This window comes from Lithobates pipiens, unplaced genomic scaffold (genome assembly GCF_037356315.1).
Source record: "Lithobates pipiens isolate NorthernLeopardFrog02 unplaced genomic scaffold, aLitPip1_a1.2 Scaffold_19, whole genome shotgun sequence".
NCBI classification, from domain to species: domain Eukaryota; kingdom Metazoa; phylum Chordata; class Amphibia; order Anura; family Ranidae; genus Lithobates; species Lithobates pipiens.
The window spans coordinates 394,254,166-394,398,344 of NW_027507764.1; the positions used below are offsets into that span (position 1 = coordinate 394,254,166).

The 144,179-nt window shown below is 42.2% G+C and overlaps 1 protein-coding gene and 1 long non-coding RNA gene across 2 annotated transcripts; one reads left to right on the forward strand and one right to left on the reverse strand.

Moving 5' to 3' along the window:
- Nucleotides 1–2,509: 2,509 nt before the first annotated feature.
- TMX3 (thioredoxin related transmembrane protein 3) lies at nt 2,510–120,879 on the forward strand. Its single transcript, XM_077492382.1, has 16 exons — nt 2,510–2,599; nt 2,755–2,809; nt 18,005–18,044; nt 26,168–26,291; nt 46,863–46,908; nt 50,355–50,435; nt 60,127–60,226; nt 62,292–62,369; nt 71,931–71,997; nt 95,362–95,460; nt 100,871–100,928; nt 103,286–103,339; nt 106,762–106,818; nt 109,410–109,539; nt 110,379–110,447; nt 118,716–120,879. The coding sequence occupies exons 1-16, from the start codon at nt 2,566–2,568 to the stop codon at nt 118,977–118,979; spliced, it is 1,356 nt and encodes a 451-aa protein (XP_077348508.1). The 5' UTR covers nt 2,510–2,565; the 3' UTR covers nt 118,980–120,879.
- On the reverse strand, nt 78,108–85,032 carry LOC143997024 (uncharacterized). The gene is made up of 2 exons (XR_013277641.1): nt 84,861–85,032; nt 78,108–80,798 (listed from the first exon to the last, which is right to left on the reverse strand). It is a non-coding gene; the product is annotated as an uncharacterized LOC143997024 (long non-coding RNA).
- Nucleotides 120,880–144,179: the final 23,300 nt, after the last annotated feature.

Sequence of the window (144,179 nt, forward strand, 5' to 3'; positions counted from 1 at the left end):
AGAATATGTGTGAGTTGGGGACCTGGGATGGATGTCAGGGACAGTATATGTGAGTTGGGGACCTGGGATGGATATCAGGGACAGTATCTGTGTGAGTTGGGGACCTGGGATGGATGTCAGGGACAGTATCTGTGTGAGTTGGGGACCTGGAATGGATATCAGGGACAGTATCTGTGTGAGTTGGGGACCTGGGATGGATGTCAGGGACAGTATCTGTGTGAGTTGGGGACCTGAGATGGATGTCGGGGACAGTATCTGTGTGAGTTCGGGACCTGGGATGGATGTCGGGGACAGTATCTGTGTGAGTTGGGGACCTGGGATGGATGTCGGGGACAGTATCTGTGTGAGTTTGGGACCTGGGATGGATGTCGGGGACAGTATCTGTGTGAGTTCGGGACCTGGAATGGATGTCAGGAACAGTATATGTGAGTTGGGGAACTGGGATGGATGTCAGGGACAGTATCTGTGTGAGTTGGGGACCTGGGATGGATGTCAGGGACAGTATATGTGTGAGTTGGGGACCTGGGATGGATATCAGGGACAGTATCTGTGTGAGTTGGGGACCTGGGATGGATGTCAGGGACAGTATCTGTGTGAGTTGGGGACCTGGAATGAATATCAGGGACAGTATCTGTGTGAGTTGGGGACCTGGGATGGATGTCAGGGACAGTATCTGTGTGAGTTGGGGACCTGGGATGGATGTCAGGGACAGTATCTGTGTGAGTTGGGGACCTGGAATGGATATCAGGGACAGTATCTGTGTGAGTTGGGGACCTGGGATGGATGTCAGGGACAGTATCTGTGTGAGTTGGGGACCTGGGATGGATGTCAGGGACAGTATATGTGAGTTGGGGACCTGGAATGGATATCAGGGACAGTATCTGTGTGAGTTGGGGACCTGGGATGGATGTCAGGGACAGTATATGTGAGTTGGGGAACTGGGATGGATGTCAGAGACAGTATCTGTGTGAGTTGGGGACCTGGGATGGATGTCAGGAACAGTATATGTGAGTTGCAGAACTGGGATGGATGTCAGGGACAGCATCTGTGTGAGTTGGGGACCTGGGATGGATATCAGGGACAGTATCTGTGTGAGTTGGGGACCTGGGATGGATGTCAGGGACAGTATATGTGAGTTGGGGACCTGGGATGGATATCAGGGACAGTATCTGTGTGAGTTGGGGACCTGGGATGGATGTCAGGGACCGTATCTGTGTGAGTTGGGGACCTGGAATGGATATCAGGGACAGTATCTGTGTGAGTTGGGGACCTGGGATGGATGTCAGGGACAGTATCTGTGTGAGTTGGGGAACTGGGATGGATGTCAGGGACAGTATCTGTGTGAGTTGGGGAACTGGGATGGATGTCAGGGACAGTATCTGTGTGAGTTGGGGAACTGGGATGGATGTCAGGGACAGTATCTGTGTGAGTTGGGGAACTGGGATGGATGTCAGGGACAGTATCTGTGTGAGTTGGGGAACTGGGATGGATGTCAGGGACAGTATCTGTGTGAGTTGGGGACCTGGGATGGATGTCAGGGACAGTATATGTGAGTTGGGGAACTGGGATGGATGTCAGGGACAGTATCTGTGTGAGTTGGGGAACTGGGATGGATGTCAGGGACAGTATCTGTGTGAGTTGGGGAACTGGGATGGATGTCAGGGACAGTATCTGTGTGAGTTGGGGACCTGGGATGGATGTCAGGGACAGTATCTGTGTGAGTTGGGGAACTGGGATGGATGTCAGGGACAGTATCTGTGTGAGTTGGGGACCTGGGATGGATGTCAGGGACAGTATCTGTGTGAGTTAGGGACCTGGGATGGATGTCAGGGACAGTATCTGTGTGAGTTGGGGACCTGGGATGGATGTCAGGGACAGTATCTGTGTGAGTTAGGGACCTGGGATGGATGTCAGGGACAGTATCTGTGTGAGTTGGGGAACTGGGATGGATGTCAGGGACAGTATCTGTGTGAGTTGGGGACCTAGGATGGATGTCAGGGACAGTATCTGTGTGAGTTAGGGACCTGGGATGGATGTCAGGGACAGTATCTGTGTGAGTTAGGGACCAGGGATGGATGTCAGGGACAGTATCTGTGTTGTTGTGGACCTGGTATGGATATCAGGGACAGTATATGTGTGAGTTGGGGACATGGAATGGATATCATAGACAGTATAGATGAGGTAGGGACCTGGTATGGATATTCGGGACAGTATATGTGAGTTAGGGACCTGAAATGGATCTCAGGGACAGTATTTGTGAATTGGGGACCTGGGATGGATGTCAGGGACAGTATTTGTAAATAGGGGACCTGGGATGGATATCAGGGACAGTGTGTGAGTTGGGGACCTGGGATGAATATCGGACAGTATCTGTGTGAGTTGGGGACCTGCAATGGATATCAGGGACAGTATCTGTATGTGTTGGGTGTACTGTGTACAATATTCGAATCTCCTACTCATAGTCAGGACTGTAGCATACAATGAGAGGAGGCGCCCGCCCCTCCCCCCCCCATACAGGGAGTGTTCTCCCCTCTGTGTTTCCTTCCGGTATCACATCCTCTGAACATGGCAGCTGCCGGCCTCTGCTTCTTAGCAACAGGTAAGGATGACAGCCCCCGGTCCATCGGGCGATCGGCGATCTGCAGGGGTGATCGGTGCTGGTCAGGGGTATGTGTGTCCATGGCAGTGCTGATCGTGCTGTGTGTACCTCCATCAGACCTGGACTGTCACTTACCGCCTTGTCTTCTATTGCAGTCTCCTTGTCCCTGCTGGCCCCCACTTCTGCTTTTGTAGAGGACCTGGATGAGACGTAAGATTTCATTTCTATATCTGTCTTATTGATGTCATTGTGTGTGATGGCTGTTCTCCTGCAGATGATCCCAATAATCAAGTGATCAGAGGATGCACACACTGGATCTGCTCCTCCATTCATAAACAATAGCAGGCTTGTGGGGCTCATTCACACCATCTACATGTGTGTCAGTGTACATTGTGAGCTTTATTATTACACAGGATGTATATAGTGCCAACAGTTTGCACAGCGCTTTACGATGATGCACGGTTACAATGGTGAAGGGGCGGTGACATGATGTGAGATGAGTTGAGCTGTGCAAAAAATGCAGACATACAACGCTACACAATGCAGCAAACATTGCTATACAACACGCCAGAGTGTAGCGTTCACTCTGGTGGTGCATAACGGCGCATGGGCGTTACCCCCTCTCTCCTGCCACCCCCCCTCTAGCACCAATAGATAGATAGATTCATGCATTGCATGAATCTATCTATGGCTGCGGCTGCCACCCCCTATTCAGGCGCCCGAATTACAGCGTCGGAGGGCGTATTTGAAACGTCTGAGCCATAGGCTCTAATAGGCAAAAAAGGTGACCTGGGAGCGCCATGCTGGGTGCTCGCAGGTCACTCAGTTGTGATAGGAAAGTGAATATTCATTTGCTTTTCTAACACTAAACCGCTTCTCCGCCAATCAGGTGCTCAGTGTCTGTTACTCATCACCTGATAGGCATCCATTCACAGCGCCTGTCATTTCAGCCAATCAGGCGTCCAATCATAGCAGCAGACAGGAGGATAGGACGGGAGAAGACATCGAGGAGCTGTCCCACCACCACCGAGACAAGGTAAGATGGTGGGCAAGGGGCACACTGGCAGCATTTGATGGGGCACAGTGGCTGCATAAGATGGGCACAGTAACTGTATTTGATGGGGCACAGTGGCTGCGTATGGGCACATTGGTGGCAATTGATGGGCACAGTGGCAGCATTTGATGAGCACAGTGGCTGTGTTTGATGGTACAGTGGCGGCAATTGATATGCACTGGTGTTCAGTCATGTTGGAACAGGAAGGGGCCATCTCCAAACTGTTCCCACAAAGTTTGGAGCATGATATTGTCCAAAATGTCTTGGTATGCCGATGCTTTAAAAGTTCCCTTCACGGGAACTAAGGGACCAAGCCCAATCCCTGAATAACAACCCCACACCATAATCCCCCCCCCCCCTTCACCAAATGATTTGGACCAGTGCACAAAGCAAGGTCCATAAATACATGGATGAGCGAGTTTGGGGTGGAGAAACTTGAATGGCCTGCACAGAGTCCTGACCTCAACCCTATAGAGCATCTTTGGGGTGAATTCGAGTGGAGCCTACAAGCCAGGCCTTCTCATCCACATCAGTGCCTGACCTCACAAATGCTCTTCTGGACGAATGCTCAGACATTCCCATAGACATTCTTAGGCCCCTTTCACACTGGGGCAGGAGCGGCGTCGGCGGGAAAGCGGTGCTATTTTTAGCGCCGCTTTACCATCGCTTTAGCAGCGGTATTTGCCCGCAGCAGCACTTTGCCGGCGGTATAGCTGCCTTGCCCCATTAATTTCAATGGGCAGGAGAGGTGTATACACTGCTCCAAAGATGCTGCTAGCAGGACTTTTTTTTTTAGCGTCTTGCCAGCACACCGCTCCAGTGTGAAAGCCCTCGGGGCTTTCACATTGGGGAGACAGCACAGCAGCGGCTGTTTCAGGGCACTTTGCAGGCACCATTTTTAGTGCTGTAGCGCCTGCAAAGCGCCCCAGTGTGAAAGGGGTCTTTAAACCTTGTGGGCATCCTTCCCAGAAGAGTTGAAGCTGTTATAGCTGCAAAGTGTAGGCCAACCCAATATTGATCCCTACGGACAAAAGCCTGGTACACACGATCATATTTTCGGCAGACAAAGCATCATAATTTTGTCCGATGGACGTGTGTCTGGATTTTGGCTTGCATACTAAAGGTGCACAATTGTCGGCCAACAAAAAAGGATGTAGTGACGTATTATGTGCAATTTCAGCTCTCGAGCGCCACCCTTTGGGCACCTTCTGCTAACGTTGTGTTTGGTGAGCATTGATTCCGAGCATGTGTTTGTGCTTTGGACTTTTGTGTGACGGACTTGTGTACAGACGATAGGAAAATCTGACAACAGACCATTGTCCACCGAAAATTTACTAACCTGCCATCCAACATTTGTTGGCCCAAAGTTGGCCAACAATTGTCTGCTGGAGCGTACAAATGGTCAGATTTTAGGCAAACAATCTGTCATCACACAATTCCCTGCCGAAAATCCGATCATGTGTACGAGGCTTTAAGACCGGGATGCCATTAAAGATAATGTGCGTGTAAAGGCAGGTGTTCCAAAACTTTTGGTAATATAGTGTATGTACTATATTGCAGCTCCCCAACAATTAGATGTGGCTGCATTCGTTTTTTTTTTTTTTTTTTCGTGGCTTTTTTCCCCTCTGATGTCACCTGGTGATTTGGCCATACAGAGCGCTTTCGATGAGTTTGATCGTTCAATTATAGAACTGCAAAGTTTTATACCAAAAAACGAGCGGTCACATCGGTTTTTGTTTAGTCTAAATGATCGTTTTTTGAAAAATCGCCAGCGCATGTGTGTGTTAAAATTTAACCCCGGATCGAGTAATCGATCAACGAAAAATGTACTGTTTATGTTATTGATCGATAATATGTCAATAATTAGGTGACATATATCAATACAACAATGGCGTTATCGCATGCATGGTCATCTGGTCTTTAGAAATCTGACCATTTTTCCCCAACAATTTTCAAATCGTGTATGGCCAGCATAACACACCTCCAGTGTTAGTGAGAGGCAACTCTGGATGAAGGAGAACAGGAAGCACCTTTGGACAGCAGCATAGGTAATCTGTGGGGAGGGGAGTGTTGTAGATGTACTAGCTAATTTAGCTACACTAACAACTCAAATTTGAACTCCAGCTAATACTTTGGGATTTTTTCAATATAAACAAAAAAAGACTAAAAATTTAGAACAAAATAAACGTCATAAATTTAGGCCAACATGTGTTCTGCTACATGTCTTTGGTAAAAAGAAAAAAAAATCCCAATAGCTGTATATTTATTGGTTTGAATGAGTTTTATAGTGTCTACAAACTATCGTGTGTGTATATATACTAAAAATTTATATTTTTTTTAAACTAGTAATGACAGTGATCAGCGACTTATAGTGGAACTGTGATAGTCCTGCATGCAATCTGACATTAAGGGCAGTTTTACACTGGGGCGGTAAAGCACAGCTAGTTTTAGCAGCGCTTTACTGTCGTTTTAGCGGCTTTTTTTCAGCCGCTAGTGGGGTGCTTTTAACCCCCGATAGTAGCCGAAGAAGGAGTTAATATCGCCCATGTAGCGCCGCTGCCGAATTGTTTTGCGGGCGCTTCGGCAGTGGTGCCCATTTGTTTCAATGGGCAGGGGCGTTTTTGCAGTATGCACCACTCCTAAACAGCCTTCAATATGCTGCTTGCAGGACTTTTTTTTTTATGTCCCCACAAGTGCACAGCCCCAGTGTGAAAGCACTGGCTTTCACACTGGAGTGACAGGAGAGGCGCTTTACAGCCGATTTTGCAGGCACTTTTTTTTTTTTTTTTTTTAAACAGCAGGGGCTATTTTTAGAGCTAAATGCCTGTAAAGCGCCTCAGTGTAAAAATAGCCTAACTGACACTTTGTGGGAACTGAGTGTCATAACAATGAGATCTTCAATGGCACTAATACAGTGATCACTGCTAATAATATGCACTGTCACTGTACTAATGACACTGGCTGGGAAGGGGTTAACATCTAGGGCAATCAAAGCGAAGGGGTTAAACCTCTGAATTGTGTATAAAGGCTGTTTGATCCTGTCTTCTCTGATCCTCCTCTTCTTCCACAGTCTCCAAAAATCTGCCTGATATTTACTGAGCCAGGGGACGGGCTGCACATGCTCAGTTTGTGTGTATTGCTAGAGAGTTTTTTTTTTTTTTTTTCTGGGAGGGTGCATATGGTCAGCACAGGGCCAATCAGCACTGTCCAGACAGGGGATGAGGGGAAAATAAAAACTCCTATAAGGTTTACTAGGAACTGATAGAAGTCACAAGACTGCTTTATATACTGCTGATGAGAAAAGGTATTTATCAGTTTATATTTACTAAAATGATTGCATTTCTATGTACTGTGGGCTACCAAATATAGTGAATGTGGATTTTGGGTTTAGTAACACTTTAAGTCTCTGATACGTTGGTAAGCAGGCGCAGAGAACATGGGAGGCCACCGCTACTTCACCCAAAATCCAGAATGTGCTGTATAAAAATGTTAGACATGCTGTATTTGAATGCAGGGCACCACAACGTACCTGTATGGTATGAAATGGGCACTTAGAAAACCATTGATGTAACTTGAATTGAGCCTGGATTGATCTATGCAGGTCAGCACCGCTAAGGGGACAATGTGTGAATAAGGGGAGGGGAGAGAGGCGCCAGGAGCCCAAATGGTGTAGTATGCCAATTAAATATGCATGGCATAAAAACATATGTGAATGCACTCACATGCTGCAGGCATACACAGGCATGGCAATCGGACACCATTTGGACATGCCTGTGTATCCCCGCAGCATGTGAGTGCATTCACATATATTTTATTAAATTGACATACTACACTAATTTGGCTCCTGGCGCCTCTCTCCCCCTCCCCTCTTTCGATTGCAGATATCGGCTCTCCCACATCAGTACAGAATAGGCAGCCTGACACACCATGGTATTTGTGTATGGACACATTTTAGACATTGTGGGGGTGATTTACGAAAGCTGTGTGCTATCAGTAGAGGCGCACGGCAAGGCGCAAGACACATTTCCATATTTATAAAATGGTGCGCTGGTAACAGAGCGCAAAGCCCCCCATTTACTATAGCGATCTCGGTGCACGGAAGAATGCAATCTGTGCTCCCCTATGGACATAGCACAGGCATCTCCAATTCAATATTGGCAGAAGATGGAGGTGCCAATATTATGTGGTGATGTGAGGAAGTTTAGTAACAACTGCCCAAGTAACAAATATGCCCAATATAGAATGAAAAAGTAACTTTTTTAGGGAAAGCCTGCTGTACGTGCAAGTACGTTTAGAACTGCGTGAGATCAATGTAAGCAGTGCGCATGCAGCTCTTGCACTCATGCACATGTGTTGGTTCACTGCTTTCCAAAATCTTAGTAAATGTTAAGCAATGTACATGCATTTGAACGGGCCTACCAGTACACCACTCCTTCACCGCTCCAAAGATGCGGTTAGCAGGACTTTTATTCACCATCTTGCTAGCACACCACTCCAGTGTGAAAGCCCTCCGTTTTTTTTCAGGCACTACACAGGTGCTATTTTTAGCACTGTAGCGCCTGAAAACCACCCCAGTGTGAAAGGAGCCTTCTCCTCCTTTCCTCACCCCTCTCTGCACCTGTGCAAGAGGAAGGAAAACCTGCCTACTTGGGGTACTTGAGGACTTGAGGGTTGAGAAGCACTGATTTAGAGCACCGACTTGAAATCTAGCTCAAGACAATCATGTTCTAATTGTGGGCATTTGAGAGAAACTAAGTGAGTGTTAGAACCCCTGCTTGTCTTTTTTTTTTTTTTTTTTTTTAGGTTGGGCTTTGTGTCCCTTTTCTGAAAATTGGCTTCATTTCCTGTCACGTAGCCAAACAGGAAGTGAAGGTAAAACCCTACAAATGCCTTTCCTTGGGGACACACAGGTCAATCTAACTAGTGTCCTCATTAGGCAAATTGCACTGCACTCTAGCACTTTGTTGTGTACACCCCAAATTATTAGGTATTTTTGGGGTTATTAAAGGCAAATCCACTCTGCAATACAAGTGCACTCGCTGTAAATCTGAGGGGGAGCACTGGTCGTTTATCATCCAATCGTGTAGAAGCAAAGGTGCTGTTTTCTTATTTTCTTTGCATGTCTCCCTTGGATCTCCAGCAGCTGCACTTCCAAGTGCACTTGTAGTGCAAAGTGGATTTTCCTTTAGTAAATAAACCCCAAAGTCCAAGATACCTAAGCGTTACTTGGGAGCTGATGTTCATGCTTGGCAGCCGCAATGTCCGCCAGGCACCTGTGATTGCCTGGTAACAGCCGGGACCCACGTCCTGTCAGGTGAGAGGAAACAGATCGTGTGTTCCGTGTACAGAGGAACACTGATCGGTCCCCTCCCCCTACTGTTAGAATCACTCCCTAGATAACACCCCCCTTCCCTGCCAGTGACATTTATGCAGTAATCTATGCATTTTTATAGCACTGATCACTGTATAGTTGTGGTCCCAAAATGGTGTCAAGTGTCCGATATGTCTGCCACAATGTCGCAGTCTCGATATAAATCGCAGTTCGCCGCCATTACTAGTAAAACAAAATAAAAAAAAACAATTATAAACTATCCCCAATATTGTACACACTATAACTTTTGCGCAAACCAATCAAGATACGCTTATTGCGATTTTTATTTATTTTTACCAAAATCCTTGGTTTTTAGCTTGTATTATTAGCCCGGGTCAGTTTGGTTGTTTTGCAGGCTGACTGGTAAGTGTGCTTGGAAATCTTTGTCAGTGATGTGCGTTTCCCTTCCATTTGCACCTTAATGCAAAGGCTAGTTATAGGTTGGGGTGTTTGCCACTCTTTTGTTAAATGTATTTTCCCCCTTTGTTTAGACATAATTTACTCACATATAAATGCATATACATGCATTTATACACGTAAGCACTTAAATGTTTTTGGATGAAGATTTTTGGATTCTGTGTTATGGATCTGAGTGCAGCTGCATATTTTTCAATGGAGCCTTTCACATACATAAACATGAGCTGCTTTCAGATCCATAATGAAAAAACACTTGTATATGCCTATTTGCACTCCTTTTTAGAGCTCATATTTTCACTTTTGTGGAAACACTGTATGCCATAAATTTTTAATAAAGAGCGTATTTTTCCAATTACATCTACTATTTATTCACTTCGCTGCTAAAAAAAAAAGAACCCCCTCTAGGGGAACTTTCCCATAACACTTGTATATGCCTTTTCTCCTAGAAAACGCGCATAGTAACATCGATAATATTTTTACGCCCATGTATTTGAGGCCTTAGCGTTTCCTAGATGGTACTAGCAGTTACCTGATTGGTATATATCTTACACGTTCAAGTGTCAGCACAGGGTCCCTATGTATATAAAAACATACCTGTAATAAAGGAGGCGGTATACTTTACCGCTTGCTCACTTACCCTGTAGTAATGTGAAATAAATAGTGGTAACTCTAGTCCCCAACCACAGAGGTACCAAAACAGGGAGAGCAAGCGGACTATAGTGTAGTAACGTATCGGGAGAAACCACTGTAGGTGCCGGTGTTCTGCCAAAAACTCCCCCCCCCCCCCCCCCCATCGGGTAGTGTCTGCCCCGTTCTGCGCAGCGCTTGCGCAGTACGGAGGAGAAAGAGACTCCGAAAGTCTCTGAAGATGAAGGGCGCCTGCGCACTGAGTCCAGGTTCAGGCCCCAACATCCAAGTGGATATACGGTAGCACATAGTAACAGGGCCCCTCGCGGGCTCGCTTCGCTTGCCGCGCTTTGGGCACGGCCTCTCTTCGTTCGGCTATTTTTTATTCTAACTCTACGTCCACTTGGATGGTGGGGCTTGAACCTGGAATCTCCTTGTCCTCCGTACTGTGCAAGCGCAGTACATGGTGGACACTATGCGACGAGGGACAGTATTCAACACAACACGGGCGGCTTCTGTCATCACCTGCAGTGGTTCCTCCTGCCAGCTTGTGCTTCCTGTAGTGACACATGAGGTGGGAGGAGCCTCAGGGGTGTCGGGGAAGCAGGTTGTCCACACGTCTGGACGTGTTGATTCCTTGTAGCATTTTAAACCTGCTTGGGACAAACAGGTTTATATTCAGGCAAAAAGGCTCTTTCCTGCAGGGAGGTGGAAGCATGAAAGCGGCATCCTGATCATGTGATTGGCAGTCATATGATCGGGAGCCCACCCTGCTGGATCACAAGAAGAGATCAAGAACTGATGGTGACAGTGCGGTCAGCAGCTCTCAGCACAGAACTTTGGACCCACATAGATACATATGTGCAGAGACCTGTTGCATGTATTGTCATTATGGCAGAGTGGAAAGTTGAGCATATTGTCTCTTCTGTTCCAGGAATGCTTCTGCATACAAAGGCACCCTGTGCTCACAAAGTCAGAGTGGTTGTAAACCCTTACATACAGGATATCCAGCGACGTGACTGGCCTCAGGTTACATAGTCGTGAGGTTGAAAAAAAGACACAAGTCCATCCAGTCCGACCTATGTGTGTGATTATATGTCAGTATTACATTGTATATCTCTGTATGTTGTGGTCGTTTAGGTGTTTATGTAATCGTTTTTCTTAATTATCGATTTCTCCCCGCTGAAACCACCGCTTGTGGAAGAGAATTCCACATCCTCACCGCTTTTACAGTAAAGAACCCTCTACGCAGTTTAAGGTTAAAATGCTTCTCTTCTAATTTTAGTGAATGGTCGCGTGTCTTTTTAAATTCCCTTTCACTGAAAGTTTTATCCCTATTGTGGGGTCACCAGTACAGTATTTGTACATTGAAATCCTATCTCCTCTCAAGCGTGTCTTTTCCAGAGAGAATACGTTCAGTGCTCACAACCTTTCCTCATAACTAATATCCTCCAGGCCCTTTATTAGTTTTGTTGTCCTTCTTTGTACTCACTCCATTTCCAGCACATCTTTCCTGAGGACTGGTGCACAGAACTGGACAGCATACTTCAGGTGCGGCCGGACCAGAGTCTTGTAGAGCGGGAGAATTATCATTTTATCTCTGGAGTTGAATTTATGCCAATATTCTGTTTGCTTTGTTAGCAGCGGCTTGGCATTGCATGCCATTGCTGAGCTTATCATCTACTAGGACCCCCAGGTCCTTTTTCCATCTTAGATTCCCTTGTGGTTCTCTCCCTAGTTAGTAGATTGTATTCATATTTTTGGCACCCAAATGCGTTATTTTACATTGAACTTGATTTGCCATCTAGTTGCCCACCTCGTAAATTTAATCAGATCGTCTTGCAAGGTTTCCACATCCTGCGGAGAAGTTATTGCCCTGTTTAGCTTAGTATCGTCCGCAAATACAGAGATTGAGCTGTTTACCCCATCCTTCAGGTCGTTTATGAACAAATTAAATTGAATTAGTCCCAGGACAGAACGGTGGGGGACCCCACTACCCACCCCTGACCATTCCGAGTACTCCCCATTTATCACCACCTTTTGGACTGACCCCTGTAGCCAGTTTTCAGTCCATGTACTCCCCCTATAGTCCATGCTGACAGATCTTAGTTTGTACAGTAAACGTTTATGGGGAACTGGGTCAAATGCCTTTGCACAATACAAATACACTACGTCTACAGCCCTTCCTTTTATCTAAATAGCAGCTCACTTCTTCATAAAAGGCGATACACAGAGCTGACACCAATCCTCCTGCATAAGTTGTACCTGTTTAACTGCAGCCCTCTCGTCTCTACCACCATTCATAGTGCAGAATTTATACAGCTCGTCTAAGCTTTCAGAAAGCAGGGGACAGGTAGCTGAAGTTGCACTCTGCAGATCTCGATGAAAGCTGATTGGAGGGAAGGGACACGCCACCCTTCACACAGCACACAGAAAGAGCTGAGGCTGTCAATCACAGGCTGTGTGTAGGAATGTCCCTCCCTTGCCACTTTTTTTTCCCTTGTCAGGGAAAACTCGTCAGAAGTGCAAGTAGTAGAGGAATGGCAACAGAGAAAAATTACACTTGCTCTGGATTGAGACAAGTACACGCTATAGAGGGATACACGGTTTCATATTTCAAGGATATGTAAAAGTTTGTGGCTTTAAAAACAAAAAAACAAACATGTCATGCAGTTGGTTTTGCACAGAGTCCCCGATCCTCCTCTTCTGGGTTCCCACAGCGGCACTCCTGGCTCCTCTTCTCGAGTGCCACCTTGGAGAGCCGCTCTCCCTCGGGTCACTCGTGTGGGCACCCTCCCGTGCCCTGCTGCTCTGTCTGTAGACACAGACAGAAGGACTTGGCCACACCCTTCGGCTCCCACATCATTGGATTTGATTGACAGCAGCGTGAGCCAATGGCTGCGCTGCGGTCAATCTATCCAATCAGGGCCCGAGACACTGGCTAGAGCTGGTGTGCTAATCCCCATCATGGGTTTAGGTAAGTAAAAGGGGGGGCTCCGGGGGGCTGCTGCATCATAGGATGTTTTAGAACCCCTTTTCGTGTCTGAGGTTTACAACCATTTTAACTGCTTCCTCTCTGCCATGCTTGCATATACAGGACGTCCCCGAACATGATGGATGATATCTCAGTTTGATCAGATGCTTTGGAGGCTGGAGAAGAGATCTGGGGCCTTTTAGAGGACCTGTCACGGCGTTTGCTATCACAAGGCATTTTGTGCAACAAAGTTCAATCCTGCATAAATGCACATGCATATGTAAATGGTGATGGCACCACACATGGGAGGTATCACTATGAATGTCAGAGAGAGAGAGCACAACAATTCTAGTGCCAGCCCTCCTGCGTAGCTCAAAACTGGTAACATGTAAAGGCTTTAAAGTATCGCCTATGGAGATTTTCAGGTGCCGTCGGTTGCCACTGTTCCATGGGTGTATGCAATTTTAAAGTATGACATGTTGGGTATCTATTTACTCGGTGTACTATCATCTTTAATATTTTACCAAAAATGGGGTATTCTATTGTGTTTGGGTTCACTAAAACAAATTCAATTGTATTTGTTCCTGAAATTGTGCGTCTGATAAATTGCTGCACAAATATCATGAGACATAAAAAATTGCAACACCCAACATTTTGTTCTCCAGGTTCTCGGCTTAAAAAAAGTGTGTGTGTGTGTGTGTGTGTGTGTGTATATATGTATATATATATATATATATATATATATATATATATATATATATATATATATATGTGTATGTGTGTGTATATATATATATATATATATATATATATATATATATATATACATACACACACACACACACACACACACACACACACACACACATATATATATATATATATATATGTGTATGTGTGTGTATATATATATATATATATATATATATATATATATATATATATATATATATATATATATATATATATATATACATACACACACACACACACACACACATATATATATATATATATATATATATATATATATATAATATATATATATAATATATTGTGTGTGTGTGTGTGTGTGTGTTTGGGGATTGTAAGTAATTCTCTACCAAAAAAATGCAGTGATTTTTACATGTAGAGAGAAATGTCAGAATAGACCCGAACCGGAAGTGGTTAAATAAAAAATAAAATTGAATGCTTTTTTATTTTTTGGGTTGCAGCATCTGTATATGTTATTGTATGTTGCTAAACCATGACTGACATTTCTGATGAGCTGAGCATGCTGAATAGCCCAGTGTGATCTCCTGGTATCGGGAAAATCTTTCTCTGGGAGATTTATAATGTGTGGTTCATTGAGTAGCCATCGGATAATTGGCTCAGTGTAACGCAGACTAAGCTATGACAGTATACTGTAAAGTCATGAGTCCGAACAAAACGTGGTGGAGGAAAAGACATGCTCTGTTTATGTAGGATTTCCATTGACATTGTTGCAGTGATGGCAGCTATCCTTGGAAAGTGACGAAACTGGGTGACATAATGAAAACAATGATGATTTGTTATGTCAGGGCCAGGTACGGAAAGGCTCTGGTCTGAGAGCATTTCTCCGGGGAGTTTGTGTTGCAATAATGGCATAGAGTTTCAAAGCAGTGGGAGTTGACTGTAGTCATATTAGTGCACTAAGAATCCTGGCTTCTATTCCTGTCATTAGCTATCCGTTCTTTTGTATATTAAAGAAAAAAAAAATTGGGGTTGTCTTTTTATATGACATGGTGTATTAAAATATGCGTTCTAAAAAAACAACGTATTTCTAATGTGAAAAAAACACTTTAATGCCCTGTACACACGGTCGGATTTTTCAACGGAAAATGTTCGACGAGAGCTTGTTGTCTGAAATTCCGACCATGTGTAGGCTCCATCGGACATTTTCCATTGCAATTTCTGTCACACAGAATTTGAGATCTGGATCTCAAATTTTCAGACAACAAAATCTGTTCTCGTAAATTCCGATCGTGTGTACACAGTTCCGACGCACAAAGTTCCACGCATGCTCAGAATCAAGCAGAAGAGCCGCATTGGCTATTGAACTTCATTTTTCTCGGCTCATCGTACGTATGTCACCGCATTCTTGATGTTCCGTATTTCTGACAAGATTTGTGTTGCTGTGTGTATGCAAGACAAGTTTGAGCCAACATGTCGTAAAAAATCCAAGGATTTTGTTGTCGGACTATCCGCTCAATGTCTGATCGTGTGTACGGGGCATAACATTGCTAGGACTCCATGGATCCCCCAGTGATGGGACACAGGTGGCATTTCAAGTCCTCCTTTACTAGTACACCAAGCATCCTCCACTGATAGGATTCAGGTAGCTCTCTTGGAAAGCCACCTTGTATCCTCCTTTGCTTGAACACCAAGCATTCTTCACTGATAGGACACAGGTGGCTTCCTTGGGAAGCCACGTTGTGTCCTCATTTGCTAGGACACCATAGACCCCCCCCACTGATAGGATGCAGATGGCTTCCTTGGGAAGCCACCTTGGATACCCCTTTGCCAGGACATCAAGTATCCGCCACTGATAGGACACAGGTGGCTTCCCAAGAAAGCCACCTTGCATCCCCCTTTGCTAGGACATCAAGCATCCATCACTGATAGGACACAGGTGGCTTCCCAAGGAAGCCATTCTGCATCCCCTTTGCTAGGATTCCATGCATCCTCCACTGATAGGATGCAGTTGACTTCCCAAGGAAGCCACCTAGTGTCCTCCATTGCTAGGACACAGACAGCTTGTGCCGCCTAGAGTCCTACAAATTCTAGGGTTCAGGCGGCTCTTGTACTCCACTAGAGTGTATTTGTGCAAGCACAAACATTTATATGTATACATTGTGAAATACGGTACATACACAGGACTTTTTTTTTTTTTTTTCAGTAAATGTGAATCTGAATGCAGTGCACATTTACTGATCTTTACGAATATGTGTGCAAAAGCCCTTAGACGCCTTTCAGATTTTTAATCTGGGGAATACACATCACTTATTCTGGTGACACCTTCTGTCAAAGGACAGGAAGATAAATCCCCCCAATGGGTACCTGAACATCCCGCCATATGCAAAATGAGAGCGCCAAGCTTTAAATGATAACAGTGCATTAAAAGTACTATTTTAATATACTGATGGTTACCAGGCAACTTTACAGATATAATCTCATACCTCTTGCCTTCATGGCGCCTGTGATTTGATAGACGGGTCCATTGTAAACCTCCCTTTGTTTATATTCAGCTTGCTTGCAGCACAGTAACAGCATAGGGGTGAAAACAGGGAGACTCCTCTAGTTCATATTTATATAGCATGTTTGATGATTTTCATTTGATGTCCTCTATGATAGTGGGTTGTTTGCAGGTCAAAAACTAGGGTTGCACCAATACCACTTTTTAAAGAACGAATACAAGTACTCGCTGATACCGATTTTTGCTTTTTTTTTATTTTTTATTTTTTTAAATGTCGTGACAGTTTTCAAAGCACAATACAGACTAATGATATCTTCTTTATAATTATGAAGAACTGTAACTGAAGACATTATAAAAGAATAAAATGATTTTATATGCTTGAGAAATAGGAAGGAGGGAGCATCCACAATGCCACATCCGTAATATATCAAGGGAAAACAAAGATACCAAATAGATATCAACAGGTCAGACTTTTAAGGCATGGAAGCAAATAAGAAAGTAGAAAAAAAATATTTATTTTATTGAAAAATACAATATCATAAGTGTTCAAAACAATATAAAAATCATATGATATGATTTGTACATTGAGCCCTTTGTGTTGCGTCTACGCGTTTAGCCGTAAAGGCTTCCTCAGGACACGGAAAAAGGTTCAAAGACATAGCAAGAGAGAGCAACAATAAATCTCACTATCTGAAATGAGATATAATGTTAATAAATAAAGTTAAAATTGATATGCTTGTCACAAAGTTGTAAAAACAACAAAAAAAGAAATTTCACAGAACATGTTTATAAGTAATAAAAAAAAAATACAAATAGAATATTTACAAATGTAAAACCACAATAAACCAAAAGTGCAAAACAGTAAAAAAATATAACAGTGTACTGTTTAATCACGGAGAACAAAACTTTTGGGCTAGATGGCGGTGGCCATCTTGGTACACCCCACACTCGGTACACCCCACACTCGCCTGCAGTAAGCCTTCAGTCAGGAGGCGGCAGCAGACATCTTGTTACACCCAGCCAAGTCTTGAATTTAAGACTTATTTTAGCAGTAAACTGAGCTTATATAGTGAAATACAGTATTTTAAAATCTGTGAGACTGTTTTGATGTTGAACTTTAAAAGCTTGCCGTTGCTTTTCAAATTCACAATCAAAACATCACGGATTTTAAAATAGTATTTCACTATATGGGCTGTAGGCTTACCGCGGCCGAGTGCGGGGTGTACCAAGATGGGCATTGCGGTGTTTTGATGGAATGTCACTTCCGTTGCCGAATCTGACGGAACACCGGCATATTTGTCTTGGGAAAGCATAGTGGCTGTGCCCCTGCCCCAGCCAGCTTACCTTCCAGATGCCAGTGTTTTGTTGCATGTTGATGCTGACTCCTGTCTTTCCTCTGCCCACTGACATCCGGGAATGAGCATGTGAAGCCTCCGACTTCCTTGTATGACGTCTCTTCATTCCTGAAGGAGAGCTGAAGAGCTGGAGGTTTCGGATTAAGCATCGGAGCATTTGCACGAGTATAAGTACTCATGCAAATGCTCGGTATCAGCACTGATACTAGTATTGGTATCGATGATACCCTATCAAAAACCCTTTGAAGCACTATAAGACTGGCCATTTCATATCCATTCTAGCTACTTGTACAAGCTGTCTATCTCAAGCTCTGCTTGGGAGTTTCATATTTATGAATTTTAGTATTCAAATATTAATAATATCTTGCATTTTTCTGTATTTTGTTTACCTAGTTTCAAAGAAACCCGACAAGATGACATCTGGCTTGTTGATGTAAGTATTTTCCTCTACCGATTGGTGTTTGTGTGTACCGCCATAACAACCTTGAAGTCCTAAAAACTGCACCATTATACAGTGGTATGCATGTCTGTTCAGCGTTAGACAATGAAAAGTTGAATGAATAAAAATCTAAAGAGTAATGTTTATAAATCAGTTTTCTGTTGCTTGCTGAGCAGAATTTAGAACAGCTTGAAAAAGTATTCCCAGACACAATCAGTTCGTATATCTGAATCCTAAAACAAGTGACTTTACCTTAACCCTAAGCCTTATGTGTATATCTTCTTCTCTCCCTCTCTTTAAATTGCATATTTTTTTTAATTAAAACATCTGTTCTGCAAACCAGCATGTCTGCATTTTGTGCCTAGACGAGATTGAGGGGCTGCCCCTCCCAACTTCTGCGCATTCACAGATGTATTGCAGGGCTTTAGCTCCTGTTAGCCCCGCAGCATTTATGCACTTGCGGGATTCTGCATGCATGTGCAAAGTTGGGTCCAAAGTCCAAAAACTTCCCCCAGGAACATATCCTGTACGTGCACGGTTGTGCCGAAGGGCTCTGCCATGACCCAACATTCGGGTAGAGACTTTAGGCACATCTGCACAGGTGCAATAATAGTAGAGCTGGAAGGAAGGGGTGAGGGGGAGCACACAGACAGGGGACTAAATGTTCCTCTTTAAAATAAATGTGTGTGTTCTTCAACTTTCTGGTGAAGTTATTTTATCCACAGTGTTAGAGCTGCACGATTCTGGCTAAAATGAGAATCACGATTTTTTTGCTTAGAAGATAGATCACGATTCTCGCGGCATATCATCTTTCACATTAAAACTAAGAAAATAAAATTGTGCTAACTTTACTGTTTCGTTTTTATTTTATTTATTGAAGTGTATTTTTTCCCCAAAAAATTGCATTTGAAAGACTGCTGGGCAAATACAGTGTGACATATAATAGTGCAGCAATTGCCATTTTATTCCCTAGGGTCTCTGATATTATATATTAGTGTGTGTGTGTGTGTATATATGTGTGTATATATATATATATATATATATATATATATATATATATGTATGTATATGTATATGTGTGTGTGTGTGGGGGTAATTTTCTAGCAAAAAATATTGATTTTAACTTAAAGCGGGGTTCCACCCTAAAGTGGAACTTCCGCTCATCGGAACCCCCCCCCCCCTGGTTTCACAGTTAGCACCTTTCAGGGGGGAGGGGGTGCAGATACCTGTCTAAGACAGGTATTTGCACCCACTTCTGGGCATAGACTCCCACGGGAGTCTATGCCTCTTCCTGTCCCGTTGCACTGTCTGCTGGGACACACACGGGTCCCAGAGACAGCGCGGACCTTTCCTGTTGTGCTGTGCGACTCGCGCATGTGCAGTAGGGAACCGCAATGCTTCACTTCCCAATTCCCTCACCCAGAATTGAGGCGGCAGCAGCTGAGAGCCGATCGATCGGCCTCGGCTGTCTACATCGCTGGATACTGGGACAGGTCAGTGTCCATTTATTAAAAGTCAGCAGCTGCAGTATTTGTAGCTGCTGGCTTTTAATATTTTTTTTTACAGTGAAATCCCTCTTTAAGAAAGAAGTGTCAGAAAAAGATTTAGACTTTAAGTGGTTAAACTTCCTGCATTTACACATGGTTGAAAGCTTGTCAGACTGCCCAGATTATTTGTTTACACAAGAAGTTCTTTCCCTTTGATCTAAGAAGTTAGTTACAATGTTTCAAGTTCTACACTTGGCAGATTGCCTTAGGCTCGGTTCACACAGTGTGCGGCACGACTTGCAGCGCCGCGACCTGCACACGATCAGCGGCGACTTGCAAAACGACTTCTGTATAGAAGTCAATGCAAGTCGCCCGAAGTCGCCGCAAAAGTAGTACAGGAACCTTTTTTCTAAGTCGGAGCGACTTGAGTCGCTCCTATTAGAACGGTTCCATAGTACAGAACGGAGCGCGACTTGTCAGGCAGCGAAGTCGCCTGGACAAGTCGCCCCTGTGTGAACCGAGCCTAAGGCCGCGTACACACGCGCGGACTGTTCGCCCAACCTTGTCCGCTGAACAGTGTTTGGGCGGACAGTCCGCTCGTGTGTGGGGCTTCAGCGGACAGTTTCAGCGGACAGTTGGCCGAACAAGGTCTTACGGAAATTCCGAAAAACTGTCCGCTGAAACAAGGTTTCAGCGGACTGTTCGCTCGTGTGTAGGCTTGTTCGGCCAACTAAGTCTCGCGCATGCTCAGAAAGGATTTCCACGTCGGAAGGTTGCATTGCAGTGTATAGGACGTCGTATTTTTCGTCCCGTCGTACGTGCCGTTCACGTCATCGCGCACGGTTTCAGCAAACTGTTCGTCCGTCGTGTGTGGCCATGTCCGTCCATGCTAAGTTTGAGCGGACTGTTCGCTCAAACTGTTGGACGGACAAAGTTGGGCCAACAGTCCGCGCGTGTGTACGCGGCCTAATACTTTCTTTTGACATGAGCAGATAATCTCTCCACTTGTTTATATGAAAGAATCGCCTACTCTCAATGGAAGAAATCGCAGAGGGGGGTGAATTGAGATCTCGGTTTTTTAACGATTAATCGTGCAGCTCTACACAGTGTGACAGTGGAGTTCTTGCGTCATGTCTCAGAATCGGCACTTGAATTACATGGATTGAACATGTATGTGCACACGACCGCAGTAGAGCCATACAGAGTATATTCAGACTTAAAAGAGAAGTATGGGTTTGTTTGTTCCCCCCATCATACTTACCTAGGTGGATGCTGCATCTGTCCCCCAGCACCTCTACACTGAGAACTGAGTGATAAAACATTGATGGCTTGGTTCTCGCAGCTCCCTGAGCAGAGAACTGCTGCCTGTCATTCAGCATCTCTCCACTCTGCTCCACCACGCTCATTGGAGCGCTGAGCTGTGGAGGGGCAGGAAGCGTCCGTCTCAGCCACACAGCGGCTCGCTGAGAGGCTGAGCCAGGTGTCCGTCCAGGCCCCTGGCAAATCCAGACTTCCATTGTCGGGATGATGCGGTGCCTGGACTGAGATTGGTGACATCAGCAGAGAGCAGACTTCTGCAGAAAATGGGTCACAGGATTGCAAAGCGAATTGAACTCCTGTGATTCACAGGAGAAGTACAACCAAAACGAGCTTAGGTTGGACTTCTCCTTTAATTCCGACAGTCTTTGACAGCTCAGTCTCTGTGCTGGGAGCACACAATGAGTGCACAGAAACATTGGCCGCCCAGTGATGCATATATGCAGCATGTGGGCATTAAAGCTCTTTCGTTTTGTTGCCGCACATATGTGACACGGGGTGCCACCGATTTAATATCATGTTATTTTTGATATTGGGTTTAGTGAAACAATCCTCTAAAATGCTCCTAAAAAGTAGAAAAATCTTACTCTGCAGCAATAAAAAGGTGAAGAGGACTCTCAACTATCCAAACATATCTTCCATCAGCACAACACATTTATTTATTTTTTTTACCAGTTGGTTATAGTATCTTTCTCTGTGCGTCTCTTCTCCGTGTTCTGAAAGGCAAATGGAATAGAGCCGAGTAAATTAGAAGTGATTGCGTACATGTAAAATATAGCTAAATTGTGCTGTGACATTAAAAAGGAACTCTTGCCGGGGACATTACTGTTTTTATTGATTTCTGTAGATTTCATTCCCCGAGTTCTACACAAACAACTTGCAACGATTGCCAATATGCCTTAAATCCCGTAATGGGTATAAACCGAAGGGATTGAGAAGAATGGAGTTTGTTCAGCTGCAGATTTCTTTACAATTTTGTTGTTAAAACATTTATCTGGAATTTAAAACTAAGATTGATTAAACAGTTTTTTGGAGAATTCCAGCTGTTGTTGGCACTTATCTCATATAGATCTGCTTTGATTACTGCTATGATACAGCAAAAAAAAGTGCATGTGTTAGCAGTAATGTAGGCTCAGGGAAATGAAACCCAGTGGGATACTGATGGCATTTTTCTTACAAGAAAGGCTCATGTTATTATTTTCTAACAAATATAAGTAATGCATTTTAATAAAAAAATCTTTTTTTTTTTTTTTGGGGGGGGGGGGGGTTCTTTTTTAGTATTTTGATGCAGCTTTACCACCTGCAGACCAGATTTGCCCCTTTAACGACCAGGCCATTTTTTGCGATACGGCACTGCGTCGCTTTAACTGACAATTGTGAGGTCGTGTAACGTTGGATCCAAACAAAATTGATGTCCTTTTTTCCATACAAATAGAGCTTTCTTTTAGTGGTATTTGATCACCTCTGAGTTTTTTTTATTATTTGCGCTATAAACAAAAACTATATTTTTTTTACATTTTGCTATAATAAATATCCCCAAAAATGTTTTTAACCAACGCATTTCTTTCTATCTGTATGGTATGTAGGTATGTATTCTTCTACATATTTTTGGTAAAAAAATAAATAAATAAATCGCAATAAGCATATATTGATTGGTTTGCGCAAAAGTTATAGCGTCTGAAAACTATGGGAAAGATTTATTTTTATTATTATTATTATTATTATAATTGTTTTTTTTTTAATTACTAATGGTGTTGATCTGTGATTTTTAAGGGGGTGGCGACATTGCGGTGGAAAGATTGGACACCTTTGACACATTTTTGGTACCATTGACACTTATACAGCGATCCGAGTTATAAAAAATGCACTGATTACTGTGTAAATGTCACTGGCAGGGAAGTGGTTAACACTCGGGGGCGATCAAGGGGTTAAATGTGTGTTCCCTCAGCGTGTTCTAACTGTATGGGGAGAGGAGACATATCGCTGTTCATAATTACTGCACACAGCAGATGTGTCTCTTCTCCCCTGTCAGAACTACGGGAGGCTGGCGGGGATCGCGCTCGTGTATCGGGTCCCCCGCCGTGCAGCGGGCACCTGCTATGGCTCTTAAAGGGGTAGACGTCGTTTTGTGGTAACGAACCACTTTGCCAATGTAAATGTGCGTGAGCCCGTCAGCAAGTGGTAAAGTGGTTGTAAACCACAGACATGAAATATGAACAAAGCATATCCCTCTATAGTGTGTACTTGTCTCAATTAAGAGCACTGTCATCTCTGCTATCAGCACAAGACGTCTGACAAGTTTTCCTGACATCAAGAGAAAAATGGTGACGGGGGAGGGACTTCTAGCCAATTGACAACCTCAGCTCTGTTCCTGTGCACTGTGTGAAGGGGGGGGGGGCTGTCTCTTTCCTCCTATCAGCTCTCAGAGATCTCACTGAGCTCTGCAGAGTGTAATTTCTGCTCCCCCATCCCCTTTTTTCTGAACACTCAGATAAGCTTTATAAATTCAGCCATTTGAACAGATGTGGAGGAGAGAGGGCTATAGAGAAACACGTGCAACTTCTGTAGGAGGATTTGTTTCAGGTGTGTATCGCCTGAGGCCAGTCACATCACTGGGTATATGTAATAGTTTACAATCACTTTAATTCCAAGCATACATTTGATGGAAATAGATTACAAGACTTAATTGGACATAATGCTAAGCTGTCTTTTATCTTGGTCATTTCTGTTTATGTGCATGTCATTAACACAATGATCCAGTATTGTATCTTGTTAAAGGAGAAGTACAGCCAAAGCTTGTTTAGCTGTACTTCTTCTATGGATCACAGTTCGTTTTGCACTCCTATGACCTGTTTTCAGCAGACAGCGGGCTGAAGCCTGCTGTTGGCTGATGTCACAGAGCTGGGCCAGGATCGGGCAAGTTTGCGACCATATGGTCAGAATCCGCCCACATGCCTGGACCCGCTCCCGGTTCAGCCTCTTAGCGAGCCGCTGAGAGCCTGAACCAGCTGCTTCCATCCCCTCAACAGCCCAGTGCTCCAGTGAGTGCGGGGGGGGGGGCAAAGAAGAGACTGGTTCTCCTGGAGCTGTGAGAACTGAGCGATCAGAGGTGTTTGATCGCTCGGTTCTCCACAATGAATCCAGCAGGGGACCGATGCTACATCCAGCTAATTATGATTAATTTAAAAAAAGCCATTCCCATACTTCTCTTTTAAAGGGGTGATCGGGGTATTGCTACTGCGTAAAGCTGGCCATAGATGGGTAGAATTTTGCACAAAAATTCTTAGGAAAAAATAGTTCGAGGAAAGTTTGTTTATCTAATCAGTTGGATCAATTCAATATTAATTTTTTAACCGCAGTGATGAGAAAATTTGAAGAAACAGGATGGAATTTTTTTCTCAAACAAATTTCTAACAGTGTACGTAATTTTCAATTAGTAATGTCCATTCATTCCAAAATCTAATTTTAAAAGCAAAGTCTTTCAAACGACATTCCTATGTCTTGAGAATTTTTGTACAAATTTTTCGACAAACTATTCCTAAGAATTTTAAATAGAATTTCTGGCCATCGATGGATCTTTTTTTTTTTTTTTTTTTTTTTTTTTTTTTTTTTTGTTTAACCACTTGCTGACAACAATACATATATATGTGTGTGTGGCAGCTTGCAAGTGGTTTACTAGGGTTATGGCTAAAGCTGTCGGCCATAATCGAGGTAATTTTTTTTTTCTTCAGCCAGTGGCTTGCTTTCTGATGAGAGCAATCCAAGCAGCTCATTGGACACTGGATCGCTTTCAGAAGCAATGGGAGGGCAGTCCCACTCCTTTCACGGCTCGCCAGTGTGAAAAGATCTGACGGTGTGGCCAGCTAGTGACAGAGGCGAACAGAGACCTGATCGCTTCTATGGCCTTGGAGGATGTAAGCGACGTTGTGACCAGGGGTGGACTGACCATTGGGTCACTCGGGCACAGCCCGAGGGCCCCATGCCACTAGGGGCCCCCGTCAAGGTTGCCAGCCTCAGTAAAACCAGGGACAGTATGTAAAAATGTGTGTTTTGTAAAAAAAAAAAAATCCTGAGATTATAGCTGCCCCACCTCTCCAGTACCTTCTCAGCCAATAGAAACATGTCTGTGTATACTGTGTGATTGTATACTGTGTGTGTTTGTGTATATTGTGTGGCCCCATAATCTCCTATTGCCCAGGGGCCCCATGAGTTGTCAGTCCACCCCTGGTTGTGACATCACTTCTGGTCTAGGGCGGAAGTAAGCAAGTCACGCCCACATATGTAAACTGTGTTCGCACCACACGTGAGGTATCACCGCGAACGTTGGAGTGAGAACAATAATTCTAGGGCTAGAAGTTACTCTAAACAGGTAACCTGTAAAAAATGTGAAAGCTTTTTTTAAGTACCGTGACATGTTGGGTATGTTTTTACCCGACGCAACATCATCTTTCATATTTTACAAAAAAAAATTGGGTATTTATTGTGTGTGATTTTTAAAAAAAATTTTTTTCCATTAAACTGTATTTTTTCCCCCCCCAATAAATTGCGTTTGAAAAAAATGCTGCGCAAATACTGTGTCATATCAAATTGCAGCAATCTGCTCTTTATTCCCTAGGGTCTCTGATAAAAAAAAATATATATATATATATATATATATATATATATATATATATATATATATATATATATATATATATATATATATAAAAATTACATAAAATGTTTGGGGGTTATAAGTGATTTCAAGCGAAAAAATACTGATTTAAACTTACAAAAATGTAACCTATTCCCCCACCCACACATTTGAGGTTGATAAAGAAATCCCCCAGTTGTCCTATTGTATTCTGACAGTTGGACTCCTTCGTTTTTAGAATACGTTGATTAGCGCTACATCGAAAATATCAAGACAATCCTGTCAAAACTCCTGAATGGGAACGGCCATATATGGATCAAAATTTGGCCAGTTCTTGCTGAACCAGCTACATTTCAATCCATGTATCCTCTAACACCCTAAAGCTGGTTACTCCATAACATCCATTACAAGAATCCTTTATTGGCTACATGGCAGTAACACACGTTTCGGCATGAAAGTATAAGGAGGGCCCTGCTTGTGAGAGCTTACAATCTAAAATGGAGAGGTAAAAGGTCTGGGGGAAGATTTAATGGAGACAGTAAAAGCACAGTTTTTAGGTGGAGGTTGGAGCAACTTCTCCTACAGGTGGACAGATTAGGAGTAAGCTGAACAGATGTGCAGAGTTGTTGTCTATACTATGGCATGTTTGTGATGTATTCCTTTTTTTTTTTTTTTTTAAGTTTTATGCTCCCTGGTGTGGTCACTGCAAGAAGCTTGAACCTGTCTGGAACGAAGTTGGCGTTGAGATGAGGTCTAGCGGTTCCCCAGTCAGAGTCGGAAAGATGGATGCAACAGTTCATTCAAGTAGGTGCATTGTATATGAACCGGTTTAGGAACACACAGGTCACAGATGGTATTGTGGTCTCATTCAAGACCAGAAATGAAACCGACACAGCATCAGAAGTTCTTTTATTGAACCCAGTGATGTGACATGCCTCAGAGATGGCACGTAGGAGATGGTGGGGAGCTGCAGTTAGAGCTCTTGTACAGTGTGTGATAGCTGATTGGAGAGAAGGGACACCCCCCCCCTTCAAACACCACACAGAAATGAAGGAAATGCAGAGCTGTGTTGTGAATAGACAAGGCTGTGTGCTGAGCTTTCCTCCCCATCACCATTTTATCTCTGTTTTGTTCAGATTTCATGACTGAGGTTTACAAACAATTTTATTTGTCTTTTTGGCTAGTTGAAAAGGCAAACGTGTGCCCCCTCCCCACACTTTCTGTCTTGGTGCCAATGGTCACTGGGACCAAAAGAGAGTGTTTCTTCCCAGAGCGGACACAGACAGCAATAGAAATTGACCCTTCAAGTAAAATGGAGGAGAAGAAAAAGCCACAACTTTTGGAATTTTTGTACATAAAACCATTTAAGTATTTGTATTAACTAAACAAATATTATTATACTGTTACATACAAAGTAGCATTTTTGTCCCAGACGGCCTCAGAACATGTGGTAGAAATTTCTAAGATATATTACTAATCAGTTTTTACCATATGCACATATACTGCATTTAAGGCCCAACTGCAGAAAAATATAACGCTATACCTTGCAGTGGAGCTGCATCTGCACTTTAAGGGTTAATTGCTTGTTTTGCCTCAGGTAGAGGAGAAACATTTTCTTACCTGACGTGCTCCCCATGCTCTTGTGAACTGTCCCTCGGCATCAACGCGTCCAAGTTGTGGACCCTGAATTGGTCTTGATGTCAGAGCCCTAGAGAACTGGAGCATGGGGAGAAAATGTGGACCTGTCTCGCAGTGGAGAGGAGCAGAGTATTGGGTAGGTAAATCTTTGTACACTGCTCAAAAAAAATTAAAGGAACACTTTTTGAAAACACATCAGATCTCAATGGGGAAAAAATATCATGCTGAATATCTATACTGATATGGACTGGGTAATGTGTTAGGAATGAAAGGATGCCACATCCTTTGATGGAAGTAGAAAATGATCAACCTACAGAGGGCTAAATTCAAAGACACCCCAAAAATCTAAGTAAAAAAATTATGCAGCAGGCTAGTCCATTTTGCTGAAATTTCATTGCAGCAACTCAACATGGTACTCAGTAGTTTGTATGGCCCCCACGTGTATGCATGCCTGACGTCACTGGGGCATGCTCCTAATGAGACGACGGATGGTGTCCTTGGGTATTTCCTCCCAGATCTGGACCAGGGCATCACTGAGCTCCTGGATATACTGAGGGGCAACCTGGCGGTGTCGGATGGACCGAAACATAATTTCCCAGAGGTGTTCTATTTGATTTAGGTCAGACGAGCATTGGTATCAATTCCTTCATCCTCCAGGAACTAGCTGCATACTCGCCAGGCATTGTCATGCACCAGGACCCACTGCACCAGCATAGGGTCTGACAGTGGGTCCAAGGATTTAATCCCGATACCTAATGGCAGTCAGGGTGTCATTGTCTAGCCTTTAGAGGTCTGTGCATCCCTCCATGGATATGCCTCCCCAGATCATCACTGACCCACCACCAAACTGGTCATGCTGAATGATGTCACAGGCAGCAGAATGTTCTCCACAACTTCTCCAGACCCTTTTCACATCTGTCACGTGCTCAGGGTAAACCTGCTCTCATCTGCGAAAAACACAGGGCACCAGTGGCGGACCTGCCATTTCTGGTGTTCAGTGGCAAATGGTAATCAAGCTCCACGGTGGCGGGCAGTGAGCAGAGCGTTCACTAGAGGACATCGGGCCCTCAGGCCACCCTCATGAAGTCTGTTTCTGATTGTTTGGTCAGAGACATTCACACCAGTGGCCTGCTGGAGGTCATTTTGTAGGGCTCTGGCAGTGCTCATCTTGTTCCCCCTTTCACAAAGGAGCAAATACCGGTCCAGCTGATGGATTAAGAACCTTCTACGGCCATGTCCAGCTCTCCTAGAATCTCCTCCATGCTCTTGCTGGGAGACTCGGCAAACCTTCTGCCACTGGCACGTATTGATGTGCCATTCTGGAGGAGTTGGACTACTTGTGCAACCTCTATAGGGTAAAAAGTATCTCCTCATGCTACCAGTAGTGATGCTGACCCTAGCCAAATGCAAAACTAGTGAAAAATAATCAGAAGTGATGAGTATTTTTGGGGTGTCTTTTCAATTGTAGGTTGATCACTTTTATTTCCATCAAACGATGTGGCATCCGTTCGTTCCTAACACATTACCCAGTCCATATTGATATAGACATCCAGCATGAGATTTTTCACCATTGAGATCTGATGTATTTTCAAAGTGTTCCTTTAATTTCTTTTGAGCAGTGTATATTGTTCATCTAGACCTAAACAAGCAAATAACCCTTGCCGTGTATTCACTCACCTTGACAGTGACGGTGCCTTTGTAAATGCCCCCGCCATCACCACCTTACATGTACTCTTGCTTCTGTTGACTCCAGCAGTGAAATCCAATGTGTCAACTGGTGATGGATGCTAATAAGAACAGAACAGTAACAGTACTCTCCTGGTCAGGTGACAGTGCTCAAGTGTAGTGATTGGATGCTGGACCCATGTGCTGTCACTTGGGAGGAGATCAAATTCTCTCTTACCTGGAAGCACTGGGTAGTATTGTCAGCTGATGGAGGTAGGAGTGGTGAGAGAGCATTGGTAAAATGAGTATTATTGATGTGTGGGTCTATTTGTGCTGAATGGCCTAGGTCAGGGATCTCCAAACTACGACCCTCCTAGCTGTTGTGGAATTAAACATCCCATGAGGCATTGTAAAACTCTGACATTCACAGACATGACGAGGCATGATGGGATTTGTAGTTCCTGAGCAACTGGAAGGCCTTAGTTTGGAGACCCCTGGCCTAGGTGAGAGTTTCTCTGTAAAGGCAAGCTGTATTGAGGAATTGCGGAGGTTACCAATTGTTTATCCTTTTCTCTGAAAATGCCATGAATCCAATGGCTTCAGTCCTGTTTCATTTCCTGCCCTGAAGCAAGTAGGAAGATTAGAGATTCTTATCTTCCATATGTGCATTATTGTTTACTTGATGGTGGGAACAACTTGGACTTTAACATTTTCAGATGGCAGTCGTCAAAGCTGTTTCTGTATTTCTCTTGGTATAAGTTGCCCGTGATAAGAACTTGCAGTGGTCTACCAAGTAATCTGTCGATTTTATGTAATCTCTCTGCGTTTGTCCCTATAGAAAACTGCCATTCATTGTAAAGCTATAAGCTTGTTGCAAATGCCACCATCTGCTTTTGTTTTTCTGCACATATTGTACATGTTAAACGGAGAAAGGTGGTAAAGGCAAACCCTTAAAATGTAAACCAGTCTGCCAGAACATATCACCATGTTTTACTGTAGACTGCAATTAGCACACCCTGCATTTACATATATTATTAGTTTGTTAAGTAAGAGCGGGTTAACCCTATAGGATAGATATTTACCAGAGATGAGTCTTTACTACAAATACAAGAATTTGTGTGGTCTCTATAGTTCGATTCCTAAAAGTAAAACTAAATAGACTTGTACCATCATCCAGGATTTATTGAGATAGAGGAATGGGAACCTGGTCCCCAGCCAGGTAACCACAAAGGACATGTGGGCAATTTGGACTATCACGGTGCAGTAAGACAATAAAATATAAAGTATACAATTATGAGATTAAAAAATAAATGTTATTAATACAGAAATAATGGTCAATTATAAATAAAAACATGACAATAATTCATATATTTCACCAAAACAGTCAACCCCGGATTGGGGGGGATCACAGTGGGACAATTCATCACAGAAAACAACTCGGCTAGTTTCGCAGACCCTAGCCGCTTCACCAGGAGAGTATCTGTGGATTAATTAACAGATAATCAAGGAACAGTATAAAGGCCCTGAGGCATGGGCGTCCGCAGCAGGGGGCAAGGGGGGTCAAGTGCCCCCCCCTGGAATCCCCAAGGTGTTGCCACTGCCGCCGCCATGCTGCATTATTTTTTTTCTGAGTCCGCTCTCTCCTGTGTATCACAGCGCTGGATGGCTGTGTTCGGCGGCCGCTCTGTAACACAGTCCCGCCCCCCCCCAGACCATCTCGTATGATAGTAGAGAGAATCAACGCTCTGCCTATCACATGAGCCGGTCTGGGGGGGCGGAACTGTGTTACAGAGCGGCCGCCGAACACAGCCATCCAGCGCTGTGATCCAGAGGAGTAGATGCCCATCCGTGCTACAGTGCCTGGATAGGAGGATCGAGGGGGGGGGGGGGGGCTGCAGTGCTCTCCTCCACCACCGCACTCTCCTGCCCCCCCCCTCTCTTCTCTTCCACCACCGCACTCTCCTGACCCCCGTGCTCTCCTCCACCACCACACTCTCCTGACCCCCCCCCCCCCCAAGTGCTCTCTTCCACCACTGCACTCTCCTGCCCCCCCCAGTGCTCTCCTCCACCACCGCACTCTCCTGCCCCCCCCCTGCTCTTCTCTTCCACCACCGCACTCTCCTGACCCCCGTGCTCACCTCCACCACCACACTCTCCTGACCCCCCCCAGTCCTCTCTTCCACCACTGCACTCTCCTGCCCCCCCCCCCCCCAGTGCTCTCCTCCACCACCACACTCTCCTGCCCCCCCCAGTGCTCTTCTCCTCCACCACCGCACTCTCCTGCCCCCCGTGCTCTCCTCCACCACCACACTCTCCTGCCCCCCCCGTGCTCTCTTCCACCACCGCACTCTCATGCCCCCCCCCCACTGCTCTTCTCTTCCACCACCGCACTCTCCTGCCCCCCCAGTCCTCTCCTCCACCACCGCACACTCCTGCCCCCCCAGTGCTCTTCTCCTCCTCCACCACCACACTCTCCTGCCCCAGTTTTCTCCTCCCCTGTTCTTGCTGCTCTCCAGCTCTCCCCATCCTTCTCTAGCCACCATCCCAGTGCTTTCCCCCCCCAGTGCTCTCCGCCCCTGTTCCCCCCAGTGCTCCCCCCCGTGCCCTCCACTCCCCCCAGTTCTCTGCCCCAGTGCTCTCCTCTCTCCCCCTGTTCTTTTCCCTCAGTGCTCTCCCCTCCCCCCAATGCTCCCCCCCTGTTCTTTCCCCCCCCAGTGCTCTTCAGCTCTCCCCATCACTCTCTAGCCCCCACCTCAGTGCTCTCCAGCCCTCCTTACTCCCCACCCCTGTTCTATCTGCCCCCCTGGTGCTCCCCAGCCCCCCCCCCCAGTGCTCTCTACTCTCCATGCTCTCCACCCCTGTTCTTTTTGGCTCCCCCTTAGCACCCTCCACTCCCCACCCCTGTACTCTCCTCTGCCCCTGCATTTTGCGCCCACCCATGTGCTCTCCACCCCCCATAGTGCTCTCCAGTCCCCCGTGCTTTCCACCCCTGTTCTTTCTGGCCCCCACTGGTGCTCTCAAGCTCCCCCCATTGCTCTCCACTCACCCCTGCTCTTTGTGCCCCCCCCCCCCCCCAGTGCTCTTCACCACCCCACACTCTTAGTCCCCCAGTGCTCTCAGCCTACCGTGCTCTCTACCCCTGTTCTTGTTGGCCCCCCCAGTGCTCTCAAGTTCCCCCCAAGCGCTCTCCGCTCCCCACCCCTGTGATCTCCACTCCCCCTCACTCTTTGCCCCCACCCATGTGTTCTCCAACCCCGCCAGTACTCTTTGCTCCCCCTTCTCTCCAACTCCCACTCAGTGCTCTCCACTTCCCCAGGACCAGAGGGCAGGCTGACTGGGGCCAGAAAATGAGGACGGCTGAAGGTGCAGGTGGCCAGGGACCACTCCATCTCACAGCAGACAGATCCTCTGGAAGGAGCACCGTCCCCATCCAAAACGAGAACAGACCCTGCCTGCTGCTGGCCATCATGGATATCCTGCTGGCATGCAAGGTACTGTACCGAGCATAAACAACACACCTTCCCACAGACAGGGACTGCAGACTGGGACACGGGGCACAGGAGGGGCTGCAATGATGTGTACAGTGAGACTGCATTCACGACACAGTAAAGCTGCATTTGAAGGGCACGGTGAGGCTGCATTTGAAGGGCACGGTGAGGCTGCATTTGGTGGGCACAGTGAGGCTGCATTTGGTGGGCACAGTGAGGCTGCATTTGGTGGGCACAGTGAGGCTGCATTTGGTGGGCACTGGTGAGGCTGCATTGAGCTCTTGCATCAAGTCTGCAGTCTCTGTCCATCTCCTGTAGCATGTCTGAAGTCTCTGAGGGAGTCTGGAGAGGAGTCAAAAGTGGGAGCACCGCCGGGATGGGGGTCATGGGAGAAGTCAGACTTGTGTGGACTGTGGATAGGAGACTATAGGATAAAACCTCCAAGCTGGAGCCGACTGACTGAGCCCTGCACAGTGCACCTGAGAGGAGGTCAGTGAAAGCACCGCCAGGCCAGTCGAGGGTCACTGATGTAAGGGGGCAGTGAATATGATAATGTAAGGGGCACTGATATAAAGGGTTTCCTCCTTATATTAGTAACCCACCCCCCTTACCTTAGAGTATTCTTTCTGCAGAAGGTGGTCCCCCCCCCCCCCCCCCACGTTCTGAGTTTCTGGGGTCCCCCTTGATGATTGATCACTTACCACTATTAACTGGAATTTGAATATATATATATATATATATATATATATATATATATATATATATATATATATATATATATATATATATATATATATATATATATATATATATATATATAGCCCTATGTGATTTCATATCTATATCTAATACTCTCTTCATCAAATGTGCTTTAAAATGTATGGTTTTTCCCTTTCATGAACAAGAAAATAATGATGTTATGCTGTTGGGCTGGTATAATAATGCTGTGAGGCTGGTATGAAATTTTTTCCAGGGCTGGTTTTTGAAAGCATGGGCGTCCGCAAGGTTACTCAGGTGGCTGCGTACCATGCATATATAGCCTAGAGAACGTACATCTTTTTACATTGCAATACATCTGTCGTTGCCATATTTTTATCTTGATGAAAACAGCCTATACAGTGACAGTATGAGATCAAAATATGGCCATAACAGATGTATTGCAATGTAAAAAGATGTACATTCTCTAGGCTATATGGGCATGGAACACAGCCGCCAGAGTAACTTCCAATACAAAGTGAAGATGAAATATCTGTTATATAACACATATTTATTACCAGTGGAAAGATTTTCATGAGATTGTCGAAAAGGGGCGGAGCATGAGTGGCCTTGAAATGATGCCCCCCCTTGGAAAAAGTTCTGCGGACGCCCATGCCCTGAGGCAGAAACAATAAGAAGAAATATAACCTAACATTTAAACACATAATTGATGCATAGGGGGGGAGGACTGCTTACCCTTGTCCCGACAGTACCCGATCGCAGGGCATGACCATTAAGAGGGGGTCTCCCACGGCGAATCGAGGGAGCTATAAAACATGGTGATAGTCCAAATTGCCCACGTGTCCTTTTGTCGTTACCTGGCTGGGGACCAGGTTCCCATTCCTCTATCTCTTTACTACAAATGTTTTAACTCTTGGTTCATAAGGCCTTTTTTATAAATAATATATTTAACACTATGTTTAAAGGATGCGTTTTCATTTATTAAAACAGACGTTTTTTTTTTTTTTTATACATTTTCACTTCCGTCATAATCCCAAAAAGCAAGTATATTTTTCATCTGTTACAGTTGCACAGATTTTTTTAAATCGCCAAGTGTAAGAGGTGTTATCACCATAAAAAAGGGCAATAATCATGTGGGCTCTGAGCATGCTATTAACCACTTGACCTCCAGAAGATTTACCCCCCCCCCCCCCCTTCATTACCAGGCCACTCTTTGCTATACAGCATTGCATTACTATAACTGAAAATTGCAAGTTGTGCGACACTGTACCCAAATAAAATGGATATATCTTTTTCCCACACCTACTTTTTACATTGTGTGTGTGTGTGTGTGTGTGTGTATATATGTATATATATATATATATTTATATTATATTATATTATATTTTTTACTTTCTGCTATAAAACACATCAGATGTAAAAAAATTCAATTTCTCCATAAAGTTAGGCCAATATGTATTCTGCTACATGTTTTTAGTTTAAAAAAAAAACCCAATAAGCGTATATTGATTGTAGATGCTATAACCTTTGCATAAACCAAACTATGGGATATATTTATGGAATTTGTATTTTTATACTAGTAATGACAGCGATCAGCGACTTATAGCGGGACTGTGATATTGTGGCGGACAATCACACACTAACTTGACACTTTGCAGGAACTAGTGACACTAATACAGTGATCAGTGCTAAAAATATGCACTGTCACTGTACTAATGATGCTGGCTAGGAAGGGGTTAAACATCTAGGGTGAGCAAAGGGTTAAATGTGTGCCCAGCCAGTCTTTGTGTTTACTGTGTGTGCTTCTTTTACTAGGGGAAGACATGGATTCTAGTCCCATGACCCCCCCCTGTCAAAACCTGGATCTACCCCGTTCTGTGTAGTTTACTGGTGGTCGGTGGGTACCAGAGGACACCCACAGACCAGCTTCTAGTGTGAATTTTCACAGCAGAAGCGGCCTACCAGCGATGTGTGTATGCCCCCTGCAGGCAGAAGTCTGGAAGTACGTAACACTGCTATAGGGCGATCGCTAAGTGGTTAAAGTACATACCTGCATGTGCATTAGTATTTGGCCTTTTTCTTAATGGGGAACAATCACAAAAACAAAATATGCAGTGGCTGTATCACAAATCCTACCAGGGCAGTAATGTGAAAGACATGAAAATTGAAGGGACTTTAAATTCTAGCATTCATGACCATGTAATTATATCCATATTTTGAAACATAAAAAATAATACACACACACACATGTGTATGTGTGTGAGATAGATAGATATATATATATATATATATATATATATATATATATATATATATCTCTATCTATTATATATATATATATTATTTATATATATATATATATATATATATATATATATATATATATATATATATATATATATATATATATATATATATATATATATATACAGTGGTGTGAAAAAGTGTTTGCCCCCTTCCTCATTTCCTGTTCCTTTGCATGTTTGTCACACTTAAGTGTTTCAGAACATCAAACCAATTTAAACAATAGTCAAGGACAACACAAGTAAACACAAAATGCAATTTGTAAATGAAGGTGTTTATTATTAAAGGTGAAAAAAAATCCAAACCATCATGGCCCTGTGTGAAAAAGTGATTGCCCCCTAAACCTAATAACTGGTTGGGCCACCCTTAGCAGCAACAACTGCAACCAAGCGTTTGCGATAACGTGCAATGAGGCTTTTACAGCGTCCTGGAGGAATTTTGGCCCACTCATCTTTGCAGAATTGTCCTAATTCAGTTACATTAGAGGGTTTTCGAGCATGAACGGCCTTTTTAAGGTCATACCACAACATCTCAATAGGATTCAGGTCAGGACTTTGGCTAGGCCTCTCCAAAGTCTTCATTTTGTTTTTCTTCAGCCATTCGGTGGTGGACTTGCTGGTGTGTTTAGGATCATTGTCCTGCTGCAGAACCCAAGTTCGTTTCAGCTTGAGTACACGAACAGATGGTCGGACATTCTCCTTCAGGATCTCTTGGTAGACAGCAGAATTCATAGTTCCTTTTATCACGGCAAGTCTTCCAGGTCCTGAAGCAGCAAAACAGCCCCAGACCATCACACTACCACCACCATATTTTACTGTTGGTATAATGTTCTTTTTATGAAATGCAGTGTTCCTTCTACGTCAGATATACTTGGACACACACCTTCCAAAGAGTTCCACTTTTGTCTCATCGGTCCACAGAATGTTGTCCCAAAAGTCTTGGGGATCATCAAGATGTGTTGTGGAGAAATTGAGACGAGCTTTGATGTTCTTTTTGCTCAGCAGTGGTTTTCTCCTTGGAACTCTGCCATGCAGGCCATTTTTGCCCAGTCTTTTCCTGATGGTGGAGGCATGAACGCTGACCTTAACTGAGGCAAGTGAGGCCTGCAGTTCCTTGGACGTTGTTGTGGGGTCTTTTGTGACCTCTTGGATGAGTAGTCGCTGCGCTCTTGGGGTAATTTTGGGCGGCCGGCCACTCCTGGGAAGGTTCACCACTGTTCCATGTCTTCGCCATTTGTGGATAATGGCTCTCACTGTTGTTCGCTGGATTCCCAAAGCTTTGGAAATGGCTTTATAACCCTTTCCAGACTGATAGATCTCAATTACTTTCTTTCTCAATTGTTCCTGAATTTCTTTGGGTCTCGGCATGATGTGTAGCTTTTAAGGATCTTCTGGTGGACCTTACTGTGTCAAGCAGCTCCTATTTAAGTGATGCCTTGATTGTGAACAGGTGTGGCAATAATCAGGCCTGGGTGTGGCTAGAGAAATTGAACTCAGGTGTGGACAACCACAGTTATAGTATGTTTTAACAAGGGGGGCAATCACTTTTTCACACAGAGCCATGATGGTTTGGATTTTTTTTCACCTTTAATAATAAACACCTTCATTTACAAATTGCATTTTGTGTTTACTTGTGTTGTCCTTGACTATTGTTTAAATTGGTTTGATGTTCTGAAACACTTAAGTGTGACAAACATGCAAAGGAACAGGAAATGAGGAAGGGGGCAAACACTTTTTCACACCACTGTATATATATATATATATATATATATATATATATATATATATATATATAAATCTCTCTCTATCTCTATCATACAGACGAATGGTGTTTTTCGACCGGAGTCAAATCCGTCGGAAAGATTTGAAACATGTTCTAAATCTAAAGTCCGTCTGATTTTTAGACAGCAAAGCCCCCACATGATCGAATTGTCCAGCGAATTCATTCCATCGGACCTAGTCCATCAAAGTCTGGCCGTGTGTACACGGCATTAGGAGAAGCCTGAGCTCCTGCCCAAAAAAAAAGGAAGCTGATTTGTTTCTATGCAGAGCTGCACCAGATTTGGCAATCTTAAGTTTTAGTAGATAAACCCCAATGTGTCAAAATATGGACATAATTACACAGTCATGAATGCTGGAATTTAAATTCCCCTTTCATGTGTTTCTAATTGTTCCTTAAATTGGTTGGACTTAGGACCAGATAAGAAGCATGGTTCCCATGCTTTAATTATACTGATTATAATATTTATATTGACATAGGGGCCTTCACCTTCCCACCCCTGTCCAATTACAGCACTCAGAAGTGCTCTCATTGGTCATGGTAGCAGGGAATTGCTTAGCCCCAAAATTGGGGAAGGGGTCCCTGGATAGAAAATGGAATGGCAAAGGAGGCTTTGTTAGGTAAATAAGGTTCTTACACTTGTCAGGACTTTTACTTCCAAAGGTTTAAAATAGCTGTCCAGGGTTATTTTAGGCTGCGATAAATACAAGAATATTTTGTTCTGTACAATCAAATCACCTTTTTTGTCAGTTCTCGAGACAGTAACTTGGCATCCTGTAGAGATGGCACTTTATTCCCGCCTGCGCAAATGATTTCCCATCATGTGGGCTATCGGGTCCAACAGGTTATGCTGCTTTAGTACTTTTCAGATTTTTTTTTTTATTTTTTTTTTATTTTTTTACTTTTGTACTGCAAATATTTGTTCCAACATTATGGTCTACATCAATAACATTAGAAACATTCAAAATGCAAGGTTGTTTATAATAGTCATACAGTAGATAGGATAGAAATAGTCAATGCTACTAAGTCTGGTAAGGTAACTATTGTCATTTACATAGCTATCATGGTATAAATGTAACATTTCATCTAATGATAAGTTGACTTCTCTGCTCAGCACATAATAGTCATCTTTTTTTATTCAATAAACTGTTATGCCCTGTACACGTGGTCGGATTTCCACCGGAAAATGTGCCATCGGATCATGTTGTCAGAAAATCCAATCGTATGTGGGCTCCATCAGACTTTTTCCGTCAGATTTTCCGACGCACAAAGTTTGGGGGCAGGATCTAAAATGTTTTGACAACAAAATCCGATCACATAAATTCCGATTGTGAGTAGACAATTCCGACGGACAAAATGCTGCGCTTGCTTAGAATAAACTAAGAGATGAAAGCTATTGGCTACTGGCCTGTTTAAAGTCCCGATGTACGCGTTTGAAGTCACCTCGTTCAGAACGATCGAATTTTCCAACAACTTTGTCCGACCGTGTGTATGCAACACAAGTTTCGGTCAAAATCCGTTGGAAAAAATCAGACGGATTTTGTGGTCGGAATGTCCGACCGTGTGTAAAGGGCATTAGGGCATTTTTATTGTAACCTTTAGAAAGCACAATGGATCTTTTTCGAGTCTTTTATTTTTTATCTTGTACTCCTATAAAATGCAGTTGGACCTTTTTGAGTCTTTATTTTATTTTTGTTCTCTCTAAAAAAGTGCAGTGGACCTTTTTTCCTTTTCTTACATCAGGGGACACAGCGCCATAGTAATAACTATGTGGGTTATATCGGACTATCAGGTGCTGGACACTGGCACGCCCCTTAAGGCGTGAACTACCCCATATAACCCCTCCCACTACTGGGAGTCCTCGCCAGTGTCTAAGGTGTTGGCCACCTGTAAGGATGTGTGTACTGAGCTCCACGGCAGTAATCCTCTGATGAGAGCCAGCCATCCTAACTGGATCCGTTCTAATGTTTCCGTAATGGACTAAATGAGCGGTACCCGGGCCTTGTCATCCGAAGACACGAGGTTTTGCTTGCGAATGCTTTTAAGCTGGGCCCTGGGATCCAATACTTTTTGGTAGTACTTCGCGCAGGTCCAGGATTGCGGGATTACCTGAGTGCACCCCTGTTCCTGAAGGTTTCCTTTCAAGGTCTCGGAGCATACCGTGAAGGGCGAAGATTGGGCTTTTTATCTCTGATAAAGCCCTGCGGTGGAAAGGTAGGGGAGATTTTCTGCAAGGAATCTCTCCTTCCATGTATTTATGTTGTCAGGTCATATCTATGTGTCACCACTGGAGGCTGTATTAAGCACTCACCATTCTGACGTTGGAAACGGCAGAAGCTTTCACTCTCCTCTCTGTTCAAGCCAGCTCAGGCCCTCAGGTATGAAGGGGGGTTCTGATCACCTCCTGGGCCCCAGAGTGGCATTTTTGTACCTTTTGGATGCCAGCTCGCTGCCTCCTTTTTTTTATTTTTTTTATTTTTTTTTTAAAAGAAACAAAAATGAAAAAAAAAAAATTTTGTTTTTGGGGCAATTCGCGGCCGTTTTACCCCCCTGCCGCCGGCCGCCATGTTGCCAGCACTCATACACTTCCCTAGTGGGAAGGGGGGGGGGCTGTTTTCGTATGGGGGCGTGGCTAAACGGCGTCAGACACCGGCCTTATATGAGGAAGTATTTTAAGCTAGACAGGAAAATCTGAAGTCTGGCGGTGGAGGGACAGAGCAGAGTGGTTGCTGGCAGGTTTGGTGACACGGGCATCTCCCTTTTGTTGACAACATTGTACTGTATAGCTAGGATTAATAGCAGTTATTGTACTGTACTATAGCCTAGCAAGTGTAACGTTCTTTTGCTGCTACTGCCTATGCTTTGTACTGTGGGCTATAAGTGACAAAGGGACCAGAAACCCCTCTAAGGGTTCTAAGGGGTTAATGGTATAAAACAAACTAAAAACCCTTCCAAAAGAATGTCTGTCTTCCTCCCTGGGAGGTAAAAAGAAAAATACGGCCAGTCAGATGAAGCTGTCAAAGGTAGAACACTTCTGTCCCTGTATTTCATACAAACAGGTTTTTCTCCTACCATTAAAAGATTATTGCTATGATGTCTTTTCATAGTAGGACTAAACATAGCAGATTCCCATCTAGTCCTCTGGGCCCTTTTGTTGAGGTGCAGAAGGCTGGGGATCATGTAGATCTTCCCAAATATTGGAAGATACTTATTTTCCTCTTCAGAGGATCCTAACAGGCAGGGACTAGCTGCACAAGTCAGGTGTTAGTCTACTCCTTTACTTAACCCTTTGTTGCCCGCCACAGGCTCTTGAGGTATCTACCTCTAATAGGGTTCATTTGAACCTCCCCCATCTGGGAGTCCATTTAACATGGTGTCTTATTGAACAAGTTCTGTAGTGCAAATCTGCAAGATGCAAAAAGCACTAAAAATGCATAACTATGTATTCTGAATGAGAACATTTTTATGAAAGAAATGGGGGGGGGGGGGAGTTCCAGCTATTAATGCTGCAATCACCTCAGTGAGCAGAGTCTCGCATGTCCAGTGGACAATGCACTGATGTTAAAGGATCCAGCAAGTTAAGGTTGGATTTTCCTTTTAAAGACCAGATATCCACTCTTTCTCTGCATGATTAAGCAAGAACAGAAGGAGGTGATTCTGGTGGCCCCAGCGGGTCCCAGAGGATCTGAATTTATCGAGATCATAAGGAGGGCAGTTGAAGTCCTTGGACTCTGCCATTATAGCAGACCTTCTTGCACAGGGTCTGGTATTTCATCCTACTTTACGGACGAGGAGTTTAACAGGTTTGACTGTTGAATCCCACTCTATAAAAGATTGTGGGTGATCTCCTTCAGTAGTGTCTACTATCACTAATGCCAGAAATCCGGCTTCCAGAATCACTTACTATAGAATATGGAAGGCATAGCTTTCTTGGTATGGATCCAGGAGGTATGTCAATAGGCAGGATTCCTGCATATGGGATCTGAAATGAAGCTGCCCTTGACTTTTATCAAGAGCCAGATCCAGGCCGATGTCGATGTCTTTTCCTATGGCCTCATGCTTCCCATTCTTGGTGCGTAGCTTATTCAGAGGGTAACACCGTGTATTCCCCTTATCAAGGAACCTCTAAATCCTTAGGATTTAAGATTAGCCTTGTCGGCTTTGTTAAATCAGCCGTTTGAACCTTATGAGAAATTCTCTTGGTTCTTTGACAAGAAAGATAATCTTTTGTTTGCCATTTCTTCTGCTAGAAGAGTATTGGAACTAACGGCTTTGTCTCATGTATAGGGACGAGGTGATTTGATGTCCTCATCCTGAATTCTTACCAAAAGTGCTAACAGGTTTTCATTTAAACCAAGATATTATTCTTCCTTCTTTCTCCCCAGAAGCCTTAATCTGGGGAAGAGAAAGCACTACAGTCTCTTGCTGTAGTAAGAGCGATCAGAATCCATTTAAGGGCAACCACTCATGTTCTCAAAACACAGGTTTTTTTTGCACTGCCAGAGGCTCCAAGATATGGACAGGCAGCGTCAAGATCCACTATTTTACAGATGGGTTTGTCAAGTGATTGATCAAGCTTCAGCTTAAGGAAGAAAATTCTTCCTTCTCATATTAAGAGCACACTCATCCAGGGCAATTAGTGCTTCTTGGGTGATGCATCATCAGGCCTCTATGGCTCAGATCTGTAAGACCGCAACATTGGTCTTTGGTTCAGACGTTTATCCAATTTTTTTTCAAATCAATATTAAAGGTCATGAGGAGATTGCCTTTGGGCACAGCATATACCGCAGTCTGCAGTATGAGTCCTCTGGCCTCCTGTTTCCTCGATTCTGTCTCCCGCCCCTTCAGTTGCGATTGCTATGGGACATCCCACATAGTTATTACTATGGCGCTGTGTCCCCTGATGTAAGAAAAGAAAATAGGATTTTTAAATTGGCTTACCTGTAAAATCCTTTTCTTTGATGTACATCAGGGGACACAGTGGTCCCTCCCTTCTTCTTCTTATACACTTTGATTGCTTGGCTACAAAACTGAGAACTCCCAGTAATGGGAGGGGTTATATGGGGGAAGTTCACGCCTTAAGGGGCGTGTCAGTGTCCAGCACCTGATAGTCCGATATAACCCACATCGTTATTACTATGGCTCTGTGTCCCCTGATGTACACCAAAGAAATGGATTTTACAGGTAAGCTGTTTTAAAAATCCTATTTTTATGAGAATTTTTATAGTACAGTACTCTATAAAAAGCAGTTGGACCTATTTTATTTTATTTTATTTAATTTATTGTACTCTGTAAAAAGCAGGAGGACCTTTTTGAGTCTTTATTTTTGTTCTCTCTAAAAAGCGCAGTGGACCTTTTTGAGTTTGTAGCTCATGAGAGTTCTGATTCTCCTGTTTAAACTTTAATGAGTCTCAGACAGAAGAGGAGAAATGTCATGATGTAAGAATAACAGATGTTAGGTGAGGATAAATATTTCTTATGGGATTAGTCTAGTCTATGGAATCCTGATATAACTAAGAGAAGGATTAGCATTGCAGTAATGCATTGACAAAGAGCTCTGATTTATGAGCTGTGGGAGCTGTTATTATACTGCAGCTCCCACAGGGGTTGGCATCATTTTATGTTTTTTTAAATCTTTCAAAATCAGAGGTAAGTCTGACTACCTACATAAAACCGTGATTTGTAGTAGAACTTCAATTAGGATAAAAAATATCTAGTAGATGAACGGTCTCCACACAATCCAATGGCTTCCATATTCTGATTGTATTTGTTAAAGTATTACATTTTTAAAATTTTTTGCAATGGTAACACTCAGAGCACATATCCAGGGACATGATCCCGTATACCATTGTATTATTAGAACAGAGATTATATCAGTCCTATAAAACAATTCATACATGCTAGAAATGAAATCAAAATAAATGTTTATTTCCACCTGTTCTTCCATAACGTCTATACTGTGCTACTGAGTATTCCCCATGGGTAATGAACTGCCCAAAAAAAGTGAAAGAAAGAGGGAGGAAAAGATTGTATTTGTGACATAATCACAAGTATGGATGGATTGTGTCATCATGCATAGATCATCAAACAACTTAAAAGCAGTGTTAAAAATATAACCAAAAAATATCATATATTGCAGCTTAAAAAATATTAAATGCAGTGGCTGCATTAGTTTCCTTTTTTATAGGCTTTCCCCCCTCTGTTTTCACCTTGTTACATAGTTAGTCAGGTTGAAAAAAGACACAAGTCCATCTAGTTCAACCACAAAAAAATAAATAAAAAAATAATAATAATATCATATAATCCCATATACCCAATTCTATACCCACAGTTTATCCAGAGGAAGGAAAAAACCTCAGCAGAGCATGATCCAATTTGCTAAAGCAGGGGAAAAAATTCCTTCCTGATCCCCCGAGAGGCAATCGGATTTTCCCCGGATCAACTTTACCTATAAATGTTAGTACCCAGTTATATTATGTACACTTAGAAAATAATCCAGGTGTTTCTTAAAGCAATCTACTGAGCTGGCCAGAACCACCTCTGAAGGGAGTCTATTCCACTTTTTCACAGCTCTTACTGTGAAGAAACCTTTCCGTATTTGGAGATGAAATCTCTTTTCCTCTAGATGTAAAGAGTGCCCCCTTGTCCTCTTTGTTGACTGTAAAGTGAATAACTCAACACCAAGTTCACTATATGGACCCCTTATATATTTGTACATGTTGATCACATCCCCCCTTAATCTCCTCTTATCAAGAGTGAATAAATTCAGTTCCTCTAATCTTTCCTCATAGCGGAGTTCCTCCATGCCTCTTATCAGTTTGGTTGCCCTTCTCTGCACTTTCTCCAGTTCCCTGATATCCTTTTTGAGAACTGGTGCCCAAAACTGAACTGCATATTCCAGATGAGATCTTACTAATGATTTGAACAGGGGCAAAATGATCTCTCTCTCTGGAGTCCATACCTCTCTTAATACAAGAAAGGACTTTGCTCACTTTGGAAACCGCAGCTTGGCATTGCATGCTATTATTGAGCTTATGATCTACCAAAACCCCCAGATCCTTCTCCACTATGGATCCCCCAGTTGTACTCCCCCTAGCATGTATGATGCATGCATATTCTTAGCCCCCAAGTGCATAACTTTACATTTCTCAACATTAAACCTCATCTGCCACATAGTCGCCCAATTAGACAGAGCATTGAGGTCGGCTTTCAAATTGGAGACATCCTGTAAGGACGTTATTCCACTGCATAGCTTGGTGTCATCTGCAAAGATGGAAATGTTACTTTTGATCCCAGATCCAATATAATTTATAAAGATATTATAAAGTAAGGGTCCCAGCACTGAACCTTGGGGTACACCACTGATAACCTTAGACCATTCAGAGTAAGAATCATTAATCACTACTCTCTTAATTCTGTCTTTTTTAGACCGTTTTCTACCCATTTACAAACTGATATTTCCAAACCTGTAGACTTCACCTTACAGATGAGCCGTGTATGCGGAACTGTATCGAACGCTTTTGCAAAATCCAGTAACACATCTCCTATATTATGGTACCTATACTCTGGATGAAGTAGTAACAGAGCCACCTTTGGAAAGCAGTATTGTCAGTCTGGTGGAGGGGAGAGTTAAATGTACTAACAAATTTAGATGCAATGTACAAATTGAGGCCAAACCCCAGCTACAAATTTTAAGCATTTATGTTAACCTTTTTTTTTTTTTTTTCCCTTTGGGATAAGGGTTGTACATAAATACATAAAATCTGATCACTAAGAACACCCCTTTCAGTCGTAAATGGTTTTCCTTATCCCTCTACCCCTCTAACTTCTTCATCTACAGTAGGGGTCATCAACCCTGTCCTCAGGGCCCACTAACAGACCAGGTTTTATGTATTACCTTGGGGAGATGCAGACTAGAATATTGCAATCACTGAGCAGCAAATGATATCACCTGTGATGTATTTCAGTTATCTTGCAAACCTGGCCTGTTGGTGCACCCTGAGGACAAGGCTGATGACCACTGTTATACAGGACAGCCGTACAACAGATGTACTGGCCAGATCAGCAGGTGAAAATAAAAGAAAACCTAAAGCAGGGTCAATGCAGCCATCATATCTAAATATTTGTAAGCTGCAAAATAATAATGTTTCTTTTTGGATTTAATACGGCTTTATATATAATTATATAGATCTCTTTTAAAGGAGGAGTACAGCCAAAGTTAATTTGGCTGTACTACTTCTGTGGATAACAGGAGTGCAGTTCGTTTTGCACTCCTGTGACCCATTTTCAGCAGACAGTGGGCTGAAGTCCGCTGTCTGCTGACGTCACAGAGCTGGTTCAGGCTCGGGCAAGATCATGACAATGAAGTCGGGATCTGCCCACATGCCTGGACCGGCACCCAGCTCAGCCTCTGAGCGAGCCACTGGGAGCCTGAGCCGGCTGCTCCCGCCCTTTCTACAGCCCGTCGCTCCACTGAGCGAGGGGGGGGGGGGGGAGCAGAGCAGACAGTGGTGACTCACAAACTTGGAGATCTGTGGTGTTTGATCTTTGGTTTTCAGTGTTTGAGCCGACAGGGGAACGATGCAGCCTCCACCTATGTAAGTATAAATCTGCAAGAACCCCAAAACCCATACTTCTCTTTTGAGTGTGTGTGTTTTAAAAGCAAACCTTTCCCTTTTAAGAGTACTGTTTTACATTACTTACTCTTTTTGACGGTTACTTTTAGTTATATCTATCAAATTATCAACACCCATGGGGCTCAGGTACATCATCATTTGTACGATAATTTCATAAAATTAAGATTGAGGTTACATTTTATTATAAAAGTGGCTGAAACTTTTTTTTTCAACTTAAAAAAAACATATGGCTGATTTCATACAATCAGTGTTTCACACAACATCAAATTCCACATCCAAAGATCATCTGTTTAAATGGAGTATTATTTCCACTGGGTTGGCCATAGAGCAACTCTTAAAATTTCTCCACGCATTTTGTGAATTCTAGCTCGCTTTGTCAGGAGCAGATGCTATTGACGAGTTGTTAATCAGCCTGTATTAAAAATGGAGGTCTCCAGGAGGAACAAGGTTTTCTACCCTGGAAGCTGTGGAGGGCTGGAACCCCTAAACAGAGAGGCAGAGCAAAGGCGAGATGTGGAGGGCTTTGAGGGGAGGCGACCATGGGAACAAGCCAAGGAATCCATATATAATAGTTAAACCTTGTTAAATGGCTGTTCCAAGGGCTCCTGTGGTCCTATTCCAAGTCTTTGGTTTGCATACCATACTCCTAAGCCCCTGTACACACGGTCGGAGATTTCGGCAACCAAATCCGTCGGATCTTGTCCGTCGCATTTTACCCATCGGATCTTTTCCGAAACATTTGCATACACACGGTCGGACTAAGTTGTCGAATAATCCGATCATTCAGAACGTGATGACGTAATTTCGTTACGATGGGACTATGTTCAGGCTAGTAGCCAATAGCTTTGATGTAGGAATTTGATCTGAGCATGCGTGGCACTTGGTCTGATCAAAATACTCTACACATGATCGGAGTATGTCCGATCGAACCAGTTGGTTGGAAAATTGGGTCCGACGGATATTATCTGACAACACGGTCCGATAGGACACATTCCGACGGATTCTGCGACCGTGTGTACAAGGGCTAAGAGGTAGATATTAGGGATGTTGGTACATCACCTTATCTACCAGTTCACAAGAATAGTATTGTGTTTAGATTTGAATAGATATTTGGAAGTGAGACAAATAATCTTTATTACCCTTTGCAGGTATTGCTTCAGAATTCGGAGTCCGTGGATTTCCAACAATAAAACTGTAAGTTCTATATAAACTGAAAGCACTGTTATAAAAACAAAACAGTATTTTATAATTCCTGTTAAAAGTGAAACCGCATTCAAATCTTCCAAATAGCGACACAGTAAAATTGTGACAAAAATGTATTTATCTATTTATTACCTTGCAGCTGCATTATTGGAAAAATGAACTTTCCCATAACCCTTTGCTCACACCCCACAAAGCAGGTGTAGCTCTCACTCTGAGGCCCACCACATAGTTTACATTCCTCTTCCAGTCTTGGTGATCAGATATCCGCATGTGCTCCTGAGAAATGGGATAAATTTCGCAATTTGCTCATATCGATTGGCCTTGATACTCTATATGTGGCTTGTTTTTTGCTTAACAGCTGCTCATGCAAGATTGATTAGAGGATTGTCTTCTATGAAGACCAGCAACCAATAAGTTTCAAATAGTTATTTTTTTTATGTCTCAGGATTGAAAACCAATTACAGTGGATGTAAAGCCATTCTGTGGGCTTGTACCTACAGGTAAGCCTATAATAAGTCTTACCTCTAGGTACTATGAATATCTCCAAAACTTGCACGGTTTAGGCAATATTTACACATCATGCAGCCAGTGATGTCACTGGTGCATACACTCTTAAGGGACGGTATACCCATGCCATCCCTTTAGAGCTCCGTGCCACGGTCCTTGACTCCCGTGCACATGCGCGGAAGTGGAGTCATTGCAGTGGGGCCAATCAGACAGAGGCCAACCTGGAAGGAAGACTGGGTGAAGATTAAAGTGTCTGTCGGTGCTCGCAGTGCGGTGGCGCAGGACTTCCTTCTAAGGTAGGTATTTCAAGGCGTAAGCCCCAACGTTAACACAGTGGAATAATTTAGTAAATGGTAATCTACCACTATCATGGAGAGAAATATGAGAGAGTATGAGCAAATTGGATAGAAAATTCCATAACAGCATCAGGATAAAACAATATGGAGATAATGCAAGCCACACCAAATGGGGGGGGGGGGGGGGAAGGGGTAAGAGGGATATGAATGTATAAATGTATATCTATAATTTTATAGTATTTGAGGACATGACTATGAATGAATTTTATGGAAGCTCATAAGAGAGCGATAAGTGTAAATGGTGAAATGTATAATGGATATGTAAAAAAAACTAATAAAGAGATATTAAAAAAAAAAAAAGTAGGTATTAATAATGAGCTATTATGTGATGCATACTAGCACATTGTGCCTTTTACTTTGCAGGGTTTTAAAAAAGAAAAATTGGCGCAGTTTACTTCTGCTTTAAGTGCTTGTTCACACTTTCTAAAATACTGATGCTCATCAACCACCTATAGCATTAATGCGCGTTAATAGGTGCATTTAACAGGCATTACAAAAGCTCCCCCAAAGGCCCTATGCATGTTTGCTGCGTGGTTGACATGCACAAAACGCCTATTATTATTGTAGTGTACTAATGCGCCGCAATCGCTCTACAACGGAATGCCGGGGCAATTGCGAAGTGTTACCATAGACTTAAGTGGAAGGAATTGAAGTGCTTCAACTCCTTTCAAACTCGACATGAGGTTTTAATTTTGAAGCAAATTGACGCTGACTCTTCATGTTTTGATAATGTGAACAGCACTGTGTGCTGTCCATAGCATTTGCATAGGCGTTTGAGGGGCCTTAAAAACGCCTCTCAAATGCCTGCTTTTAATGCCAGTGTGAGCTAGGCCTTAGGTAGCTGACTGGCTGTTATCAGCATCAAGAAATTTTACCTATTGTCTTTTTATGGATGGGTACTAGAGGACGAATACAAAATTAAAATATGTACATGAAACACTGTTTGTAAAACATTGATTTCCTTTTAAAATGCAATTCCTCACCTAAAGTCCATTTGTGGCTCCATTCCTTCTCCTAGCCACCCCATGGAGCTCTCCATCCCTACATTTATTTGGTGGAAGTATTTGTAGAATTACCGTATATACTCGAGTATAGGCCGACCCGAATATAAGCCGAGGCCCCCAATTTACCCCCAAAAAAACTGGCAAACTTATTGACTCGTGTATAAGCCGAGGGTGAGACATGCCTGTCCATCCCTGTGTGTGTGTCCGTCCATCCCTGTGTGTGTGTCCGTCCATCCCTGTGTGTCCGTCCATCCCTGTGTGTCCGTCCATCCCTGTGTGTCCGTCCATCCCTGTGTGTCCGTCCATCCATCCCTGTGTGTGTGTGTGTCCATCCATCCATCCATCCCTGTGTGTGTGTGTCTCCATCCATCCATCCATCCATCCCTGTGTGTGTGTGTCTCCATCCATCCATCCATCCATCCATCCCTGTGTGTGTGTGTCTCCATCCATCCATCCATCCATCCCTGTGTGTGTGTGTGTCTCCATCCATCCATCCGTGTGTGTGTGTCTCCATCCGTGTGTGTGTGTGTGTGTGTGTGTGTGTGTGTGTGTGTGTCCAGCCTACCTGTGTCCCGAGCCTTTGTCCCGAGCCTCCGTCCCGTGTCGTGCCTTGCCTTCGTCCCGTCCCGTCCCGTCCCGTCCCGTCCTGTCCCGTGCCGTGCGTTGCCTTGCCTCCGTCCCGTGCCCTCTTCGTCGGCGGCCATTGTAAAATTCAAAAGCCGCGCCTCCTCCTTCGCCTGTGATAGGCGGAACACTGAATTTCCCAGCAGCCTGTGTTCCGCCTATCACGGACGTCGTATCATCCTCGTCCGTAGTACGAGGATGAGCGGATGCCCGTGATAGGCGGAACACAGGCTGCTGGGAAATTCAGTGTTCCGCCTATCACAGGCGAAGGCGGAGCCGGAGGCGCGGCTTTTGAATCAGAATGGCCGCTGTCTGTCTGCTCGACACGCTGATCGAGCGGGCAGACAGCGATGACTCGAGTATAAGCCGAGGGGGGCACTTTCAGCCTCAAAAAAGAGGCTGAAAATCTCGGCTTATACTCGAGTATATACGGTACATTTTTTCTATGTCTTCTGGCGCATAGTCCTTTTCCTTGTCACCACATCCCCAGGGCTGGGACAGAGTGTTAATGACTTGGTGGCATCGGCACCATTCTCTGAAACAATGCCCTGTGAGCTTAGGGTAGCATGATGTTGCACCATTTGGTCCCTGGAGAAGTGGGGTGAATGACACTGAGAGTCAATCACCTAACGGAGGACCAGCACAGCAAAACAGAGGGCTGTCTTAAGAGACCAGGTGAGTATTTCATGTTTTTTGTTATGTTCCATATTTGAAGACTTTCGATTTATTTTACTAGAAACAATGCAGTTTTTTTTTTTTTTTTTTTTTAATAATGATATTTGGACAAGGTGGTTCTGGTCAATATTAGTACTGACTGGTCTGTACTGATTGGTATATTTTTCCTTTATATTGGCACACATTTAGATATTGTATTTAGGTATAAATATTTCAGTAGTATCTTTTCCTACGTGCACTGGTTTATTTTAACATTTATGTCTCTTTTAAGATTAAAAGGTGATATGGCATACAACTATAGAGGCCAGAGAACAAAGGAGGACATTGTTGAATTTGCAAACAGAGTTGCTGGGTAAGTAGGTATTCTAAAATGATGTATAGTAAGCAATGCCCTACCTCTGTATAAAATTATTTGGCAGAACTGGAGCACAAGGTGGCCTAGGCAAGAGCATAGGGCCTGGTAGATGTCAAGGATTCCTACTTACCACTTTCCTACTTCTGTATTAAATAAGGGGGGTGGCCTAGTTGTTCATAGATTTGCACTTACCTGTCACTTTAAAGGAGAGGATGCACATGTAGGCAGATGTTGTTTAATGGGGTTGACAATGCAAATACTGACAATGCAAATGGAGTAAATATTTTACTAATTGTCACCATGCTGCAAAATACTAATTTCCTTAATTATATCAAGCTAGCATATGCTGTGAATCACCCAGAGAAAATATACCCACAACATATATATATAAATTGTGCAGCGCTCATAAACCAATCTTATCACTTCTAATATAAAACGTATGCAAATAAAGTTATCAAATTTACACCTTTTGTGTTACATTCAAATAGTGAAAGTGTGAAACCTCAACACACAAATATGTGCATAATACATCAGCAGTAATAAAGTCCCATGTGTATAATATATAACTATTGTGTGCCAGTCCAATGGACAAGTGTAGAAAATACATGAAGTCCAGTGAGCACACTGTGTGGTTGAACACATTCTCCAAATATCAGTGGCAGACCGTGCTCTCCTATATAGCTTCTCACGTCGGTTTACACCTCTAAATTATAGAAGTTCTATACAAGCTCAATGGAGATAATCGGGCAGATGGCACCATTCAAACCTAGGCACTCCCAGATCCAGAGTTCATATAATCCAGATGATTCTCCACCTTACATAATGTCTCCCTCTAGCCTGATTATGTCAATTGAACTTGTATTGACCTCCTATAATTTAGAGGTCTACTGTGTATTGAAGTGAGCAAATATATAGGCGAGCGTTGTCTGGCAAGTACTAATCAGTACCAGCCTTCTTTTTTTTTTTATTATTCTTCCTTTATAAAATGTTGGCAAGAATCTTGCATTTCTTTTTGGGCAATACCTCTAATTTCTCCTGGGTTTTAAAAATCACCCTTATATTAATGGAATCTCCAAGACTAGTAGTCTCCAAGACATGGGAATGCAGTCCATACTCTTCTATTATTAGTCTTTGTACAAAGACAAACACCTGACATCTACCTCCCTATTCTTTGTTGTCGTGTTTTTTTGGTCCAAGAAAATACACGTTCTGTCAGCCTGTTGTCATACACATGGGCATCAATAGCAATAAGGACTTCAGCATGCTTTGAGGTCTTTTATTGTAGCCTAATATACATATACATTTTTGTCAACTAAAAGCTGTACAGTATTATGTTAATACTGCAGACCTTGCCTGAAGCACATTTCAAGTTATGAATAGAACTGTTATCATGTGATCCGGGCTGGATAATCCAGTTCTCACATGTTCAAACATCTACTCCACCTAGATTCTGTATTTGGACAGGCTCATCATTAATAACGATACATAATTATTTGCATCAGAAAACTGGGAGAGAGATGTAATAACTATGGTTAAGACTGCTACGTGACTAGTATCTTATCTAGGGCTGCAACTAATTATTTTCATAATCGATTAGTTGGCCGATTATTGTTTTGATTAATCGGTTAATATCCTTAAAAAAAAAAAATATGGTGTATAATTTAGTTAAATATGCAAAGTTGAAAAAAGGCAATTTATTCTTAAATATCTCTATGCATTGGTAAATATAAATAACCAACTATATGGTTAGAGAGCAAAATCTCTAATCCACTCAGAGTAACAGACAGAAGTAATATACTGTATATACTATTAGTTTACTAATATACTACTGTTTAAAAAACAAACATTTTCTTCCTTCAAAAAAAAATTAATTTTAAGAACGTTTGTTCGATTTTCTAATAGTTAGTGGGGTCAAAATCGACGTTCATTTTCAACAACAGTGACAGGAAAATTTGTACATAGAAAACAGCGTTTGTGGTTTTTCGTTCAGAAATGACATTCATTTTAAAAACAGAATGATAAAAACAAGTGGAAATTTCAAACATTCTTTCATTCAGCGAATGTACAAAGATTTTTTGTCTCAATATTCTTGTCTGAAAATTGATCGGTGTGGCCAGCATAAGGCTCAGTATAAACCTATGCAGTTTGCTTTTAATCTGTTTCTGCAGTGCTTTTTGCTGTGCGTTTTTGATTTTTGCGCACGTGATTTTGCTGCGATTTGCGTTTTAGCATTTTCTGCAAAAACGCATTCCATGCTTTTCTGCAGCTTCTCCATTGAAGTATATTGAACCAAAAAAGCATAGTTTTGTGTGCCTTAACCTTTCCATATATGCAGCGGCTGAAAAAAAGCATAGATGTGAACGTGTCCCATAGGAAACCATGTAAATGAACTGTAGTGCTTTCCTGCAAAAAGCACCAAAAAACACATTAGGTGTGAACCAGGTCTATAACGTTTAGTAACCATTATGGGGTTAAAAAAATAATAATAATTAGCCCTTTATAGTACAAAAAAGCAGATAATCACTACTGTTTTTTACTGTGGGACTGTGAAAGTAATATTTACAGTAGCATTTTTTTTTTTTGTACTATAAAGGGCTTATTTTAGTTTTAGTTTTTTTTTAACCTCATTATGTTAGTGGCCGATTAATCGATTATGAAAATAGTAATCGATTAGTTGTCGATTAATCGATTAGTTGTTTCAGCCCTAATCTTATCTGCTTGAGTGGTAAAGGTTCCCACAGAGTCTTGCCATATAAATACATTTCCATACATACAGTATATTTACTGACCTCCTCTTCCTTGTAGAAACTCTCATTGTCCTCTAATTTAAAAAAAAATGTAGTCTATCTACAGGGAAAGGGTGTTTGTTGTCCACCCAGTGGACGTGCAATGAAAAATGAGCATACACTGAAAAATGTCCTTTCAAGCTGTGTAAAGACACTGGTCTAAGAACAGGAATAGCTCTGCCTTAGGCCGGCCATACACGGTTCGAATTTCGAAACAATTTTCTTTCGAAAATCGTATCCAAGAATTTTCGTATGAATTTTGCACCATTAGTGGGGCTGCAGCAACAGCCGATTTTCAAGCGGAAATAAAATTTGAGGAATCGGACATGTTGGAAATGTTTTGAAAAACAAACGATTTCCAATTAATGATGGGAGAATCGTGCGAGAAATGTAATAAGAAAAGAAAATTTATGGAGATAGAAGAAAATTTACAGAGAGAAAAGAAGATTCCCGGCCAAGAAAATTATTTTCTGTAGCAACATGAGGTGAAATTGAAGGCTTGGTCGGCCAAATTTCGAAAATCAATGGTGGCACCATCGGATCACAAAAAAAAACGAATTTTCTGATTTTGAAAAGAAAATTCATTCGAAATTCGACCATGTATGGCCTGCATTAGTGATACTATGAAGTGGTTGAAAATGAAAGTCAAGATCAGAGAGCAGCTGCAAAATGCTTACTTGAAGGGCTCGTTTCCACTTGCTTCAAAATGTGGCATTGGACACGCTTTTTTAATGTGCTCTGAATGCCAGTCAAAGCACCTGTCACTAAATAAAATGGCATATTTGCAGTCCTGTTTACATGTTGCGTTTTGCTTTGCTTCAAAAATTATACCCCATATTGCTTTCTTGGTGCTTCAAAGCTTCTCCAAAGCCCCCATAGAAGTCTATGACCAAGCTCGCTAACATCATCTACAGCTTTTGAGGGGCTTTTATTCAGCATTAGCTTCACTTTGTTTTGGAGGTGTTGCAGGTAAGACACATCCTAGGATGTACTGGGAAACCAACAAGCAAACCAGAAAGACATAATCAGCAGCCACTTCTGGTTCATGTGTATATATTCTGGAAGTATCTGATGCAGACATCATCTGGTGTGCAGTGTGGAGCAGATGGAAGGTGAGGGGAACGCTATAACGGAAGATGAGTGGGGACCTGAGAGAGGACTGAAAGGCAGCGCTGGGGGGGGCTACTGGAGGAGGAGAAACTAGCAGATGTCACACATGAAACGCAACCTGGGCGGAATATAGCAGGATATGAGCAGGGACTGGAGAGAGCGGAGGATCAGCAACACAGAGAATCATCAGAGCTTGGGGTTACGTCCGAGTGGGGGACAGTAGAGCTTGGGGGTTACTGTTTAGAGGGGGATCAGCACAGCTGGGGATCAGAACAGCTGAGGGTTACTGCTCTGCTGGGCATAAGCACAGCTGGGGGTTACTACTCAGCTGGGGATCAGCACAGCTGGGGGTCACTATTCAGCGGGGGATCAGCACAGCTGGGGGTTACTACTCAGCGGGGGATCAGCACAGCTGGGGGTTACTACTCAGCAGGGGATCAGCACAGCTGGGGGTTACTACTCAGCGGGGGATCAGCACAGCTGGGGGTTACTACTCAGCAGGGGATCAGCACAGCTGGGGGTTACTACTCAGCGGGGGATCAGCATAGCTGGGGGTTACTACTCAGCAGGAGATCAGCACAGCTGGGGGTTACTACTCAGCAGGGGATCAGCACAGCTGGGGGTTACTACTCAGCAGGGGATCGGCACAGCTGGGGGTTACTACTCAGCAGGGGATCGGCACAGCTGGGGGTTACTACTCAGCAGGGGATCGGCACAGCTGGGGTTTACTACTCAGCAGGGGATCGGCACAGCTGGGGGTTACTACTGAGCAGAGAATCATCAGAGCTGGGGGTTACTACTGAGCGGGGGATCTGCTGAATGAGGGTACTAATAAGCTGGAGATCTGCTGAACAAGGGTACCAAAGAGCAGGGGATCTGCTGAACATGGGTGCTAATCATCTGGTAATCTGTTGAGTGGGAGTACTGCTGAGTTAAGGTTTTACTGGGGGGTCCCTATAAAACAAATAGAAAATCAACACACACATGTCATTTGCCAAGCTTAATTAAAGTTTCAAAAAAGCATTGCAGAAGCATCAAAAAAGCATGCTGAAGTGTTTGGCACTTTAATGTGTGTTAAAGTCGAAGCGAGTATAAGGGCCCATTTACACTTGCTTTGACTTTAACACATATTAAATCGCTTACCACTTCAGCATGCTTTTTGATGTGTTTTTGGTGATGTTTTAATGAAGTTTGGCAAATGCCTTGTGTGTGTATGTGTGTGGATTTTCTGCCCAATAAAACCCCAGCTCAGTAGTACTCCCACTCCACAGATACCTAGCTCATTAGTACCCTCATTTAGCAGATCCCCTGCTCAATAGTACCCCCAGCTCTGCTAATCCCCCACTTAGTAGTAGAGCTGCACGATTAATTGTTAAAAAATTGCAACCCCATCATGATCTTAATACAACATTTCCTTGATTCAGTGCAGAGTTCTCTGCTCACAGGTGACAAAAAAACCAAAACAGACAAGTTTATCACAACATTGTCAGAGCTGGGAGATAACTATAAAAAAATGTATCATTTAGTGCTTTTATATCAAAGGGATGAACTTTGGTCTCTGTAAATGAGGGCAGTTTAACTACTTAACCACTTGCCGACCGCCTCACGCCGATGTACGTCGGCAGAATGGCACGGGCAGGCATAAGCACGTACATGTACGTGCTTTGCCTCCCGCGGGTCGGGGGCCCGATCGGGCCCCCGCCCGGTGCCTGCGGCGGTCGGTTTTCGTTCGGGAGCGATCCCGGACGAGGGGACGGCCATTCATTCATGGCCACCCCCTCGCGATCGCTCCCGACGAATGGAAATCCCCGGTGACATCACTTCCTCTCCTGTAATGTAAACACAGGAGAGGAAGTGATGTATTCTCTCCTCCGTGTCGGTATTTTTCGTTCCGACACGGAGGAGAGCGGATCAGTGAGTTGCACCAACACATCCCACACACAGTAGAACATGCCAGGCACACTCACACCCCCCCTTTACCCCCCGATCACCCCCCCAATTACCCCTGCCCCCCAGTCACAGTGACACCAATGTCATTTTTTTTTTTTTTTTTTTTTTTTTTGCATTGGTGTCATTTGTGACTGTAATAACTGTTAGGGCAGTTAGGGTTAGCCCCCTTTAGTTCTAATGTACCCCCCTAACCCCCCCAATAAAGGTTTAACCCCGTGATCACCCCCCGTCGCCAGTGTCACTAAGGCTGGGTTCACATTGCAGCGGTTTATGAGAACGAATGTGATTCGCACCGCACTGCAGTGCAAATCACATCCGATCTCTGTGCGATTCGAGTTCAGCCATTCGCCGCACCCGCCGCACCCGCCACACCCGCCGCACCCGCCGCAAATTCGCACGGGACCCTTTTTTTGGCCCGCAGCAGAATCGGATCGCATGGGTGTTCACACCATGCGATCCGAGTTTGCAGATCGCACTGCGATATGCGAACTGATCTGGGGGTGTCAGTAACATTTCACTGACACTCCCAGCAGTTCGCATAGGGCAGTGTGAACTGCCGCCGGGAGGCATGCGATGCGGGAACCCGCCGCGGATTCGCGGCGTTTCCGCATCGCTCCAGTGTGAACCCAGCCTAATAAGCGATCATTTTTCTGATCGCCGTATTAGTGTCACAGGTGACGCTAGTTAGGCAGGTAGGTATTTAGGTTCGCCGCAGCTTTTTATAGCGCTAGGGACCCCCATATACTACCGCATAAAGCCCCCTGATTGCCCCCTAGTTAACCCTTTCACCAGTGATCACCATATAACTGTTACAGGTGACGCTGGTTGGTTAGTTATTTTTTTATAGTTTCAGGGCACCCGCCATTTATTACCTAGTCTCACTAGTGTACCCCTAAATTTAGGGGTGTCTACTTTCTAAAATGGGGTCATTTGGGGGGGGGGGTTTGTGCCATCTTGGCATTTTATGGCCTTCAAAACTGTAACGCCCTTAGAAAGCCTGAAGGCGGTGCTTGGTTTTTGGGGCCCCGTACGCGGCTAGGCTCCCAAAAAGTCCCACATATGTGGTATCCCCGTACTCAGGAGAAGCAGCAGAATTTATTTTGGGGTGTCATTTCACATATGCCCATGGCATGCATGAGCAATATATCATTTAGTGACAACTTTGTGAAAAAAAAAAAAAAAAAAAAAAGTTTGTAATTTTCCCGCAACTTGTGGCAAAATATAAAATATTCCATGGACTCAACATGCCTCTCAGCAAATAGCTTGGGGTGTCTACTTTCTAAAATGGGGTCATTTGTGGGGGTTTTGTGCCATCTTGGCATTTTATGGCCTTCAAAACTGTAATAGGTAGTGAGGCGTGAAATCAAAAATTTACGCCCTTAGAAAGCCTGAAGGCGGTGCTTGGTTTTCGGGGCCCTGTACGCGGCTAGGCTCCCAAAAAGTCCCACATATGTGGTATCCCCGTACTCAGGAGAAGCAGCAGAATTTATTTTGGGGTGTCATTTCACATACGCCCATAGCATGTGTGAGCAATATATCATTTAGTGACAACTTTGTGTAAAAAAAAAAAAAAAATTTTTTTTTTGTCATTATTCAATCGCTTGAGGCAAAAAAATAAAATATTCAATGGGCTCAACATGCCTCTTATCAATTTCCTTAGGGGGTCTACTTTCCAAAATGGGGTCATTTGGGGGGGTTTTGTACTGCCCTGTCATTTTAGCACCTCAAGAAATGAGATAGACAGTCGTAAACTAAAAGCTGCGTAAATTCCAGAAAACGTACCTTAGTTTGTAGATGTGACAACTTTTGCGCAAACCAATAAATATACAATTATTGACTTTTTTTTTACCAAAGACATGTGGCTGAATACATTTTGGCCTAAATGTATGACTAAAATTGAGTTTATTGGATTTTTCTAATAACAAAAAGTAGAAAATATCATTTTTTTTCAAAATTTGCGGTCTTTTTACGTTTATATCGCAAAAAATAAAAATCGCAGAGGCAATCAAATACCATCAAAAGAAAGCTCTATTTGTGGGAAGAAAAGGACGCAAATTTTGTTTGGGTACAACATTGCATGACCGCGCAATTACCAGTTAAAGCAGCGCAGTGCCAAAGTGTAAAAAGACCTCTGGTCATTTACCAGCAAAATGGTCCGGTCTGAAAGTGGTTAAAGACCAAACCTTTTTCTGACACTTGTTCCTTACGAGTTAAAAATCTGTATTTTTTGCTCGAAATCTCCAAAAAAATAAAATATATATATATATCAGAGAATAAAATGGCGGTTGTTGCAATATTTCTTATGTCGCACTGAATCTGCGCAGCGGCCTTTCAAATGCAATTTTTGGGGAAAAATACACAAATAAATAAAAAAAAAAAAGCAACTAAACAGTAAAGTTAGCCCAATTTTTTGTATAATGTGAAAGATGATGTTATGCTGCGAGACTTGTGATCTTTATTCTAAGCAAAACAATTGTGTTTCTCATTTTAGCCAGAATCGTGCAACTCTGCTTAGTAGTAACCCCCACCTCTGCTGATCCTCCTGTCTCTCCAGCCCCTGCTCACCTCCCACTATATTGCTCCCAGGCTGCCCACCACATGTGACATCTGCTAGATTCTCTTGCTCCGGTCCCCCAGCTCTGCTGATCCTCTGCCGTTCAGTCCTTTCTCTCTCTGGTTCCTCGCTCACCTTCTGCTGTAGTTTTTGCATGCTGCACACCACATGTGCTGACTGCTAGTTGCTCTTTCAGTCCAGACCCCACTCACTTCCCTGCTGCTCCACGCTGCACATTACATGTGACGTCTGCACCAGACACTTCCAGAATATATACACATGAACTGCTACTGACTGCCGATGGTGTCTTTCCTTGTTCACTTGTTGGTTTTCCAGTGCATTCTGGGATATCTCATACCTGAAATACCTCCAAAACAAAACAAAGCTAACTCTGAATAAAAGCCTCTCAACAGTTTAAAGTGCTCTAAGCGTGCGTTATTGTAGACTTCTATGGAGGCTTTGGAGACGCTTTAAAGCACATAAAAAGCGATATTGGGTATAATTTTGTGAAGTGGAACAAACACAACATGTGATCAGGACTGTAAGGTAACCATTTTATTTAGTGATGGAAGCCTTGATTGGCATTCAGCGTGCCTTAAAAAAGCCAATGCCAATGACACATTTTGAAGCAAGTCTAAATGAACCCTAAGCATTTTATCATTCAACACTGACACATCTCATATGGTTTAAAGGCCATCCTTGCCTGAATCTAGGTCTATGTCGTTACTAAGAGAACTTTGTTACCCAGTTCCCTGGTTTCTAAGTTAAACTCTATTTTGGAGATAAAGCCACCCATCTGTCCCCCTATGCACTTTTTTCAATATTGGCAATGTTATTAACCAGGGAAGCGGTGAGTAATTGGCTTTTCTCAGAAGTTCGAGAAAGCAAGCCCTTTTTTTGTTTTGGTTATCCAATTTGGTTGGTTATATTTAAAGCTTACAGTTATGCCTAATCCCCGAAGAAAGGGGACCATGTGAAAAGTGGTGGTTGTTACTGAATGCAACTTCCAATAAAATGTACATTCTGTCTCACGCTTTCCCCACTATACACCAGTCTTTGTGAAATATGTGCCACCATATGGCCCTCACTCTGCCCAATAGGAAACCACTTCATTCTCCAGGCCCAAACTATTTCTAAAAAAGGGAAATGGTGGTGAAAGAGACACATTTCTTAATAGCATACACAACCTTTTGTTTCTAAAATTTGAAAATAGCTGGCTGTTTTTTTTTTTTTTTTTTTTTTTTTTTTTTTATATATTTGACTCTTTGATGTTTGCTTTTTATTGTAGGCCTCTTATACGACAGCTTCCTAGCCAGCAGATGTTTGAACATGTGCAGAAGCGTCACCAAGTACTGTTTGTATATGTTGGCGTTGATTCTACTCTAAAGGTGAAAAGCTAAAATTCTCAGTATTCAAAATTTTACAAAATGTTAATGTATAGGACTCTTTACATTTAAAATTTGTTTTACTATGATTGGTAATTAGGTTAGCAAGCCATTATACATATTAACTTTATTGAGAAAGGATAGTACTGTTTTTTTTAGTTTTTAGTTTTTTTTTTTTTGTGGTGGTTTTTATTTTTTTATTTGAGACATGCACATTGTCTGTGCTTTTACCTATAATAGGTGTAGCTAGACATCTCAGGCCCAGTCAAAGCACATCAGCCCAAATATCATTATATATATTTTCAAATGCTGCAGCTGCTGACTTTTAAAATAAGGACACTTACCTGTTCAGGGTGTTCGCGATGTCGGCACCCGAGACCGTACCGTCCCTCGGTCCTCGGATGCTGCCGCCGCCATCTTCGGTAAGGGAATCAGGAAATGAAGCCTTGCGGCTTCACTTCCTGGTTCCCTACTGCACATGCACGAGTCGCGCTGCGCAATCCAAATGGTGCCTGCTGTCTCTGGGACCCGTGTGTATCCCAGCAGACAACGTAGGGGGGAACGGGAAGAGGCGTAGACTCCCGTGGGAGTCTATGCCTGGAAGTGGGTGCAATTACTTGTCTTAGACAGGTATCTGCACCCCCCCTCCCCCCTGAAAGGTGCCAAATGTGACACCGGAGGGGGGAGGGTTTCCGAAAAGCGGAGCTTAAATTTTTGTGCGAACCTCTGCTTTAAGGGTATTGACACATCATGTGCTCCTTCACCAATTATACGGAAAAGCCTAGTACACGCGGGCTTAATTTCGGACGGTAAATGCATTGAGTTAGTAAGGCTGGTCTCCTACTCAGGATATGAAACGCTCAACTGGATTCCGCTGCAACCTCGTTTGTGAGCAACACATGTGTGTAGAAGAAATGTTCATCCCTTTTTTGTAGATTCCCTTGAGGTCAAGCCCAGGAAAACAATATATTGTACATACCTAGTGAAATACTCACTACATATTTTTACATGTGTTTATCAGTTATTCCTAAATGGTCAAAACTCAGGTAATACCGCTATACCTCTAAATCCATAACCTTCGAAAATACAAGTGCCAAATGACCGTTTTCATGAATTTCTAGTGATATAATCATGGTACTGAAGACCAAAGATAGGACACTCCTAAGAAGAAACACAAATGACTGTATGCAGGAAGAGAAAATACTTGCAGTCTTCTAATTGAAAGTTTTTATGCCCATGTATAATTTTTTAATCCTCAACTTCTCATATATCATTTCCCAGTAGTGTTTAATCCGTTTTTATTACACTGATTTTGTTACACCCAGCATTAAAAATAACGATTGGTAGTTTGAGAATTAAAAGCGATTTAGTATGTTTTTACCTACCTCGCCTATTGCTGGTTTAAATGTTTATCTTAAATTCTTCCTAGCTGCTGTTAACACAGATTGTTACCTTATGCTAGTTTACAGTCTATATTTTCATGAACGACACAGAGCATGAGAGACATTACCAAAAACTTTGTCATTTTTGCAGGTAACAAAAAAATGACTTTTTTTTTAATAATTTGTAAATAATATATTTTTTTAATAAATTCTTTCTGATAGTACTAATTCCAATACTTTTATTTACTAGTCCCTGACAAGTTGATGCAAAAAGAACCATTAGCAACTTGCCAACCAACGATGTAACCATCCCAATGCTGTTTTTTAGAGCTGGTGGTCATATCTCTAAGCAATCCTAGCAGCTAACCAGCCCCCCCCGCCACCTCTTTGCAGCTTTATTGGGATCTCTCATCCCATAAGGAGTCCAAATCAAACAGCTGGCACTTTCGCTGGCTGATCATAGAGCCCAGCTAAGACAGGATTTTCTTTGTTGGACTCTATAATATAGTAAATCTAAAGTGGTAACCTGTAAAGTCTTTTAAAGCATCGCCTATGGATAGCAAAAATGTACATCGTTTGTCGCCCTTGCACAATTTTAAAGCGTGGCATTGGTTGATACATTTTGGTGAATACCTAGTGTTAAATACAATTGTGCCTTCCATAAAATGTATCATTTGTTTTAACAGGAAAAATTCATTGAAGTTGCATCAGAACTTATTGTGTACACATACTTCTTTTCTGCTTCAGAAGATGTCTTGCCTGAGGTAATAATGCTGTTTTTATAATATGTTGCGATGCATAGAACTCATGCTTATTTTTAATTGTTTTTCTCAGTAAATAACACCTGCCTAGTGCACTTTTATTTTTTATTATTACTTTTAACACCATATAAAAAATCTACTTGCATTGAGTATGTTTTTCAGTTCTGAAGTTTTTATAGAGCCGTTTAAACCCTCGATTTTTTATTTTTGATGTGTAAAAAAAAAGAAATAATAATAATAAAAAAAAAAAATGAAAAAAGAAGGTGGTATTATTCAGGTTCTCAAAGTTTCTGCATCTCTGATATGACCTCTCACAGACCAGTACTTTCATTATCATTGGTGGTCTGGGAGTGACGGATCTAGCTTCAGAAAATGTAATGCTGTCGGTTGTGTTTCAAGCACTTCCTTATACGTTTACAAACTATCATTAGACCTTGGTCCGTGCGGACAGCATGATCGCCTTTTGGTTCAGTGCTCTCCACAGACAGCTCAGCTCTCCACAGACAGTTCAACTCTCCATTAAGATACAGCAGTTTAATCCAATGACATTTTAATTATAAAACGCAATAAATGAATGTTTGGCTTTCATATCAAAGTGTAAATGGACTGTGATCTTCTACACCTCAGTCCACTTTGAAGGCTGGATACTAGGGATGCTTTCACATATGCTTTCTGATCGGGTCCGCCTGTCAGTTTTTCAGGCGGACCTAATCGGACCTTGCAGTCTCCTCTATGGAGTGGCGGATTTTAGAAGACACATATGTCTGCTGACACCCGGCACTATCTGATCCGATCCTCTGCCGCAAAATCCAGACAGATGGTGCTCCTATTTTCCATCCGTCTGGCAGATCGGATCGGACTGGATGAAAACAGACAAGCGGTCCGTTTCCACCTGATTTGCCCATAGAGGAGAGCGGGACTGTGTCCGACTGTGACAAGACCGGTCATCTGCCTGCTCAGTGGGATCAGCGGAGCGGTCCCCTGCTGAACAAGCAGAATCTGCAATACGGAGGCGCCTGTGTGAAGAGCCTTATTGAGGAAAATGAAACGGAAGGAAGGGGTATATCTAAGGGCTAAACTAACTAATGCAAACATGCAGATATATTGGATCTGTAAATCTGAAATCGTTAGATTTCACTATGAAACATAACAAAATTACACATAACTTGTCCTCAGACCTGGAAAATCAAACAAAAAAGGAAAATATGAAAACCTGCATTGCAAACTTGGGCCTCTTTCATGTGGCTGGGTAGCTGCGGATGCCGGATTCCTGCAGCAAGAATTGGTAGATTCTTGCTGCTGGGATAACCCAGTCAGCCAATTTAAACTAATAGCGGGCTGACAGCGGCTGCTGCTATTTGCATGTAGCCACACACAGAGCAGATGGCTGGGGCTGGGGACAGATGTCCAAACCTTGATGCAGATGACTGCATTCAAGCCCTGACATCTGTCTTTAACCACTGCTCTATGTGTAACTGATCACATTGCGCTGCTGATCGCATGACCAGGTCATTCCAGCAGCAAAATCGTCTAATTTTAGCGGCAGAAAATGGCGATCGCAGCTACCCCGCCATGTGAAGAAGGCTTTAAATCTATAAAGAATGAAGATGGTCCTTGAAACCCCATCTTTATATCAGGGAGGTAAAAAAAAGTCAAGCCTCATTTGACAGGATGTATTAAACAGGTAATGCTTTCCAATCAAGTCCTGATGTTTTGGACTTGACAGCCCGTCCTCACATCAGGTCACATCTCTTTAAGGCAAAATAAATTTGCAAGCTCGCTTGAGTTTTACAGTACGTACGAGTTGTACAGTAGTATAGTCTCTCCATGACTCTACCCACTATGATGTAACACAGCAGCAGGAAGATCTGCAGAGGAAGAGATGTACTCTTGTTGGATGAAGTGCATAAACATGAGTAACATTGGGGTTTATTTACTAAAGGAAAATCCACTTTGCACTTCAAGTGCACTTGAAAGTGCAGTCGCTGTAGATCTGAGGGGATACGCAAGGAAAATAAAAAAACAGCATTTTTGCTTGTACATGATTGGATGATAAAATCAGCCGAGCTTCCCCTCGTATCTAAACGACTGCACCTCCAAGTGCACTTGCAGTGCAAAGTGGATTTGCCTTTAGTAAATCAACCCCATTGTCACACTCTATATGCTTGATTATGGCTTTAGTCTCAGTTCACATTGGATGCAGTGCAAATTCACAGCCAATTTGCTGCGCATCAAAATCCCAGCCTGTTCATGTGGAGTGTATGTTAAACGACAAATAATCAAAATGAATTGCATATAAAGTGCATAACAATAGTGCAGTCCATATCAAAGTGCAAATAGTATATTCTAGTGTATAATAGTTCACTCCTACAACGGCGATGTAAGATGTGCAATCCACTTCCTTCAGGAGAATCAATTCAAGTGTGATAATGTGAAAACAATTGGTGTGCTTCCACCTCCTTCAGAGAACTTTCACCTTAAGGAGTAATCATATGCACCTTTTGATTCCAATTCCATACTTTGGATAATGCTCCACTGATCTTAGCCTAGCCCTAGTTCTGCCCGATATGTCTAAGTAATCTGTGGTAATACCCACTTAAGGTGCCGTCCACCCAGTTTATACGTATGTTAGGATAAAACAAAATGACTTCCCATAGTATAGTATTAAAATGTATTTATTAAAAAGAGGAACTTTAACATAAAAAAAGTATTAAAAACGCTATGGTAAACTCCGCATGTAGGTCTCCAACATCACTTCAGGTCCGGGGTGCCCTATGTGTTACGTCCCGTGACTTCATCAGAGGCAACTGAGAATCTGCTTCTCGGGCTTAAGACATTTTCAATAAGAGTTAAAGTGTAACTAAAGGCAAAACTTTTTAGTTTTGGATAGAGCGGAGAGGGATTAGAATGCCTGCCAGTTTTTCATGCTTTCTGTGCCCATGTTAGGGAGATTCACCCTCTCTATTTCTATTGTTTACCATTATCATTGAAAGTGAAAGTAAAAGACAACCCCAAATTTTGGTTTGACCCCAGAAACGTAATGGGAAGGAAATCTTCCAATGTGGCCACTAGTTACGATGACCTGGGGGTCCCCAAGGAATTACCTTCATTCGCAGGGATCTCCTCTCACTTCCTATTTTGGCTTTGGGACTGGAAGGGAAATCTCCCCAATGGGACACAGATGGTGGGGAAAAAAAAGACAAGGGTTTTAACCCACCCCCCCTTCCCCCCCTTGCTCCCAAAAAACAAAAACTTTTTCCTATAGTTTAGCATATTTTAAATAGCGCATGAGTATTTGCATTAAAATAGCTCCTCCGGTATTTAAAATGGTAAACGATCACCTTGTAAAACAAGCCATTCAGCTTAAAATTGAAATGAAAAGAAAAACATGTTTGAATAGATATAAAAAAAAGAAAAGACATTGTAAATACCTTTTTTTCCCTTTTTTTATAAGTAATCACATTCCCTCTGTTCTCAGAGGAGCTGGGGAAAGAGAAGCAAATGCACACCTAAGCTTTCAGTGAATGGTTGTGCAGCGGGGACGTGTCAGGGTAAGTCTGATAAATGGAAGAGAGCAGGCTCAGTTTTCAGCATAGCTAGAGAACTGACCATGGTGTGCTCTCCTGCATAGTGTGGTCAGTTTTTAATAGGAAAGCAAGGGAACTAGCAGGAACACATAAAGGAAGCAATACAAAGAGAACAGAATACTTTCTCATTCAAGTACATGGTACAGCAGGCACATATCGGTAATAGGAAGTCTTGGGTTAACTCAGAAACCTGCAATTCACAAAATAATGCACATCAAATCAACATTCGCTTTTGACCGCAGTGACGAGAAAATTCGAAGGAGCGGGTTTAAAAAAAAAAAAATTCCTTTTGTTTTCAGGCACTTTAGCCGTGGAAATAGCCTCTGCTAAGCGCCTGAAAAATGCCTCCCATTCATCCATGTGTGACTTTTCACACCCAGGGCGATGCACTTGTGGGACTTTCCGAAAAGTCCTGCAAGCATCATCTTTGGGGTCGGCTGGGAGCGCTGTATTTAGAGCTCCTAAAATGCCCTGCCCATTGGAATGAATGTGCAGCGCTTTCAAAGTGCCTGAAAAGCGTTTTCAAAGAGCCGCAAAACTGAGTGAAAAGCAGTGCAAAAGCACCGCTTAAACAGCGCTAAAGCGAGCAGCGCTTTACCACGAACGGCTGGTGCTTTCAGTGTGAAAGCAGTCTTGCTGTTCTGTTTTATACATTGACATAGACCTGTTGGACCTCGATTTGTGCGACCTGTTGATTTAATGCACAGATAATTTAACTCTCCAATAAGACACTGCCGTTTAATCCAGCATAATTTTACTTGTAAAATGCAATACATGGATGTTAAGCGGTTATATAAAAGCGTAAATGGGCAGTGATCATCTACTGTGTCCAATATGAAGGCTGGATACTGAGGAACATGAAGAAGGGAGAGGTCTAGTTGAGATCTAAACTAACTCATGCAAAAACATGCAAGTAATAAAATTATAATTTACCCCACACACAAACTCCCCTGAATCACCCCTAAAACTTCTGCTAAAAATGCTCAATCCCTAACCATCTTTTATAATAAAAGAAAGAAATGCAGCACTCTAATGGAACTAGAAATTCTACAATAACTACATAAGGTGCTAATGAACTGAAAGGAAGGAAAAGCGGAACTTACCCTTTTGGGTGAAGTTCTGCACTGACTCTAGTGACCACAATCACCATCTTTACAATATAAAAATCCACTTCAAATTGTGCTCATATAGTGCAGTATGCAAAAAGTTCTCCTACCCCAGTCTGTATGTATACTCTTCAACACTGTGCTCCACATGTGCTACTCTTTTTACTCCGTTTCCATGTGATTCCCAGGTAACCCCAGCTTTGTAAGCACTCACCAGATGCCACAGACCACTTAATTAATAAGAAGGTCAGAATGTGATCTTATTAGGGCTGAAACAACTAATCGATTAATCGACAACTAATCGATTATGAAATTAATCGATTACTATTTTCATAATCGTTTAATCGGCCAGTAACAAAATGGGGTAAAAGTTAATGAGTCTGATGATATTTACCAGATTGACCCTTTAATAGTATATATCTCCTCTAATAGTATATACACTATATCTCTCCTCTAATGGTATATACATTATATCTCTCCTCTAATGGTTTATACAGTATATCTCCTATAATAGTATATACAGTATATCCCCTCTAATAGAATATGCAGTATATCTCTCCTCTAATAGTATATACAGTATCTCTCTCCTCTAATGGTATATACAGTATCTCAACTCTAATAGTATATAGAGTATCTCTCCTCTAATAGTATATACAATATATCCCCTCTAATAGTATATGCAGTATATCTCTCTTCTAATAGTATATACAGTATATCTCTCTTCTAATAGTATATACAGTATATCTCTTATAGTATATACAGTATATATCCTCTAATAGTATATACACTATATCTTCAATAGTATATCTCCTCTAATAGTATATATAGTATATATCCCCTCTAATATATACAGTATATCTCTTCTGTCTGTTATTCTCAGAGTGGATTAGATATTTTGCTCCCTAACCATATAGTTGGTTATTTATATTTACCACTGCATAGAGATATTTAAGAATAAAATTGCCTTTTTTTAAAACTTTACATATTAACTAAATTATACACCACACTTTTTTAAGGTTATTAACCGATTAATCGAAACAATAATCAGTAAATGTTAGAAGTTTTTGAGTTAATTAATATTTTAAGTGATAAAAAGTTTCTGAAAATATATGTACGGTAATAAGTGATGGTTTCTAAAGGTCACAGAACAACACAGAGTATAGAGAGGAGTGGTTTGGCTGAGTAGGTATATCTATTTTTGAGTTACTATGTCAGGACAATGGGTGGAGTTATGCTACTTATCTATAGACTGAACCATATTAGGTATATATGCAAATATGGGTGTTATTAGGATATGCTGACATGACATAACATCATGAAACAGTATAAGAATGGAGCAGGATTATGAGAGTGAGGTAGATCGGTGGGAAGAGAAGGAACGCTATACTTTGAAAATGTTACACCAGAAGTACCACCTTAGAAGCCAAAACCATGCAATATGTTACCAGATGTCAATCTTGTCTTTGCTTATCTTTCTGAACACTAAACCAACTATTGGACGAACAAAGGATTCTTCAATTTCTACTCCTGAAAATACGTAGCAAATGCCTTGGATGAAGACCTACATATCTCCGCTACACACCCTTTAGGAGAAGGGATACTGATTTACATATTACACAAAGACTTTGCTAGTTATTAAGAAACGCCCCTGTGAGTATAGTAGAATACTAGAGTAATATGTATTTTACTAGGAAGTGTAGAGTATGTAGAGTTTCCATTACATTTTACATTTCTACTACTCTCTACATCACTTTTCTTCAGTCAACTAATCGATTATGAAAATAATCATTAGTTGCAGCCCTAGATCTTATTGCTCCTTTATGGATGCTCCTAAGGCTACCACATCAGAAGAATATAACAGAAACATAAATGATAGTTTCACAAGAACTACAGAAGTAAACCGGGATGCTAAAAACAAGAAGGCTCTCATAGTTTAACCGCTTCAGCCCCAGAAGATTTTACCCCTTTCCTGACCAGAGCGCTTTTTACAATTTGGCACTGCGTCGCTTTAAAGAGGAAGTAAACTCTGGGTTTACTTCCTCTTTGTCTCCCTGCAAAGGAAAAGCATAATGGGCTACTATGCATTTCATAGTAGCCCATTATGTGTCACTTACCTGGCACAGGAACCAGCGATGTCACTGCTGTCCCCTGTAGTCCGGAGCGTCCATCTTCTTCCGGGTATCGCTGCTCCGGCCACTAATTGCGCCGGGGCAGCGATGACATCACTCCCGCACATGCGCAGGGAGCCGCCACTAATGGCATATCTCCGTTAGCAGCGGCATGCTGCTAACGGTGATAGTGCGCCTGCGCGCCGCTGTCTACGGCTCATGTGCCGTAGACAGCAGTGACTGTCTTTTAGTAAATATCTCCTAAATCGTGTAGGTTTAGGAGATATTTCTTGGACCTACAGGTAAGCCTTAATCTAGGCTTACCTGTAGGTCAAAGTGGTTTGTAAGGGTTTACAACCACTTTAACTGACAACGCTGTACCCAAACAAAATTTGTGTCCTTTTTTTCCCATGCATAGAGCTTTCTTTTGGTGGTATTTGATCGCCTCTGATTTTTTTATTTTTTGCAACAATTTTGAAAAAATATATAATTCTTTTTCCTTTTTTGCAATATTAAATATCCCCAAAAATGTTTTAAAAAAACTAATTTCTTCATTAGTTTAGGTCAATATATATTCTACATATGTTTGGTAAAATAAAAACGCAATAAGCGTATATTGATTGATTTGCGCACAAGTTATAGCATCTACAATCTATGGGAAAGATATTATTTTTTTTATTAGTAATGGCGGGGATCTGTGATTTTTATAGGTATTGCGACATTGTGGTGGACAGGTCGGACACTTTTGACACTTTTTTGGGATCAGTGACATTTATACAGAAATTGGTGCTATAAAAATGCACCGATTACTGTGTAAATGTCACGGGCAGGGAAGGGGTTAACACTAGGGGGCTATCAAGGGTTTAACTGTGTTCCCTAGTTAGTGTTTCTAACTGTATGGGGATAGGACTGACTGGAGGAGGAGACATATCGCTGTTCCTACTTGGTAGGAACAAACAATATGTCTCCTCTCCCGACAGAATAGGGATTTGTGTGTTTACATACACAAGTCCCCTTGCTGGCTCTCGTGCCCACGATCACTCCTGCTGGCCACACGCATCAGGTCACCCGCCGAGCAGTGGGCATGAGCTCCGCCTCCGGTGGCTCTTAAAGGGTACATCATACCCATACAGGGTTTTGCCCAGCAAAGCCATTCTGCCAATGTAAATCTGCGTGAGCCGGTCGACAAGTGGTTAAAGGGATTCTAATGGATTTTTTTTAAAATAAACAATTTATACTCGCCTTCTCTGTGCAATGAGTTTTGCACAGAGCAGCTTGAAACCTCCTCTTCTGGGGTACCCCCCCTTTCAAGTTCCCCACTTAGTGGGTAGTTAGCTGCTTGAGTGTGTAAAGTGGCTCACTACTCACTAGCTGTGATTGACAACATAAGCCAATGGTTCCCACTACTCCACTACTGCCTCCATGCCCAGTGAGGGGACAGAGAGAGCCTCTGCTCTCTGGCACGTTGTTGAATCGAGCTTGGGCTCAGGTAAGTATGGGGGGTGGGGGTTGAGCTGAACACAGACGATTTTTACCTTAATGCATTAGGGTTAAAAACCTTCTACCTTTAGAACCACATTGATACCATCTATTAAAAGCCATAGTAACAAAATTGTATACTCCCTTGTCATTGCGCTTATCCAGCTCTAAAGAAACCACTTTTATTCAAACAATCGGGGGGGGGGGGGGGGGCGCTGCTGCATCGGCACCTCATCGGGTGTCAGTGTGCATTCCAAAAAGCAGAAGTGATGGCAAACTAGAGCGCTACCCTACACATTTCGTCATCAATAATGGATGTCTTCAGGAGCCTGCTGGTTGCTGGTATATTGGATTATACCGTTTTACAAGCTTGGAAACAACAAGTGGTAATTACTGTAATTTGATACTAAATGTTACCACCGAGATGGTTATATAATACATAACCAAGTCCAATGCAAGGCGATGGATACACCATAAGTGTTCCAGAACACTGTCAACTTCCCCTGGGGAGGGGGGGGGCGGGGCAGAGTTTAGCAGTTGATTCTGAGGCTGCAGATAATAAGTAGATCTGTGCTGTGTAATGTTTTTTTGCTATGTTACAGGAAATAAAGCTACTTTGCAGTAATTTGGGATTTTTATGTTGCTGAAAGTAAGACTCACTAAAAAGCTAGCAGAGATCTGAGGAGTTCTGATTGTGTTCATCACTATGTCCCGAACAGTGTTTAGAATGACTTCTGCTACATGTGACTTGCCTGTCATGATTACCTTGCCCACAATTCCTAATATCAATTTAGTGGTCTCCTGAGTTGGTGGTGGTTAGATTGGCAGCCACTGAAAAAATTTTGCTATGAAACCACTGGACCACTATGTAGGGTAAATGGTAAAAATAAAATGGTTTGTATGCATAGCCATTCCTTGACTGTTGGATGCTATATTTTAAAAAGGAAAATTGTTATTGTAAAATAATGGTAACATATAATACAAACTATAATAATACAACCTATTTTTCAAACTCAAAAGCACTTATTAAAAGCTCAAATATATAACCCAGTGGCTTGAAATAGAAAAGAGTAAAGCAATGGCAATGCTTCAATATTGGCACACAATGGGAACAGTCTCAAAGTGACCATCAAAAAAAAAAAAAAAAATGTAATATTAAGCCAAGTGTTTTTTATGATACTGTTGCTATTGTCTATTGGTATTGTTAGTAATGTACTGTACTATGTATTGTAAGTACTGTTATCGTATTATTTTGAATATTTTTTTTTTTTTTTTTTTTTTCAGTATGTCAAGCTGAATGAAGTACCTGCTATATTGGTGTTTAAAGACTCAACCTATTTTGTTTATGACGGTGAGTTTTCCTACAAATGGCTGAAATACAGCAACTTAAATCGAACAAGTCATGCTAGAAATAAGGGAGCTGTCATTTCTGTCTTGTTTTTTAAAGGCACAGATCTGAGCCATGTACGTTTTTATTACTTAGTTGGCCACTACTTGGAAGAAGCATGTGCATATCTGGCATCACGACAGCACATACATAGTTTAAAGGATAAATTCACCTTTTGGAACATGTTACATGCTCCATTTGTATTAAGGGTGGAACATGTAACATGTTCCAGCAGCTGCAGCCTCCGACCCCTCCCAGTGACAGTAAGCAGGCATCTTCTTCAGGCACCCGCCTGGCTGTGTCATTCATTCAAAGAGTTCTGTGAATGGAAACCTACAAGCAATGGCTCATAGTTCTCCGTGAACTACCATGGTGCTGTTGAGCTCTCTGGTAGTTGATTGCCTTATCCTGTCAGTGTGTATCTGCCTGACCGTACGAGGTATGAGTAGACTGATACACCGAGTAGTCTGCAGGAGTCTTGCATGGCACCCACAATCTGCTGATCAAGGTTGCAATGCTTTCCAGGCTCCAAATAAAAAAAAAATCACTTTTTTTACCTGCTATTTATTTTTGGTAAATGTATCATTTAGGTAAGTAACATTAATAGCAAAGCTAAAGGGTATGGAGGAATTGGATTATTGCAGTGCTTATAACGGTACATAGAAGGTTGAATAATAAAAAATATAGTTTCTTTATTGGTACAAAAGAAAAAAAAAAGAAAAGGAGAAGCAAAGGAGACAATTAAAATCAATATAGAGCATATGCATAATACATGTAATTGGGTTGCTGGTGTCCCAAGAGAGAAAGGTGGTCACAAATAGATGTTGAATCCCAACATGTTTCACCAATGATGGCTTCCTCAGGGGATAATGTGGGACCACCACAAATAATCCAGCTCCAACATAGAAAGCAAAAAAAATATATATATAAGTAATTAAACACATAATAACATAAGAACAAACTTTTTGTCATGACCTCAGGTGAAATGCATGTCACATACCTCAGTCAATCCTGAACCAGGAGATGGAAAATTTAGGGGGATCCCCCAAAACGAATGAGGGGGAGAGAAATACATGTCAAAAATGGCCTGGCCTGGAATAGTGCAAGGGAGACCATGTGTGGTCGCAGAAGGTAGTAAAGACCCAGCTAGAAAATGTAAAGAAAACAAACCAAAAAATTGGTTAATATAAACCCATTCTGGACAAACAACAACACAAGTCCGGTTGAATGGGCCAAAAAAAGGAGGGCCCAAAGAAAACAGTATGTACTTGCTATGCTCAAAATCGAAAAAGAGATGGGTTCAGGGGCGCCAATGTGCTGATATAAACATGGAGATGAGACCAAAAATTGTCCCAAACATTGAGCACACAGCTTAATAGGCACTGAATATAAGAAATACCTAGTATTAATAAATAAATGTATATATGGTGTATTTTAAGTATATCAAGAATGAAGATAACTATTGAGCCAGGGATGGAAAACACATAAGCCAATACAATAGCTGGATCATTAAATGTATGAAAAATATGGCACATAGCTCAATATAAATAAAATATTTTTTTACAATCGCCAATTTACTTCCATGGAGCCAATCCAGTTATGCTTACTAAGACATCACAGGTGCCATAAAAATATTTCTCAGTAAAAGATCAGTAAGCAGCAACGTAGTAATAAAGTTATCCATCAATGGATCAAAGGGTCCAAAAGGAGCAGTAAGCGAAGGACTCGAGTATGAAATCGCAAGAAAGTTTTATACCTACAAGTAGTGGGAAATGCATGTGGTCACCCCTGATCTCCAGCCGACTGTCTGCTGGAGTGGCCAGCATTAAATACCTCTCGCTTGCTCAGTGTAAAAAGTCCAATGCACATGCGCCTGTGGACGGAGCCGTGGTGGCCTACAATACCCAAAGGTCATAGCGGCTAGCGGCAGAATGATGTGAGCAGCATGACACAAGATCTAGCAAAGGGACATGATCTAGAGGGGAGAAGGATGAACAACACCAAGCACCAATGGCAAAAAGCCAATGGTGTCTGGAGGGGGCCAGCAAGGGACCAGGAGAGACGGGCGAGCTTGAGAGAATGTGCGGGGGACTAAAATGGGCTGGAAGGCCTGGGTGTCCGTACGGCCACACACCAGGTCCACCGAGCAATCATCCAGTAAATGCACTGACGGTCGGCCCCCCATAAAAAGTGCCAATGGTCAAAGAAAGAGCACCAAACATAGTGCATAACCCTATAGGGGACTTGAATACCCCAGAAGGGCACAAAGCACATATCCCAGAGGGCATGACAAATAGGTAAAAATGTATACATATATAAAACTATATGACACCATAACATAAGTATATATACAGAATAAAACAAATTGTATATAGCTAATCATAAGATGTACATACATTTAAGAAAAATGCATGAGAATATGTAATAGCCTGCAAATAATAACAAGATGACAAAAAGGATCATATAATTAATTGGTAAGGAAACATTGATCCATGTAGAGAGATGGGCATAATTGAACAAACAACATCATGTGGAGTAAGATAAAGCATAGTCCATAGTAAAGTACAGTATTATTGACAACCGTAAATATCAAACACTACAAGAAAGAGTGATTAATCCAGAGATATAACATGGCAACCATCATGATAACTTCATATGACTGACACGTAAATAGTATGAGTCATAAGAATGATTTGAAGCTAATGTATTTGTTGAATCCTCGGTACCTGGTAGCATTTAAATTATGAATCCATTTAGTGTCCAATTGCAAAAGGCTACGATAAAATTGCTATTGATAAGGATGGTTTTCTTTACTCTTCCCTTTTTCGGAAACCTACTTCTGGGAATACAATATTGCATGCCTCTAGCGGACACCCTCAATCGCTTTTAAAAAGTATTCCATTTAGTCAATATGTTAGACTTAGAAGAAATTGTACATGCGATGAGGACTATCTGGAAGCATTCCATGGACTTTACACCAGATTAAAGCATAGAGGGTTTAGCCATAGATTGCTTAAAAAAAGCATTTAATAAGGCCTCCAAACGTGATGGGAAAGACCTATTTTTTTCCACCAAATCTTTAACTACTCAGCAATCAGTTAGAATTATAACACAATATTCTAGACCTCATGCTCAGTTTAGCAATATTCTAACTCAGTATTGGCCTTTACTTTTAGCCGATACTTCCGCACAGAAATATATCAAGCATCAATCTGAAATTATGTACCGATGGGCCCCATCTCTCTGGGACAAGTTGGTACGTAGCCATTTTGATCCTGGGGGCTCTGATCTCCAACTGGCACTTTTGCTTGTAGTAAATGTGATGTGTGCTGTGTTATTTTAGATGGTCCAACTGTGCTCCTTCCCAATGGTCACATACTTACGGTCCGTTATAGAATTTGATGCCAGACTACTAGAGTAGTATAACTTGCCAAATGCCTATGTGGGAGTTTTATATACGGTTGTCAATAATACTGTATTTTACTATGGACTATGCTTTATCTTCCTCCCCATGCCGTCCACGTGATGTTTGTTCAATTATGCCTTTTTCTCTCTATATGGATCAATGTTTCCTTACAAATTATATGATCCTTTTTGTCATATTTTTATTATTTGCAGGCTATTACATATTCTTATGCCTTTTTCATAAATGTATGTACATCTTACGATTACGGTAGCTATAAACAATTTGTGTTATTCTGTATATATACTTATGGTGTCATATTTTATATACGTATACATTTTTATCTATTTGTCATGTCCTCTGGGATATGTGCTTTGTGCCCTTCTGGGGTATTCAAGTCCCCTATAGGGTTATGCACTATGCTTGGCTCTTACACCGTCTTTCCTTAACCATTGGCACTTTTTATGGGGGGCCGGCCCACAGTGCATTTGCTGGATGATTGCTCGGTGGACCTGGTGTGTGGCCTTACAGACGCCCAGGGCTTCCAGACCATTTTTGTCCCCTACGCATTCTCTCTCCCTCTCCCTTGCTGACCCCCTCCAGACACCGTTGGCTTTTGTTCATCCTTCTTCCCTCTAGATCATGCCTCTTGGTTAGATCTTGTTGTGTCATGCCGCTATGACCTTTGGGTATTGTAGGCCACCACGACTCCATCCACAGGTGCATGCACGTTGGACTTTTTCGTCCGCGCTCTCTCTGTGATGTCAGACGCCGAGCAAATGGGAGGTATTTAATGCTGGCCACTCCAGCAGCAGTCGGCTGGAGATCACGGATGACCACATCCATTTCCCACTACTTGTAGGTATATAATTTTATTTTGATTTCATACCCGAGTCCTTCGCTTAGGGCTCCTTTTGGTTCCTTTGATCCATTGATGGATAACTTTACTACTACATTGCTGCTTACTATATTGCTGCTTACTGATCTTTTACTGAGGAATCTTTTTATGGCACCTGTAATGTCTTAGCCCCTGTACACACGGTCGGAGAATCCGTCGGAATGTGTCCTATCGGACCGTTTTGTCGGATAATCCGACTGTGTGTGGTATGCATCGGACTGTTTCCGTCGGACTATCCGTCGGACCAAATTTTCCAACTTGCTGGAAATATTTTCCGACAAACTGGTCTGATCGGACATACTCCGATCATGTGTAGAGAATTCTGATCGGACCAAGTGCCACGCATGCTCAGATCAAATTCCTACATCAAAGCTATTGGCTACTAGCCTGAACTTAGTCCCATCGTAACGAAATTACGTCATCACGTTCTGAATGATCGGATTTTCCGACAACTTTGTCCGACCGTGTGTATGCAACAGTTTTGGACAAAATCCGACGGATTTGGTTGTTGGAATCTCCAACCGTGTGTACAAGGGCTTAGTGGGCATGACCAGATTGAATGTGGAAGTAATTTGGTGATTGTAAAAAAGTTTTATTTATATTGAGCTATGTGCCATATTTTTCATACATTTTAATGATGCAGCTATTGTATTGGCTTATGTGTTTTTCATCCCAGGATAAATAGTTTCCTTGATTCTTGGTATACTTGAAATACACCATATATACTTTTTTTTTTTTCTTAATACTGGGTATTTTTTCTATTTCAGTGGCTATTAAACTGTGTGCTGAAGGTTTGGGACAATTTTTGGGCTCATCTCCGTGTTTATATCAGCACATTGGCGCCCCTGAACCCATCTGTTTTTTTGATTTTGAGCATAGCAAGCACATACTGTGGTTTTTTTTTTGGGTCCTCCCTTTTTTTGGCCCATTCAACTGGACTTGTGGTGTTTTTTGTCCAGAATGTGTTTATATTAACTGATTTTTTTCTAGCTGGGTCTCTACCTTCTGCGACCACACATGGTCTTCCTTGCACTACTCCAGGCCGGGCCATTTTTGACATCTATTTCTCTCCCCCTCATTCTCTTTGGGGGGGTCTCCCTAATTTTTCCATCTCCTGGTTCGGGATTGACTGAGTTTTGTGCCATGCATTTCCCTGAGGCCATGACAAAAGTTTGTTCTTATGTTATTATGTGTTTAATTACTTATATATATTTTTTTGCTTTCTATGTTGGAGCTGGATTATATGTGGTGATCCCACATTATCCACTGAGGAAGCCATCATTGGCGAAACATGTTGGGATTTAATATTTGTGACCACCTTTCTCTCTTGGGACACCAGCAACCCAATTACATGCATTATGTATATGCTCTATATTGATTTTAATTGTTTAAAATCTCCGATGCTCCTATGTATTTTTTTTCTTTCTTTTGTACCAATAAAGAAATTATATTTTTTTATTATTCAACTTTCTATGTACCATTTGTTATAAGCACCGCAATAATCCCATTCCTCCATACCCTTTATCTTTGCTAAGCAGGATGAGGTGCATGATATTATAGAGCCACTCAGATTATATTCTATAATTAATAGCAAAGCCTGGCAGCCTTTGAACATGCACCTTTAAGCGTCAGAGACGACTGCTGCTACATTTCTATACCAAAAATTTGGAGTGAAATGTTCACTGAGCTTTTCTTACTATGATAAAGCAGGAAATTTTACATTAGCACTTTTTATTACAGAATAAAGAGGAACATTCTCTACACCACAGGAAATTATTTGCTCATTCTTTTATTGCCAACATGACTTTTTGGTGCAGGCAAGCACATAACAATACATGGCATTCAAAAATAATTTACCAATTAGAAAAATAGAAAATCTGTTATAGTAAATAAATGCCACAATTATATAATAAATATTCACTGGCCACAAACTGTGCAATAAATACTTTTAAATAAATATAATATATATATATATATATATATATATATATATATATATATATATATTAAATTGAATGTAAACAAACTGCTTCATTTGTTAGGCTTCACCATGTATGCCATAACCATCCTTGTTTTTAGCCATGTGACTTTTTTTTTTTTGCTTTAATAACTACACATAACAGTTATGGGTAAAACATATACTGTTCAGAGTTTATCAGGATGTAGTACTACACACATGGAAAAAAAAAAAAGCTCCTTGTGTAATATGTAAAGAGTAGGAAGCTGCACAACCCAAAAATTCAAGAATGCAGAGGAAACCATGCAGAGAAAGAAATAAGGTAAGCACCTTTGTTTATTGGTGCAAATCTGGCTGTCCAAGTCCTGGAAACGTATTGTGGCCAAGGTGTGTGAGTACTCCCGGGGAAGTGGGGGTTTGTTGTGTAAGGGCCAGAAGGATGTAAAGTCTAGGCCTCTGGCTGCCATTTTTGCATGGGACAGTAATGGTTTGGGCTGTTTGACCTGTGTCGCCCTGCAACCTATATGTTGTGGCTGAGGTTGCTGGTGCAGGCCATGCACTGCTCTACACATAAAACCTGTCCTGAAGTATTCAGTTGCAAAAATATGTAAGAATGTGTTTCCTTCATCAGCCAGAAAATGGCTAGGGCTTTGTTCAGTAAAAATGTGCAAACTAGCTGCAGTGCTCAAAGAAAAGGTAAGAGGGCCACATCTGGGTAAAATAAAAATCGGTTTCACATTCCCAGTCTGCATTAGGAACATTGTACATGCAACTGTTACAAGTATAATCATAGAACTACAAGTATAATCCTAATCCTATCGCTGAGAGATTCAGTGTTTCTAATGGCCCTCTTACTACTAGTGGCAGCTAAGTACTGTTTTTTGCACATAGCATGTGTCATATGGAGCTTCCAGTTTATTCATTGCCATGTTTCAATTACAGAAGAGCTTTTCAGGCTTCTTTCTGTAAAGTATATGACTTAATTAAACCTTTCTACATCATTGCGTTAGACAACTGGGGACCTAGTACATCTGTACATATTAAACACGAATATGGGTAAACCAGTTAAATTAGAATTTGGTTAGTTTTACGTCATCTTGTTTACACCAAAAGAGATATCTTCCTATCATAATTTTAGGCTCTTTTAATGCCCACCTGGGAGCTTTGATTGTTTCCATCCAACTTTTCATACTTCGGCACCCCCTGTTGCATTAGAGTGCAAAACCCTCATAATTGTCACAGAAGATCTGCAAACCCCTGGAACACAAACACAGATATCTAACCGGTAGCGTCCCAAAGGGGTTTAGGTACTGGTGCTTTAACTGTCTCACCTCTACTTAAAAATGAAATACAAGCAGTCACCGAGTTACAAATATCTGACTGACATTCAACTTAAGAACGGAGGCAGCTTGATGTGACGCTGTTCCTGGAAACCACCAGACGGCCATCTTGCTGCACACTGCCATCTACTGGCCGGCGGACCTGTCAGCAATCTTACATCTCTGCATGGTCTGCTAAACCTTCCCTATGCTAGCCAAAACTTTAAAATAAGTTTTGGCTGGAGTTGCACTTAAAAAATTTACCTTTTACAACTTGCATCCAAAGTCAACTTAAGAACAAACCTACAGAACCTTGTTTATAAGCTGGGGACTGCCTGTACCTTTTTGTAGACTGACCCTTTAATCGTTCTGCTGAATTGTTCCCATTTCTGTAATATGGATGACTTTGAGGGAATCAATCTTCTATTGGTTTTGATCTCCTATTGAAAACATTAGTAGTACCATATAAAAAAACAATAAATGCCTTGTTATGCAATTTGTAGGCCTAAGGTTGTTTGTTCAGATGTGTCCTTAGAGTTGTAGGTTGCCTTACATCAGATTAGTCCATAACCATTCCATGTGTATGGGCATTGTCCCTCATTCAGGCAAGTAAGAGGGGGTGAATCGGAGAAAGTATACCTCCTGGGTGTCTTCCCATTGTTCAGATTAGGAACTTCTTGGTAATGCACAGATGTTTGTTACTGTTGCTAGGATAGATGGGAGGCATTCAAGGAGTACAACTGGTCATATCACCATCTTTAACAGTTTGCACCAATTGCAACCTCTCCAGATAAACACATTTACCGTAATTAATACTTAAATAAACCTTCCAAGCATTTTCTCTGCAAAACGATATTAAAGGAGTTACTTGGTGACATGGGTGGTAAAGATGACCATCCTAGTTTTTCAGAAACCTTTAATAACGTTTGATTGAAGATCTTTTTAATAATGTCTGGTTGTATTTCTGGTACGAATATAATATAGGAAACTTGTATTCTGTCGTTTGTGGTGGTTTCAGCTTGTATGTAGTTTCCTGGCAAAACAAATCTAAGTGTCTTGATAGTCTCAATTAGATCCTCGTTGGAGCTTCTGACTTGTATTTTTATGTATTGACGCATGGGGGGGTTTTGACGCATGGGGTGGATTTCCATATGGACATACATAGTTTCTTTGCAGGTCAACTGTGAGCTAAAATGTAAAATGTTAGAGCAAGTATTAAATAAACATCTTTTGTATGTCATTTTATCCACAATAATCCTATAATACTGGAGGCTTTTTTTCGGCTACGGATGACCTGTAAGCCATGTTGAACCTCACATAAAGCACAGCAGTAACTCCCTCCGCCTAGCTGTGATCTCTGACAGTAACCCTAGCATGGGAAAAGGGGAATCCCAGCTCTGTGAATAATGATCTATGTTATCATCCAGTAATCATTTTGCACGTCAGCTATCGGCCTGATGACTGTGGAATAACTTTGTCGCTACTCACAATACCTGACTCATTGTCCTTCTTTTTTTTTTTTTTCTTTTTTTTTTTTTTAAGGACAAACAAGTTTTTCTATTGTGTACTGAAAATAGTTTCATGTTCCTTATATAATGCTTTAAAAATACAAATAAAATGATGTAAAAAAACTATTTTTTTCAAATTGGCAAAAAAAAAAACAGTTTTTAGTTTAAAAGGGAATATTGTATCCTATGACCTTTTCCTCAGTTACTGTATAATGGCTACCAATTTGGGCTACCAAAACCTGGAAAATTGACCTGTGTCTTTTTTTTTTTTTTGTGAGGTGGCACAACACACAGTAACGGTTTACTATGTACTGTAATTTACCGCAGTACAGGTGCATTGGCAAGGTGGGTAGGTTTACCAGTAAGAATGCATGGCACTGTATTGCATCTGCACCAGCAAGCATTTCTGCACTTCACCAGTAAAAATGGACCCCTAGAGTTTGCTGTAGCCAACATTGTGATCAAAGGACAAGCCTTATACAAGCTTTAACAGAATATAATGTAACAATATTGTTGCCAAGATTCAATGCTTTAAAGTAATAATAAAGGCACAATAAAAAAATAACAGCAGTGTACTACTTACATACTTACCTGCTCTGTGCAGCGGTTTTGCACAGAGCAGCCCAAGCCTCCTCTTCTCTGGCTCCTGGCTCCTCCCTTCTGTCTGTTCCCCCCCAGAGCAAGCAGCTTGTAATGGGGGCACCCAAGCAGGCATGCTCCCGAACCGCTGCTCTGCATGTCCATTCAGAAACTGAGCTGTGGCTTGGCCTGCCCCCTTTCTCCTTACTGGCTCACTGGCTGTGATTGACTGTCTCAGCCAATGAGGAGGGTGAGCCCCAGGAGAGCCTATACTCTCAAGCACATCACTGGATCAAGAGGGAGCTCAGGTAACTATTTGGGGGGGCTGCTGCACACGGAAGGTTTTTTTTTTATTACCTTCATGCATATAATGCATGAAGGTAAATAAAAAACCTTGAGCCTTTAAAACCACTTTAAGAATCCACAGATAACCTTAAAGTATTTAGGATTGCTGACAGAACTGGCATGCAGCAGGCAAGCAAAAACTCCTGTATACGTCAGGGTTCAGGGAGAGTGACCTGAATGACAACCAGAAATCTAGCATTTTCAAAAGGAGGTCAGCAGTGGCAACTTTCTTTTTCTATACAGTATGTCTTTCAATACAGTTCCTTTCATTGAATTCTTAATCTGGCTGGCAACCAGTCAAGGGTGTGTAGAATTAGAGTAATGTTTGATGATATTTAGTGTGCAGTAATCCATAACTGCAAGCCATATTCCATTGCTGAGCATATTAGAGATGCTTAAACAATGAAAGGTTTTTATTTTTCTGTTACTGTACTTTGTATTTTGAGTTTTATTACATGATGGTGAGTTGATCCAACCACCTTTTTTTTTTTTTTTTTTTATTTATTTTTTTTTTTTTTCTTGGGGTTCTGGAAGTAGTGTTTTTTTTTTTTTTTCTGCCAATTTTGCTTAGGAGTCTTCATCCTCCTCTGGTTTAATATCTATAGTATATACTAAATGAAGAATCCAGCATAGTAAAGGTGGGATGCCCTCAGACTGGACTATACTTTGTAGCACACCTGGGTAATGTTGTACAGTGGGCCCCATATCTGTAAAAAACCTAAACATTCTGACTTAATGTAAAAAGGTTTATGATCGAGTATTGTATCGAAGCACATTTATTGGTACTACCAGAATCATGTTCTATTTAAACACTTACCAACCTCCGGCCATCATATGATGTCCTTGACTTTGTGGGGGTATATCTGAATGATGCCTGCAGCTAAAGGCATCATTCAGATATCGGCTTTTTCAGCCGATCCCCTACATCATGAGAACGCTCATAGTGGCTGTTCCCTCACTTGATCTTTCTTACAGGCTATGAGAGGGGACTTTCCCCCTCTCCCGCCGCCCTCCGGTGCTTCTACCGACTCACCGCTTCCATCGGTGAGTCAGAGACAGGATCTGCCTGCCCCGAATGGTGACCATAAGAGATTTCCGGTGGACCAGATGGTCGCCGGACTCTCTATGATCACTTGGAGGCCGTGTGTGATGCTATGACATATCGCCTGGCCTCTGCATTCAAACGAATGGTGCTGCCTCGGCTAGGAAGCCGAGATTTGTTTTTATTTTTTTATTTTTTTTTATTTCAGGCTTCCTAGCCTAGAGGTGAGATGTGGGGTCTTACTGACCCCATATCTCGCTGTAAAGAGGACCTGTCATGCCATATGCCTATTACAAGGGATGTTTACATTGTTTGTTTGTAATAGTAATAAAAGTGATATATATATTTTTATAAACTGTCAAACTTAAAAAAAAAAAAAAAAAAAGTTAAATTAACAATAATAATTTTTTTTTAAAGCACCCCTGTCCCCTTGTGCTCGCACACAGAAGCAAACCCATACGTATGTCCCGCCCACATATGAAAACGGTGTTCAAATCACACATGGGAAGTATTGCCGCAAATGTTAGAGCGAGAAAAATAATTCTAGCCCTAGACCTTCTCTCTAATGCAAAACATATATCCAGTAAATTTTTTTTAAAGCATCGCCTATGGGGATTTTTAATTACCGGAGTTTGGTGCCATTCCACCAGCGTGTGCAATTTTGAAGCGTGACATGTTGGGTATCTATTTACTCGGCATAACTTCATCTTTCACATTATGCAAACAAATTGGGCTAACATGTTTTTGTGTTTGTTTGTTTTTAAAGCACAAAACATTTGAAAAATTGCTGTGTAGATACAGTGTGAGACAAAAAAGGGTCTTTGCTAAAAAAAACATATACAATGTTTGGGGGTTCTATGTAATTTTCTAGCAAAAAAAATATGAATTTTACATGTAGGAGAGAAATGTCAGAATTGGCCTGGTTGGCAAGTGGTTAAAAGCAGAACCTGCCATGATTGTGCTTATGCAGCATATTCAACATAAAATTATTAAACATGTATAGGCTCACCTATGAAAGATTTATATTTGCTCCTTATCTCTCTCCGGGATGATTCAAGGCCCTGGGAGTTAAAGTGAGAGCTCACCCAAGCATAAGCGTATCACATAACAGAACCCCATAGTTAAAGCCTAACTGGGGGGCTCGGCACTGCGCTTCTGAAGATCCACCAAAGCTCCAAAATACAGTAAATGAGTCAAAATGCGTCTACAAATGCATGTGAAATATAAAAAAAATTCAATGGCTAAAAAGTCCACTATGCTATAAATTTAATTGATCATATAGGCTAAGAAGATTCTACAATAGGTTCATTACACGGGGTCAACTGCAATTAGTAAATCCACGTCCGCCTATCAAATATTTTCTTTGCCGACATAAGTGAGCCAAGATTTGTCAGTACAGAATTTGCGCACTGCCCATGGGCACGGAGATCAAGTCTTGAAATATTTAGGTACCTCATTTTATAAATAATATTTGCACTTTAAATGTAAACGGATACAAATTGAGATCTAATAATTGTGTTGTCTGCTTCTTGCACATAAGCAATGCTGTTTTACTTGACTGTTTGGCTTGTAGATATTCCTGTGTATGTGCAAAATCTGTTCCAAGTAAATAAAATAAAAAAAAAAGATAGATAATTTCTCCCTACTGAATACATGTTGCTGTGTTCAGTGACTTAAATATGAACATATAAGAAGTAGTATCAATTCTGATTTACATTTACTTACTACAGCAACTTCTAACATTCAAATTTACTTATACAGTTCTAGTTTACTTACCAGATAAAGAATATAATGAAGACCAAAAGTCCTAGATAAAGAACACAGCGACCGTTCCCAAATGCCATTCTGATAGCTGTTCTGCTTCTGGAGTTTTTCAGTTTGTTGGAGAATGAATAGCTGACTATTGGGGCAGTGATATTTGTAGGCAGGGCAGTGTCCTTTACCTGGATTTCCCCTATTGTGATGAAATGAAATGAAAAGAAATGAAAAGAAATGAAACTGAAAGTTCCCAGACCCGGGAGAGTACAGCTACTAACATTTGGGGGTTATTTACTAAAGGCAAATCCACTTTGCACTACAAGTGCACTTGAAATTGCCAATGAAGATAATTAGAAAACTCTAGAGAGCCGCACTGCAAAAAAAAAATCTTGTGCCTTTATTTATAAAAACAGGATCACACTGTACAAGCCACAGCAAAGCAATATCAGCTAACGCGTTTTTCACTACCAAGAGTGCTTACTCATAGCTGGTGTGGTGTACAGTGTGATCCTGTTTTTATAAAGGCACAAGATTTTTTTTGGAGGGCGGCTGTCCGGAGTTTTCGAATTATCTTCATTGGCCGTATGCCTTTGCCTGCACCCGGGGTTCTTTGTTCCTGGAGGAGAGGCTTTTTGTGTTCCTGTGGACCTGCCTGGAGCGGTGGTACCCCTTCTCTGCACTTGATATTGCACTGAAAATGCACTTGGACGTGCAGTTGCTGTAAGTCAAAGGGGTAGATCTGAAATCAGGGGAAGCTCTGCTGATTTTATCATCCAATCATGTGCAAGCTAAAATGCTGTTTTTTTTTTTTTTTTTCCTTGCATGTCCCCCTCAGATCTACAGCTACTTTACTTCCAAGTGCACTTTCAGTGCAATTTCAAGTGCACTTTGCACTTGTAGTTTGCACTTGTAGTGCAAAGTAGATTTGCCTTTAGTAAATAACCCCCATAGTCTTTTTTTACATATGTAGTTTTCCCAACTCAGCTTTCAGCGTTGTCGCACTTTGAATGACAATTGTGCAGTCATACAACACCGTACCTAAATGAAATTTTTGTCATCCCCCCCCCCAAATAGAGCTTTCTTTTGGTGGTATTTGATCACCTGTGCGATTTTACATAAAAAAAAAAGACTGAATTTAAAAAAATAAAATAAATGTATTTTGTTTTAAAATTTTATAACAGGTAATGTTTGTCCGTCATTGATGTACGCTGATGAGGCGGCACTGATGGGCACCAATAGGTGGCAATGAATGGCACTGATGGCAGTGATGGTCACTGATCGGTTACACTGATAGGCAGCACTTCTAGGTGGAACTGATTGGCACCACTGTTTGGCATTGATGGATGGCACTTGTGGGCATTGATAGGTGGCACTGTTAGACGGCATAAATGAGGCATAATTGCCTCTTCCTTTTGGGGACCGATGTCCCTTTAAGATAAGCCGATGATCTGCGACTTTTTTTATCTCCCCTGCTGTCAGCGTGAGCAGAGAAAAAACGATCACTGAGCTTTTGTTTTGATTATGGCTGACAGCTGATCACATGGTAAGGGGCCGGGAGCAGCCACTTATTCGGATCGGTGATCACCCGAGTCTCATTGACTCGGTGATCACAGGGCTCCCCGTAGGGGAGTGTGCACAGGGGAGGCCGTCATATGACGGCCTCCCGTGAATTCACATGTCAGGTGGTTAAATAGATACCGCATCTAAAATTAGGCAAATAGAATGCTGTGTGCCTCGTATATAATATTGTTATGATTAAGAGACTTGTTCATGAATCACATAGTGACTAATTGAAATTTCTCTTTCACTGGTCTGACTTGCATAAAATAAGGCTATGCAAAACTACTTTGCATTTGTACATTAACCACTTGCTTCCTGGGCACTTAAACCCCCCCTCCTGCCCAGGCCAATTTTCAGCTTTCAGCGCTGACGCATTTTGAATGATAATTGCGCAGTCATACAACACTGTACCCAAATACATTTTTTATAATTTTTTTTCACACAAATAGAGCTTTTTATTGGTGGTATTTAATCACAGCTGGGATTTTTATTTTTTGCTAAACAAACAAAAAAAGATGGAAAATTTTGAAAAAATAAAATCCTGTTTCAGAGTTTGTTATACAATTTTGCAAACAGGTAATTTTTCTCCTTCATTGCTGTGCGCTAAGGAGGTGGCACTGGTGGTCACTGATGGGCACAGATAAGGTGGCACTGGGGACAGATAAGGTGGTACTGATGGGCACAGATAAGATGGCACTGATGGGCACTGATAGGAGTTACCGATAGGTACCGCTGATGAGCACTGGTAGGTGGCACTGATGGGCAGCACTGTTGATGAAGCACTGATTGGTGGCACTGACAGGTGGCACAGATGGGCCCAGATGAGCTGGCGGCAGCTCTCCTTGGTCGTGACCATTGTCCCTCTGACAGCTGCCGGTGATCGGCTTTTTTTTCTCCTCACGCTATCAGCGCGAGGAGAAAAAATAGCTGATTACCGGCTCTGTTTACATCACATTATCAGCGGTCATTGGCTGACAGCTGATCACGTGGTTAGGGGTCGGGGTCGACCCCTTACTCCGATCTGTGATCACCTGAGTCTCATAGACTCTATGATCAGAGCACATCGCACGCGCCCAGCAGGGGGGCGCGCAGGCTGCTCGAGCACGGTAGGACGTCTATAGATGCCCTCCCAGCAAAGTAGGTCAATGCTGTAGCCGTCATTCGGTTATAGCACGAATCTGAAGAAGTTAAAGAATATGTAGGATTAAGAATAAGTCCCAGGCCCCTCTTTGCAGGCGGTAATGGACATAATTACTGAATTTAGCACTTATTCAGGCTTGACTAGTAACTGGACCAAGTTGGCCCTGTTGCCGCTGGATGGAGCTCTTGACCTCCAATTATCTTCTTTCTGCCCAGTGCCTATAGTGGGGCAGCTCAGATATTTGGGGATCATAATCTCAGCTGAGATTATGGACTATTGCCGTTTGAAAAATTTTCCCCTGTTGTCACGGTTTAGGAATAAGGTGAAATTGTGGTCTAAACTACTGCTCTCAGTGGCGGGTAGAGCCAATTTAGCAAAAATGATCTTAGTGTCCCAGTTGCTCTATTTCCTCCACAATACACCTGTGGTTATACCCCTAAAATATTTTGAGTGGTAAATTCCATATTTCGCTCGCTACTATGGAAATCTGGCCCTGCTAGAGTCAGGCTGGAGCAACTCCAGGGGTCCAAGGATAATGGAAGGCCTAGCTTTCCCAAACCCCTGACTGTACTACCTGGCAGCCCAGCTGCAGTAGCTGCTGAATGGCATGAATGGTGTATTGGCCAAGGGGGAAACGCACACTGATTCCACATGATCTGTGCCGTTACACTGTGTAGAGACTCACTCTCCCAAAAGCCCTTGAGGCCCAGCTCTTCTTAAAAAAAAAAAAAAAAAAATAAGTCCAAAATGTCATATTCCAAATATGTGGCTACTGTTCCATGAACTTGTATTAAAAAGCATCATGTTCTCTTTGTATTGCGTCATTTGTGTGACATCCCTGGTGTTCCTGCCAGTCCCTCTGCTTTCATATCAAAAACTGACCACAGTAGGCAGAGTACAGTGTGGTAAGTTTTCTAGCTGTGCTGACAACTCTTCCCGCTCTCCTCCAATGATTAAGACTTGTCCTGACATGAAACCCCCACCCATACAGACATTCACTGGGAAAATCAGTGGGCTACGGTTTCTCTTCTAGCTCTCTGAACTCCTTATGCACCTTCAAAACACAGATTATTTGATCACTTATAAAAATGGGGGGAAAAAAAGGTATTTATAGTGAAATAAATATACCGTATTTATCGGCATATAACACAAATCGTGCGTGCATGATATACGCCAATATTGTACTTGGCTACCTCAGAGGGAAAGAGGGGGCGAGCGCTGCCATATTACAAAAAGCCGGATCTCCTGTGTACTCGGCGCTCACAGTCACACACAGTCCTACCTCCTGGACCGGCTCTTAGGATAGATATCGCATGTCCCAGCATTGGACCAGTGTTCTGTCTACCATAAGAGGTGGCCAAGGAGGCGGAACTGCGTGTGACCACGAGCGCAGAGTAAACAGGAGATCCCTCTGTGTAATCCAGGACAGATCAGGCTGCAATGATGGGCAATGGTGAGGCTACACATGGACAAAGATAAGGCTACATTGATGGGCAATGGCGAGGCTGCACAGTGGGCATAGATCAAGCAGCAATGATGGGCAATGGTGAGACTGCATATGAGCACAGATCACGTTGCAATGATGGGCAATGGTGAGGCTGCATAGATGGGCACTGACCCTTATTTTGTTTCAAAGTTCTTTATTTAAAATGTATGTTTTTATTTTCCTGAAACACAGGTGCGTGTTATACGTGTGTGTGTGTGTATGTGTGTGTATGTATATATGTATATATATGTATATATATATATATACTATATTACCAAAAGTATTGGGACACCTGCCTTTACATGCAGTCTTAGTCCGTAGGGTTCAATATTGAGTTGGTCCACCCTTTGCAGCTGTAACTGCTTCAACTCTTCTGAGAAAGCTGTCCATAAGGTTTAGGAGTGTGTCTATGGGAATGTTTGACCATTCTTCCAGAAGTACATTTGTGATGTCAGGTGCTGATGTTGGACAAGAAGACCTGGCTCACAGTCTCCCATCTAATTCATCCCAAAGGTGTTCTATCGGGTTGAGGTCAGAAGGTGCAGACCAGTCAAGTTCCTCCACTCTCAATTCAGTTATCCATGGGCCTTGCTTTGCCACTGGTGCACAGTCATGTTGGAACAGGAAGGGACAATCCCCAAACTGTTCTCACAAAGTTGGGAGCATGAAATTGTCCAAACTGTCTTGGCATGCTGCTGCCTTAAGAATTCGCTTTACTGGAACTAAGGGGCAAAGTACAACCCCTGAAAAACAACCCCACAATATAATCCCCCCCATCAAATAATTTGGATCAGTGCACAAAGCAAAGTCCATAAAGACATGGATGAGTGAGCTTGGGGTGGAGGAACTTAACTGACCTGCACAGAGTCCTGACCTCAACCCAACAGAACACCTTTGGGATGAATTTAGAGATTCAAGACTACAAGCCAGGCCTTCTTGTCCACATCAATGCCTGGCCTCACAAACATTCCCATAGACATAGTCCTAAACCTTGTGGACAGCCAGGCTGTTATAGCTTCAAAGGGTGGGCCAACTCAATATTGAACCCTACGGACTAAGACTGGGATGCCATTAAAGTTCATTGTGTAAAGGCAGGCATCCCAATACTTTTGACAATAGTTTATAAGCGCATGCACACACCTTTTGCTTTTCGTTTCTATTTTAACCACTTATTGCCCAGCCACAATACATTTACTGCTGTAGGGCGGCACAGGCAGGCATGATCACACACATACCTCCTCTTCTGGGTTAGGGGACAACGCTATAGAAGTGCCTGAAATAATAAATACATTTGTACTGTCCTGGCATTTCAATGACCTCAACAAATGCGATAGATAGACCATCAGTACATCAAGATCCATCTTCAGACATACATACATACATACATACATACATACATACATACATACATACATACACACATACATACACACATACATATATATATATATATATATATATCATAGTTTGTAGACTATAACTTTCACACAAGCCAATTAATATACACTTATTGGGATTTATTTATTTTTTACCAAAGACATGTAGCAGAATACATTTTGGCCTAAATTAATGAAGAGATTTGATTTCATTGGATAGGTTTTATAACAGAAAGTCACATTTTATTTTTATTTTTTTCATTTTCCTTTTTTGCAGCAAAAAATCAAAAACCCAGTGGTGATTAAATACTACCTAATGAAAGCTCTATTTGTGTGAAAAAAATGTGCTGAATAGCAAAAAATTGCCTTGTCATAAAGGGGGTAAAGTGGACAAATTGAATGGGTTGTTTTACAAGGTGAGGATTTACATCACTGGCAGAGAAGCTGAGTAGCAGAGTGGTCAAACGGCTGAGCAGGTCATCTCTCTCAGGCTATACAGTTTTTGCTGCCCCTGTTTGAACTTGGAAGCTGTATCCAGAAACGTCAGCGCAGCACTGGATGAAAGATGCAAGGGTCTGTCAGGAGTCCAGAAACTCATTGACCTTTTATATATACACACACTAATTACAAGCAAACAGATCACAGGTTTGCTCCCTGAAAAAAACCTTCGTATTTGACAACTCAGTGGAGAGCTTTAGACAACTCCAGGAACTCATAGTGATTGGACGGCCATCTTGCCTTTTCTTCGTGGTGACCAAGAGGAAAAGCAGGACGATCGGCTGGTTCCGGAACTCTTCAGCCCGGGTCAGTAGCCTTCGGATGACCTGCACGTACTCGTGCCCCCAGTAGCGTGTGGGAACGGAATACGTATAAGCGAACCCTGCAGAGGGCTGTCTGCCAGCGCTGACGACTCCGTTGATTTGGAGTCCACCCATTGCGGTAAGAGTCAAACTTTTTTCCGGTCTGGAAGTGATATTGGCAAAACCAGGAAGGTCTCATGGAATTTTTGAAAAGGACTGATTTCCCTGTTCATTATTCTTTAGTTAGTTCTTGGTTATAAGGACATCTTCTTTCTTTGATTGAATTTCTTATATGGTGTTTTTTTGATTTATTCGCTTTTTCTATATAATCTATACTGAGTTTTATAACTTTTTTCGCTATAGATTTCACGCATATTTAGCGCAACTTTATGTATCATTTTTTTGATCTGATCCATAATTTGATATTTCAATGGTTTTTAGTTGCAGCTCTTAGGTTTTGCCCCAAGCGCGATATTTTTGTTTGTTTTCCATTTAGAGGATTTACATATACCTCTACTTTAAAGCTGAACTTCAGAAAAAACTGAGATACAGATACAGATGCTACAGAGAGAGCAGGATGATGGAAAGTCAATGTACTGACAGGAACAAAGGAACAGGCAGGATCAACCAGGTATTTTACTAAATGGAAGGGGATAAATAACATTGCAAAAAATGATTAGCACAAAAATAATGAAGAAAGGCTCAATTGATCCAAGGAGAAATTTGGGCAAAGGAAGGATCAATCTGTCAATCGCAAGAAGGATCAAAGTAAGGAAGGATCGGTCGATTTTTAACAGGAAGGAGTGGCCGATCGACTGCAGGAAGGTTTAGTTGATCGATCACAGGAAGGACTGGAGAAATACAGGCACTGCTCATCACATGGTCAATACTATCCCTACAGTGAAGCATGGTGGTGGCAGTATCATGCAGTGGGAATGGTTTTCAGCGGCAGGAACTGGGAGACTAGTCAGGATCAGGGGAAAGATGAATGCAGCAAAGTAGAGGGACATCCTTGATAAAAACCTGCTCCAGAGTGCTCTGGACCTCAGACTGGGGCGAAGGTTCATCTTCCAGCAGGACAAAGACCCCAAGCACACAGCCAAGATAACAAAGGAGTGGTTACAAGACAACTCTGTGAATGTCCTTGAGTGGCCCAGCCAGAGCCCAGACTTGAAACCAATTGAACATCTCTGAAGAGAACGTAAAATGGCTGTTCACCAACACTCCCCATCCAACCTGATGGAGCTTGAAAGGTCCTGCAAAGAAGAATGGGAGAAACTGCCCAAAAATAGGTGTGCCAAGCTTGTAGTGTCATACTCAAAAAGATTTTAGGCTGTAATTGGTGCCAGAGGTGCTTCCACAAAGTATTGAGCAAAGGCTGTGAATACTTATGTACATGTGATTTTCTTTTTCTTTTTTCGTTTTTTTTTTTTTTTTTAATACATTTGAAAAGATTTCAAACAAACTTCTTTCACATTGCCATTATGGGGTATTGTTTGCAGAATTTTAAGGAAAATTATGAATTTAATCCATTTTGGAATAAGGCTGTAACTTAATAAAATGTGGAAAAAGTGAAGCGCTGTGAATACTTTCCAGATGCACTGTAGTAGAGCAGAGACTGCATTGAGCTACTGTACACATGCACAGCTCTGTGTACATAAACAGAAAAATGGTTAACAATTGTTTAGGAGCATCTATGATGGAAGAGGCTTAAAGCTGTAGTAAACCCGCAGATTATTAATATTTTTCTTTAATACTGAAAGGTATAATGAGCTAGTATGCACCGCATACTAGCTCATTATAAAATACTTACTTTAGAACGAGGCGTCGGCAGGTGATCGCGGTCCATGCTGAGGGAGCTGACATTTTCCCTCTGCGTCTCTACTGGTGATCCTGGCTCCGGTGCTGTGAGTGGCCGGAGCCACAATGTCGTCATTCCCATGCATGTGTCTGCTGGACCTTTCAGCCGAGGAAATTCAGAGCGCATACACTGCTGAACGCTGAAGTCAGTGGCTGCAAGTAAGGGGAATATCTCCTAACCCGTACAGGTTTAGGAGGTATTCTTTTTACCTTATTATAGGCTTACCTGTAGGTCAAAGTAAAACAACAAAAAAAAAAGACTTTACTACCACTTTAAGCAGCCCATAAATGAGTCAGGTTGAACAAAAGAAACGGACTTGATTACCCCATTCATATACTCCCTGCTGAGCTATTGTATTCAGACAGTGGGGAGACTCCCTCCCAATCAGAATACACTGATCGAGTGGGGAAACTCTGACAAGACGGTAGTACAGAAGTCGATTGGTAGAATGACTTCTGTACAGCCAGGGTGCATACATACATGGATCACAATTTGGCTGGTTCTGCAAGATTTCGATCCCTTTATGTAGTAAAAAAAAAAATTAAAAAAATCTTCTTGTAAACATTTTTTGGAAATAAGGCTTTACTTTTGCTTGAAAGAGTACACTGGTGACCTCACCTGTCCCCAGCCCGCTGACCGTTAGCTTGTTCCTTATCAGCATATATACATGCACCTCGCCTGATTGGCTGCCTCTATCTCTACATCTCTATCTCTAGCCTTTAAATATTTTTGAATAGACTTAGAAAAGGTAGATACTTTTGTAAAAAAAAAAAAAAGCAGTATTACTGTTTGTGGCCCCTTTTGGCTGGAATTTACCCATTACCTGTTTCTGGGACAGATGGACAAAAAAGGGTGAAGCGGCCATCACCAAGTCACAGACAGCAATAATAACCTGACGAGCACCATTGCTTGCTGACTGAAACCAAGACGACCTTCCTCCCTGCTTAACATCAGTGATGCCAATCTAGATGAGTTCTAATGATTAGCCACCTATAATATGGTGGTTCACAGCATGGAATCTTCCACTGGGGACAGTGCACACCATAAATTGACAAAAGGAGCTGCATTCTTTCAACTTCTGGGAGTGACTGTAGCATCTTGATCTGAGTGTTCGGTTATTCAACAAGTGGATGACTGGCTAGGCTTCAGGTCCATCCTCTACAATGATGGTCAATGGTAGAGACTGTGATCACGAAGGCTGGTTCACAGCATTACTACTAAAACCTATGTATGCATTTCAGAAAGGCTTGGGTTGATTCCCCAGCCTTGAGGTAAGAGGCACCTCTTATTTATTGCAGGTGCCTTTTTCTATTCAAGAGCCATTGTTTTCCAACCAGCTGAGCTCTCCTAACTCCTAACCATACCAATCAAGCGTATAAGGCCCCTCAACCACTTCAAGTCTATGGCCAAACACTTCTGTCTAAGGGTCCTTTCACACGGGGCGGATCAGTTCTGATCCGCCCCGTGGATATCCGTTTGCTCAGCGGGGATCACTCCGCCGATCCCCGCTGAGCAGGGAGATGACAGCTCCGTCTCTGCACACTGCGCAGGGATGGACCTGTCACAGCGCCGCTCTCCCCTATGGGAGATCGGATGACGACGGACCGCAGTGCCCGTCGTCACCCGATCCGATCCGCAGACGGATGGAAAAATAGCTTTTTCCTCCGTCACACTTTTTCGGATCGGAGCGGGTCGGATGTCAGCGGACATGTCACCGCTGACATCCGACGCTCCATAGAGCTCTATGGAGCACCCGTTCAGGTCCGCCTGAAAAACTGACAGGCGGGCCTGAACGGGACATCAGTGTGAAAGAGGCCTAAGAAAGCGGCTACAGGTCAGCTGTGGGGGTTGTGCCTAGTTTTTCAATTTTATGTAATAAAGTTAAAACCTTTTTTTAGATTCAGTATTAAAACATATACTGCAATATCCTGGCACAGAGTGTTCTTGAAAGTTCAGGTACAGGTTTTGAAAATAACCTCTCAGAATGGAGAAGTAGGAACTATCATTGTCGAGTCAATGGGATGGTCAGAGGTCACCTGAAATCTGACGTTTCTGGCCCATCAAGTCTCTGACAATACACACTGCCTCCCAATTTTACTATGATATCTGAGTGGGGTCAGACACAGAATGGGCGTATGATGTCCCCAACTCTCTAGCTGTGTCTGGTTTAGACAAAGTAAGCAAAGCTAAATGATGTGAAAGCCTGTGCAGTTGTAATAATTAAAGCCTAAATATATTGTTCTCTTTGTTGCAATTGCAAACAATGCAAATGTTTTTTGTTCTATTTTTATTTAGAATATGAAGATGGTGATTTGTCCAGCTGGGTGAACAGAGAGAGATTTGAAGGGTATCTTCATGTTGATGGATTTACATTGTATGAGCTTGGAGACACAGGTATGATAATATGTAGTGTGGTTTCTTAATGTAACCCTGTCATTAAAAATAAAAACCACAAGCCCCCCCAGCCTATTAAAGAAGAGGGAATACCAACCTTTCCTGCTGCCTGTGCTGCCAACTTATCACTCTTTTCAGTAGAAATCCTCCCCTGAAAGTCTGCTGAAAAATCAATACTTTCAGAAATCTGCCTTTCTCAACCTTTTCACCACAAAGGAACCTTTGAAATAACTTTCCAGTCTCAGGGAACCCCTGCTAAAAATTACTATGGTAACTCATGATACATTCAGGTGATGGTGAATGGGAAGAATGCTCCTTCTTCCGCGTACACACGAGTGGAATGCCCAACAGAAAAATTCAGATGGAATCTTTTCAACGTATATTCCGATCGTGTGTATGCCTCATCTGACTTTTTTTTTCAAAAATTCTGATGGACCTTGAAATAGAATGTTTTAAATATTTCCGATGGAACCAATTCCTATCGGGAAAAGCGATCGTCTGTATGCTGTTCCGACGGACCAAAAATGACACATGCTCTGAAGCAAGTAGGAGACGGAGGCTATTGGCTACTGGCTATTGAACTTCCTTTTTCTAGTTCAGTCATACATGTTGTACGACACTGCATTCTTGACGATCGGACTTTGATGTGATCATGTGTACGCAAGACCGTTTCAGTGGAACTAAGTCGGAAAAACCTTCAGAGTTTATTCTGATGGGAAAAACGGTCGTGTGTGCGTGGCATAACACTTGTGGTCATTGGGAACAATTACCCCCTTATAGATAGCTAAAAAGATCAATGGTGTCAGTGGGAACTTATCTGAGAAGCAAAAATTTCATTCTTGACGATCTGACTTTGGTGTGATCATGTGTACGCAAGACAGTTTCAGTGGAACTAAGTCGGAAAAACCTTCAGAGTTTATTCTGATGGGAAAACCGGTCGTGTGTACGCGGCATAACACTTGTGGTCATTGGGAACAATTACCCCCTTTATAGATAGCTAAAAAGATCAATGGTGTCAGTGAGAACTTATCTGAGAAGCAAAAATTGCTCAAGGAACCCCTAGAAACCTCCTGGAGCACCCTTTCTCAACCTTTTTAAGCCCAGGGGAACCCTTAAAATTATTTTCAGGTCTCGGAGGAACCCCTGATGAAACCCATTCATTGGGGGTCAGTGGAAACAATGTCCCTTACTTTGGTGGTCAGTGTAAGAATAGCCCCCTTACAGAGAGCTATAAAGATCATTGGTGTCATACCACTGGCTCCCCCAAGTGGCATTGGCTCAGAACTATGTAGGCACCATCAAACATGAGGTAAATCAGCCACAGCTCAAGGAACCCCTAGCCACCTTTGGAGGAACCCTAGGGTCCCACGGAACCCTGGTTGAGAATGGCTGTCCTGGAGGAACCCTAGTTGAGAAACCGTGGTCTATATCCTTGGTCCCCCCGTTCTCAGTTCCTACCTCAGACCTCTGCATCATTATTGTATCCTGTAATGATTAGGAAATTAACAAGAAAAACCATTGAATGCTGCAGAGGACCAAGGATGTTGAGAGTCTTAGGTGTTGGTTTCCCAATGGACTTTAGAGGAGGATTTTTATTAAACAGAGTGACCTTTTGTTGGTTCAGGAAATAGGAAAAAGTAAGTATCTTCACTCTTCTTTTTCAGGTAGAGCTATTGGCCATTTGTATTTGTAATGACAAGGCTCCCTTCGGGGATAATTTCACTCCTTATTAATCAGTCATGTTTGCTCCAAACGGCAAAGCAACTTTTTGTGTACACAGCGTTTTATTGGAAAGGGAAATGCTGCACAAAGTGTCTGCACAAGCAGGTTTTCCGTTGAGATAGGAAGGAAATAGCAGGCTCATGTGTCAATGCCATTAATAATTTAGTAATAAAACAGTGGCAGTTACACTCGACTTCCTGCTCGTTTGCATCTTCTGAACTGTATTTAATAATATAACTACCCTTTTTTCAGAAATCATAATTAAAGGGTAACTGCTTTTTTTGGGGGAAAAAAAGGCAAATAAAAATATTAAAGCATGTACAATTGCTACACAAGTCATATTGTATTTGAATGTGATTAAAAATGACCCTTCATTTTCAATCTGCAGCTCTGTAATCCTCTGTAAAATTCAATGCAATATGTTTACCTGGAGGCATTCTGTACACAGATGGTGTACAGAACACCCCCCAGAAATGTAATTTCCTTCTTGTGTGATTGGTTCACTGAATTTTCTAGAAATTTGCACTAAGTCACAAGTCTGATTTGGGGCATACCCTGCAGCAAAAAATTAATTTTTGGTGCAATATTCCTAAAGGGAAATAGTGTATAAAGGGATGCAGACCCTGCCACTTTCCTAATTAGAGGATTGCAAGTGCAGCAACTGATTGATGGTTATAAGATTGTAAGCTGTAATGTGCAGAGCCCTCTGATTCCTGCTGTATTAAATTGTATTGTAACTGTACTGTCTGCCCTCATGTAGTAAAGCACTGCACAAACTGTTGCTGCTACATAAACCCTGTATAATAATATCACTCTCATTACAAAACATAGGAATCTGCAGCATAGTTTAAAATCTTTGCACATTAATCTCCCAGAGGGGAATGTGTTTTCTTTTCTTTTTTTTCCATCAACAGATAAAATGGGACAAATATGACAAATGCATTAATTTGCAGATCAAATAAAAAAGTAACATGAATGAAATATAAATATTCCTTGTGAAAAACTATGGAAGATCTGTGCCTTTTCCTCATGTTTTGGCTTTAGGTTTAGTTATGCAATTACCTTACAGGCTGGTTTTTAAAGTAACATTAAAGGTTTGGGTGTTTTTTTGCATTAAAATAACAAATATGTCCTCATTACCTGCTCTGTGCAATGGTTTTGCACAGAGCAGCCCAATCCTCCTCTTCTAGGGACCCCCACCAGCGCTCCTGGCTCCTCCAACGAGTGCCCCCATAGGAAGCCACTTCCTATGGGGACATTTGTGCGGGCTCGCTCCTGAGTTACCTTGTCTGAGTCCGTCGACAGACAGTGCGGCTAGGCCCGCTCCCTCATCACAGAATTTTATTGACAGCCGATTGTCCAGTGAGGAGGGTGAGAGCAGTGAGAGCTGCTACTCTTGTGCACAACGCGGGATCGGTCTCAGGTAAGTTTAAGTGGGGGCTGGGAGGACACATGCAGCACAGAAGTTTTTTTTTTACCTTAATGCATATAATGCATTAAAGGAGAAGTATAGCTAAAGCTTGTTTGGTTGTACTTCTCCTATGGATCACAGGAGTGAAATTCGTTTTGCACTCCTGTGACCCGTTTTCATCAGAGAGCGGGCTGAAGTCCACTCTGCTGACATCACAGAAATCGGTCCATGCACCGCATTATCCTGACAATGGGAGTCAGGATCCGCCAGGTGCCTGGACTTGACACCCTGCTCAGCCTCTCAGCAAGCTGCTGGGAGCCTGAGACGGCCGCTCCGCCCCCCCCCCCCTCCACAGCTCAGCGCAGAGAGCTATGGCGGACAGTCTACAGCAGGAGTAGGCAACTATGTCACTCCAGCCGTGCTGAAACTACAAATCCCATCATGCCTCTGCTTCTAGGAGTCATGCCTGTGATTGTCAAGGTCTTGCAATGTCTCATTGGACTTGTAGTTTTAAAACAGCTGGAGGGCTGAGTTTGTCTACCCCTGGTCTACAGCTCTCTGCTCACGGAACTCTGAAAATCAGGTGATCGGTGATGTTCAGTCGCTCGGTTCTCAGTGTAGAGGCGTCAGGGGACAGATGCATCCATCTAGGTAAGTAAGGGAGGAAAAAAAATCCTTTACTTCTCTTTTAAGGTAAAAAAAAACCTAAGGCTTTAGAACCACTTTAAAGCACGCAGGTAAATATCAGTTGCCACAACATATTTCCACTCATCTGCTGAACTGTGGCAGTTCTAGTAGTTCACTGACCCCCAGAATGCCAAGGCAGATGAAGCCTGCGATGTACGCTAAGGCGGATATCACACAAGCATTCTTGGTGATAAATTGCCAACATCAAGATCACTATCAGTTTCTGTGGAATCACTCCGTTTCTAGCAGGGCCAGCAAGATGTTGCTCCTTCTCTTGTCTGTTGCTAGAGAAGAAGATGTGGTATTATTTGGGGCTAGAAAGGTATTGATTCCACAAAGGAAAAATGATAAACCTTCTGCATCATTGCCAGAGACAATGTGTTGCTAGCGGCTGGATGCTTCTATGCATTGGATGGATGTTCAGAAAATCCTGGTGCACATGACTGTCTTGATGATGAGCCCATCAATGTGTCTGCTACCCCTCTCTGTCAATCCCTTCACTGGCTTCCGCTCACCCAACAAATGAAATTCAAACTATTAACAACTACTTACAAAGCCATCCACATTTTAGCCCCATCTAGTCTCTAAATACCAACCTACTCGTTCTCTTCTTTCCTCTCAAGACCTGCTCTCTAGCTCCCTAGTCACCTCCTCCCATGCTCGCCTCCAGGACTTTTCCAAAGCCTCTCCAATCCTATGGAACACCTTACCCCTTTACCCCCGATCTGTCCGCTTATCTCCTACTCTATTAGCTTTTAAACGATCTCTGAAAACCCTTCTCTTCAGAGAAGCCTATCCTATCCAACACCTAACAACTGTATTTTCATTTTCTCCATCAGCTCACCCCCCACAGTTATTACCTTATGTTTCCACTTGACCCTCCCTTCTAGATTGTAAGCTCTAATGAGCAGGGCCCTCTGATTCCTCCTGTATTGACTTGTATTGTAAGTGTACTGTCTGCCCTCATGTTGTAAAGCGCTGTACAAACTGTTGGCACTATATAAATCCTGAATAATAATAATGAATGTCATTCCTGTTGTAGAGTACGTAATGGCATATATACGCTACTGTTGTCTTTTTTTTTTTTTTTTTTTCGTTTTTGTGAGCTCACTATTGATGCTATCCAGCAGCAAGGCCTCATGCACATTGGTGCTTCTAGGGGTGTCAGATGGGGGGGGGGGGGTTTCTGCCGCTAAACTCCCCTGCATATTAGCTTATTTGTCCATGCACACATAGGCTTTTAGTAACGTTTACTGGCAGGGACTTGACGCTTGTAATTGCTTGTTAACAGTAGACGCATTTAGCGCTTGAGAGTTATCCATTTAGTGGCCAGAAACAAATTGTTGTTCTGGCCAATAAAATAACGCCCAATTGCTTTACACCAGTAAACACACATAAAGGCGTTACACTTTTACAAGCGTCAAGCGTTTTTTCTGCCAGAAGGAAAGGCTTTTAGGAGAGTTTCCAAAACGCCCTGTGCGCATGAGGCCTAAAGATAATAAAATACAGACAGAAATGTCATAATCCTTCTAATTGTGTGTAACTACGTGAAGCATTGTCATTGTTCATAATTTCCATTTATACTTTTAGGAAAACTTGTGGCTGTTGCAGTAATTGATGATAAAAACAATTCAGTTGAGCATACTCGGTAAGAATATTTTATATATTTTTGTCTAGGATGTCCCCTTTTTGTATTCCTTTTTTTGATCTAAAGTAAACCATGGAATTGTATTATGGAGAAAGCAATGGTTCAATTAATGCAGCCAGGCAAGTTTGAATAACACATCCTCTTATTCCAGCTTAATGACTCCAAGTTCTGAAGCTATGGAATCAGCTTGAGAGCCAGGGGCTTTGCATTTTCACAAGGTCGCCAACAATCGCATTGCAGGGTTGCTTTAGACATTTAGTAGAATAATATAAAAGGAATTAGGGAGCTGAGTGCGTACAGACTGAGATCCTAGTGGAATCCTGGTATAAACAAAAGTTCCTGGGTGGAGATACCTGTGAAGGGTGATGATTGCAGTGCAAGATTACCTCTTAGTGAAAACCTTTTACAACGCCTAAGATTAACCCCTTAGGGGTAAGTGCATTGGCAAAGGGGGGATCACACGGAGCATGTGGCTGGTCTTTATATGCATGGTGTGCTGAGTATTCTGTGAGAAGACTCTCCTATCAAACCTAAGGGCTTTTGGGTCACAAACACCTTTCTTTATGAACTTTTCCATTCTTTGGATTCCTTTTTTCCATAGTGTGTGTGTGTGTGTGTGTGTGTGTGTGTGTGTGTGTGTGTGTGTGTGTGTGTGTGTGTGTGTGTGTGTGTGTGTGTATATATATATATATAATATGATGCATGGTGTATATTTAATTTTTGAGCGTTGTTAATGTGTAGGTATTGTGTTAAGCAGAATTTTGGGACTGTACTTACGCATATTTTTTTTTTTTAAATACTTGGCAATCCTGCCACAAAGGTCCTTTTAAACGCTCTTCCTGTAGGGTGACCATGTCTACCAATTATTCTCCTGCATTGTCACCCTGTCACACAAGCTACCAATGGAGACTACAGGTTATTTTTCTATTAGACTCTGTGTCTCATATATAGAACATAGCTGCGCTCTTATTGCATAGAAAAGAGGTGAAAGTTACAACTGGCTTTGTATTTGTGGGCCAGATCTGGATTAAGCGATGTGCACGAGGCTGTTGAGAGAGCTGGGAACGAGCATGCACAAGTGCCCCCAGAGCAAGCGGCTTGCTGTGGGGGCACTCAGTGGGGGGAGGAGTCAGAAGCATCAGCGGGGGTGCTCTGTGCAAAACCATTGTGCAGAGCAGGTAAGAGAGGCTATCGGCTCTCTCGCTCCTCATTGGCTCAGATGCTGTCAGAGCCAGTGTCGAGGGAGTGGGGTGTGCTTTATGGACACACAGAGCCGGGCTCGGGAGCAAGCATGAATTAGTACCCCATAGCAAGCAGCTAGCTATGGGGCACTCGGCGGGGGACCCGCAGGTAAGTATTCCAATTTTGTTATTTTAATAAAATAAAAAAATGAAGCTTTATCATCACTTTAAAGGTGTGAGACAATTCTTTGCCTCAAAAGCCCATGTCATGCAGACTTTCTTCTTTGTCATGTAGATCTGCTTGTTGAGATGCTGGAGTTAATACTGTACTTGTGAGCTGTTGTGAATGTAAGCCTTGATCTCCCGTTTCTCATGGACATCCACAAAACATACAGCCCCAGGGTTTGTTTTGTGACTAGGCAGGAGAAGAAGGGGTAGACAACGTCACAGTGCTGGGGTCTTTGAGACCTGCAGAGATTACACCCTAGCAATCCAGAAGCACAGCAGTAGATTTAGTAATCCCGGCATCTAAACAAACAGATTTGTAGGACGTAGCCAAAAGTTTTACGGCATTATACCTAGTAAGATTGTTGTGTCCAGAGTTAAGCTTTTCAGTAGCCTCCTTGCACAATCGGCAGGAGTTCAACTCATAGCGTGTTATTAAAACATTTCTAAGAAAGAGGAAATAAAGACTTTTATATGAAAAATGTTGTTTGATTAACTATTGTAAGTTTGTTTTACAGTAGTGTATTCCCTTCTAATAATGGTATGACTGAGGAGTCACCTTCATATTTTGACAGATACCTTTGCCAATGCTTTTGTTATCTGCTATTTTTTTTTTTTTTTAGCTGATCTTTCATTGGCATGTTGGTTTTAGGCTGAAGTCATACAAGTCCATCTCTACGCATTGCTTTAATGCACCTTTTTATGCACATTACCATGCATTGCGAGGCAGCCCATTGAAATGAATAGGTTGCCTACGCACCAGAACAGACAATGTGAGTCGGAGTTGAGTTGTGTTAGGTTAGTGTATTTAAGTGCCATTGAAAATGAATGGTACTTCAGCTCACAAACACGTTCCCACGCACCGTGTTGGAGAGGTGTGAATTGGTCCTCAATGCTTTATAGTTGATAACGGCTGTGTGAACTTGCACTACTGCTTTTTTTTCTTTTTAGGTTAAAGTCTATTGTTCAAGAGGTAGCCACAAGCTATAGAGGTCTTTTTCATCGGTAAGTTGAGGTCTTATTTTAATGCAATTTAAAGTATATCTAAATCCAGACTTTTTTTTTTTTTTTTTTTTACTTTATGCTTAAATAAAAGGTCTCCATAACCACAAAAAACCCCAATTCAAAGTATACATTATTTATGAGAACAAAATGTGTCTCTCATAGGACTTTTCCATACACTAAATACAATATATATCTCTGAAGTACAGTATATACTGTATGGACCCTTAAGTGGGGTACACACTATAACAAAATCGGGCGAATGATCGTCTGATTTTCCTTGTTTCACAGAAAGTCAGACCCGTGGAAGAAACAAATGTACAAACATTCTCGTACGACAAAGGCTTTTTTGTTGTTGTTTATTGTTTCTGATCAGTCGCAGTCTTTCTTTTCAGATTTTTCTCGTACCAAAATGGTACGCAATAAACAAAAACTGTCCATTCTGTTCTTGTATGAGAAAAATTTTGGAGTTTGTCCCTTTTGGAAATTTTGGTTCGGAAGGTCGGAAGTTGTGTGTCATCTGACCACAGCACTTTCTACCAATCCTTCTCTGAATTGTTTACATGTTCATTGGCAAACTTCAGATGGGCCTGTACATGTGCCTTCTTAAGGAGGGGGGACTTGCGGACGCTGCAGAATTTCAAACCCTGGTGGCGTATTGTGTTACCAATGGTTTGTGTGGTGACTGTGATCCTAACTGCTTTGAGATCATTCACAAGCTCCTCCCGTGTAGTTCTGGGCTGATCCCTCACTTTTCTCATGACCATCCTTAACCCATGAGGTGAAATCTTGCATGGAGCTCCAGACCGAGGGTGATTGGTTATTTTCTGTTTCTTCCATTTGCCAACAATTGCTCCAACAATAGTCTCCTTCTTACCAAGCTTCTTGCTGATGGTTTTGTAGCCCATTCCAGCCTTTTGCAGGTCTACAATCTTGTCCCTGACGTCCTTTGACAGCTCTTTGGTCTTGCCCATGATAGTGCAGTTTGAATGGCAGAAAGTGATTTTGAGGACAGGTGACTTTAATACACATAACAAGTTGTTGTTAGGAGCACCTTCCTAAATTGATAGAACTAATCTGTGTACCACATGAGCACATACTGTTGCCAGTCTGTGGGAGCCAGAATTATTGTTGGTTGGTAGGGGATCAAATACTTATTCCCCCCCCCCCCCCCCCCGAACTACAACTCTTATCTATAACATTTGTATCATTATAGACCCTTTTTTTTTTTTTTTTAAATGGGCAAAATTACTAAATCTGCAGGGAATCTAATTATTTTCCCCACTGTATATCAGGAGTGGATCCAAACAAAATTAGTTTTCTCTTTATGCAATTTGTACATTGGTAATCGATAATCCGTCACCTGTTTTTACTGTAACCTTCGGACAGATAGCCGCATATTTTGATATAATGCAGAATTCATAGATTGATGACTGCAAGTTTCCCAGGTCCTGATGTAGCAGCCATAACATTTCCACTGTTATGCTTCACATTTAATGTGGGTTTTGTCTCCTGAAATACTGTCCTTTGTTTGCATCAAAGGAATACTGTCCTTTGTTTACTGTCACTGTGGCCATGCAACTCTATTTTTGACTCCTCAGATCAAATCCAAATTGTTCCAGAAAACTTGTTCTTTGCTAATATGTTTAATGGAAAGCTGTAGTCTTGCTCTTACTGTATGTTCTTTTTGGACCTCAAAGGCTTTTTCATTGCAGACCTCCCATACAGGTTAAATTAATGCAATCTCTTTCTGATTTCAGATGTGGGCATTTTGGCACCAACTGTTGGAATAGTTACCTACAGTTCCTGCAATTACATTTTAGGGTTCTTGGAGACTCTTTAAAGCTGTGTTTAAAGACAGCAGCTGCAAACACTGTAGCTGCTAACCTTTAATAATGACACCTGTCCAGGGAGCCCGCGATGTCGGCCCCCCGAGGCTGATCCTTCCATCGGTTCGGGTGCAGGTGCCGCCATTCCAAGGGAAAGTGGCAGTAGAGCCTTGCGGCTTCACTGGCGGTTTCCGACTGCGGGAGTCCATCAGTGCTTTGTGAATGGTCAGCTTGTCTTCTGGGACACACGCGTCCCAAAAGACGATGGGGGGATCACCGCAGAATAGGATGTGACTTCCTCGGGCCTCGGCCGGATCGGAAGTACTCTTAGTACTTCCAAAAAAGATAAGTTAGAAAGTAAAAAAAAAGTTTAAATATCCAAAAATGAGGGGTGGAGAGGTGGTCTTTCGTTTAAGGCCACCTCTCAAAATTGGGTGGAACTCCGCTTTAAAGCGGGAGTCCGCCGGGAGTGCACGTTTTTTTTTTTTTTTTTTTTTTTTAAAGCCAGCAGCTACAAATACTGCAGCTGCTGACTTTTAAAATAGTGACACTTACCTGTCCAGCGCGCCCGCGATGTCGGCACCTGAAGCCGATCTCTCGATCGTCTCTTGGGTGCTGCCACCACCATCTTGGGTATGGGAATCAGGAAGTGGAGCCTTTCGGCTTCATTTCCCGGTTTCCTACTGCGCATGCGCGAGTCGCGCTGCGCAATGAGGATGGACCTGCTGCCTCTGGGATCTGTGTGTTTCCCAGCAGGCAGCGGGGGACTTTCGGAAAGGGGCGTAATCTACACCCTTTCCGCAGAGATCTATCCAGGAAGTGGGTGCAGATACCTGTACTGTACAGTTACCTGCACCCCCCTCCCCCCTGAAAGGTGCCAATTGTGGCGCCGGAGGGGGGGAGGATTCCAATGAGCGGAAGGTCCACTTTAGGGTGGGCCTCCGCTTTAAGTATCAAACGGTCAGCCCTTGGGCTGAATTTGCTGGGTCAGCTAGTCCTAAATAAATTACCAATTGTTTGAAATCCACGCTACTTGTAGATTATTTTCCTTACAGTGGAAGGTTTGAGCTCAAATAGTTGTGATCCTTTGAAATCCATTGCCAGACTCTTAGGCATTCAGACTTCTCTCTGAGGACCCTAGTGAGCTCTATTGACCTTAGCATGATAACACCACACACAACAATAGCAAAAATAAAGCCCAGACACTAAATATTTGAAGTAATATAAGACACGGTCCACCTTCATATTCTCTAAGGGGGGGGGGGGGGGAACTAATCTGGATCACCCAATTTTAAAGTAATGAATTCAGAGTGGTGGTAAATATACTTTGTGGGGATGTACTTACTTTTTCCATATGGCAAATCTGCATTCATTCATTTAGTTTAGGAGAATGAAAGAATTGAATTGATATGAATTGAGATCTAATGTCTGTCTGTTCAAATGTTGAAAAAAAAATCAACAATTTCAATTGGGTGTACTTCTTCGAATGACTGTATATCTATATTGTACATTCCCTTTAGTACTTTTTTATTGTTCATTTAAATGTGATACCAGTCTTGTTAAACTAATATCTTTTCATTTTGTGTATTTGTTCAGAGATTTCCAGTTTGGACACATGGATGGCAGCGAGTACATAAATAGTCTGCTAATGGAGTAAGTCACATTTGTACTTAATTTTACATAAACATGAAAAATAAACCGATGTGCTGTGTGTATGATCTTTTTGTCTCAACTTCAGTACTGCTACCAGTGCAAGAACTGTATTTACAGAAATTTACAGAAATTGATCTGTATTATTTTCTTCTATGTAGTTGATTTCTAGTGTAAACCAAGCATGAACTGTGTACAGCACATCACACATTTTGTACAGGATATTGCATACATTTTACTTCTGGAGGGGTATATAAATACATACAACCTCAAGGGCCATAAAACTTTTAACCTTTCTCTATCCAGTGATGTGTGGAATGTGCTTCTATCCCGATTTTTATTTTTTATTTTTTCTAGTTTGTTTGAAATAAAAAGTTGAAATCTGCTCCATCTTTTTGAATAACCCTATAGTTAATCATCTTTTAACGCCGTGTACACACGGCTCGACTTTTCGACAGCAAAGGTCTGACTGCACGAATCCAGCGGACAATTCGATCCTGCGTGGGCTTCATCGGACCTTTGCTGTTGAAAAATCAGACGGACTTTAGATTTAAAACATGTTTCAAATTTTTTTCTGACGAACTCGAGTCTGGTCGAAAAATCTATTCGTCTGTATGCTAGTTCAACGGACGAAAACTGACGATAGGGCAGCTATTGGCTACTGGCTATGAACTTCCTTATTCTAGTCTGGTCGAATCCGTTGGACTTTGGTGTGATTGTGTGTGGCTAAGTACGTTCGTTTGGGAAGTCTGCCAAAAGTCCGGTCGTGTGTATGCGGAATTAGATCTACCCCTTGATCAGGTGGACCTTTCTGTCTCAGGTCATCAATCTATTTCCCTAATATTAATTACTGATTTAGTATCTGTGCTTGTTCCCTATATCCCTGATGTGACCAAGTTGGTACATAGTCACAGTAAGAATGAATACTAGTAGCCAGTTTGCAGCAATTAGTTCTGTAAATAATATTGTTTTGTCATAAAAAAATGTTTGACTCTGCTCCTACTTTTAAGCTAAGTTCACATCTATGCAGTTGCAGTGGTTTTCGGTTTTGTTTTGTGTTATGATTTTTAAGGGAAACCCCACACCAATTAATTATTTTTTCAAATGGAGTGTCGTCCGTCCCCCCTCCCCCCCAAAATCAATACTAGACCATTATCCGTGCATGCAGGTCAGTAAAGGGAGGGAATGATTGAGTCATAAACCACACCAGGCCGTATGCCCTCATAAAAGGGTCATGTATGGATTGGGGGGGGGGGGTCACACCATTTTTATTTTATTTTTTATTACCGGCAATTTCAGTCACCGGGATGATTCATTGGTTGTTAAGGATGCGACTTCCCGACCCACTCCTCAGCAACCAGCTATACACAGTTTGTTAGGGAGAGAAAAAATAATCAAAAGCGCAATATTGGCATTTTTGGAGCGGCTCCATTGGAGTCTATTACATGCAAATGCAATCTGCTGTGGGGAAAAAAGTCACTGACCCTTTCCAAAAAACGCATTGCCGTAAAATGAACAGATGTGAACAACATCCATAGGAACCCATGTTAAATGGACTGTAGTGCGTTTCTGCAAAACGTACCAAAAAATGCATAGGTGTGAACCTAGTCTTAAGGAGCACAGAGAGGCTGTTGTGTTTCATCTGCACATTTTGTAGCTTATTGATGAGAAGAAAACAAAGGAACCAGATTTCTTCCAGCGTAAAAGGCAAATGTTTCTGTTCTTCTTGAAGAAGGCAAATGTTATCACCTTCCCACCTTTTTTTTAAAGCAGAATGACGGCCGAGCAGCGGCTCTCCCAGTCTGTCTGGGCATTATATGACGTCAGAATAGGCCACTTGTGCTCGCCCTTGGGGGGCGTGCAGCATGGCGATCAGTAGTGCGGTGTGTTGCTCCGACACACCGCATCTTTGATCACAGTAAAGAGCCTATAATGTATGCTCTTTACCACATGATCAGCTGTGTCCAACCACAGCTGTCCACAGCATAACTAGGAATTGCCAGTTATCGACATTCCTATATTCATGCAGACAGAGTGTGAATAGAGGAAAGCCAATAAGCTGCTCTCCTGACAGAGGGGGTCTGCACTGATAATGACAGTGCAGTGATTACTAATGATGCCCATCAGTAATGCCTTTAAGTGCCACCCATCAGTTCCACCCATCATTGGGGCCTATCAGTTTCCATAAAGGCTGCCCATCAGTGCTGTGTATTATTGCCCCCCATCAGTGCCCATCAGTGAAGTCTCATCAGCGTACATCTGTAAAGGAGAAAACATACTTATTGACAACATTTTATAACAGAAACAAAGAAGACTTTTTTTTTTTTTTTTTTTTCCATACTTTTTTAATTTATTTAGCAAAAAATAAAAAAAACCCAGTAGTGATTAAACTCCATAAGAAAGCTCTATAATGTCTCAAAAAAAATATTCCAAAAATGTTGTTTGGGTACAGTTTTGCATGACTGTGCATGTGTCATTCAATGTGCGACAGTGCTAAAAGCTGAAAATTGGCTTGGGCAGGAAGCGGGTAAAAGTGCCCGGTATTGAAGTAGTTGTGAAGTATTTTAACCAAAATGTGACCAAATCTTTTCCAGTGAAGTCCAGGTCCCAACTATTGTTGTACTCAACACATCCAATCAGCAGTATTTTCTGGCGAGCAAGAAAATTGAAAGCGTGGAAGATATGATTCAGTTCATTAACAGCATTCTGGACGGCACAGCAGAGGTAAGTTATGCACATTATGCTTAACAATACATAAATTATGTAATAAAACTTGAATGCCCTAAAATGGGTCCGCAGCTGTCCAAAGGCACAAGGACCTATATTAGTATTTAAAGAAAGAGTAGTCCATGTAATCTGATTCCCGTTTTAATACTATGTCATTTACACCCTGTTCAGAGATAAGTCAAAGTTCCCACTGGTGTGGGGACATCTGTTTCAGGCTGGATTCCTTTGCACCAATAGTACCCACCCTATGGTTTTAACTATGTAGCGCTCAAAAATGATATCTCTCTCTGGGCTGTGCCACATGGACATTAACCAAAGATGCAGTGATATATTAGTTGGATTGTTAGCATTTTTGAATTTGGAAAGACTTGCGGGGTTATTTGCAAAAACTGAAGCATTCAAAATCTGGTGCAACTCTGCATAGAAACCAATCCGCTTCCAGGTTTTATTGCCAAAGCTTAATTGAACAAGCTGAAGTTAGAAGCTGATTGGCTACCATGCACAGCTGCATCAGTTTTAGTAAATCTCCCCCTTGGTATAATCTGCCACATATGAGCTGGCTTATACTCTAAGGCAATAACCAACAGTAAAGTGTATTGCTAATCCAGGTGGTAGCACTAAAAAATTCCACTGGCACATAGCAATTTCAAAGTGTTAGCAGCTGTTCCAGACCCTTTCAATGCTTTATGGCCCATTACTGAAGAAGTTTATTTGTAAGCATACATAATGTTATGTATAGCCTTCAGTTTGATGTAGTAAAGTTTATTCCTTTAAACCCGCACAATGGTTTTTACTACTTTTTTTTTTTTCTTTCTTTTATATTGTGAATATTTAAGGCTCAAGGCGGTGATGGAATACTGCAACGCATCAAGAGAGTTGCGTATGATGCCCGATCTACTATTGTAGTAAGTAAACTGTATATGGTTGTATTAAAATGTAATGTTTTCTTGCCTTATGTGAATGCTGATGAAGCGGATTCTTTTTAAAGTAGGAAGCAATTGAATGTCCTTCGTAGACCTTCCAGTGCAAAATGAAATATGACCGATAAAGCTAAATCAGCATTGTCCAACATATCCTCTCTGTGTAGAAAACCCTTATGTGTCATTTTTGTGACTAACATAAGCTGAATGCATATGTTTTAGTGGCACTTGTACTTTTTTTTTAAACTGGAATAGAATTCAAATATTCTTGCTAATGGATACAATGCTGATCATAAACTTACTGATGCAGCTTCTCAGTGCGGTTTTTGCAGAGCTGATTCTTTTTCTTTCTCAGGTTTTTTTCCCCATAAAATATATAAGCAAAGCTATAGAGAGCAGACATTTGATTTCAAAGATCCTGATATTGGTGTCTGTGTCTATTTGTTATTGATATTTAAAAATATCTCCCTGCAAAGGTAAAGCATAATGGGCTATTATGCATCGCATAGTAGCCCATTATGTGTCACTTACCTTATACAGGAGCCAGCAATGTCACCGATGTCCCCTGTAGCACGAAGCGTCCATCTTCTTCCGGGTATCGCTGCTTAGGCAATGTGAGTGGCCGGGGCAGCGATGACGTCACTCCCGCGCATGTGCACTGGAGCCATCACTAACGGCGGAGCCTCCAATATCGCCGTTAGCAGCGGCATGCTCAGTGCACCTGCTTGCCGCTGTCTACGGCGCATGTGCCGTAGACAGCGGTGCCTGTCTTTTTGCAGATATCTCTTAAACCATGTAGGTTTAGGAGATATGTCATGGACCTACAGATAAGCCTTAATCTAGGTTTACCTGTGGGTCAAAGTGGTCTGTAAGGGTTTACAACCACTTTAATGTAATATTCTTTTGGTTATGTGTGTGTCCTAAACAAACTCATGGTCCTGAAGAAGCAGAATACCTGTGAAAACATAGACCAACATTTGGTTTAGGATATATCTGTCCAGAATCTGCATCTTCAATAATTTTTTTGTATTGTATTCAAGATGGTTTTTTGACGTGCTTGTAATAGCTTGCTACTAATGATTTTCTATTTAACTTTGAGAAGAGTTGTGGGATATCTTCTTTTAGAGCCAACATTTTTTTTTATCACTTTTATTCCTATTACAAGTGCGTGACAGGTCCTCTTTACAGTGAGATCTGGGGTCAATAAGTCCCCAGATCTCGCCTCTAGGCTGGAAATCCTAAAAAAACTCCCCAAAAAACAATCCTGGCTTCCCAGCTGAGCCTGCGGCATTTTTTCAAATGCAGAGGTTGGGTATTACGTCATAACATCGCACCTGGCCTCCAAAAGATCATAGAGACATCCGGGGGCCATCGGGCTCTCCGGATTCTCTATGATAAACTTCTGCCAGGGACCGATTCTCCCTCTCGCCGATCGGAGGGGTTATCCTCTTGATCGTTCTTACAGGCAGCGGGAGGGGACATTCCCCCCCCCCCTGCTGCCCTCCGGTGCTTCTCCTGGCTCACCCCTCTGATCGGCGAGAGGGAGAAGGAATCAGTCCCTGCCAGAAGTTTGTCATAAAGAATCTGGCGGGCCCGATGGCCCCCGGATGACTCTATGATGTTTAGGAGGCCAGGTGCAATGTTATGACATAACACTCGGCCTCTGCATTTGGATAAAATTCTGCCGGCTCATCTGGGAAGCCAGAATCGTTTTTTTGGGAGTTTTTTTAGGCTTTCCAACCTAGAGGCGAGATCTGGGGACTTATTGACCCCAGATCTCGCTGTAAAGAGGACCTGTCACTTGTAATAGGAATAAAAGTGATAAAAAAGAATGGCGCTCAAACCACACATGTGAGGTATTGCCACGAATGTTAGGTATCTATTTACTCGGGGTAACATTATCTTTCTCATTATGCAAAATAATTCATCTAACTTTACTGTGTTTTTTTTTTTTTAATTCATAAAATATACATATTGTTTTTTAAACGCTTTTGAAAAATGACTGCGCAAATACCGTGCAAGATAAAAAGTTGCAACAACCACTGTTTTTATTCCCTAGGGTTTGGGGATTCTGAGTAATTTTCTAGCAAGAAAATGATGATTTCTCTTATATTCACCGACCGACACAGCTCCTCTCTTAGACCATTGGGTTGTATACCTTTCCCTTTAGGAGACACTAGGCAAAGTTATAACAAAACATTTAGAACTTTCAGTTCCTCTCAGGGGGCGGTCCCCTAGGTATCAACCCTCCACCCTGCCTTGCAGTAATCAGTTTTATTTTGCCTAATAAAGGATACAGACCTAGGAACCCTGCGGGCCCATAGGTCTGTGTTTTTTTTTTATGCAAGATGAGTGATCCTGTGATCTTCTATCAACAGCTGGCTGGGTGACAGGCTGGTTCACTTATCCTTGTAGTCTCCCCAGTCCGGCCATTGAGCGTGTGCATGTCGCAGCTACGGCTCAGCAGGCCACGACATACCTCAGCGCTTTTATGCTCTGGGGTATACATATGACCGGGCTACTGATGTCTGCGTCACAGTATGCCGAGGCCAGTAGCTACCCTGTACTGATCAGGAGTAGATCTACAATAGAATGTCTCCCAGCTCTTCAGGACTGGTAAGTACAGCTCTCCCTGTTCTGACGGGGCTGACCAGCTGGGCATTTCCTGGGAGGTCAATTCGGGGGGCCCCCTCACCTATCTTCTCTCCCCTGTCCCTATCTTCCCTCCCTCCCCCTTCGGGGGGGAATGCTGCATGTGGCTGCTAAGCGGTTTGTGTGTGCCTATATAGGGGCTCTCTGTGGGCTCTCACCTGACATGGGGGGGCTGGCTAAATGGCGGTGGTCCTGGGACCTGTATGGTATGCCCCTGGAAGGTGCCTGTGAGGGTCTGCTGGGAATGGTGCAGTGCTGTGGCTTTGCAGATTTTTTTTTTATATCTACCCTATGGTGATGTTAGGCAAACCATTTTAGGTGTGGGCAGTGCAGGCTGACTGTCTGGGCTTCAGCTGCCATTTTCTATGTGATTCCTATTCAAGGCACGGGTGGGCATTTTCTGGAAGCCTGAACATATTTCAGTGTTCCCTGACAGCAGCATGGCTCATGTGCTCACAGCCTTTTTTCCCTGTGTTTCCCATCTGTGTACTGGATGCTGAGCGGCCAATTTATGGAAGCCTGAGCATTTTTTCTGATCGTTTTAGTGATCGTTCCAGTGGTTATCACCAACTCAGTTTTTGGTTTCCTCTGCACCTGGGCGCTCTCAGGGACTACAGGCACCACTTGTGGACAGCGCAGAACTCCCCAGGGTTGTGAGTCCAGCGGGAATGAGCCCCTCAGTCAGCGGCAGCAGGGAGGGTGGGACTGTCGCTGTCCTAAGTCCCCTTTGTGAGGATGAGTCCCCGTCCAGGTCCGTGCACGACAAAGCGCTTGTTGGAGCACTTATCACAGCTGTGCGTGATACCCTGGAGATTCAGGAGCCAGCAGGTCCCGCTGCTGATGTACTGGTCCCTTTTGGGTCCCGCAAGCCAGCATGTTCACCTATGGTGTTCCCGTATCTGACTTATTTGCAAGTTCACTTACAGGGAGTGGAGTCGCATGCAACGGACCTTTTTGGTCCCCAGACACATGGCGGTGCGTTACCCTTTTGAGGAAAGCCTTCTCACAAGTGGTCAGCTCCTCCGGTCGTGGACCTCCAGTATCCAGGTTAAATAAGTAACCATGATCCCGGTAGTGGGAACACCTGCATTTAAGGATCCTGCAGACAGGAAGGCAGAGGAAGTGGCTCTCTGCGAATCAGTTCCACTCTGCGAATCAGATGTGGTAACAGCTTCAGTGGAGGAAAAGCATCGATCAGCTGGTACTGATCCCATGGAGCCACCAGCATGTCTGACGCATCTGCCCACAGATCTCTTATCCTGGACACGAATCTTGGCACCCTCCGATTGAGACGGGGGCCAGAAGATCCACGTCTGGTGTGCCCCACCTCAGGCACAGTAACCTGACTATCTCCGGATGTAACGCTCATTCTCCTGGGTCCAGCATCTGGCAACTCAGACAGTCCGCCTGCCAGTTCTCCACTCCAGAAATGTAAATGGCCGACAAAACCAGTACATGTCGCTCTGCCCACCTCCCATGCCGCGGCTGAGCTACTCGCCCCCCCCCCCCCCCCCCGGTGATTGATGTATGCCACTGCAGTGGCGTTGTCTGCCTGGATCCTGATCGGACGTCCTTGCAGTCTCATTGACCATGTGGAGAGACACAGCCTGATCGCTCTCAGTTCGAGCAGATCGATCGGCAACTTGGATTCTTCCATCAACCAGAGGCCCTGAACCGACTGAACCCTCATTACTCCACCACAGCCAAAAAGGCTGGCGTCCTGTGTGATCACTGTCCACTTTAGAAGTAGGAACGACTTTCCGGCCTGAATCACCAGGGACCTCAGCCGCCAGATCAGTGATTCTCTGACTCGCTCACCTGAACCTGACGATCCAGGGACAACTGAGATCTGTCCCATTTTGACAAGATCTCCTTCTGCAGGACTCTGGTGTAGAAATGGGCAAACGGTACAGCCCCAAAGGAGACCACCATGAGCTCCAGGACTCGCATGCAAAGGCAAAGCGACATCCACCTGCGGTTCATACGCAGTTTTACCACGGATCTAAGAGTCTGCAGCTTGTCTGAAGGGAGAAAAAAACTCACTTCCATTGAGTCTAGCAGCAAGCCTAGGTACTCCAAACGCTGAGTCGGTACAATCACCGAGTTCTTTAGGTTCAACAGCCACCCAAATTCTCGCAGAGTCTGCATGGTGATCACCACATCCTCCTCTAATTCTGAGGCGGAAGATGCTCTCAGGAGGAGATCGTCTAGATATCGCACGATCGCGACCCCACGTCTCAATTGGAGGGTGCCAAGATTCGTATCCAGGATAAGAGATCCGTGGGCAGACGCGTCAGACGCGCTGGTGGCTCGGTGGGATCAGTACCAGATGATCTATACTTTTATTCCACTGAAGCTGTTACCACATCTGATTCACAGACTGGAAGCCGAGGGGATCCCAGTAATACTGGTGGTCCCAGTTTGGACTCGGTGTCCCTGGTAAGCAGACCTGATGCATCTGTTGGTAGACGCTCTTTGCTGACTGCCATTACAAGAGGACCTTCTGTCTCAAGGTCCGATTCTCCATCCTGCTTTACCATCGCCGGCTTTAAGGGCACGGCTATTGAAAGCTGTTGAGGAACCGGGGTCTGTCGGACTCGGTGATCCCAACTATGTTGAGAGCATGGAAATTTTTCTTCTCTGAAGATATATCATCGTTCCTGGATGGCCTACATCTCCATGTGTGCGGAAAAAGGTTGGCATCCGCGCTCTTTTTTTCCATATCCAGGATCCTGCTGTTTTTTCAGCAAGGAGTAGACCAGAAAATGGCATTAAGCACTATTTAGGGGCAAAAATTTCAGCTTTGGCTGTCTTTTTTCAGTGACCCCTGGCATCTCACTCATAGTGAGTACCTTTGTTCAGGGGGTTCACCATGTAGTCCCTCCGGTGCATCCACCGTTACCCCCATGGGATTTGAACCTGGTGTTATCGGCGCTTCAAGACCCGCTGCTTGAAAATATCAGGGAGTTTCCCCTGTTGACTCTTTCCCAGAAAGTGGTCTTTCTAGTGGCCATCACCTTGGCCAGGAGGGTTTCAGAACTGGCGGCCTTGTCTTGCAAGTCACCTTATCTGGTTATCTATAAGGATAAAGTGGTGTTGCGTTCGCAACCGTCCTTTCTACCGAAGGTGGTCTCGGCTTTTCACATTAATGAGGACATTATTGTGTTGTGTTACCATCTCTCTGTCCTAGGCCGAAACACCCTAAGGAGGTGGACCTTCACGCTCTGGATGTGGTTCGGGCTCTGAAAGTGTATTTGTCTACCACTGCTCCCTTTCGGAAGTCAGACTCGATGTTTGTCTCGGTAGCTGGTCCCAAGAAAGGCATGGCAGTCTCATCCGCCACCATTTCCAGGTGGATCAGACAGATTGTAGTACAAGCCTACGCCTTAAAGGGGCAGATGCCCCTCTTTCCGGTTACAGCCCATTCCACAAGGGCAATCGGAGCGTCTTGGGCCTTCCGACACCAAGCTTCTGTCGCTCAGGTGTGTAAGATGACGACAGGTGTGTAAGATGACGACGTCCACACGTTTACCAAGTTCTACAAGGTAGGTGTCAGTGCATCGGCTGATGCCTGTATGGCCGCAAAGTTTTTGCAGGCGGCTGTATAGTTGCAATTGGATATGCAATATTTGTTAGTTTTTTCTGTTTTTTCAATAAAAACACAGTACCTTTTAAGAATGCACTGTTGCATTACTTCCGCAGTTTTTTTTGTGCGGTTGTGGGTAGTCACTCCTGTTGAGGGTACCCTGATTTTGTGGTGGAGGTTTCTACGCACTATTGTTTTGTGGGTACAGTTTTACTAGTTCCCACTTGCCATGGTGGATGAGGTTTTTATGCTGTTTTTCCCACCCCTCGTTTGGCACTGCTTGGGGACTTCACAATGGTCTAAGAAAGGAGCTGTGTCGGTCGGTGAATATAAGAGAAAATAGGATTTTTTGTACTCACCGTAAAATCCTTTTCTCTGTAAATCACTGACCGACACAGCACCTGCCCCTCCCTTTATCTTTACTTTACTTTCGTTATACTGCTTGTTGACGTACTGATTACTGCAAGGCAGGGTGGAGGGTTGATACCTAGGGGACCGCCCCCTGGGCGGAACTGAAAGTTCTGAGTGTTGTGTTACAACTTTGCCTAGTGTCTCCTAAAGGGAAAGGTATACAACCCAATGGTCTAAGAGAGGAGCTGTGCCAGGCGGTGAATTACAGAGAAAAGGATTTTACTGTGAGTACAAAAAATCCTATTTTTTACATGTAGGAGCGTAGTGGCAGAATTGGGCTGGGTAGCAAGTGGTTAAAAAACATTAGATTAGTTCTGTGCCAATTTCATTGCCTTTAACCTGTTGCTGCCATCCACATAACACATGGGTGGGCTTGAACAGCCACATGCTGCATATTCGTCACTGACCGTTGTTTTTGTGCTGAGAGCGCACTGCCAGCAGAGACCAAGCTGTCAAAAACAGCTCTCAGTCCCCACTAATGATCCGTACCTGGCAGAACTGGCTGCTGATCAGGTGAGCCCCCTGTGACAGACAATCATTGTAGTCACATGGCTGCTGATCCTTCCCACCCTCTGATTTTCCTGTACTGATTTAGCTATGTTAATAATATTAGTTGGATTTATATTTGTAACCAAGATGGAGCATACGCGGACCAAATAAATGATGCTCCCGATTACTAGGAATAAGTAACCTGTTTCTAGATGTAAATTAGGGTAGGTTATTTAAATCAGAAGTATACTCGCCTTCAATACAGCACTGGGCTGTCTCGGAGCTCCAAGCCGGCCGCTGTCAACTTCGGCAGGGTGGCCTCTGGGTACTGATCTTTAGACATTTTAGTTGGCTAGGCCAGGGTGATCTTGTTTCCACTCCTGTGCTGGTCAGCTCAGCATTGCCAAAAATATGCACGGGCTGTGCATGCAGTGGCAGAGAGACAAGTAAGAAACTACTATATATCGTTTATGCACTAAAAAATCCTCTCGGTTCCCCAACTTTTTTTTTGCCTAAAGTTCAACATTAAAGAGTTAGCCATTCTTGTCTAGGGATGAATAGGCTCAAATAATAGTTATAAAAATAATGGACACCAGCTGCAGGATGTTTGTAGGCAAACTGGACCTAGAGGTAAGACAGTTATCCTGGTATAGAGATAGCAGGCACCACCTACCGGTAGGTCGTACATACCCCAGGAGACTCAAATATTACTATGCAAAGAATTACTTTTCTGAAATCAAACGTGGACGTACCCTCAATTTATATTATGGTACAGTACCAATACCTGTAGTGGATGCGCCCTAATTGTATTGTGGGATGCAGTGCCTAGATTTCACTTTTACCAAACCCCATGCACTGCATTCAAAGGTTATTGGGCTCCTGGGTTAGCTAGTTGGATCTACAGGCACTGCACAGTGTCTATTACCATAAAAATTTAGTTATTTTAATGATCTGTTGCTTGTACTTGTGTGTTGTTTTTTTTTTTTTTTTTATATATCTGATTCCTCTTGTACCAAATTGTATTGAAACCGTAATGTCTGCCTCAATTTTGTAACGCGTTGCGCTATATAAATCCTGTATAATAAGATTTCTATGACTATTCTTTTCTAAAACAGTCTGTGTTCAAGAGTTCTCCTCTTCTTGGATGCTTCCTCTTTGGTCTGCCACTGGGTGTCATCAGCATTATGTGTTATGGAATCTGCACAGCCGACTCCGATGACGGCACTGAGGAAATGACCAGAAAGGATGTGATTGATCCAAGTCATACAGACGAGGGCAGCGATGAGGAACAAGACGAGGACAAAATGAGAGAGCACTCTTCGGAGGTGACGGATGAAGAGCAAGAAGAAAAGGATATTATTGAGAAGAAGCAAGATTAACTTTTATGAAAATTGGATTAACTAGGAATCCAAAACAAACTTATTTATTAAATTCAACCACTGACACAGCTTTATTAAGGGAAAAAAAGAAAGAACTCTGCTTCACTGATCCTTGGCATGCATTCAATTTACATTTTAAAACATCGGGACTATCTATCAGACATTCTAGAATTTAATAAAAGGTTTTGAAAGTAGAAATCAAATAAAAAAGAGCCTCTGTTTTTCTTAATGTAATGTCCTAACTAGTGTCCATCCAAGGGGTGATTCATAATCGGCTTAAATTCTCAAGTGTATATTATTCATACCACTGGAACATAACTGAATTTTTAATAATAGAGTCCATTTTGTATGCAAGAATAGAATTTAGAATTCAGCTTTAGCAATTTTTTTTTTAAATGTGTATAATGTATGCAAAGTACCCAATGGATGTATTTTAACAATAAGGTTTATGTACAGTGCTAAACCACTTTAAGAAAGTAGTATGTAACTTGCTTATGCTGTTTCACTGATGTTAAAGGTGCCGTTTACTTGAGCAAAGGTACTCCTTAGGTCCTTCCAATTAATATGTTTGTTTTCAACAACTAAACCATCTATATTATAACAAACATCCCACTCTAGGCAGTCCTTTTAAAATCATGTCAGCCATTTTGGAAATATTTAGCCAGTTCCCTATAGTTGTGAATGAAGGGGTTTGCGCTGACCCATATTCACAACCTATATTATACTATAACTAAAGGCAAAACGTATTATTATTTTTTTTGTGGAGAGGGGTTAGAACCCCTATCAGTCTTTTATTGCTGTCTGTGTCCCCATTAGGGATATTCACCCTCTCTGCTTGTTCTGTTTACCGTTATCATTAAAAGTGAAAACAATCCCAGATTTTGGGCTGTCCCAAGAAAAGTATTAGAAGGGAAATCTTCCAATGGGGTCACACGTCTTGGTGACTCCAAGGGATTCCATTAATTTGCAAGTATTTCCGCTCACTTCCTGTTTTGGCTATGTGACAGGAAGTAAAGGGAAATCTCCCCAATGGAACGCAGATGGAAAAAATTCCCGTACTTTATCCGAAATGAAGAAAAAAATGTTTTGCCTAATATTCTACTTTAGGATTGTGCAACAAAAAAATGAACTAATATTATACGCATCCAGTATAGATCATGTGTGTTGGACTGGCAATTTGAGCCAAACAAAGCACCCCGAGTGTACCTGGCATTAGAAAGACCTCAGCGTTGCTCTCTGTCACAACATGGAAAACCACTCTACTCACTTCATGGTCCTGACTCGGCTCTAAATGAGCCTTTTCAGTGGAAAGCACCTGCTGTAAAATCTGCTGCAATCCATTATTTTAAAAATATTACCAAACAAACCGAAAGTGTAAGTTTAACATTTTGCAAAAAATTAAAAAAGGTGAATCTAACATACTGCACCCTCATACCACATCAGCAGTGTTGTATTATCAGATAGCCTTGAGCATGCTGTTTATGAGTTCCTGCTTTTAGAAACCAGCTTTTTGCCAAGTTAGAAGCATTTATTTTCTGATAATTATGTTTTGGAAAGTGAAACAACTATGCCTATAGACTGGCTGGGCTGCAGGATCACATTTGTTGTGCGAGTGAGTTGGAAGACTAGATGGAGTATTAGATTTTGCTTTGATACCTACTCTTCTTGTGTTCATCTAATATAGCTCCAGTTATGGTATATGATGAATTAATGGGGTTGCAGGGTACTGATATGGCTTGATGTCATTTTATTTCATAGGGGTTAGTAGTATACTATACATAGAATGTAACAGTAGACTTTTATTTTCTAGACCCGGTACAAAGCACCTTGATATAGAGAATTGGACTGTTTGTACATTTTTTTTACCGCAAGACTCTATAAAGATATTTTTCTAAGGGTTTTTTTTTTTTTTGGCATTATTTATTCTAATAACTTTTCCTCAAATTTGAGTTAGCCTTTCATTTGTGTTTTTACCTTGCTCTTTCGCTATTACCATTTGTACTCTTACATTTTAAAATGGAAGACCTGCTGTACCACACTTATGCATGGCATAATTGCCAAATGAAAATGTTTACTTCATATTGTCGTCTTTACTGGTAAAATAATATGGTAATGTAGGACAGCAAAAGAATTAACTTTGTAAATCGTATTTCTTACTGTTTTGGTTCTCTCAGCCTTGTACAGGCCTATGAAGTTTTTGGTATGCATTATGGGAAGTGTCAGCTCCTATTTTCATAGAGGGAATTCAATGTAGACACAGGTAAAATCTAAAGGTTCTTCAGTCAACACAACCCAGGGAATTAACTAAGCTGGTACACGGAACTGGCAGAAGTTGTATGCACCACATTAACTAAGCAGATATACCTGTTTCAGGTCTGTCTGTGCCACCTGTGGCAGTTTCTATTTCAGCATGGAATAGAAATTAGCGTGGGTCTGCTACTAATTAATGGAGGGAATGTGGCAGTTTCCCCATATAAAAAAAACTGCTGCAGATTCCCACCTGGTGTGACCTGGTCATATAGGATGTGAGCTTACATCCCTCTCTCTGCTCGTGTAATGTGATCACAGCGTGGGCAGAGTCTGTAAATGGTGGGACAGGACTGCCTAGATGTTGGAGCATGCAGCTCCAGCTCTCTGTCCTCTATGCTGTATCTTTTGCAGCAGAACAGAGAATTGATTGCCCCTTATTAACAAAGAGACTTGTGTCCCTTTTGTTAATTAGAAGCATCTGCTCCATTTTTATGTTTAGAAGAGTGGTGTAAGCATTGTGCTTTCACCACTCTGTTAATTTCCCTCAGGGTTTTCTTTAAAAGCCTCTGCAGGCGAATGAGCATGAAAAGTGATGTATTATATATTGAATGTATTTTACTGTCTTGTCTTACACTGTGGTATTTCTAAAAAAAAACAAAAAAAAACAAATGAAAATAAACTTGTGCTTTGCAAAGTAACAGGTTGATATTAAAGCCAACTCCAGCAGCATCTTTTATGTACCATCCTTCTTTTCCTGCTGTCAGGATTGAAGAGAAGAAGCTACTTTAAGCTTACTAAGAGCTGAGGACCATGTGATAGTGCTGGTGCCTGAATGGCCAATTACCGAGCACCAAAGCTGCCACGTGGAAGAAAAGCAAGTCGCATGACCCACTGTAGTCCTGGGCAATTTCCCAATCAAAAAATTGATTGTTGTGGGAATGGACAGGTATACACACCTCTGCACAGACAAAGCCCAGGTTAAATTTAAAGTGCCTCTTTTTGAAAATACTAGATGCCTGACTGTGTTACAAGTGCAGTATGTTTCGGTCACCATCATGGAACAAGCATACTGTAATGCGTGTCAGAACTACTCGTCTCCATACTTGTTTTGGGTCAGTGACTCAGACAGCATTAGATGGAAAGTTTCAGAATGACAGCCAGAGAACTAGCATTCAATATAGGCAGCCTCATCAATCTCTCATGACAATGAGTGTCCCTTTATGCTTTAATTATGAACATGCATTATTACTTCTTAGTGTATGTTTATAAAGTCTGCTGCCACTGGAGTGCTGTTAATTTGGGTGGACTACAGACTTGAAGGTGGGAATGGGCCCTGACAAAGGAATGGTAGATCTTCGCTCTAGTAACAGCCATACATGTTTCAAGATTCAAACTGTTAATGGATGAATGTACCAAGTTGATCAGTCGATCGACGTAGGTACAACTAGCCTGTTGGATTCTTATGCGAGTATCGTTAGCTGCTGCTAGCGATAAGAACTGTCTTCTCCCAGCAAGAACAGCTTCCCCCCCACCCCACCAGGAGAAGACAATGGCCTGGCAGGAGGGATTCCTACATCAACACTGTATTGATGGGGGAATCGAGCTAATTTCTTTCCTGCAACCTGTAGTTGCAGAAAAAAAGAAGGTAATCCATTTACAAATTAAAGTGGTTGTAAACCCTGTTACACCACTTTTACCTACAGGTAAGCCTATAATAAGGTTTACCTGTACGTACCTTGAATATCTCCTAAACTTGCACAGTTTAGGAGATATTCACTTTATCCGCATGTGCCAACATCATTGATGCATACTAGCTCATTATGCCTTTGTCTTGTAGGGGTTTTTTTTGTTTTTTTTTGGGAGTTTACAACCACTTTAATTAAAAAAAGAATTACCTAATAGTATGTATAACTTGTAAAAGTTCCTAAATCATGTTTGATGCAAGCTTTCTATAATCCCGGGCACAGCAGCAATCAGACTGGGTGAAAGAATGGCAGTAGATAAGACAATCGGAGCTCTGCTGCTTTGCACGTTTCTGCTCATCTGTCATAGAGAGTGCTAACTTCCACGCTCCTTCGTGGTCCACTCACAAGTGGGTCCTGGTCTTTGATGAGGATGTAATGCTCAGCTGTGGAGTGGTCTACAAAGAGGTCTCAGGGAATGCAATATCTAGATGGGTGTCTAGATCACAAAAAATGATTGAATGGAATTGCAACTCCATTTTAGGTTTCATATGTATTTTAACTGTGTATTCATCTTTTTTTTTCTATGTTTAGCTTTGATCCACTGCTACTTTTTTTTTGTTATTTAAAGACTGTATGCATAGAGGTTATAGCCTGCATGGATAAACCGTGCCTATTATTTATCAAATCTTTAACCCCACAGTTTTTTTTATTTGTATTTTTTTTATTATCTAATGTAAAATTGGCCTAAACAAAACTGTAAAAAGAAAAATGGTGACAACCCCCGTGATATATGTATGCAAACTGTTCTTATTTGTAGTAGGTTTTTATATAAAGAAGAGGTTTCCAAGATTGATGATTTTTGTCAGTTTAACAATACACTTTTTTTTTTTTTTCCTTTTCTTGCGAGTAGTCTGTTACTGCTACAATATCTAAAATGGTGACACTGCAGAGCCTGTCTGCATGCAGAATCTCCTGGGAAAAGCAAAGTCAGAGTAAGCTTCACAGATACCATGGTGATCACCATAGTAACAAAATATATGCCGTTTTAGTTTGTAGTGAAAGGCGCTGCTTTAATCTATGCTTTTACCTATAGGATTCAAAATGCAAATATGCAAACATGTTTATAAATGAGCTGTGATTTATTTTCTTTTTTTTTTTCTTTTATCTTGTATAATGTGTTTTGTTTTTTGACAATGATTTTCTGAAAGTCATTGGTATTGCTAAATACACATCTCAGCGGTTTTACTTTGTACCAGAAGATTATAATTCAATGATTCTATATAACAGTATAGAAAAAGCCATTTTAAAGTGGAAAAAAAATGTATAATAAAGTTTTAAAATAAGACAAAACAGTGTGGGAGAAATGAGATGCCATTATTCATCTAGATGTACATTTTTACATTGGCTTACTTGTCAGTTTAAACAGTTTCTAACTTTATTGGTTTGATAGAAACATCTATTATTTTATCAAATGTGTAAAAGCTGAAAATCTAGACACAGTCTAGAAAATGTTAAGGGTATGCTTAGCTTCAAAGGTCAGGAATGTTGCACTGTATTGATTCTATTGTCGACTAAAAACACCCCAGCGTTTCACAGTGTCTAGGTAAACACTGTAAGGAGAATTTCTGAAATGCACGAACACGCAGCAACCACATTACCAATTTAAAAACAAATTTAACCACACACACACACACTGTCTTTTGGTGACATTGGATCACCATGGTGTTTTTTTTTTTATTTTATGAGCTATAAACAAAAACAAAACAACATTAAAAAAAAAAAAAAAAAAAAACAATATATTTTACTTTCTGCTATAAAACACAAAAAATGTAAACGTTCCAATTTCTTGATAAATTTAGGCCAATGTGTATTCTGAAAAAAAAATCCCATTAAACGTATATTGATGGGATATATACTGAAATTTGTATTTATTTTTACTAGTAATGGTGGCGATCAGCGAATTATAGCAGGACTTCGATATTGTAGCAGACATTCAGATGACAAACTAACACTTTTTGGGAACCAGTGACACTAATAAAGTGATCAGTTCTAAAAAAATATGCACCACCACTATACTAATGGGGAGGGATTAAACATCTATGGCAATCAAAGGGTTAAATGTGTGCCTAGCCAGTGTTTTGGTGTACTGTCTGAGGTGCTTTTACTAAAGCTGGCTATACATTATACAATTTTTTTTTTGTTCAATTTCCTTTAGATTTACCTTCAGCTATGTAGTGCATGGTCCTGCCTGATTGCATACAAATTGAAGGTTTGAGCTCATATTATATGGCTTTGGTAAATCTAAAGGAAAATTGTACAAGTAAATTGTATAATGTATGGCCAGCCTTAGGCAAGTAATGGATTTTATTCCCTGCTTTCTGGGGAAAGAAATGATATTACTTCCCTGCTGACAGGACATGGATCTGCCTTGTTTACATAGGCAGGGCTCTGTCCTGTGTAATCTCCAGACAATTGTAATCTATTGGCCGGCATCCGTTGATCAACATCTGCTGTGTTTACAGCATGACCAGGGCCTCGGCAGCACCCGGAGGTGCCAGATCACGTACCTAGGACATAATCTGGTGCAGCAGAGCTGCCTTGCCGCCGCATATTTATGTTATATTGTTAGCAAGCAGTTAAGGGATCGTGCAAACAGAGCTTGAAAAACAACGATGTTTTGTTGAGCAGTTTTTTTTTAGCCTGCAGAAACACCCCTATGTAAAAGCCAGTTAGGAAAGATTTGCTAAAACGGATGCACTTAGAATCAGGTGCAGCTCTGCATAGTAACCAATCCACTTCTAACTTCAGCTTGTACAACTAAGCTTTGAAAATAAAACCTAGAAGCTGATTGGCTTCTATGCAGAGCTGCACTAGATTCTGCATCAAGTGCATCAGTTTTAGCAAATCTTCCCCAATGTGGCCCTGCACACATAGGCTTTTACAGTGATATTAGAAGAGGAGTGTTTACAGGATGGATGTAAACCCTCTTCTTTTCAAAAGATTTTATTTAGTTCACATTAATAGGCATTACATACATGTTATTGAAAAAGTGATGACAGATTGTTACTTACATGAGTACCGTATTTATCGGCGTATAACATGCACTTTTTTCAGGGGAAATCGCGGGTGCATGTTATACGCCGATCCTCCGTGATTTCCAAGCGATTTTTGGGCCTTTGGGTGCCTCGGCCGTACTTGGCGGCTTTCGGCCACTCTCGGACCTTCTCGGCGGCTTTCGGCTGTACTCGGCGGCTTTCGGCCGCTGAGAAGGGCCGAGGTGGCCACAAGCCACCGAGAAGAGCCGAGGCGGCCGAAAGCCGCCGAGAAGGCTCGAGAGCAGCCGAAAGCCGCCGAGAAGGCTCGAGAGCAGCCGAAAGCTGCCAAGAACTTCCGGGAGCCGCCGAGATACACAGGACATCTCGGCGGCGCCATTTTTAAAAACAGCTGACATCAATGACGGACAAACTGCATGACAAGGCTGCATGACGGACAGGCTGCAAATGACGCTGACAAGGCTTCCCCTCCTAAACTTGGGGTGCGTGTTATACGCTGGCGCGTGTTATACGCCGATAAATACGGTAAATGAAGGTACAAAACATGTAATATATTATTGTATATAACTCGTAGTATTGGTGAGATTATAAGAGGATAAAATTCAAATAAGGGTAATTAACCAATCCAACATTTGTATTTGTGAAGATTCTGTGAATGAGATACGTGTACTGAAAGAACAAAGCTTCAAAAATCACTAAAGGAACAGGAAAGAGAAGATGACAAAAGAGGGGGAGAAAAAGGGAAAGAGAGGATTAGAGAGGGGAAGGAGTTCACGAGGTTGATCCGAGAGCCAGGGTGTGGTAAAGTAAGGTCCTATATCCACCCTTCATAATCCACTACCATGGCTACCACCAAAGAAGAGGATTCCCATGCTTTTGCCAGAGTTTGTTTAGTGGCTATAAGCAGGGCTCGAGTCCTGCGGGAACGTGTGGGAACGGCGTCCCTGCATTTTTCACAAGCCAATTGGGACAAGAAGAGAGGAGGGGCCGCCGGGAGCGAACAGCGCTGCGTGACATGAGACAAAACTTACTACAGACAAGCGCTTCGTGCACTACTCTGCGTGCGGGTTAGACAGATCCCCTATGTGCTATGTGCCCTAATGTGCTATGTGCCCCATAATGTGCCCTGAGCCCTTATGTGCTATGTGCCATGTGGCCTGATGTGCCCCATGTCCTGATGTGCCCTTATATGCTATGTGCCCTGATGTGCTATGTGCCCCAATGTGTCATGTGCCCCGATGTCCTATTTTTTATTTTTTTTGGTGGGGGAGTGCATCTTGGGTGGGAGTTCCCACACTTTTTTCCCCAGGACTTGGCTGTAAGGAGTTGGACAAAGAACCTAGACTGTATATAAGTCCAATATACAGGTTTTAGGTTAAGTAGTGCCATAGTCAGGTTGTATTATCTTGAACATTCTGGAGGCAGTTGTAAATATTTCTTTCCAGAACGTTTGGGCTATAGGGCAGGCCCACCAAACATGCATTTGTGTGCCCAGATCCGAACAGCCTTGGAAGCAAAGAGCTGAGTAAGTTTGGAATGTATTTAGCTATTCTAGAGGGTACAAGGTACCAGCGGGTCAAAACTTTATAATTTCAATTGCTAAAATATTAGACGAGGATGTTTTAGTTGCCAGCCAAATATCTGACCATTTTGTATCAGTTATGCCGCGTACACGCGATCAAACAATCGGGTGGAAAAGTCCGGCAAACTCAAGTCCGCCGGACAATCCCCCCGTGTGTAGTCTCCGGCAGACTTTTTTTTACCCGAAAGTACGGTGGACTTAGAAAGTAGTTTTGCACTCCAAATCTTCCCGCCGGACTCGCATTTCGGCGGACAATCCGCCCGTATGCCAGTCCGCCGTACTTTTGAAATGAACGGACTTTTCCCGCCCGGAGAAAAGTCCGCTCATTTTGAGCGGGTCTCCAGGTAGGCGGGGCCCGCGAAGGAGACGTCGCTGGCCCCGCCACCTGGTATGGACTTAAAGGGAAACCCCAACGTCGAAAAAAATCGGCGTGGGGGTCCCCCCCCAGGTCCACATCAGACCCTTGTCCGAGCACGCTACCCAGCCGGCCAGGAGGGAGGACGAGCGTGCGGGCCCCTCCTCCTGAGCATACCAGGCCGTGTGCCTTCAACATGGGGGGTGCCTTGGGGAAAGGGGGCTGCGCGCCCCCCCCCCCACCCCAAAGCACCTTGTCCCCATGTTGATGAGGACAAGGGCCTCTTCCCGACAACCCTGGCCGTTGGTTGTCGGGGTCTGCGGGCGGGGGGCTTATCGGAATCCGGGAGCCCCCTTTAATAAGAGGGCCCCCGGATACCGGCCCCCCACCCTATGTGAATGAGTATGGGGTACAATGTACCCCTACCCATTCACCTGTGAAAAAAAGTACAAAAAAAAAACACAACACAAGGTAAAAATAGTTTATTGCACAGCTCCGGGGGTCTTCCGTCTTCGGGGGTCTTCTCGCCGGACTCCTCCGCTATCTTCTGCTAGCTCTTTTACTAGCGGAGGAGCCCGGCTTTCTTCCTCGCCGCCGGCTTCTTCTTCCGACTTCGGGGGTCTTGTCCCCCTCTTCGGTTCTTCTGCCGGGCCACCGCGCCTTCTTATAGCTCTTTTACAGGCGGTGGCCCAGTCTTCTGTCGCCGCTGTCGTCGTTGTTGTCGTCATCGCGCCTTCTTCTGTTCTTCTCTTCAGATGTTGACTCCTCGCTCGGATATTCGGCTACGTGTGTACGCGGCATGAGAGTTCGTCCAAGGTCCTTCCCCCATTTCTGAGTGTAGGATGATTTGTCTGAGTTGGATTTAATTAGTAACTGAGAATAAAGGGAAGAGATTAGTCCTTTGGCGTGTGGATCTTTTTTACATTGGACTTCAAAGCTTGTAACTTGATTTAGATTCAGAGGTGTGACCTTATTTGTATAAGGTGTGAAGAAGTTTTTAATTTGGAGGTATTGGAATATTTCCGATTGAGGTAATCCAGAAAGTCTGTATCAGATCTTGGAAAGGGATAATGTTTGAAGATGTGACAAATGTGTGTAATCTCAGAACTTCCAGTGAAGCCCATACTTTGAATGACTTGGGGAGACCCATGCTGGGTAAAAAGCAGGGTTTTTAAGGAAGGAGAGGGTTGTGTGGGGATCGTAAGTGGTGTTTCAATTTAGGCCTATCCCAAAGATATATAAAGTGTTTAGTGATAGGGTTATGAAAACCAGGGCTAAGCCATACTAGATTTGAGACCGATAAAGGATCGCAGTCAGCTGCTTCGATCATCACCCATAGAGGAATTTCTTGTGTTTGCATGATATTTGGGTAGGCTTGCAATATGAGTGACTTTGTAGTATGAGGCAAAGTTAGGAAAGCCGAGACCACCTTTAGATTTGGGAATATATAGAGTGTGGGAGGGTATACGTGGTTTGAAGGATCTCCATACAAATGTCATCACCTTTTTTGGATTAGTTGTGTAAAGTAGGCAGGAATTTGGGATCTGTAGGACTCTGAACAAATATAGTAGTTTAGGTGGGATTGACAATTTTATAGTATTCTGCCTAGCCAAGATGTTGGAAGGTGTGACCATTGATTCATTAAGTTTGTTACATGTGTTAGGGTAGATGGGTAGTTGGCTGAAAAGAGATCCAAAACGGAAGCTGTTAGGTGAAGTCCTAGATATAGGAGCAGTTTTCACTGTGTCTATTTCTCTCTCAAATAGGGATATATTCAGTGCTAAGCACTTTTTAGGATTGATTGTTAGTCCTGAGATGTAGGCAAACCCACTGAGGATAGGTAAGAGGTTGGAGCCTGAGACCTGAGGAGATGATAAAAATAATGAAATTTCATCTGCGGATAAGCAAAGTGTGTGGTGATAGCCTACTAGTTCTATTACAGTTATTGTTGGGTTTGATCTGATGTATAGTTGTTCTATTAAAGGGGCAAATAGGAGGGGGGAGAGTGGACATCTCTGACACATGCCTCTTTCTATTTTAAAGGAGTCTGATTTGTAACCTGCAAATTTTATGTATGCTTGAGGTCTGTTGTATAGTGCGGCTATCCATTTAGTTAAGTGGGGGCCAAAAACCCATTTCTGGAGGGTGTGTAGCAAATAGGGCCATGAAACAGAATAAAAGGCTCTCCTGGTTTTAAGGGAAAGGAAGCAAGAGGGGATGCGGTGAGTTTCGGCAATGTGCGCAGAAAGAACTGCTCCGCACACATTGTCACCCGATTGGCGTGTAGGCAAAAAGAATATAAATAAGATTTTTATGTCAAGGTTTAAAAGGGAAATGAGGCGATAATTCATGCAAGATGTATTATCGGAGTTAGGCTTAGGTATCATACAAATAATTGCCATTAGCGATTCTTGTCTAAAGGAATATCCGTCTAATATTTTTTTTAAGCTTTGTCTAGGAGTGGAGATGAGGTTTCTGCAAATGTATGGTAATATATGTCTGAAAAACCATCAGTGCCCGGTCTTTTGTTTACTTTTAGTTCTTTAATTGTTTTCACTACATCCTCCACTGTGATGGGCTCTTCAAGATGGGATCTTTGGTTCTAGGATAATTGATAAAGATTTAATTGGGAATAAGAGGCATCTGCATCTGCAGGGTTAAATTCGATTGTTGCAGAGTATAAAGAGGCTAAATGGGATTGGAATTTATGGACTATTTTAATGGGATTACAGGTGTAAATTATCCTTGGACAATTTGAGTCTGATTGGTTTGGTATGTTTATTTAGCAAATTTAGGGCACATGCCAAGTAAGTGTCAGGTTTATTAGCCTTCATATAGAAGGCATGTCTAGAATGGTCCAAGGATTGATCTACATTTTCTGTGAGGAATAGATCATATTCCAGGCAAACCTTTTCTAATCTAGTTTTTGTGGCTGAGGGGGGATTATCTCGGAAAAGTACAAAAGCATTGTTGTATTCTAGCTCTAATTTTCATTCAAGATTTCTTTTTTCTCACTTAAACATAGCAGATTGTTGCTGAAATACCCCAGGTAGCACTGGTTTATGTGCTTCCCAGAGAATTAGTGGAGAGATTTCAGGGTCGGTGTTGTGTATCAGGTACTCGTTTAGGGCTTGTTTGATTATTATGCGATGAGATTAGTTTTTAAGTAAGATGTTGGTGAGGTACCAAGATGTGTCATGTGCTTTAGATATAGTGGAGGCTATTGTAGTATAGACCGTGCTATGATCTGACCAAAAGATAGGGATTATGTTTGATGAGAGAATCTCAGGTATCATACCAATAGTTAGAAATATATAGTCCATAAGATTGAAGGTTTGGTGTGCGTGGGAATAATGAGTATTTTTTTCTCTTTTTGACGGATTATTTTCTCTCCTTGAGTCAACTAAATTGTGTCTCAAGAAAAGTTGTGAAAAGGATTGCTTGAGTGGGATAAATGGTGATTTGTCTAAAAATGGGAGGAGGACTTGGTTTGAATCACCACACATAATTGTTCCCTTCTTGTGTGTGGATACTACTTGTAGAAGGTGTGATAGAAAAGGTATTTACTGTTTATTTGGAGCATAATAGGAGACAATTGTGACTGCTGTGTCCATAATGTGTCCTGTGAGGATAAGATATCTCCCTTTGGGGTCTTTAATTTCCGATTTAGGAATGAATAGTATAGAGTGGTGAAAAGCTATAAGGGTTCTGCGCTGTTTGGTGGTAGCTGAGGGCATATCAATTTGCGGATAAAATGAACTCGTAAATTTGGGCGTGGAGCTCACTGCAAAGTGAGTTTCCTGTAAGAATACTATATGTGCTTTCTGTGATTGAAAGAAACTGAACACTTAGCTCTTGTACACACGGTCGGAGATTCCGACAACCAAATCCGTCGGATTTTGTCCGGCAGATCTTGTCCGAAACTGTTGCATACACACGGTCGGACAAAGTTGTCGGAAAATCTGATCTTTCAGAACGTGATGACGTAATTTTGTTACGATGGGACTACGTTCAGGCTAGTAGCCAATAACTTTGATGTAGGAATTTGATCTGAGCATGCGTGGCACTTTGTCCGATCGGAATTCTCTACACATGATCGGAGTATGTCCGATCGGAGCAGTTTGTCGGAAAATATTTCCAGCAAGTTGGAAAATTTGGTCCGACGGATATTCCGACGGAAACAGTCCGATGCATACCACACACAGTCGGAATATATCCGACAAACCGCTCCGATCGGACACATTCTGATGGAATCTCCAACCGTGTGTACAAGGGCTTAGTGTATTTCTGCGGTATGTTAATACCCAGAATGTTCAGGGACATAATGTTTAAGGGTGCCATGATAAAGGAGATGATACTCACCACTTCTCACATTCTCCTGGTTGGATGGATCAATCCAAGTGAACAAGAAGGAGGGGTAGGCGGAGATGGACCGAGGATGGTCTCTAGAGGAAGAAAATAACATTTAAAATATGAGGTAAGATATAATATTGCAAGAATACATTTTTGAAGAAATACAGGAATTGTCCATGATAATAGAAATCATTCTCTATCAGGGGAGAAAGGGCCATTGTTAATCTTCCACATATTAATAGTGGGCGATTGAGGGAGGCAAAGTGGAGTACACTGAACTACCGCGTGAAGAGGAAAAGTCCTATAAAAAGGAACATCCTAAGGATGTATAGAAACATAGCCTGCAGGGCCATAAATAGATATTGGGCTAATAGCTCTGCTTGATCATATAGCGAGAGGTGTATGTTAAAAAATCTGCTTTTTTTTTTTTTTTTTTTTTTTATATACTTATTGCTGATATTAGCACGTTGTATTAGGGGTTATTATATGAAAGGTTTGGGGGTAGGGAAATGGGTGGAATGGGGATGAGCAAGCGGAGCCATTTTGGCCCAGAAATATAATTATGTACTTAGTTAATAGAATTTGGATATAATAATGGGAGTAGAGGAGGATGACGTGATCTAATCTATAACAAGTAAAACTGCATACAAACAAATGAAATTGATAATAAATGCCTAGTGCTTATAAACATATATAACCTGAAATTGATCATGTGGAAAAAGTTGATACCTAGAATGAGCTATAAATCTAGATTAGATAGAGAGGTAAGTGATTAGTAACCTGTATATGTTTAGACTATAAAGTAAAAGGGCAAAAAATACATGCAAGATTGCAAAGTAATCAAGTAATATTACTAGGAAGTTTTCCAGAATGAGTTTCAAAATTAGATCATAGAGAATGATCCGGGATTAAGCTTAGTAACTATGTAACAGTCCTTCATCGGTAAAAGAAAAAAACAGAACACTGTTTAAAGAGAGGTAGAGAATATTCTGACTCACCTGTATGGTGTGGTTGGCATAAAAATGGATTGAGATAGTACGATTTCACTATCAAAAGAAAAGCACCATAAACCAAGCAGTTTGATTCAAATAAATGTATTAGATGAAATCTGTGTCGGTGACAGACTTCCTAAATAGGTCACCTTTATACTTTTAGAAAACATATAACATGTACAAAACATTGTAAAAAAAACAATCCAGATTATCAACCCACGTGCTGGAAATTCTATGATGAAGATAAATATCAAACAACTATGGAAATTCCTGTTTAGGATAAAATGCACACAAGGTAGCAACATGCCAAAAATTGTATTAAGGACAAAAGGATATCTTCACTTACCAAGATCAACTCATAAATGGACAAAAATCGGAGTAGAAAATAAACAATGATTATATCAAATACTAATGGAGGTAAACATTGTAAATGATGACACCAAGGGACAGGCTACAGACCTAAGCTTTGGGAGAAGAGGGCAATATCTGAGCTGACCAGAGCGGGAAACAGTGTAAGTAACCATGCCAATTCATGTACCCCTAGACATAATGAGCATTTAACCCTTGCAGTGTGTTGGGTTTAGCCTTGCACAGTTGTATGGGTTCATTTCCTGTAGGGAAATCGCTTACACTGTGAGCTGCTTATAATGTGTGTTGGATGGTACAGCAATTAATATAAAGCTCAACTCTTTTTATTTTATTTTTATAGGCTGAAGGATGTCCAACATCCTCTAGCTCTTCTCTCCCCAATCTTACGATCCCTGGCCCACCCCTTTCATTCATTGGATATTCATTCTTTAATAGAGGCTTAGCTTGTGGGCATTATCTAGGGCATTCTGAATGCAAATGCAGCCTGCCTAGAATGCCCATTTCTTGAGGCTGGGTTCATACCATCACCACATGTGGCTCCCAGCGGGAGTTTCAGGTCCAATTTCAGCTCAAATTTTGGGCTGAAATGGACCAAAAGACACATGGGGCAAATTTGCAGCCGAGCCGCTCCGGAGATGTGTGAATCGGCTCCTAAGGGAGAAACCAAATAATATGAGGTCAAACCTTAAGAGTTTCAATTTGTATGCAATCAGGCAGGCCCTTACACTACATGGTTTTGGTAAATCTGAAGACAAAAATCTGCAGAAAATCTAATAGTGTGTATGGGGCCTAAAGCCTCATACACAGGCTTAGTTTTTCAGACGACCGAACGTCCATTTTTGTGGCATGTTAGTCTCATGTCAAAAGTAAAGCGGTTACTCGCAATAGGAAAATTTTCATACGACAGAATGCAATGTCAGAAGTGACGTAATGTGTTCAATGCGTAGTCTTGCTCTTATGATTTTTTATTTTTTTTTGTACGAAAACCGTAGTAATAAAACGAAAATCTAATGTTGAGTTCACATCCGACAGAAATTTTATAGTCTGCACATCCAGCTTTTGTGACGGGAAAGCAAAATCGGTTGTCAAAAGCACCGTACTAACGATCCAAAAATCAGCAGACAGCTCGTCGTACAAATTTTTCCATCCGATTTTCGTATTGTGTATATGGGCCATTAGACTGATATTCACCCATCAAGGCATTTTATTTTTTGTATAACTCCTCCTAAAAGTCAGAGGAACCAGGGATGGCAAAATACATGCAGATTCAACTTCAGCTTTAAAAACAAATTTGAAAATCACTTCAAATGTCACTTTAAAAAAAAGAGAGCGTTCCTAGTAGGTAAACAGTTCAGGCACTTCAGACCTATTGTCATCTCCATGCAGGGGTAACACATGGAAGGACGGAGTCGGCTAGTGGAAGATAGAAATGGACAAGCTCTGATATGACTCCCATAAGTGTTAGAATTATGTCCATTCAAAGTAGTCAAAATTTGGTGAATGAAACCTGCTGCAGCTAAGTGTTAACATTTCTAGGTGCCTACACCAACACAAAGTCACTTGAAGTGCTTGTTCAAACATGAGGCCAAGGGGCGGTAAATGCAGGTGGTTGAACCTGAAAAGCAAACAGACTAGATGGGGATGGGGTTAATAAAACTAGAGAGTGCAAAATCTGGTGCAGCTGTGCATGGTTGCCAATCAGCTTCTAACTTCAGCTTGTTTGAATAAGCTTCGACAAAGAAAAAAAAACTGGAAGCTGATTGATTTCTTTGCAGAGCTGCACCAGATTTTGCGCAAATCAACACCAAAGTGATGTCACATCTGATTCAGGACTACACATCCCATCTAGCTTTGCTGCTACAGAAATTGTTGTGCAGGTGTCAATGTCTATCTGTTCACCTTTACACTGCACCTGGCATCTAATTGCACAGTGGATATCGGCACTGGAGAGCTGAAATGACAATTAAGCTGGTGCAGCTATTATTTTGGTAGAAACTTTATTTTTAGATAGTAAGTTAAAACATATCATTATAGTGCCTACCTTACTTTTTCCTAAAGAAGACAATAATTTGTATGCACAGTATGCACAGAGGAATTCAATGATAATGATTCATTACATGTACAGCTTGTTCACAGTTCGTGATCACTTTTAAAATGACAGTGCTTTACCCTGATTTAAATTGGCATTGCTTGCAATCCGTATCCATCGTGTTAACCTCTTCACAGCCAATCCATCATAAATTGCACTAGCCGCTAACAGAAAATGTGTTCATGCTTTCTGCTACCGTTGTACCTATCTGGTCCTTACTTATAATATTAAACAAATAGGATAAACATGCCGTGCTACCTATTAAGTGATCACTTAAAGATAATTACATCAATTTAAACAGTTTATCATCATTAGTAAGGATGAGCTCAGGTGTGTTCGCCAACCGCACGTGCAGAGCCCACCAGGAACCCATCACTGCACAGCGATAATCGCAAGCGGTAAGGCATTGTCTTGATGCGCAGCTGCAGAGATCGGGAAATTTCTCAATGCCTGTGATTAGCGCTGTGCAGTGCTGACTTCCTGGCGGGCTCTGCACATGTGGCTTGCGAACACGCCTGAGCTCACCCTTAACCACTGGTTTAGTACATGTATACACTAATGATTATCAACCTCAGTCCTCAAGTACCCCCAACAGTCCATTTTTGCAGGTTTTCCTTTATGTTGCACAGGTGATTTTAATCAGAGCCAATGGCTTGGTATTTTGGACAGTTATTTTATCTAAGAGAAATCCCCAAAACGTGGCCTGTTGGGGGTACGTGAGGACTGAGGTTGAGAACACCTATACTAAACAATAAATAGTGCATAATAATGATTCAGTAATGCAAACAATGGTATTGTAGTTCATAAAACGTGAAATAAACATGGCTTCTTCTTTACAAAAATCTTCAAGCCTCTTCCCCAAACACCTCGGGGCTTTCAGTGCCCTCAACTCAATAATGTAGTATACACACATGTAATAATATCCAGCTCACTTCTCTCTGATCAGATTGGCATTCCAATATCCCAGGGTACTCTGTAGTAAGATCTCCCACTCACCAGTATTCTTATTTACCTAGATTTTCCTCCTTAGTAATTGGGTTGTGGTCTCTGTAACCACCTAAGCCCCGGCCTATAGTCATAAGAAGCCCACAGATGGGATCTCCCATCCTGGGTGGGCGTCATATGACATCCTTTGATTCCCGGCCGCCTAGGGGGCACGCACCCGCGGCATCACTCGGGACCCGGTGCGCGTGGCCGGCAGCCGCGATGTCCGCTGGGCACCCGCAATTGCCCAGGAACACAGCAGGATCGTGGATCTGTGTATGTAAACACACAGATCCATGTCCTGTCAGTGGAGAGGAGACCGATGGTGTGTTCCCCTACCCCCACAGTTAGAATCACTCCCATAGGGAACATATTAACCTCTGCAGCGCATTTACACAGTAATCAGTGCAATTTTATAGCACGATCGCTGTGTAAATGTGAATGATCCCAAAAGTGTCCGATGTGTCCGCCATAATGTCGCAGTCACAAAAAAATCGCAGATTGCCGCCATTACTAGTAAAAAAAAAAGCCATAAATCTATCTCCTATTTTGTAGATGCTATAACTTTTGCACAAAACAATCAATAATAGCTAATTGCGATTTTTTTTTACCAGAAATATGTAGAAAAATACGTATTGGCCTAAACTGAGGAAAACATTTTTTTTTTTATTGGATATTTATTTATTATAGCAAAAAGTAAAAAATATCCTTAAATCCTTAACTCCACTTTTGTTGAAAAAAAAAACATTTCCCTCTGTGTGATCTATGTACATTACAAGTGTTTAAACAAACTTTGTTGCATATTCCTACCTTTTGTTATTCTGAAGAAACCCATGTGTGTTTGTCTGTGTCCATGTGGGGAAAGTGAATCTAATGGGAGTGGCTTCATTATTATCAATCAGGGCTCTAATCAGGAAAGCTGCTGGGCCTGTATCCCTTTAGACGTGATTTCCTATTGGGAATATCTCACCAAATATGACATTTTTGTTGCAGGGGATGCCTGAAATCTGACTTGTATCTTAGGGCAGACTTCTGAGAAAATCAGTGAGCCAATCACACAATTAGCAAATTATGTTTCTGGACGGTGTCCTGTATACATTCTACTGTACACAACAGTAGCCATATTGCATTTTACAGAAAATTATAGGGCTGCAGATTGAAAAGGAAAGATAATTTTTTAATAACATTCAATCACAATATGACTTGTGTCGCAATGGTATACACAAGATTATTTTTTTTTAAATTGCTATTTTTTTCTCCAGTCCCCAATGAAAGTGGAGTTACCCTTTAAGTTACTCCAAGGTGTTTGTGACCTTGGTTCCGAAAATCTTATCTGACTGTTTTATCATGCGCAAACCGAATGTGATTTCCATTTTCACACCTAGAGTGCTTGACGGAAGAGGTCCTCTCACCAGCTGTAAATGTCAAGAAAATGTTACTACTCTATACTGTACATGATCTTTATTGTGGAATATTTTCGTCTGGGAATTTTCTGCTTGAAAGAGTCTGTTCGTACACTTTACAAAGACACAGATGTTTATTTTACCTCCAAGGAATCAAATGTTTTGACAGGTATGGAAACTGCATAAATTTCCTGTTTGTTGCCACTTTTTGCTTTTTTCGCAAATGCATCTGTGAATATACATTTATGGCTACCGCAGACTTCTGAGCAGGTTGAATTTCATTAAATGTACCTATAAGCACTGCATTTATTTCCATTTATAAAGCTTGTGAAAGCTGAAGATCGAGGCTCGGTTCACACATATGCGAATTGGATGCGTTTTGAACTGCATCCAAAACGCATGAGATGTGAATCGGACCGGCTTTCAATGAAGGCGGTTCACACATGGGCGTGGTCCCTTTCTATAAAAGTGTCCTGTGCGATTTTGGTTTTTTTTCAAGTAAAAATGTGCACCTGAACCGGTGAACAAAACCGCAGGCGAACGTGTGTAAACCCAGCCAGAGTGGTGATTTCTGTCCTGTGACTGTTTTTTCTTACTTTTGTTTTGTTTGTATATTGCTTACATTTTCTTATATAATGTACACTTTTATACTTTTTCTGCAGCTAAAGTGTATGTAAAAACCAACCTTATCATTTGTTGATTGCACCGTAATGTCAAGTTCAATCCTTTTGAACAGTACAGGAGTCTCCTCCACGTTTATAGGATTAACTGTTTAAAAAGGACTACCACATAATGTTTACTCACGAACTTTGATTAATTCTCATCATTATTCATTCATATTTTATGAGTTTTTCAGTATTTTCATTCACTCAATTTTATGAGATTATTCATCTACTATTGTATGCACAGTGGGTCATCCAGGTTTTACACATTTGCAAATAAAATACATTTCAATTTATTTTAGATCCATATTTTATTCACCATTATTGGGTGCTACACTAATTATTGTTTAGATATTATTTTTGCACTATGTGTCTAGTGGAGTGTTGGCAGTTTACTATTCTCTAAGTGCAGTTTCTTCCATTTTCTTAAAAGTGTACATAAACCCTAACAATGAACTTCTCTCTTAAATATACTATTAAAATCGTTTGTGACATCTGTTTGATAAATGTAAAAAAAAAAAAAAAAAAAAAAAAAAACTTTATCTATGCAGAAAATTCAGCGAGCTTAGTTTTTCTCCACTGACAACAGGACACCCTCTCTATGCTATGGTCATTGGTCATGAGAGGGGTTCTGTAGTCCTAACACATTTTCCTTCCTAGAATGTCAATGCCGCATCTCCATAGAGTTAGTATTCAGTTACCCTAAAGCCGCGTACACACAATCAAACAATCCGGTGGAAAAGTTTGGCGGACAATCCGCCCGTGTGTGGGCTCCGGCTGACTTTTTTTTACCCAAAAGTCCGGTGGACTAAGAAAGTAGTTTTGCACATCAATCTGTCCGCCGGACCGCATTTCGGCGGACAATACGGCCGTGTGTGTGCTAGTCCAGCAGATAATACGGCCGTGTGTGTGCTAGTCCACCGTACTTTTGAAATGAACGGACTTTTCACGACCTGAGAAAAGTCCGCTCATTTTGAGCGCGGCTCCAGGTAGCCGGGACCAGCGAAGGAAGCATCACTGGCCCCATCACCTGGTATGGAGTTAAAGGGGAATCCCTATGGAAAAAAAACAGCATGGGGGTCCCCCCCCTAGGTCCATATCAGACCCTTATCTGAGCACGCTACCCGGCCGGTCAGGAAAGGGGGTGGGGACGAGCGAGCGCCCCCGCCCCCTATACCGTACCAGACCACGTGCCCTACACATGGGGGGGTGCTTTGGGGAAGGGGGGCTGCACAGCTCCCCCATCCCAAAGCACCTTGTCCCCATGTTAATGAGGACAAGGGCCTCTTCCCGACAACCCTGGCCATTGGTTGTCGGGGTCTGCGGGCGGGGGACTTATCGGAATCTGTGAGCCCTCTTTAATAAGGGGGCTCCTGGATACCGGCCCCCCACCCTATGTGAATGAGTATGGGGTACAATGTACCCCTACCCATTCACCTGTGAAAAAAAAAAAAAAACACAACACACAAGGGTTAAAAAAGTTTTTTGCACAGCTCCGGGGGTCTTCTTCCGTCTTCGGGGGTCTTCTCGCCGGACTCCAAAACTTCTTGGTTTTGGAACCACTTCAAGAAAGCAGACTTGGGCAACCAAACAACTTTATACACTGAATTGAGTCCCTCATATATCCCACATTTAACTCCAGTAGAGACCCCAGTGTACAGTAATGCTGTATGGCATACCATCTAACGGTTTCGGGACAATAATACCTGGAAAACATATGGTGTTTGGAAAGCAGGAAAAGCAGGAAAAATTCCTGGATGGAGAAATCCTGTGAAATAAATATTTAACTCAAAATCCAGTAACATTCAGCTGTTGTCATCTAAGCTTCTCCAGGTTACAAAGAATAACTGTTGATTGTTTTTTTTTTGTAGATAACAAATTGGAAAATGTCTGCGACGGAGAATCTTGTGTTCATATTATGGATGCCTAAAGCTGACTATTTTACCATAAAGAGCTTTGTGAGTTTCTAGCACACAGAGGAACAATCCCAACAGCGAAACACCAGTACAATTATATTAAAATGTTGACAATTATGCGACTCTGTAACAAGCACCCTGGGAGTAGCCGTATACATATATGCTTCCCCAATGGAGCAGCGTGTTTCTGTGCTGATCTTTCACAAAACAGCAGCCAGAGATGTTGTCAGCCATCCAAAACGCTCTCATACAAATCCGGCCTGACATGAAAAGTTAATGTATAATGTGAATAATGGTCAGTCGAGCTTAAGTGCTGCTGCATGTGGCAAGCTGCCTCCTTTTGTTCCTTCTTTTCTTTTCAAGGCAAAATACGTTGGAGTAGCAATTAGCACATGGAGAGCTTATTGTGACAAATGAACAGGCAGGCATTTCTCTAGTAATTTTCACATAATATAGCTGCCTCCAAGCACTTTAAAACATTTAATTACTGAAACGTAATGCTTAAAGGACGGTGCTGTGTAGGTAAATCTACTTAACAGCATACTGCCTTGAGCAGTGGGCAAGTGATTTTTAGCTTGCTTTATGATATTTTTTAATGTTGTTTATTGTTGAGGGCAATTATTATTTGTAATTATTATTTTTAACAATTCAGAAAAAAAAAATGCAGGCTTATTTAGCTCTAGTGCTTAAAAGTAATGGCGTGCACAGCAGCCTCTAACAATCAATGAGAAATCTGCTTTCAATAGTCGGCTGGGAGAGAATAAATGAAAGCTGGGCTATGGCCGGTTGCTATGGCTACCTGCTTCCACTTAATAAGTCCACGTATAAGTAGAATAGGTATGAAGGAGGTGAATTTAATTTATTTTGCAGAGAGCCCATACAAAGCAAGGGCAGCATACAATTTTGTAAAAGGGCAGAGCTACCTGAGAGGATGCTCAGTCATGCTGCTGAGACTGCTGAGCAATCAGCGGTCAACTCATTTGGAAAACATTGATTTGCCAAGATTTGTCAAACATTTGCCAACAAATGATTCACCTCTTTGTTCAAAGTGCATTTGCCATCGTTAATACCCGATTCAATTACCACTTCAATTAACGATTTGCCAACATCTGGATTTGTTCTCGTTTTCATCTTAAAGTCTAAGAAAAAGTAAAAATGTAATATATTGCAGTATACCATTTCTTAAAGTGGAAGTAAAGGCTAATTTAAAACTGGGTAAAAATGTTGCCTCCCCCCTCCTCCTACCTATGTTGTATACCATTTGTAAAAGGAAGTAGCTTAAAGTAGAATTACAGTGTCTGGCAAAAGTATTCACCCACCTTGGCTTTTTTTTTTTTCCAATATAATTTTTATTAGTAAAGAACAGACAATGGGACTAGAGGACAAATTTAATTTCTTAACATAAACTTTAAATATAATAAAGCTATTAGATTCCAATTATGTGTTATGAATGGCCGCAGCCCTTTATTATTGATATGACGATATATAATAACCAACTCACATTAACCAATATACACACATTGACGATATAACGTTTATAATCATCTTTGGATTATAAATACCAAAAGGTCCAGCTTTAAAAGCTCAAACCCATCAAATAATGACAAAAAACTATCCCCCATAATAGAAAAAAGGGGGGTACTTAAAATAGAAAGGAAGGAAAAAGGACCGTGACAATTAGGGGAGAGGGCGCCTTTTTCTTTTGCTGCAACCATTGTTCTGATAAAATTAGTTGGTAATCTTCCTTTTATAACCTTCTGTTTGTTTTCATAGGTTTGTTGGATCACCTGATGTAACTGAAGAATATTCTGGAAGATTGATCAGCTGACAGGTAAGTAACCAATTAATTTGCAGGGATGAATTATGAATTTTAAACTGAAATTTCCTTGTCCCTATTCCCATATGTAGGGGGCGCCAGTATGTTCCCTCTACCTTCATTACAATAAATCTCAACATAACTCTAGAGCTGATACAGAATGCCTTTGTACATGCTCACAATTCTTGGTATAACATTTCAGCATAACTATTCAGCCGTATACATATTCCAAACTGAAGTACTATAGTTCTAACTGCGCCTATGAATAGATTACCGCAAACTGCATAGGGTTAAGGGGATGTAGATAGGATGACCGGAGTGAACAAAAGTAAATGATGCAGGTCGTAAAAGTGGTGCTGAAAAGGTAGAACCATAGCATCCCCTCTCGACCTCCGCACCCCTAATGGGACCCCACTGTGCGGGGGGAGTGAGGAAATGGGTTTCTCACAACATAACGGTAATCTTGGTCTACATTTTGAAGGGAAACTGACCTCTACCTCGAGAAAGTTCAGGGACACAAACCGTCATCTATACCCTATTGGGGGTAGCTCAGTAGATGAAGAATACCAGTGCCTATTTATGTGCAAGGGCTGTTTAGTAAGGGCTGGAACGTGACCCTCTTTGCCAGAGTAGGCAACCTTTGGGAGTCTAACATTCTGTCAGCTTTTTTTTAACTATTTTGTTACATTACAGCCTTTTGTTCAGTGTTTTTTTTTTTTATCTGAATTATATGGGATGGCTCAGAACACAATATAAAAAAAATATCCAAATCTTTGATGATCCCTAGGACCACCATAAAATCTATCATAACCAAATGGAAAGAACATGGCACAACAGCAAACCTGCCAAGAGATGGCCGCACACCAAAACTCATGGACCGGGCAAGAAGGAGGGCATTAATCAGAGAGGCAGCACAGAGCTAAGGTAACCCTGGAGGAGCTGCAGAGTTCCACAGCAGAGACTGGGGTATCTGTACATAGGACAACAATAAGCCGTACACTCCAAAGAGTTGGGCTTTATGGCAGAGTGGCCAGAAGTAAGCCATTACTTTCAGCAAAAAACAAAATGGCACATTTTGAGTTCGCGAAAAGCCATGTAGGAGACTCCCAAAATGTATAGAGGAAGGTGCTCTGGTCTGATGAGACTAAAATTTTACTTTTTGGCATCACATCACCCAAAGAACACCTGGCAGCATGACAGCAGGGCAGTGCCGGGACAAGGTCATCCAGTGCCCAGGGCAAAGATGCTAAACTGCGCCCCCCTTTCCCTTAGGGTTAGGGTCAGGGTGCCCCCTACCCCTGCAATAAACCATTGCGCCAGGGGCAGCCGTCCCTCCTGCCCACCCCTTGTCCCGGCCCCGCAGCAGGGGGTCAGCTGCAAGAACCAGGAAGGGACAGCCATCTCCCAATGACGTAAGGGAAGAAAATGGCTGAGCGGGGACCCGATGTGCAGTGACATAGTAATGGATTACGGCAGGACAATGCTGAATTTACTGCAGAGAAGGTTGGGGTTATTTATGAGGAAAAATTACACCAGAAGGTGATATGATGTTCCCCTTTAAGATGTGTTTTAAGTTGCAGCTATCATTAGAAATGAATTGCTGCTATATTTACACTGCTCCTGTTTAGTAGGTTCTCCTTTTGCCTTTTTGGCCGGAAAGAATCAAAAGTTCATGATCGTAATGTACAATA

Bases quoted from the DNA above. Each gene is read 5' to 3' on its own strand.
- TMX3 (XM_077492382.1), top strand. From the start codon at position 2,566: ATGGCAGCTGCCGGCCTCTGCTTCTTAGCAACAG. The intron at 26,292-46,862 runs GTAGGTGCATTG...TACCCTTTGCAG, and splicing joins GGATGCAACAGTTCATTCAA to GTATTGCTTCAGAATTCGGA. The intron at 71,998-95,361 runs GTGAGTTTTCCT...ATTTTTATTTAG, and splicing joins AACCTATTTTGTTTATGACG to AATATGAAGATGGTGATTTG.